Source organism: Anomalospiza imberbis, chromosome 3, assembly GCF_031753505.1.
Source record: "Anomalospiza imberbis isolate Cuckoo-Finch-1a 21T00152 chromosome 3, ASM3175350v1, whole genome shotgun sequence".
Lineage (NCBI taxonomy): Eukaryota > Metazoa > Chordata > Aves > Passeriformes > Viduidae > Anomalospiza > Anomalospiza imberbis.
In genome coordinates this window covers 87,950,973-88,065,736 of record NC_089683.1, presented here as the reverse complement: position 1 = coordinate 88,065,736, position 114,764 = coordinate 87,950,973, and the positions used below count along the sequence as shown (strand labels likewise).

The following is a 114,764-nucleotide window of genomic DNA, read 5'->3' as shown; positions in this document are numbered from 1 at the left end:
TCCCATCTGTCTCTCAGAGCCATGTGGTAGTCTTTATTAATTTTGTTTCATGCCTCCAATCTTTCTGTCTGGCTTTCCCAAAAAAGGACTCGTTTGCAATGTCCCTGTAGAGGGCCCTGGATGTAAGGCTGCCCTTGAGTTGCTCTCAAATCTGAAGGTTAGGAACCTTGTCCTTGTGACACCTGGACCCTCTTGTCTGCTGGCTGTGCTTCCCCAGTTTCTGTCAGCACAGTTTAGTCAATACCTTCTCCCCAAACATCGTCAAAACCTGCATAACAGCACCAACAGAGCCCTCTCGAATGGATAAAAAATTCCCACAGGACCCTGCTGGAGTGATGGCCACCAAGGGGCAGCAGAGCTCGCATTTTCCTGCAATTTTTCCACTCAGCTGCCCAGCACAGACGGTGCACACCCAGGAACAGCACCACAGCTTTAAAATGGTAAGAGGTGTCACAAGTTACACCTTCTATAGTAAAATGCAGGTGAATCTAGTGGGAAGAAACTATGATGTCCAACTCCAGTTCAGAAGGCTGAATGATTTCTTTATTATAACTATGCTAAAATACATTAATATACTATATAAAGGAAGATATTCAAACTACAAACCTACTTGTTCTAACTATCTCTCTAACGCAACTCATGACCCTCTGTCGAGAGTCCAGACACAGGTGGATCTGATTGACCATCAGGCTCAAACAATCCTCACCAGAATGTAGTCAAGTAATCACCCCAGGTAAACAATTCTCCAAGCACATTCCACATGGGAAAAACAAGGAGCAGAAACAGAAATTGTTTTCTCTTTCTTTCTCTCTGTGCACCTCTATGAAAAATCCTGAGAGAGAGAGAAATGTGCTTGCCACACACCTTCTACATCATTTTATGTGGAACTTCTCTGTAATTACTGACAGGGGGACATCCAGGAGCCCGTGCATGCTCTGTGACCAGGAAAGCAGCTATCCCTCCATCGAGAACACTGCCAAAGCCATGGAGCAGGAGCACTGACAAACACAGACAGTCTCTTGCCCTGTGTCCCAGCAGCTGCTCTGTCCCAGTGACTGGAAGCCTCTCCAGGGCATCTGCCCTTTGGGAAGAAGATGCTGTGTACATCTCTGTGGGGTTTCTCTGGGGTCCTGGCCTGGGTTTCTATGGCAAGGATTTGAAGTGGGAAGGCTGCAGGGGCAGCTTCTGTGAGTAGCAGCTGCCCTCATGCTGGCCAGAGCCTGTTCCAGGCAGCCCCAAGACAGTGACACTGCTGGCCAAAGCTGTGTCCATCAGCTGCCTGCTCATGGCGGCGGGGAAAAGGCTGTGAGGTGGGCAGTGAGGTCTTGGGCAGCTGGAAGTGTGAACCAACGGCTTCTCTCCTCTGCACACTGCCCTGCCAGCATGCCTCAGTGGGCTGGGGGTGCACAGGAGGATGTGGGGGCACTGACCCCCCAGTGACCAAAGGGATTTCCCACAGCATATGATGCCATGCTCAGCAATCAAACCATGGGGATGGAGACTGGTAGAGGCTCACTTGGCTCAGAAACGGGCTGGGCATCAGTTTGTTGTTTTTCTTGGGTTTGGACTTTTCTCCCTCTTCCTCATGTTGGTTTGGTTTTTTTATTTACTTGTTTTTGGTTTTTGTTTTGTTTTAATTTAGTTAAACTGCTTTTATATCAACCCACCAGTGTTTTACCATTCCAGTTCTCTCCCCCAGGGCTAGGAAGTGAGTGAGTGGCTGTGTGGTGCTGAGCTGCCAAGCAGGGATAAATCATGACAGTCCTCTGTAAAACCATAACAGCAGTGCCCTGTGCACACAACATCTGAATGATGGGAAACAAGCAGCATCTGCAGATCAGGACTGCAGCAGGAAACAGGAGCTTTAGCTGTGGATGTTTAGAAAAAATCATGAGTATGACAAGAAATCTCCATACAAGAAAACATCAGTATTAAAAATTGAGACGGTCACAAAAACAGGAACTGTGGTATTTACAAAGATCGCCAAGTGAGTCTTCTCATAACCATATTTAATATGACACAAGTGAGGCTGATGTGAACCTTTTGTCTGGAGAGCTCAGTCATGGAGTTGTGAATTTGTGGGATAAAACACGGAACTTGGCAATTTTTGTCTTGTTTGGTTTGACAAATTGGCAAACAGGATACAGGTGATGTATCTCCAAGACTTGGGTCTTTCCAAATTCAGATCTCTGTATGGCTGTTGCATACACTAACTATTCTATCAAAACCTGCCACCTATGGTGGGATTATTTAAAGTGAATAATATATTAGCTAAATCTGGCCAGTCTGAGATTAATTAAAAGAGGCTACAGGTTTTCTTTGCAAAGTGGCAGATCATATTGCAAGCTGAATGGCACAGAACTGTGTTTGGTGCAACTTCGCAGATTAACTTGATTTTAAGCTCAACATTAAAGCTTTCTTCTTGTTTCTGTAGTTCATAGTTGAGTCTGTATCTCTGGTTTGGGACAGTTTGAATTGCAACCACTTACTTCCTTAGGAAGTTAAAGTTCTTTCTTTCTTTTTTTTTTTAATTTTAATATGATTGATTAACTTATTTAAGGATGGATTAACTGGAATGCAATCACTACTCAAGCAACAAAGCTGGCACTTTGCTATTTTTTCTCCTTCTTTTAATACTTAGTGGTGGTGTCTGAAGGGATTATCACCAGGATTTAAAACCCTTGATTTGTAAAATTAGCTATTTTCTTTTGTTCAAATGATATAAACTCCATCAATACAATTCAGACTACACTGCATAGTGTCAGCCCATCAGCTTTTTCCAAAGGGTACATTTTACAATACCCACAAAGGAGCTTTTGCATGCCCAGATGCAGCCTTTGTGGATGAAAACAGCAGAAACCATGGCTATCACACAGGTAGACAGCAATCAGTGTGTGGTATGTTAGGTATGGTGTGAAGTTTGGGCAAACTTCACAGTTAGACCAGCGTGGCAGAAAGCACTTGCAGAAAAAACAGAACAGGATGATTCTAATAAAGGGTGGACCAAGAAAGATCAAGTAATTCTTGACAGGTTTGTTAAATTTGAGTCATGTATCACTAGGTTTAGTCAGCCTGACTAAGGACTTTCTTGCTCCTGTATTTCAAACTGCAGAAACTTTTAAGTATTAATGATTTGACCAGAAAAAGAATCCACATAAAGCTTAAAATCAGATTACATTAATTCCTGTGAAAAGTACTGTAATATATGGTATATCCTTAGGAATATAAGAGGAAATTAATGAACAGAGAAAGGGGAAAATGTTGAACTCAAAGCCACACATTAAAATTCAAACCATTTGCTTTTGGCAACACATCTTTAAAAACCTCCATGTTGTAACTATTAATGGAAAAGCCTTTCTGCTGGCAAGAAAGATAAAAAAATCTCCCTGCAGCTTCCACAACATCTTCTCTCTCCTGCTAAAAGAAAAAATCTTGGTAAGAAAACATTTTCAGGAGAGACTTTCAGGTAAATATGACAGAGTTACTGAGTGATATGTCTGAAATGAACCACCAAGGACTGTCACTGGGTTTCACCTTTTCCCCTCCATCAGCTCAGAGAACATCCTGACCCAGTGCACTTGGGCAGCACAGCCTATGGAGGTAACCAAGGGCATCCACCTACTGCAGGAATTCCAAGAGAGAAATAATTGTGTGCCCCTATGCTTGTTCAATTGTGGGGCATTCTAATTTACAATTTATACAGACATGGCTCTTTCTACCCAACAGATGCACTTTGCCTGTTTTTAATATCATCTGGAGATAACCACAGCAGAAATAATAATTAAGTGAAAGATAGGGGGTTTAGGTACTTTAAGAAACAAAAAGAAATTGCATTTGTGGCCATGGAGGTATTGATATTCCACAGCTACAGCAGTAACCTTCAGACTGCTCCTCCCTGCCACACAGAGTTGGGATGTATGTGAAGGCAGGTTTCAAGGAAAAATAGTGCATTAGATTGAAACCTGCACTGGGGCTGCAGTTTTAAATGGAGCTATAGGAGGAAACCTTCCCTAAGATTTCATGTGTCCAGCTTTTCTTTTGGATAAGGGAAATAATGCATAGTTAGAGTGCAGGAACAACTGATTTTGCAAATTGTTAATCAATAAATACTAATAAAATGTGGTAAATTTAACAGACTCTTGAATGCCAATGAAAAGTTTTGAACACAGTGCTGGGTATGCACAGAACTGCTGAGGGACCTAGCCTGAAAAAAACTCCCCCTGCATGTTGCAAAAACCAGCCTCAGCCACGACTGATTTTAGTGCAAATGAGCTGGTATAAATAAAGCAGATCTTTTCCCTCACAATTTTATCTTACTCATTTACAGTTATTCCAGAACTCAGACCTAGAAAAGCATGAAAAATTTACCACTGAATGAAAAAAAATGTTTAAATGGAACATTTGATTCTTCCTGGCCTGATTACAGGAATGCAAATAAGAAATTATTCCGTGGAAATCAATTTGGCTGTAGGAAAGTAATCTCAGTATAGCCATTAAAATCTATCACCCGGCGAGATACAAGATTGCCATAAATGTTTGTCTATTCCCCTCATTTCCACTTCCCATGAACAACACTGGAATGTGAAGTTAAACTCGGTGTGTTCTAACATTGCATTGCAAATAAGGCCTTCCTAGGGCTCCTGGACACTCTGCTGTCACAGGCAGCTGTCCAAGTCTGTGTTGGAAGAGGGACACAAAGCCACAAGGTTCCCCAGCAGGATGGTGCCCAGGAAGAGGCAGGGGTGCCATTCCTCAGCAACAGCCATGGCAAAAAACTGGACATGGTGTGGAGAGAAAGCTAAAGAGGACAACCACACTGGCTGTGCAGAGAAGAGCACTTGAGGGTCCTTACATACTACAAAGCCATTCTCTCCAGGGGAAAAACAACCAACTCAGCAGCTTTTATGATCTTATGTCAGGCAACCTCTTCCACATGAAATAGAAAATAGTTGAACCTTTATGTGCATCCTTGCAATAGGCAATATCCCAAATTCAACCTAATCCAAGAGTTAGGTGAGGGTTTTTTGATGTCTCACTAACTTCATGACAACATACAGGATTAACTTTGTCTAACCATAAAGACCCTTTGGGAATGTAGGTGACACAAAACTCTTCCCAAAACCTTTTTCATCTCTAAACCTTTTTCCTGTGTCAGGGTCCACAAATGCATGCAGAGTCCCTGATAGGTTCTTTTTGGAGATCTCAAAGCACAAAAGACACAGCAGGGGACACACCACTTTGCTTAAACAAAATGCACTTTTATTTAGTGCCAACAACTGCGATAGTGGGAAAGAAATAAAGAGATAGAGTGAAAGATAGAGAAAGAGGGGAAGGGGATTATAGCTACCAGTCTGAAGAGACGAAGCCCTCGGAGCTTGACGAGATGTTCATAGGCTGTCTTCTCCAGGTGGGGTCCGGAAAAAGTCCTCAAAACTCTTTGAGTCTTTTATAGGGTTCCTCAAAGCGGGTGGCATCTGGCCAAAGCGGTGGCTCTCCTGGCTACATGGTGGGTGTGGACTCATTGTTTTGGGAACCAGTTGCAACCGTCACGTCGGTGCGGGACCAAGAGTACAGGACCGAGGGTACAGGACGAACTGATTAGGGCTCAGTCCACCATGACCAGTCCATTGTTCTCGCACTGAGTTCCCATGGCATCGCATACCAGTCCTTAAGGCTTGGCAGACTTTCTACCTCAGCCAGGCTAGAGCTACTTTCAGGGTCTAGGGTCTCAGTCCTTGGAGACAGTCGTGAGACAAACATGAGGGATTTTCGGACAGACCCTGACATCCTCTCACCAGTTCTCTGAAAGTCCCTAAAGTGTGTGGTTCTGTTGCAGAACTCCTGGTTCTATTAGTGGTGTTTGCTGTTGGGATAATGTAAGGTAACTCCAATTATCCTTTACTTATTCCTGCCAGTAAGAAAACAACCTGCCCTGCTTTGTTATGCTGCTAGACTGGTTACTGATGGCTGCAACAATGGTGCTGTACAGGGCATTCAGCTGATCCAAAGTAGGTCCCAGGACCTCTTGAGGAAACACCTCGTGGATGATCAGGTGGGTGAAATTTTGTAACTAAGGAAGCATGGAATGTGTGGTGGAGTTTTTCTAGCAATAAAATTCTACAGAAAAGATAGGACTATTTTTTTTAATGTGAAGGTAACAGATTACGGACTTTGTAATTTTAAATTCAGTTTTCATTTCCTATCAATGAAGGAATCTCAAACGTTGTAGAAACTATCTGACTCTGTATTTGAAGTTCTAGTTAGCCAGTTTAACTTCAGAGAAGAATCATACATGGGCTTTTGCAATTTCAGTGCAACACAACTTCCCTGAAAGCCTGAAGTGTAAGCTTGTTCCAGTCTGTGCTTTAAAGTGAAAGTCTGCTTTGGAAAAGCAGTATCTAAAACTGGTAGTGTAGTTTTCCAAGTTCTAGGTGTGATATAACTGAATTTTAGAACAGGACTTCAGCTCTGACAACATATTCTGAGATCTTTCCCTTGAGCTTGATTCTTCTCCATCAAATTCTATTCTTATTTCTCTTTATCAAGACGTAAATTTGAACCTATGATACATAAACCTACTTAACAGCAGGCTTACTTAGTGGAGGGAGTAATTTCAGAGGAAAAGGGTAGTATAGGAGTTGGGACTCTTGAAATATGAGCCAGAGGTGACTGTAGCTCACCCTCCCTGCTCTAATACAACTTCTTGCAGCTCTTTGCTGCTAAAGCAAAGCTGGTTTATTTCTGAAATGTAACAGCAGATTTGCTGATGGTGTTTCCACGCAGTTGCTTTTCAAGATTTATTTTAACAGTGATTTGTGGCTTCTGATACTGCAGACATCTTGTCACTATTCACCACGTAGGCTACAGCCATAAATCAGCCTTATGTGATGGAGTCTCAGTGCAAGGTAAGTGGAAGCACTGGGACAATTATCATTTTTTAAGTGTTCCTAACAGAAGACAACTACATTAGTTGCCTTTTTTCTAAAATGTTTTGCTGGTTTATCTTCAGGAACAAGGAGATAGTGGAGAAAGCTCTGAGGGAAATGACATGGACTTTTTTGAGTGACAAAAGACATCTTGGGGTTCAGAGTGTTGAAAATCAATAAAGAATACAATGGGTTTCTCACAACGTGCTTTTGCAAATATTAATGAAGATTCAGAATGTAACCCAAAAAGTGTCTCAACAACTAAACACTGATTGTTGCTGTTCCAATATATCTCTGATTAAAGTAACTTAATAGGCTAAGACTGAATTCTTACCCACTTGTGGCACAACACATCCCCTCCCTTTGCCCAGCCAATAAGATTTAATTTGCAGTAGAGAAAAAATCACAGTCATGGAAGAGGAAGGGAGTTTTGTGAGGAAGAACATGACCTGGGTGGCATCTACTGCTTGATTTAAGCTAAAGGGATCACTGGAGCTTGTAATCTGATTCCCATTAACTGAAGCTCTTATTTTCTGATGCATGGGTCTTGGAGCTGTCATTAGCTGATGACTTCTGAACATGGAAAACTTCTTGCTTGGGCAATTACAAAGGAATTCAATATCCTGATGTCCCTAAACCAGCCTGCAGAATCCTTTTTCAGTCTGGGCAAATACAGATTTTTTTTTTCTCACTCATCAAAGTAACCAAGTGGAAACAAAAGAATTTTGGCTAACTGGAAACATGTGAAATTTACCTATATTCAGCAAAGCAAGTAGTTGAACATTAAAAACAGTGATTTTCTTAATTCTTGCATGCCGGATTCCACATTTTTGTTGCAGATTAAAATGTTGGTAAGTATTCATAAAGAAGGTAGGTTTTCTTTATAGATCAACTAATCTAATAAAATAAGAATACTTTTATCCTAGTTGATATGCTGCTGCAGTAATCTCCTATGAGATACTTAATATTGTCCTAAGCTGCTCTTGGTTAGACATTTTTGCTTGCTGGTATGCCTGAAGAAAGGGAGGGGAACCACTGGATTGTGTAAAGTACTATGCAAGACAAGTTTTCTGGACATGTTTTGAAGACATATTTAAATTATACTTTTGCCTGACATTTTCATGGTAGTTGAGAAAAAGCATGCCCAAAATTTGGGTTTACATGGCCCTCTGTGGTTTCTGGCTAGCTAAACAGAATAAACAAAATTTTCAAGCCGCTGGGCTGTCAGTTGAAAATGCAAATCAGTGTTAACACTGTTGCCTCCCCTACCTTTTTCCTCTTTTTTTTTTTTTTTTTTTTCCTCTCAGCTAGGGAAAACCAAGACAGGAATACAATCACTGAAAGCAGACATTTCATTCATCCACATGCAAATTGCCCCCATAAGCCATGCTTGAGTCTCACAGGAAAGACTGGAAGTGATACAACCTCCAAAGCAAAACTAGGAGCTCAGTCTTTTTCTGCATAACATGTGCTGTGAGTGATTGAAAGTTGGGAATTTTTCATCTCTGTCTCTCACCAAACAGCTGCTGAGTGTCTCATTTCCTTTGCATTTTTGCTTTTTCCTAATTTCAGAATTGGAGAGTTGAATTTGTCACTTTTCAGCTCCTGCTGCATAAACCAGAGGTCAGAGGCAATAAGTGCCCCAGCTAAGATAGCACACTCCACAGGCCTGTCTGCACTGCTGGATGAAATAGCAAAACTGAAATTATTTCCATTACACAGAACTGTTATTTTATGATAATTCTGTTGCATATTCAGTCCCAGGATTTGAGAAACTTATTCTGTGGTCAAAGCAGTGGAATTTAATCCCATTAGTTGCTCTCTGTGTTTTCTTTGTTTTATTTTTATTTTTTAAATTTGACTTCTCTTTATAATTGTATGTCCACTGGAGAGAGAACTTTTACAGCTATGCTGCTCCTTGTTCATGTTCTGAATGACATCTTTCAGTGAGGGCTCTGATTTTTTTGTTTGAGCTAAGGCTGCTAGCACTGTCTAGGGGAAACTGCTGTCTTGACTGTACATGATAAACCTTGGGAAGGAAAAGCTATTTCTCTCATTAGTTTTGATGTTTCACTGCAAGGTAGAAAATGCCCACACTGCCCCTTTGCTCGCTGAGCTGTGCTTGTCTTTCTCCTGATTTCATAAGGAAGCAAAGCATAACAGAAGAGGCCTGTGGTCAGCAATTTCTATCTGGGTCATATTCACAGGAGGTTCCAGTTCCACCCCATCCAAGCTTTTGGCAGACTTGGGCAGTCTTCTGCAGCTTAAGGATTGACAGGTTGCCTCTGGCTACGGCTGAAAGACAGATATTTTCTAGTTGTTGACAAAAAAGAAAGAAAAAGCAACTCTGGGTCCCAGGCTATGTCCTTGTTAACCATTTAAAATGCTTTTTCTGGAGAACACCCAGTGCTCTTTCATCAAACCTGTTCTTTCATGGCCAGGTAGGAAAGGTAAGATTTGTTACATATAAATAAGGATCTGAATACACCCAAGACTATTGTATAGAATTCCAAATTCATATTCCTTTTGTTGTATTTGCTACCCACAACCGGCATCTTAATTTAGAATCTGAGATCTTCAAGGGGGAATTATCTGTACTGGCCATTAATGCTTTCTTTGCAGTAATATGGGGAGGTGACATAACTCCCTCATGTGCATCTCTCAAGTTTATGTGTTACAGTAAAAGACAGCCAAGGGTGTTTCAAGGTTAAGAACTATTTCATTGCTGATGAGAATAATAACTAGCCATCACTATAAAGAAAGGCATGAAGGGATAAAAGATAACAACCTGAAGTCAGATGATCTCTGGATAACCCTTTATCTCTTCCTCAAAAATCACCTTGCTCCTTTCTGTAGATGGATAGAAAGACCTGTTACTCCAAGCCTTGGAGATTTACTTTGTGATTTGGCTCAGATCTGGGGGGGCTACTCCTTTTCAGTAGAGCCAAAAATGAAGTGAGGTGATAAATTATTTCAGTACTTTTTTTAATGAGACCACTATTTCCCAAAGCAATCTAATTAATTACAGAGAACAGCATAACCCAAAGTAAATAACTGATATATATACATATGTTTGATTTGTGAGTGTTATTGATTTTAATTTAATTAATGTAAAATAGATTTGTGTCAGAATTTAGTGCCATAAAATAAAAATATGAATTTATATATCGCTAGATTTATATAGAGAAATATTGTATTAATATACCTTCTACCGGTGCCATCTATCAATTTCCAAAATGCATTAATTATAGCAAATCGATCTGATGAGGAGAATTTCAATTAATTACACCATCTCTTCCATGAGTGGGCACTAGATGGCACTAAAAGATAGGAGTTGGGGTGCGGAAATTTCTTGATGCTGGTGTACTTCAGTGGAGGATCACTGCATAAATGATAGCCAGTAATCTATTCTGTGGGGGGAAAAAAATAAAGAAAGAAAAGAGTCCCAGGAAATACAGCAGCTTTATTGCATGACTCATTTGTTTCTTGAGACTATGGAAGAAATTGTACAATTAGAGGCAAAGTGGCAGAACATGATATTAAGTGACCATGGCTGACAGCAAAGTCCCTTTGCAGATGGGAGAAATGGAATTTTCCCTCTCTCACTTGGTCATGATGCTTCATAGAAAAAATCTCCTCCAGAATTCATATGTTCCCTCGCTGTCACCACTGCACTCCTTGAGCACAGTTCTAGTCCCAAACTTGACAGTGTTAGAAACATCAACTTCCACAACATTTCCCGCTCGGCCTCTGCCCCATCTGACCAAAGGCAAACCCTTGGGCTGATGGAGTAGACATAGCAATGGCGTTCAGGAGAAGGCCTGGGTCAGAACTGGAGATTGCAATGAGCTCTCAATAAAAACCACTCCTAATTAACTCCAGAGGGAGAATTAGCAGGGAAGGAGGGGATTGGAGTCTGACTCAGGCTGTGGACTCTGGCTCTCAAACCATCAGCAGTCTGACCTGGGTGTTTCACATGCCTCAGAAGGGTTTTTAGAGAGCCAGTTACCCTCAGGATGGGATGAAACAGCTCATCACGTGCAAGGGATCACTGCAGATTATCCCGTGCGTTACTATGGTTTTAAACATTACAAAGACATACTTTTATTCCAAATGCAAAAGGAAGCGCTCAAACATTAGGAAACTTCGCGTCTGTGTTGTTTTGGCCCATTCTGTGTATGAAATAAGAAAGACGCCTTTTCTAACAGAAAAGTACACAACCATGTAATTAAAAACTGAGGCCTATGCACAAACTGGCATAACTATGTCTGGAGCAAGCTTTTCCTAGTAATTCAGCACCTGGTTTATCCGTATAGATAATGTTGTTTCCTCTGTGCAATTTCATGTGCAATGTTGACGTGTTTTTAGAGGTGAAGGGTGGTCCGTCGCATGGACTCTGAGCTGTGTCACTGCCTAGGATGACACTGACTGGGGGCCAGTGGCCTTCGCGGTGTCATCTCCTTAGACTACAGGGGAATCCTTTCAAGTCCAGACATGACTTTCCCACAGGTTCGCTACATTTTGAAAGTGTGTCTATCAGACTGTGGTTCTTTGTGGAGATTTGGACACGCTCCGTTCATGGCAGCCACTGCCCCAGGAGCCGGGCGGGCTGCGAGAGGCGGGGCGAGCCCTCACGCCACGCTCAAGATGGCGGCCGACGGGAGCAGGGCCGGGCGCCACGCTCAAGATGGCGGCTCTGGCCGCCCCGCCTTCCCCCGCCCCTCCGGCGGTTACTTCCGGAGGGAGCGGGAGAGGGCGTCCGTCCCATGGTAACTGCGCCACGGTGGGAACGCCGCGGCCGCCTTTCGCTTCCTGCTGGCGCCCGGCCCGCGACGACGGGCAGCCGCCGCCTCCGGGGCTCCGCCGCCGGCAGCCGCCAGGTCGCGAGGTGAGAGGAGCCCGCCGGGGCGGGCGGGCCCCGCGGGGCGGTCTCTCCGCGCTGCCGAGGTATCAGGTCGGGCCGGCGGCGCCGGGGAGGCGGCAGCGGCGGCGGCAGCAGCCGCCCCGCGCTCTTGTAGCGGGGGAGGAACCCTCGGTCCAGGGGCAGCGCCCCGGGGAGCCGCGCTCGCGGGACAGCGGCGGCCCCGCCGCGGGGAGAGCGCTGCTGGGGGCGGCTGTGCCCTTGTGTCGGCTGAGCCGTACCTTGAAATATCTTGTAAAATGAATTAATTCTTCACTTCAGAATCTTTTGTGTTTATTTTACTGGGACCTGGGGCCTTTTGCTTTCCTCGTTATTTAAAGGTGTTCAAGCACCTAACTTTTTTCGTTCGTTACGGGCTGAGATGTGATCAGCCCTTCGTGTGCTCCTGCCCTTTGTTCAGACACACGGTGCTTGTAATTGCCTTTTATTTGTTAGGAACAAAGACTCCTTGAGAGCAGGTCTACAGGCAACGGTTTCTAAAGGGAGCTCGTATGGCACCCTTTGTCTTGGGAAATAAGGATACGGTAATTCCCGACTTGTGGCCGCACAACCGATGTTGTGATAAGGTTGCTCATTGCTTCCAGTGGCGGTGCAAAACGCTGGAGGTGTGCTGGAGAGACCATTAGGGCAGATGTCTGTCCAGAGGGGTGTGGAATCCTCTTCAGTTTATGGATTCAGTGCGAGCAGCCAGTTCCCATGTTTTATGTGGAGTTGGCACCTGCAGCCAGCGCAGGAGCTCTCGCCGTACCCTGCTTTGGGAATGGCTTACTTCCTGCATCAGGGACAGCTCACCTGCTGCTTCTTCACATCCTCATCCTAGAAGAGACTGAGAGCGTACTAGAAGTTTAATGAAAAACTTTTCTGTGAGTAAGGCAATAGGACACTCCATCTCTTTTTCTCGGCCTCTGGAGAAGATGGAAAAATAGATTTTTGCTGAATGGTTGATCTCTCCTGAAGAGCTGGTTCTCACATCCATACAACGGGAACGCATTAAGAGTGCTCAGCTCAGCTTTAAGAGCGTTGACTGGTGGAACTACAGGCAAAACTAGGTACCAGGAAGCAGATGGCATGAATTGAGACTGGAAGGAATAAGGGATTTCTTAACTGGATAAAGGAATAAGAGCCTGAAACTAGCAACCTGCAGGGATGGGTGTGGAAGAGCTCTAGTGTCAAACAGCCAAAGTGGGGCCAGAGAAAAGTGTATTAGAAAAATATAAATATTTCAAACGTTGGTATGGCACTAAGGCTGCCAGAGTTCAAGAAGCCTTTGTGCAATGCGGTCAGGCACACAGTGTGATTCCTGGGGCTGTCCCATGCAGGAGTTGGACTGAGTGATTCTTGTGGTTCTGTTCCAACACAGGAGATTCTGTGATTTGGAGTCTCTTGTGGCTCGTAATATTTAAGATATTTAAGCTTGTAATCAAACTTTCACACTACATTGGAATATACATAACATTTACAGATTGTATTTATTTTACATATATTTGTTTTTCTCTGAATATAAAATAAATGACTTGTGCTTCTTCAGTTTTTTAGTAGCTCCCAGAAACTCTAACTAGTACTGAGGGGCTGCTGTGCTGATTGCTGAATGCTTGTGTAAATTGAAACACAAATTAAAGAGGCAGACATCCTGGTGGGGGCTTTTTTGCTTAAGTAATTATCTTTAAATGTTAAGGAAACAAAACAGCCTTTGACACTCATGTTCTGTTTCAGAATACAGTGGTTGAACTTTATAATAGTAGTGTAGGATATTTTTGTGGTCATTAAATAGAAAGAAAAATCAGATTCCACAGGAAGATTTATTTTCTCCTTCAGAGTAAAGGGAGTGATATCCTGTAATAATGTCATAGCCTAGTTGGAGGACACAGTTATTTTGAGATTAGAAGCTTAAATGTGTAGGTTTGTTACAAGCAGATGAATGTGGAAGCGGGGACTTGACTGTAGAGGGGTGCAAAGTATAGAAGAGTGCCTTAGGATTTGTAACTGTGTCATCACTCAGGAGAGGTTTTTTCCCCTTTCGAGGGACACAGTCTGTATGTAGGGAATAAAACTCAATGATTGGCTTTTTCCATTTTTTTTGGCCTGCTTTTGAACTCACTATAGTAAAGTTAAGGTTGTTTGCAGGTTATATGAAGTGATAAATAAGGCCACAGTGATGTCTGTTTGTCTTCAAGGCACCTGGGAGAGGGCAGTGTCTGTGGCTGGGCTTACCTGTCTATAGAGCCATACCTTTGCTTCAATGGATTTGCCTTCTCCTGCTCAGGTAGTGCAGGGGAGACACGGCTTGAGGATGAAGCTTTCTTAGCAGAGTCTCAGCATTGCTGAGATTGTGGGTTTTTTCTCTTTAATTTTTTTTCACTCCTTCTTTCCGAATGCGCTACCATCGCACATTCCTGGCTCTGTTGGAGCATGCCATGTGAGGCTATTTTTGACTGCTCAGGGAATTACTGTAGCAGGAACAAAGTGATGGGGGAGAGTGGTCCCAAGGGGCCTTGAGAAGAAAGAGATGGAATTCAGATTAGTAGCCTCCAAAAAAATCTTGCTGTAGAAGAGGTGAAAAGTAAGACTTTGAAAGAACAAAGGTAAAAACATGTGAAAACACTTAGTTCTCAAAATGTTACCCTTTCCCATGAGGAGGCTTTTTGAATGGGTTTCATAGTAATGTTTCTCATATGTTGACCATAGATTTATTTGGGCAGTAAGCTTGACATTTTTGCTAAGCTTTTAACAGAGATGATTGATTTACTGGCTTTGATAGAGGGATAGAATTACTTTCAAACTTTGAAATACATAATAAGCACCTCAGGTAATTAGCAAGCCTACATCTATCTCTCTTTAAAGTGATCAATGGCATTAATTTGGTTTGGTAACCATGGCTATTTTCTCGTTCAGCAGCCATATGGTATTTCTGAGTTTAGTGTGATTTCCTGTAGGTGGTTTTTACAGAGTCAGCTGGGCTTTGGTGTGAAGTGCAGCAAAAATGAAATACTATGGGAAGGTGTGAAAATGTTGTTATATTAAAAGAGAAAAAAAAAAGGTTGCTTTAACTTTGGGGTAAGAGTAGATTGTAACCTCTAAATCACATGTTCAGGGGGACTGTTATGTGAAAGCAGTACAAATTTGTAACTGCTGCTTGTTTGACACTGAAGTTTTTTAATGCAAATAATGATCAACAGATCAGTGTTTTGTTGTAAACAAAATACTTTTTGCCTTTTGTGTAAAAAGGAGACCCCTCTTTCAGTATCGTACCCTTTTAAGGGGTTTTCTTCTTGGGGTGTGCTACATTAATGCTGTTGTTAAATGTGTCATGACATTAATAAAACAGCCACAGGAAATTTCCATCTGAGTTCTGATTTTTTGAGGCCTGCAGTAATGAAAAAAGTGTGAATTTTATCTGTCACATGAGAAGTGGCTGAAGGAGCTGGGGTTGTTTAGTCTGGAGAAAAGGAGGCCCAGGGGGACCTTACTGCTTTTTACAACCCCCTGAAAGGAGGTTGTAGACAGGTGGGAGTTGGTCCTTTCTCCCAGGTACTAAGTGATAGGACAAGAAGAAACAGTCTCAGATTGCTCCAGAGGAGGTTTAGATTGGATATTAGGAAAAATGTCTTCATTAAAAAGATGGTCCAGCATTGAAACAGGTTGCCCAGGGAAGTGATGGACTCACCATCCCTAAAAGTGTTCAAAAAGCACACAGATGTGATGCTTACAGACGAGGTTTAGTGGTGGACTTGGCAGTGTTTGTTTAAGGGTTGAACTCAATGGTCTTAGAGGTCTTTTCCAACTGTAATGATTCTAAGATGGAAATCAAGAGCTTCTGAGAAACATTCTGGGCATCCAGGAGCATAGTCCAGCTGAGCTGGTGAAAGCTAGGATAACAGAGAGGAGTCTGGTTGGGAAGCTTGAAGCTGTTTCTGAAGCAGTTTTATAAAGGTGAAAAATCCTGGTTTTTTTAAGTTGACCTTTACTGTATGCTCATAAATAGCAGCTTAAATTTCTCTGTGGGAGATTCTCCAGCATTAAATATTAACAGAAATAAATCTGTCTGGGAGAGTTGTGAGAAGGGGAACCAGTGTCAGATGGTGAACTTGGAAGGAGATCTGGAAGTGGAAGCTTTCAAGTAAGGGGAGTGGGGCAAAGAAAGGCAACAAAAGTGGTGTTGGGAAATGGAATGGGGCAAAGCCAGGGATCACAGAAGACTGAAGGTTGCTGATGGTTTTGTAGAGTAGCATAGACCTTGAAAGCATAAGGTTTTCTGGTTAGTAAAGGTGGCATTGAGGAGATACAGAGAAAGAAATTGTGTGCTATATAGGCAGGAAAGTGCCATTTAAAATTAAGTAGAAATACATCTGAAAGATACCAGAGAAAGAATTAGTGACTGTAAGGTGCATGTTCTTGGGGTGTGTGGAAGGAAATGAGAACAGGGGCGTGTGGAGCCTAGGGACAACCTCAGTGCTGAGGTGGCGAAGCAGAGGTCTTGTGGTAGGGAGAGCTTAACACTTGCAGCCCTGAATGAGAGAAGCTCAAGAGGGACATGTTAGTGTGCCATGCTGGGTGTTCTCAGTGATGCACAGCCCAGAGTGCTGCTCACAGTGTGCACAGCTTATAGAAGCTGTGAAAGAAACATTCTTTCTGCCTTCCCTGTTCTAATAAGAATACCTCCCCCTCATCTTTATCCTCTATGGGAGATGTGAAAAACTTGCTTTCTGGTGAGTTGGTACAGTCAACATATGACTGGATATAACATCAGCTTTCTGCATTCAAGTTTCTGAAGAAAGGTCTTGCTGTGTATCTTTATGTATAGCATTGTTTTTGTAGAAGCAGACAAACACAGCATGATAAAAACATTCTTGTGCTTTCTGTAGTACAACATAACTCTTGTGCTATGTAACACAAGTTAATAAAAATGACTGAATTAAACCATAACGAATAGCAGATGGAAACTGTGGTTTAGTCTTGTGTAGTCTCTCCTTGTTAATGAACTTCACATGCAGATGAAATGGGAGGGAGATAGGCTTTAATAAGGGAAAATGTTTGCCTTGTCATCTGAAAACACTTAGGCTCCTGGGTGAAGTTTGTGTGCTCAGCAGTACTCCTTTTTTGTGCAGAGCCAGAGTGTTTAGAAATTAAACTTGTTATTCCTGGGTTGACAAGAATATCTCCCCCTCCTAGAACTTTAATTCTTATCTTTCCTCTTTATGTAACCAGGGTTGGTCAGGGACTGTAAACAGCCTTGTTTTAGACTTCCTGGTATTACCCTGTTCCGTTGCCATCCTTGCATGTGATAAGACGTGCCTGCTGGAGCTGAACCAGGGAGTCAATCTCAAAGGCACTAAGGTTTAATACTGGGCTTGTGATTTGCTTTTTAAAAGTATCCTGTCTGCTGTTTACTGAGTGTTTGGAGAGAGTCTCGAGGAGAATTGTTTCAGCTTTCGAAGTTTAAGTACAGCATCATCTTCCTGTGATTTGTACATGTCTGGTCAATGAATATGCTTGAAAAATATTTTGGACATAAAGTGACTTAAGAAATTGTTTCTTTGACTGCATCTCTCTTTAAGGCTTCTTTTCCAATGCCTTATTTATTTGTAACATAATTTTTCTTTGTTTTAACTTAAAGAAGATTCATTTGGCGATGAGCTGCCTTTCGTGAAGTGTTTGCGATAAAGTATTTATAGACAGGATGGAGCATCAGTAGTGAGATTTGAGAAGACACATTTTGTAAACACAAAATCCATTCCACCTGGAACGTGAGTGGAATAGTACAGCTCAGATTACACTTGTGCTTCGGGGTAGTGTTGGAATTAAAGCTGGGGTTTTTGGAGCTTGTTGTTTTTTTTTTCTGCAAAGCCTCATTTGTGGTCTTCCGAGTTTTGCACTTTCCTAATACTTGTTGTAAGACCTAGAGGGTGCTTGATACTTACAGGCTTAGATTGAAAATGCTTTTAGACTTGATGTGAATTTAAAAGATTTTTTAGGAATTTTCTCCCAGTTGTGTTTACTGAAAGTAGTTGCTGTGCACAGCAATACAGCTGATAGGATCCATTTCTAATGGCAAAAGTATTTAATATTGAAACACCCCTCTTGGGCAGCAGTACTTGAAGTTGCATCAAAACTGAGTGATGTGGAGATATCTTTGGGTGGGAGGAAGGAAGAGGGGATTTTGAGAACTAGGTAATTAATTAAAGATTGCTGTTGTTATGATGTTTTAGGCTTAGAAAATTAGAGAGTACTGTGCTACATACTTTGAATATGCAAGTAAGTTAAAATATTTTCTTTAATACATATGCTGTTCTAAATAATTATATAAAGCTGAAGGGAGTTTTTGCCTTTTGGAATAAACTTTACCATAGTCTTAAACATATGTTCTCACTTATTGTTTATAGCTTATTTAGTACTATAAAAAACTACAGCAGGTATTGCAAGAATTCAGTAACTTAATCTTAATCCTTTGAAGTTAAGTCCTGTGAAATGTATGTCATGCTGGTAGCTTTATAAAAACATAATGGAATTAAAACCAAAATCCATTATTAAAGCTAGAAGTAAGATCATTAATATAGTTTAGAACTCACTTCTGTTGCAGTGAAGTCTAAGATCCTGAATAGTCCTGGACACTTTCTGGGCCTGAATTTGTCATTGGGTATTTTCTGTGACAGTCAAACTTTACAAACTTTGATTACAAACAAGATTTGCTTTGAGGGTTTTGAAAATGTTTGTGTAATAATGTTTATATACCAAGACAGATGAAGAAAGTAGTTGTTGACTGTGAGCTGTAACTGGGGTTTTGCATTAGTGCTTAACTGTTACATCAGTAAAATGCTTTTCTCTGCTTTTCTTTGCTGTCAAGCAAAGCCAGTTTGATCTGCTGCAAACTGAGTACTTTGGCAACTTCTTCTCTGTTAAAGAAATGTAGAAATGTCATTAGTGGGAAAACAATTACTTGCTTTGTAAGTGGTGCAGTTGAGTTATGACTAAGTATATTGATTTGCCTGGCCAACACAAACTTGAGACAATTTTTTTTTTCATGGCCATTCCATAATAGGGTCACATGATGGTTTGTTATTGCCCTATACAGGGTTGAATTTTACAAACCAAACTGCTTTCTGGGGAAATTGAAAGGGGTTTTAATACTTTTTTTAAAATCGGTTTTGATCACTGATGTATGATGTTGAATGGATTGGGGAAGGCTTGTCCCTCTCAACTTTTGTTGCTTTGTGAAGCTCTTTAACTTCTCTTTTTTAATGGATTTACTAATTGCATACACAATAAAGAAGTTACTGACTTCCAAAAAGATAAGATTTTCTATTTTTTTTACTATCTAGGTAGGAGAAACTGCATCTGTCTACTTGTGCCAAACATTTTGTTTTTCCTCTAAACTGGCATTTTATCCTCTAATCCCCGAAGGCAATTTGAATATGCTGTTTAGAGTTCATTGCTGATTTTAGAATTTAGGATGCTAAATCTGTAGAACCTACAAATTGAAGGCTGCTAAACCTGTAAAACCCACAAACTGAAACCATAATAATGGGATTATGAGACTGAGATGAATTCTTAATTTTAAGTGCTCTCTCTTATGTACTGTACCTCTCATCATTGCCCTCTCTGGTTCAGTGAATGCTTTGGTGATCAGTGCCCTAGTGTAAAAGGTGTATTAGGTTAACATTTAGTCAGTTGATACTAATGGGTCTGAATGATAGCTCAAAACAGTTGTACTGCTTTACTCTTCAAGACATAACACCAGCCCTTCTGTCAGCCCTGTGAAGAGGATGTTCTGTGGTGTCTTGTTTGTCTTTTCTGGAAATTTGTGTTCATATTTGTGTTACGAATTTTCCCCATTGTATTACAGCTTTGAGAAGAATGACTGGAACAGAGTAGAAAACAGAAATGCAGCAAGTGAAAAGTTTGAATAAAATAAATATTGTGGTGGTTCTTAATTGGCTGTGGTTATCTCTTCTGTGAGCTGTTTCTGGGTAGCCTTCCGTGGCGTGTGGCATGTAATAAACCATGGGCCAAAACAAGCACTCGTGGCTATTCCATGGAGAAGGGCAGGTGCTTTGTTCCACTGCTTAAATTCTTCTTTTCTCACAGTTACCTCCTTCCAGTGAATTCAGACATGTACAGACAGCTTCCTTAGAGGCTGTCTATAATTAACAATATCAAATACTTTTAGGTGTAGATGTGGCTGCTGTGTGCAGCAGCTGTGCTCCGGTGATGTGGTCATCCTTTGTCCTTGTAAGGTCCTGGCCAGAGGCTGCGCAGAATGAGCTCAAGGCATGGTGGGATGTGCACCAGCATGGCTGGTGCAGCTCAACCAGGATAGGAGGCAAGAGACCTCAGTTAGCACCAAGGAGGTGTTTGGTGGTCAGTGAGATCATTTATGTCTGCAGCATAAGACTTTTTTTTCCCAATTTACTAAACTGGACTGTTGTTAATTTGAATGTGAAATTCTGCTGGGTGTTTATAAATCAGGGTGCAGACAACTAATGAAAGACCTGAGTGGTGAAAATATTCTAAAAAAATCAATTGGAACATTTTGGAAAAGGTTTGAATGAACTTTCTTCCCAGGAAAACATTAAAAAATTTTAGACTGTATGTTTAGTACACTTGTCTCAGATATATCTTTTATTACAGTATAAGCTGTAGTCATACCTGACACCAGAAACAGAAACATAGGACTTTTTCTTATATAAGGGAGATGATGAAGAGCACTTACAAAAGGGCTAATTTGGAAAGCAGGGGAAACTTGAAGGATGATTTGGTTTACCTGCCTCCTGGTCACAGAATCATTATCAGTTTCCATGTAGACAGATAAGGTTCTTTAAGCAGGGAGAGAAGCCAGGCCCAGCACCTGTATGTAAATGGGTCAGGTGGAAAAGTGCGGCAGAGCCCTCTTTCAGCCCCCCCCAAACTGTTCTGCTAGCTCAGCCTTGGGGACTTCAGAGGAGCAGTGCCACAGAAACCAGGAGAGAGAGGCTCGTTTTCCAGGTGTTTATTCTCTGGTGGTATGCAGGAAAAGAGACCGAACAATGGCGGGAAGGTTTTTTATCTAGGTCTGGGTCTAGGGGGGCTGGAGCTATCTGGCACTCAGCCAATGGGGTCTAGCTAAGGTTAAGGGTCATTCGGACATTCCTATCTGTGGGGCCCAGCTGCAGGGCACCCACTGAACTGCAACAGAAAAGAATGAGAGTTCTGGAGTCTACTTGCAAAAACATTGCAACAAATGTGAATGATTGGCTAAGTTTTTCAAGTAATTAGTACAAAAAGTGCTAAAAAAAGTAAGATTGGATTTTCACAAACCAAAATTCACAAGCAATCAAATCTCCTTTTATGGCATGGTATCCAGTCTTTTTTTTGGGAGGAGCAAATGTGTTCTCAGTTTAGTTAGTTATTCTAGTGGCTTTTTCTGTATTACAAGCAAGGATGTTTCTCTAAATTCCATAAAGTTGGTGAAAAGCCTTAGTTTCATAGATCACTGTCAGACCAGATAATGTGTCAACTGAATGCTCTCTGCAGGGTTCTCTCACTAATTGTGACTTAAGTGAAACGTTAAGGCTGTGCAGTATTAGCAGCAGATAGTATCAAGCTTGGAATTGCTGTGAGTGTGTTGGAAAATGTGGATAGGGTTCAGAGAGACTTGAGGACAGAGAAGAAGCAGTCTGGGAGGGAGAAAACCATGTGTTTTGGATGAGGACAAGATTCAAGATCCTCCATTTATCATCTTCATACAAGAAGACCATGGAGGAGTAGAATGAGTTTTGTGCAAAGAGTTGTGGGGATGATGCAATTGAGAAGCCAGATAGGATTCTGTGAACACATCTGCTGCAAGCAGCTTGAATGTACTGAGACATGTAAGCAGGATGAGTTTCTACATAGCACATAATAGTTCTTCATGCTAGGCTTAAACATTTCACTCCAAGAAAAGCTCGATTACAAGTCAGTGTAGAGGAAAGTAAAGAATAAAGTATTCAAAATGTAATTACTTTATTCACAGAAAGACTGAGAAGTGCTCCCTTACAGAATGGAAGACTACAGAGGGAAGGAAGAGTTTTCTTCAGGTGAGGTATAAACATGGAGAGCATTTTCCAGTTTAGTTTCTGACAACAGAACCACTGGTAACGTGCTTAAACTGCAACAGAGAGAGTAGAAATGGACTTCAAATTTCTTTTAATGGAAATTAAAAGTAGAAGAGACCTGTGACCCACTGAAACAGATTGCTTGGAAAGACTGTGGTGTTGCCATTTTTAGAATGCCTCATAAGGCACAGATTAACTATGTCTAGACCATGTTTTTCTCCCTCAGTCCTGAGAGGCAGGATTACCTGATTTATTGAGCTGCTTTTTAACCATTAGAGTATTAGAAAATCCTAGAAGGGTTTCTAGAAAGCAGGGACATTCGAATTAGAAAGGTATCAAAGTGGTTAATAGCACTGGGCCCATGTTAATCACCTTCTCATTTTGTGATAATGGGTCTTGCTGTTAAAATTGCATATCTGTACTCCCTCATTTCCACTCCCTGCTCTTCAAATAAAGTAATATTGCATTGGGGGAGAGGGGGGAAATACTTCTATAAATCTTCTGGCTCACTTCCATTTCACATCTGTAAATATCTTCCAGTTGATACACCAAGTGTATACGGATGGCTACAAACTTCCAGAATCATCTTTCTTCCCTAGCTGTATGTAAATTTGCTTTGGGGATGAGGGAGAAATTAGACTTTAAAACCCCATAGTAAGTTTGATATCAGATTCTAAGATTTCCAACTGCATAGCTGATTCCTCTGAGTCAGAATTAAGATATAAAATAAACCATTCCCTTATTAGCAAATAGCAGCCTTTATCTTGCATGCCTTTTTTTTTTTCTAAATCTGGCAATTAAAATGCATGAATAAGAGGCAGTGTACTCTGGTAGCAGGAACTTGGGCCTGGGAGACAGAACTGTCAGCATCTTAATCTTAGACATGTTGAATTATGATTTGCTGAAGGGTATGTTTAATTCCTGGCCCTGTTTTCCACACACAGAATGTAATGCTGCAAGGATTAATTTTTGTCTGTGGCTACAGAATTAAAACTCTCAGACTTGTCTTCCCACATTAAAAGTTAGTATGTAAGCCCAAGGTTTTCATTCATTAATTCCTAAGTTGTGTCTAAATTCTTCTGCTACAGTATCCTCAGGTTAAAGAACAGTAATTTAAAATGCTAATAAGGTTAAAAATATCTAACCTTGTGGTAATTTCCTTAGGTTTTCATGTATGGAAAATGCAAATTCTTTTTTCTTCCATTGCTTTTTTTTCCCCTGCTGTTGTTGAAAACAGCTCCTTTCTCAAAGACTTCAGGTGTGCAGTGTAGTTTTTTTATACTTCATTCATGATTTATAAGGATACAGAAAGATTGTAGAATTCAAATTTTACTGGAATTTTGTTATTTTCTAAGCAAGGAGGCTGCATTGGTATAACCTGGTTTGTCTTGGAGCACAGATACAGCAATACAGCCAAAGGATTTATTTTTTAATTTAAGTTGCCTTAGAGGCTGAGGGCAATGCTGTATGATGTTATTCTGGTTCAACAGACCAGTAGTGTTGAAGAGTGAGAGGGTGTGTGGGGTCTTTAGGTCAATGAAATACCTTTTCCAAGGCTGGTAGCATCAGGCTGAAATCCCTGTGGGCTTCTTCCTGCAGGTGCTTGTTTTAAGTTAGGTCTGCACAGACATTTAAATTTATTATTATGGTGTTACTCTACAGGGTTTATAGTTCTTTCAGTGCATTCTTTGTAAAAGAGCTGGCATAATTTTTTAAAAGGTTATGTTGAATTCTTGTTTCCTCAGCAAGTTGCCATGGATATGTCAGGTTATTAATGTTTGTTTACAGAGGAATGAGGTAGAGAAGGTTTATGGTAGCTATTTTCAAATGCACATTCTGCTTTTGACTGATGCTGTTCTCACTGGAGCTAACTGGCCAGTGAATGTGAATTCTGCTGTCTGCTTTGAGAATTAAGTTCACTTTGAAAAGAGTTAACACAGAGATGGTCATGTGTACATCCTTACTTTGCATTAGCTTGTCAGTTGTTCAGGTTGCTTTATTCCCTCTTCAGTAAAAAGACCCTGCTGATTTTGTGTGCCCTGTGTTGTGTTGGAGTCCTGTGAGTCTCAGCATTTCAAGCATTGAAATACAGAGGCAATGCTCACACCTAGAACTAAGGAACTGCTGCCTCCAAATGTGCTGCACCTCAGGCACCTGCACAAATCAAAGAGGTCCTAGACTTGCTGTGATTGGGAAAAGGCCATGAAAAAAGATTTTTTTTCTGGCTAAGAACTGGCATAACAACAAAATCAAGCCATAAAACCCCTGCATGCAGAAATGAAATACCCATGAGAGAGCATTTGTATGTTGTATTACATAATACAACACTTGAAGTATGTTTCTGGTCTGTCCTCTGACTTCCAAGTCATTTGTTTTGCTCCTTTGTAGCTGCACGCTTACTTTTCTTCCCTTCCAAAATAAAGCCCACAAAGATAAATGTGTTTATGTAGCGTCTCAAATCCTTGATTCAGAAATACAACCTGCTGACTTTGGAGCCCATGCAAATGACCTGCATGGCACCAGATTCTGCTGTCAAGTAACCACTAGAAAAAGTATGCAATTAAACCAGAAGTCAAACATTAACTTGTTCCTTTCCCAGGTCACACTGGAGGAGGTGTGGGCAGGCGTGTTTGAAGACTAAGGAAAACAAACCCTGTGTTTGTCACAGTGAAGGTGTCACTCTGTTCCTCATGTCTCTGTAAGCTGTGCAGTCCTTAAGGAGAAGACAAACTGCTGCAGGGCACTTGGTTCAGTTTTGGGTTAAATAACCAAAAGAGTAGCAAAAAGTCAAGAGGCAACATAGTGGAAAAGAATGAAAAGGTGAGTATCCTGTTGTGGAAAGTGAAAGTTGAGAGGGAAGCACCTGTTAAAGAAGCAGCTGCTAAAAATGGATGACCACTCTTAGTGGAGTAGAATTAGCAGCAGCTTTCTTGGTAAAATTGATCCTTGTGTACATTCTGTGATGAACTTTTTTGTGAAACTCCACAGCCACAACGGCTCTCTTCCCTTCCACTTCATGATCAAAGGTGGCTTCTTGAGTGGAGCAGCATACCTGGGCATGGTCAGTCTATGCCAGTTAGTTCCCATATAAGCTCTACTGTCAACCTTTTAAAGTTACCACACGTGTAAAGTTTATTAAAAGTATTTTGAGAAAAGTTTGGTAGTTTTTATGCCTTGTGTACTCCAAAACCTTGAAATGTCTCTACAAAGAAGTGTCTTGTGTGTTTTAAAAAGTGTAAATGAAATGCCCTCAGTGTGCTAATTTTAGTGCAGTAGGTCTGAGTTTCCAGGTGAAAGTGACAAGATGTTCTCTGGGTTTAGAATCCATAGCAATAGCCAGAGGTGCCTTTGTGAAGGGACAGGTACAGAGATAGCTGTGTTTGAAACTGTTTGTGTCTCACAGAAGAGCTCTTTCATTGCTTTTATAGATGTAGTGCAGAATATCTTGGGTGATTCATGTAAGCTGAATACCAGCCCCATTAAACATCTGCATTTTCCATTCAGAATGAGCAGTGTGGAGTCTGTACTTTCTGCACCTCTTTAGAGATAAAGTTTCATTGGGTCCTTCCCTGTAGCCAAACATCCAGTCAGGGCTGTGTGCCAGGGAGGGAGCCCTTGCAGAGCAGTGAGACAAACTGTAGTCTAGTTTTTTTCATAAAAGTTCAGCTTCTTTGGGAAGAAAGTGGGCATTGATCTGAAGACATGCCCAGGACTAAATGAAGTTGTGAGAATCTTTACTGGAATTGCCAAGAAGCGATTTCTGGCTTCATGTTGTGAGGTCTGATGTGGTACTGGCTCCACAAGCTGCTCTAATATAGCCCATATCCCACAAATGTACAAACTCAGCAGGATGCTAAAACATGACAGTGCTTGGGGATGAATGCCTTTTGCAGTCCATGCTTATTTCATTTTATTAGATATTGTCTTAACAATACCAATCTGTCTCTTCTGCTGCTAATCATCAGTGACCAAATGCTCTTGGGTTAGAACGCTTTTATGGCAGTTCAAGCCTAATTTCCAAGTAGATTTCTAGGTAAAAAGCCACTATGTTTTTGGTTTTGTGCATTGGGTTATTTTTTCAGTCATCCCATATGTTGATTTTGCATACCTGGAGATTGTGCTCTACCCAGAAAGTCCACATGGCCCTAGTGACAGGGAAGAAAACCCAAAGTGCTGTGTACATCTGTGTGATTATCTCATTTTTCATCAATTCTCTTGGCCTGACCAAACAGTCAGCTTCCAAAGCTGACACTACCAACCATCAAGATCCTAATACGCACAGAGTAATCTCTATTAAATGCTTTTGGGTTAACCCTTAATACACTGTGAGAAAATGCCCCAGATGCAGAATATTGGGATAAGTAAAAAGATACTTAGAATTTTGTTCTCTTATTCCCAAAGGGGTGACTGCTCCCATGAATGTGGCAGTGTGAAGGAAGCTGAGCAGCCACCTTGTTCTTAAGCTCTTCTTGCTTCCCTCTTGCTCTTCTGGAACAGGTCGTGTGATAGGGGTTATGTTTTGAACTGAATTAGACGAGGCTTTAAAGTGAGAATGCTCAATATATGACAAGTGTCAAGTTCTGTTTTGCCGGAAAATATTTAGTACTTATCTTTTTCCTCAAGGTGTTTCCACATGAAAGATCCCCTGTCACATGCAAGAATTGAAGCTTGTTCTATGAGCCATAAAAATCAGTCTTAATATTCTGAATTAAGGAGACTTAATTTTTCAGTCTTGCTGTTTCTCTGTAATCTGCTTTTGGCATGATTATTTTCCTTTGAGAGAGAAATGAACTGGTTAATGAGTCATATTTGAGAATTTTGTCCCAAACCATAGGTTAGGCTTTAAAACTTAAAAGTTCCCTCTGTATGCAGATGGGATGTGGGAGTCTCCTGAGAGTTCGTGATTTGCCTTTCTGTGCTGCTTTGTGCAAACAGTACTCCATAGCAGGAACTTACCTCCAACTGTGTTCTTGCAGGAATTTGTTTTTTTTGATCTCAGGAGATACTGCTTGTTTGATCCATATGCTCTTTATTAATCTTCTGTGCTGAATGCCTGAGAGAAATTGTGATAGGCAAGTATGGTCATTTTAATAAATGAAGGTGTTATTGTATCTATTTGAAATGTCACAAGAGGACCTCTTTGCTGGCTAGGTCTGTGACTCTTGTAAGGCTGCCAGGGTCTGAGAAAATTCATATTGAGAAATGGTATTTTTGAAGGTTCTTGAAGGGTGTGGTTGAATTCATACTTCTCTTATCCACATAAGAAAAATAACTATCTAGACTGTATGCTGTGATTCTTTCTCAAAGTAGTAAAGATCAGGTATCTGGATTTACAAATAAAGGAATAAGAAATTATTCTCAGCTGTTTTTGCATTCTCATTTAAATAGCTGAACTATTTGATCTTGTTTCCTGTTGCTTTTAATGATAATTTAGCTGAAACTTTGAGAAAGGATTCTTTGCTTGTGGTGCTCGTGATGTCATGTCCATCTTCTATAAAGTCGTGACCAGGTCAGAGACCTATGGCCTTGGAAGACTTTTATGTTGCATTGTTGTGGTTTTTTTTTTTTTTTTTTCTTTTTTTAAAACATAAGTGTATTAATTTTAAGTATCTGTTTTTTTCCTGTACTATTCCTTTCTCCTCCTTTTGGGATTAACAGAAAAGCAATTATTAGCTACTTAGTACCATAATTCTGCATTCTAATTTCTGGGAAAAAAAAATCTAAATAGAGAAATCAAGTGAATTACTGTAAGCATGTGATTTTTTTTGAAACTCTGAATTAGGCATATAAAAATTCACTCTTTTCAATATCTTGCTGTGCTAGAAAGAAGGATTTTTACACAGGGAGAGTTCTGCATACTTTTGAAAGCATGGCAAGAATGCCAGTGTTCATAAGTAAAATGCACTTTCAAATATAGTGGCAATGCACTTAAAGTGGATATTACCAAGTTTACTTACTTGGTCATTAGTTATCTATAACCTTTACTTTCTGCTAGATATCAGTTTTTACACATTTTGCAGAATAAAAAACTGATGGTTTGAAATTCATTCTTTTAAAATTTCTTTTTGGATTGGCATTTGTGCACTTGGTGTCACTTCTTGAGCATGCTTTTTGCTCTGTTTTCTCTTTCTGGCTAAATAGGATAGATGTGTATGTTAGGGATGTATACTGGGAAGGCTCTTCTAGGGATTCCTTAGGTCTGTAAAACTCTGGAAGTTCACAGACAGCCTGCTCACCCTCCTGGCCTAGAAGCAGTTGTTGCACAGAGGCACTGGCATTCCTGCAGACAGAAACTCTAACTTTTGAGTTATAATGGTGGTGAAGAGAGTCTGTAAAGTGCAAATTCACATTACTGGAGTATTGTATGTGTTATAATAACTCATATTTAGAAAAAGACCGTGGCTTGCCTCAATCCTGCGTAGCTGCTGTTAAACTTTTATTTGTTTTCCCTGATATTTTAGACTTTTTAGCAGCTGTCATTAATCGTGCTCTTGAACAGTGTGAGAGCTAGTTGGAAACAGGTGGTGCATGCTCCAAATATCGTGAGATACAAATGATGGTCAACAGTGTTGTTACTGAAATGTAGATTTTTGTGCCAGCTTGTGTTGGTTTTGTTTCAGCAGACCTTCTGTATTATTTGCTTTGGAGAAGTACATACAAAGTGTTAAAAAATGAATTTAGGCATAAAATTCTGCTGAAGCATCAATTTATTTTGCATTGCTATGGCTGTACAAAACCAGCATAGAATTTGCTGGCTTTATTGTAGAAGGTATGGATTAAAGCAGCAGCAGAATGTCACGACTCTCAGCTGAAAGACAGCTTTGTATGGAGCATTTCATTTAGCACGCTGCAGCTCCCACCTCGAATATTCCCATGTCCAGTGAATGTGGCATGTGTATAACTGGGAGATACATTTGCATAGCACAGTGATATCCTTCACAAGCAGGCACTTTGGGAAGGCTCAGACTTCAGGCAGGATCTGGTATTTTGTACCTTATTCCATTTGCAATGGCCTATCCTGTGGCACAACATTAGTTTTGGGTCTTAATTCGGTTTGCAAATTGAACCTTGTAAAGTTGCAGCTAAAAGTGCATAGTTTTGAGCATGCTGTAATTGAGGACTTTAGAGAAGAAGAAAATTGAGGTGATTAACTGGGCCTCCTTAATTGAATCTTATTAAACCTTTTAAAAATATTATCCGTATCTCTGTACAATGTTGTTTTGCTAATCTGTTCAGTCAAGTAAATGAGGTTGATTCAGAGTTTTCTTTTAAGCAAAGTCCCTAGACCATTAAGCTGGCTAAAATACATGTAGACTTTTGGTTTTCATTACTGTTGTAACTGAAACAAAAACATTTTAATGACTGATCCCAGAGTGTTTTGAAGTTTGTGCAACTTTGGTAGGAACGTATTTAAACTGTAGTATCAGTTGCAAGTTGGCCATGAGCCAGGGTTTCAAAGCTGTTTCAAAGTAAGATGTTGGGTTTACAGAGCGTTACAAAACAGGAAAACTTTGAGAGGGGAGAAGTACTGGAAGGTAGTTACAATAAAATTTGCACTGGTGAAATGAAATTATCTGCTAAAAGGAGACAGTGAAAATGTTCATGTACTACAGTTTGCTGCTTTGTTAAAGAGGTATTTCAGTTATTTGGAAAGAAACATGATTTTGAACTTTAATGCTTATATTAACAAAGAATTAAGTTTGCCCAAGAAATAGTGTGAGTTTTTAGGTGGGCTTTTGGTATCTTAAACTTGCATAAAATGAGATCCTGCTTCTAAGGGAAAGATCTTAATATAATGCTTACAAGATCTAATTTAAAAAGTACTTTTTGGGAAAATATTTAGGTTGGTCTTGAAAGATGATGGCAGTGAAATAGGACAAACATTAGCGTGTGGTTTTGGTCTTGGACAAATAAAATAATCTATAGCATTGCTTTTGTGGGAGAAGCTGGAGATTGTTAAAGTGCTGTAAGATTAAGGTTGCTTATTCTGTATCATACTGTAGTCACAATAATCTCTCAGGGCAAACATGCAGAAATTGTTGAAATGTTCTGGGTGATTGGGGGGTCAGTCAGGGAGGCAGGGACTGGATATCAAGAGGTTCATCATGGCCAGATTGCATTCTTGTGGTTTCTGTTTGGCTTGGGTACCAAAAGTACTGTTTACCAGAATAGTCTTAAGTTTTGGTATTTCTGTTTTATTTTTTTGTGTCCTTATGGTTGATGTGGGTCTAAGTGGCAATTAGAAAAAGACTTCAGATGGCTTCATTTAGAATATTAGAAATGGGAGCTATTTGAGCTAGGGAAAATTAGCATTTCTAGCAAAAAACTCTGGAACTTCTTAGATGGAATTACAGAACGGTTCATCTAAACATATTTGAATTTTGATGGGTTCTTTTGCATAGTTATAACCTTAGTGATTTGTCTGTAGTTGACAAAAACCAATGAAGAGTTCTTACAAAAATCCCTCTGTCTGAAGCAAGAAGCAGAGATCTGAGAGTTTCATCCCAGTTTTTCAGTTGGTATGTTTATACTCCACTTTATATATTCACCTTCTAGGCATAGTGTTCTTATGTAGAGATTTTACCTATCATGAAGGTTTTATTTGAATGCCTGAATTAAAGATTTTTACAAATGTCAAATAATGAAATGTTGCTGCCCTTCTGGGATGGGTCGGAAAGGCAGTTTGCCTTTCCTCTTCTCCCATATTCTGTCTCCAGGATATTTCTTTTATGGTTTCACTGCTGGGATGTTCTAGCCGATTTGTCCCATCTTCTAAAGCTTGTGGAGAACATTGTGTACTTACACCTTCATGTTCTGCAAATGGAAATAAGGGAGCAGATGCAGATGAATGTTTACTTTGGTTCCTTTAGCTATAGGTTACAAATATATACACATTAAAGTTGGTTTTGCTAGGCCATGAAATTAATAGTCATCTGACCACAAAATCATAACAGAGATAAAAAATTTTGCTGAAGATGCCTTGCCTCAGCTGAAGATTTTGTGTTGTTCTACACACGAGAAGGAAGAATATGTCATAATTCAGTTTAAGAAAGATAACTTCTTTTTGTGATTATGAAATGCTAGAAGCTCATCTGTAATTACGCTGTTCTTTGAAACCACTTCAGTCAGTTTTCCTTTTTTTTTAATACTTTCCCCCATTCTAATAGTCATAAGAGGTTCTAAAAAATACTACTTTCAAGTCTAATTTTAGAAACTATTTTCTTGAGACTATTTAGTTGAGATTTATTACTATTTGGTAGCACAATAGTCTTGGTGTACTGAAAGGAAATACTAACTTGATGCTAGTACTAGCATGAAGAGAAACATCTGATCTAGTCTAAGGCATTAAAAACCTTATTAGAAAGGGAAGATTTGTTTAGTATCATTTCACTGTATGATTTATTCACTACTTTTTTAAAATATTGTGATAGTTTGAGGAGAGATGAGCTGGAGATGGCAGAGGACTGAATAGCTGTGAGAAGGCAGAAAGAAGCCAAATCCTTATTTGTACAAGGCCTGCCAGAGTACTGGATGTGTATAGGAGCAATTGTGCTTTTTGCAAGTGTGGAGGAACAGAATAAGCAGGAGGAGAATGCACCATTATTAAACTGGAGAAAAGGCAAGTTGAGGAAGAATGTGGAATCTTACTATCTCAGAGTGTGAAGTTATTTGAGCCAGAAAAGCTTAACGTCTTAAACAGCAGATACTTACCTCTCTTCAAATAGTCCTTCTGTTGGCATTAATAGTATGAGCAGCTAAAAGTTCCTGACAACCATAAAAATTGGTAGTGCACTAAACTTTGCTGTATTCCATGGTTAGCATCATGTGCCAGGGAATTTTAAAGGCTGGTTGATTTCAAAGACATTAAAGTGCCAAATTTAGATTTTTATTGAATGTTCTCTTTTCAGGAGCAGACAACTTGCTTTGCTTCTGTTGTATTTCTCTCCACTGTTAGGCTGCAACTGGGAGCAATATTCTTTCTAATGAGACTCCTGAGCATGGAGCTGCAGTAAGAGCAGCAACATCTGGCTGTAATAAGGCTTTACTCTCTCTCCTGCTTTGTTATTTCCATATGCCAAATATCTGGTGGCTTCATTCAGCTGTATCTTGCTCAAACCACGTGAAGTATGGGGAAGAAAATGAAGGTGCTGTGTGCAAACCCTGGAGATGGAGGCAGCGGAGGGGGAAACAATGTAAGGTGGGAATAGAAATTGCAAGGTCAGGAATGTGTGAGGCTCTTAAGTCTTTGAGATTCTGAGGACAGAGTTTCCCAGTTCTGATGAACTTCTCTGTGTGGTTATTCTCCATATAACTTTTAGTAAGTACAGCACACTCCTTTTTAAGGGAAATAACTTCTCTAAGTTCAGTGTATTTTGGTATGGATGGGCTTTTTTTTTCCCCTCCACACCTGGGAAAGTCATAATGACAGGAGTGTTGTTTTACTAGGGAAAATTAGGATAGAGGGTAGATGGAAATTCTGTGATTGGGAATTAGTTTCTTGATGCTGATGGAGAAGAAAAGCTTGGGGGAAATATGCTGCAGTACTGACATGAACTTTGTTTTGAGAGAAGGATCTGAGGAATCAATCAAGAACAATGATGAAGAGGTTTTGGGTGGCAGTTGCATTAAAGGTAAATTTTACAAATACAGTAATTGACTTTTAAATAATAACTGTTCAAAGGAGCCATTATTATCTCTAAAGAACTGCACACAGCAAAGTTGAATGTATGGGGTTTGAAAGGCAATTAAGTAACTGAGCATTCTTTTAACTGGATCTTTCTGTTATTTTCATTGTTCTGCTTGTAATTATTGTTATATCTGATTTGACTCTGTTAAAAAGCAGGTAGAACAATTAAATTATTTAAAATATAGTGCAGAAATAAGTGCAGCCTGCTGCAGAAATGCAGACCTAATGGATATGCTTGGGTGGGATGGAAGCTGGGCACAGTCTGTGGAGGGTGAGGTCCTTCAGCAGGGGAGGGTGTGCCACTAAAATGACATCAGTGCTTCACTTAAACTTTGATCCTGTCAGTGGAAGCAAAACAAAAACTGTGTGATTCATGCAATTGTTGTCTTGTTGGGTTTTTTTCCTTTGGTTTGCCTCATTGCTTGGGTAAGTCATGAAGGTGGCTATAGGAATACTTACTTGAAATTTGGAATTAACCCTTTTTCATTTGATTTCATTTCTACTAACCTGATAAATATTGGAGAGAACTGTGTTATTTCTGTATTGATTTACATGTGATTTCTCCTCCTAAAGGTGCATGCCTGTCTAAAAACATGCAAATGAAACTAACCTGTCTTTAAAATTCTCAAGAAAAGAGACTTCTGGCTCACTTTTGTCCAGCAAGGAGATTCTTAGTTTTCTTTTTCTTGTTGAATGTTTACTTTCAGTGGCCCACTCCTGCCACTGATGATATTCAAGTTTCCAGAAACAAAATTTTAACATTATTAACCTAACAGATTAAGCAGAGATTAAGTTAGAATTTCTTAAGCATTCTTGGTTCATGAAAAGTAGAGCAAATCAGCAGACTGTGAAATAACAATCGGTCTGCCTTGAAGTTTTAATTTGGGAGTGCTGGAATGACAGATTTCTGCCTCCTCCCTGACTTTTACTTTTTCAGACTTTGCACTGCATTTTTTCAAAGAAAGGTCATGAGTAGGAACATAGTCCCCTGCTATTCCTGAGTGTTCAGAGTCTTCTCTGAGAGGAGAGTGAGTGGGGTGATAAACTGCTTTCCCTCTTTCCATTACCTCATCCTTCCACCTCCTTGTTTTTCCAGTATAAGCCAGTGTTGCAGACACTACTTTTTTTTCATCCTCCTACAGTGACCTGATAGGCAGATTGCATGTTTTAATGGTTTGGTACAAAAAGCCTAGTTCTTGTTTGTGCTGTAAAATAAAAATGTGCACTTTGTGTTTCTGCTTAGCTTAGTGATTACAGGAAGAAGTGGTGTTTGTATTTGTCTTTTCTCAGAGCTGGATGAGTATCTCTGCAGAACTCATTTCAGGAGATGAAGGGAGAATGACAAACTACCTCACTACTTGCATCTACTTTCTGTCACATCCAGCTCTGCTGCAGTCCGTAAGAGCAGGTCCTGCCTAGGGAATAGAGCAGTTTCTCAGATGCATTTTAGCTCTGTGAGTTTTTTGGAAACAGCTGCTTCCATCTGTGTCCATGTGCAGGAAGAGATGTTCAGCTGAAGAGGCAGCTTGCCTTTTTATTGTGGTGTGTATAACGCTCACATATGGTCTCAGTTTGCAAAGCTGCAGAGTATGACAGATTTTTAATAAAGCTCATTGAGCAAAATATGACTGTAAGAGTGTGTATGTTTATATTTAAAAAGAAAAAAACCAAACAGCTCCAAAAAAACACCCCAGATCTCATAGTGGTAATTGAAGCTATGACCTGTTTGGTCATCTGTCCAAATGAATTTCTGTTATAAAGGGCAGATACATTATTTTTCTTTCTGTATTCCACCCTAAAAGTGAAATACTGTTTTCTCTCAAGGTCTCCGGAGAGGGAGCCAGGGCTTTTGGCCTGCATTCCCAGTTCTGACAGTGTACCTAGACTCTATTTGCAACTGGCTGATGTCATTACAGGAAAAGTTTCAGTTCATTGAGTCTTTGCACATCAGTCTACAAAATATATTTTTGATGCAAATATATGTTTGGGCATTGGTATATATAGAGACTGTGGATTTAGTTATTAAAAAAAAAAAAGAAACCAAACCAGTAAACTGAGAAGTAGATATTTTGTTTTAGGATAAAGACAAGTGAATTTTCACTTTTCCTTCTAAAAACATCTGGATATTGTATAGTACATAGAAGTCTTTTTTTGCTTAAACAGTGGATAGTTGCCCTACTACTTGTGTTAGCTATTGCTTTGCAGCATCAGCTAACTTGGAGCCCAGGAGCCAATTCTTTTCTCAAATACTGTGATTAAACACTTGTTTTGTTTTACTTGCGCTTGCAGACAGAGGGGAAAGAATGGTGTACGTCCTACTTCTGCACCAGACAGATTAATATACTGACAGTTTAGCTTTTGTGAAGAGGAGCTGTGACTTGGAAAGCTTCACACTTGTGAGCTGTTACAGGACAAGCTGAGGTGTAATGCTGCCGTAGGTCAGCAAGAGGGAAGATAAACTGGACCTTCAGTCACCTGCAGTGTGCACAGAGGGGTGAGGAAGCATGGCATAACTAAAGTTTAAAAGCACAGTAATTATGTTAAGGTATTTGGAGCCAACAGTTAAGTTCTGGTGGTTCCAAAGGTGCTTTTGATACAGGCATAAATAATGTTAGCTGAAAAAAATGAAAAGCAGATCTGCTCAGATATTCTCACAGTCTGTTCTTATGTTTCCTGTAGAGTACAGATTTTTTTTTTTTTTAATTCATGTTTTATTCAAATGTTGTTAGAAATACTGGTTCCCTTTCTGTGATACTGTGTGTTTCAGTGATCAGTATAGACATGTCCCACTTTGAAGTGGTCTATATCTAATTACCCTGTTAAAATTCCAAGCAGAGCTGCACTTAAAAATTTACACTGAGATTCCCTCACAAGGCTGATCAGTTCAGACTGTTTACTTTCAATCCAGGTACAACTGCTTTTTAACTCTAAGAAAAACTTGATTTCTTAGAAAAACTATGTAGAAAGTGTGAAGTGGCATGGTATTCTGATAATGAGAAACTTTGTTCTGATCTTTCTCATAATTATCCATTGCAGACAAGTGATTTTCCTAAATGAGCACAAATACTTTACACTAATTTGTTTTCCATGTCAGATAAAGAGTATAAAAACATGAGATCCTATTCCTGGTGTTAATCAGGTATTAAGAGTATTAAAAATCTGACATTAGTTGCACACAAATATTTACCTTTTGTTTCAATGACACAGATTTAATTACATTTTGGGTTTTGAGGAAGGTACTTTATATTCATGTAGTAGGCAAGGTCAGCCAGATGCTTAGCCAAGGAATTACATTTCCTTGGAAAGCTGATTTATGTGGCTTTCCACAGCCAGCACAAACTGCATTGACTGGAGGCCTTGACTAGAACATCCTTGGGAGTCTTCTGTCCCATTGATAATTTCTGAGGGATACTGAAAAATATGAGGTTATTTTTGAAGGCAAGTCTGCTTCCTTCCCATCACTCCTGATGTTTCCACTGAGTAAAGCTTTTTACTCTCAGTTCTGAAATCAAGTAATTTGTTCAATTTGCATGAGCAGTCAAAAAGTTGTGTGATAACTTTTTTTTTTTAATGGATGCTGCCTGAAGCTGAGTATCGACTAGCATGCTAGAGCTCTTCATCTCCTACTCCTAGTATCTAAGCTTTATAGTTATTTTCTTAACCATTTTGCACGCATGTATTTAGCACTTTGGTATCTTTGTGAGTTCTCAATCCTTGTTTTCAGGTTAAGGCATTTAAATTTTTCATTTTTTAATAGCTTTATAAATATTTAAATAGACACTTGTTGGTAGTTGTTTTGGTGGTCATGTCTGAACTTAAATATGGAGTGTAGCTGATGTCTGCTTTCACTGCGTTGTTTCAGACTTGAAAATTTTTGCTTGAAGATACTATAGATGAAATAATAAATCTATACCAGTTACTTTGTGGAGAGAATAAGATTGTGATGATAATTCCTATTAATCTTGTGGTGTAAAACTTGCATCTTGGTCTAAAAGTCCCAAGACAACACAGTTCTGACAAGAAGTCATCATCCAGAAAATACAGGAATTAGATTTTAATGGTATCAGACAAACCAACAGAGGGGGTTACTGGTGAAACAGTGTGAAAGGGGAAAAAAAGTCATTGTTAACCTTTTTGACAGAGGGGTCTGCAGGATAAATTTTAGGGAATTGTACAAATGTTGGGCTTGTAGTCATTGGACTCCCTGTGTAATGGCAAGATAAAACTTTGCCAATTGGCAAAACTTGGTTGGCTCAAAAAAATCTACGAAAAAAGTGTCAGAAAGCTGATGGATGTCTCCAGCTACCAGTTGTTTCAAGACAGACACCTGTTTTTCACAGTGTAAAACTTTGTCTTTTTTCAAGATTGACAGATGAGAAAATTGATGTGACTGTTATTTTCAGATAATTATCCTCACATCTTTTGATTGTGACTTCTCCAAGACAGTGGTTTTCTTCCATAACCTCCATGATTTGCAGCCATTTACTTGTCTGCTGCATCCCTACTGCCATTGAAGTCCACCAGCCAGTGCACATCTGTCCCATCTGCTGGGTTTTTCAGGTGACTCTGTGCTGCTTGAACTTACAAAGCATCATCCAGGTAGAAGAATATTTGTACCTAGTAGTTTCCAAAGTTGAAGGTAGCTGAAGGCCCAAGACAGGCAAGCTGCTGTTACCCACCTGTTCAAATGGCACATTTGATTCATGTCACTGCTGATGGAGAGAAGAAGGTACAAAAAAAAGAGTGGGGCCAAGAGCTGCTCTTGGGATTGGATGGAAATCAGTGAGTCCAAGGCAGAACATGCAGCTCTCCAAGCTCATGGTGTAGCAGTACAGGGGAAGGCAAGAGATAATCTTTGTTCCATCTTCTTTGGAGTAAAAGGTGTAGGTAACTGGTAATTTGGCTTATCAAAATTTTATGTGCCCATGCTTCTCTGGTCTGAGAGTTTATTAATAGGTTTATTTCTCTTGTCTTTTCTTCCTCCCTGCTCCCTGACATGAGTTGTATGAGAAATGAGAATCTGCCCTGACCAAGGAATTTCTAAGTGGCACCTGGAGCAGGTGACACAGGAATGTGTCCAGAGAGGGAGATTCCATGAGCTTTCTGAGCAGCCTATTCCAGTGCTATTGCTTTAAAGAATATTTGAAGAAGGAACACTTTCTATGGCACTTTGAGTCAATATTCTCCTTGATTATGTACTGAAAGATTAAGTGAATTTTCTTATATTGTCAGTAATAATATTGATCCATAAGTTTTGACATTTATTTTTTCAGTGGTAAATGCGCTATAAAAAGCTGTTTCAGAATTGTATAGTGGAAAACTGCTTTTTTTTTTTTTTTTTTTTTTTTTTTTGGTTAACTTTGCTGTTGGAAACACAAAACACGTAGGTAGCCAAATTGCATTCCAGCACGACCTGCTATCAGGCAAGAGGATTTCTGCTTCAGTGCTGCAGTTCATTAAAGAGTTGTAAGCAGAAGTGCTGGAAAAGTTTGCTGTGGGCATGTGAGGGGAGATTTCTGATAACCTCAAGGCTGCCTTCCAAATGATTTTATTAATTCTGTGAGCAATCTGGGGAAAACCAGTAGGGTTTCTTTGACTTTTGCCCTCCAAGGTTGCAGTTTTTACAGCTCAGAGCAGCTATTAGTAACAATAACTCTTGAAGTGTAATTTAAAAAACCCCAGGAAGTGTGTTCCTGTTTTTCTTTCTGGTGCACTTACAACTGACAACTGCTCTTCCTTTAGCCCCTAATTCAGTGTGCTGCTGTTCCTGGAAACCTGTTTGGAATGTTCTAATGAAGTTTTTCACTTGCCTGAAGTACATCAAATGTAACACATGAGCCTGGTTTCCAGCAGAGAGAGACTTTGGTCTGCACAGAGTCAGCTGCTTCTCCAGAGTCACACTCCTGACTGGATAAGGAAGGACGAGCTTGATTTGTGCAGGCTCTGAGAAGTTAATGACTAATTCTGCTGTATTGGGAGGGTGCTGTTACAGTTGTCAGCTGACTTGTGTTTAAGGTAACTAATCCAGAACCAGAAAGTGACAGCTTTCTTGCTTTTAGTGAGGAGCATCGATGGAAATTTAGATTATAGGACATATGAACATGGAATGTCATGGTCTGCATGGATGATTGGAAGAAAGGGCAATAAGGTTTTACATCTCTTCTTGTGAACATGTTCTCTTTTTAATGTAGCTTGAGGTTGGATTTTTTTCAGATTCTCTTATTTTCATAATCATTAAATCCCCTGTTGAAGAGTAATACAAAGAGCTGTTTCAAATTGCTTTTTCTCCTTATGCAGCAGCTTTCAGAGTGTTAGCATCCCATCTAAAACTGGGCTACTTCTTTCAGGTGCCATTTCTTCTCCTGTTCCCTTTTGCCTTTGCTTTCCAGAGTTGACGTCGTACATTCTGCATTGCAGAGGGCAAGATTCCTGAGAATAGCACACTGTTTGGAAAGGATTTTATCTGTGGCCTATTGTCTGGATGTTATTTATTATGTATACAGAAATGTTAACTCTCTGTCTAAATGTTTCCCATTTTAAGACTTCCTTTCTATGCAAATTCACCTTGACTGCTCTTTAAAACTGGTTTTCCAGCTGAAAATAGGACTCTTACCTTGCTTGTCAGTGTTAACAATGTATTTATTTGCTGCATATCTGTGTAACTTTAATGCTATTATAGTTTTCAGTTCAGCTAGCTGTCTTACCTTTCTGCTTTTAATTCAGAACTGGGGAAAGCATACCTTTTAAGTCAGATAAATGGGAAAGGCAGAAAGAAGAATATTAAAAAGTTGGGTCCAGTCTTTGGTAGTGTTCAACCTTTGTTTACTGCAGTTGGGAGACTATGAAAAATTTGGCTTTTTTTTTCAGCTTCTTAAAATTTTTTTCATAATTACTGGTTTTGAAGCCAGCAGCTGTGTTACTTGATGCATCAAATTCTTAACTGTTCAGCTATGAGTTTTAAATGGGAGAGGTAAACAATTGTTTATTTTTTTCTTATGACTTCTAAAGCAACTGTTATACCTATTTAAAAAAAAAAAAAGTTAAGAAAAATAAGTGCCTACAATTTGTCAATATCCACTGTTATTTTCTAAAGTTCTATTTTAAGGGTTTAAAGTTCCAGCACTGGTTTTTAATATTTTTTAAAGATAGGAGCTTCTGTCCTAAGTAGCTATTGCTTGTTCAGTGGTCTTTTGAGAATTTAAAGTAGTTGCCTGGCTTGATCTGAAATTGATGAAATGTAACTGTATTGTAACTTACCAGTTAAGTTAGAACCATTTAGAAAGGGTTTTGTTTTCTAAGTATTTTTTTGAAGTTAGTCTGTAAAAACAAAGTTATTTTAATGAAGACTTTGAATATTACATTTCTCCCTAGTCTCATGAACAAAACTTCAGATTTGTTTTGCATCTCTTTCCCTTAGGGGTTAAATAGCTTGGAAATAATCTTACCCTAAATTGGAGAACTCAAGGAATGCCTCATGAAGGAGCATTATGGTGACTGGCACTTGAGTGTTTTGTGAGATGTGAGTGCAGTACAGGTCACTGCAATGATTAAAAAGTGAAACCGGTTAATGGGGTCTGTGGAACCTGTGTGCCCGCAGCAGCTCCTTGGTTATTTGTTCAAACTGTCCTGCACATCTAAACTTCTTGTAATAAGTGGTGTTTATGCAGACAGGTATTCTACACAGGGAGGTTGCCTGCAGGACAGAGGCAGATTTCCCCTTCCCTATCTAGACTGCTGCTTCTAGAAATTATTCATCAAAGTTTGATTCCTCTGATTTGGAAAGCTTTGTAATTAAGGAAATTCATGACGAGATAAAAACAGAAGCAGGAGATGAGAAAGAAGCAAAGGTCCATGTAAAGTGAGGAGGAATGGTGCAGTACCTGGAGTATAAGGAGAGATTGCTTTTGATAGACTGGTAGAACTGTGTGAAATGTGTTTGGCACTAACAGTCATTCCTTTGAAGTATTTTTGTCCTGGTTTTTTAAAAATTACGACTTGCTTATTTTGCTGCCTTAGACTGAAAAGCAAATTGGGACAGCCTCTGTTTTCTTCCCTCCTTTTTTGATTTTCCCATGTGTTCTGAGTCCAGTACTGAGAAACTGTAGCTCCCCACTGTGCAAAAAACACTTTTATTTTAAGTTTCTTTATATTCCTCTGCTAATTACTATGCACTTGTATGGATTCTCAAGGAATTCTGTAATATATGGAAACAATGATCTCATTTAGGTTCTTATCCCCCAAGTTTTCAGCATCTGTAAGGGGGCAAAATCCAACTTTATCAGATGGAATAGACACACAAAGAAATGTTTACTCTGATAACAAAAGAGGCTCAGTGCTCACTAAGATTTTCTGGAAGGATTTTCTTCAGTTACAGTGCATAATTTGACAACTTCAAAATAAAGAATGCTATAATAAATTGATACATTTATTCACAGCCTCAGCTAAAATGACACTATCAATGGCTTTAGCAAGTTTGAATAGTCTTCTGTCTATCCTTAGCAACATATTTCTGTTAAGCAGGAGGATATAACTCAGTGTGTGCTTACAAAAGTAGGAAAACTGCTTTTGTCTCAGAGGACTGTGTAGTATCTTATATGTTTACATCTCCATTAGATTTACTGTAGCATGACTTTCTGGACTATGGGGTTGATTTAATAAATAAACATTATATGGAGCATTTCTCTTGTAGGTTACTTTGCTGAATGTGTGATGCCAGCAAAGACCAAGCTGACTTCCCTCTTTGATACCAAGGACTCAGTTGCTCCTATGGAGACTCCAAAAGATTCAGTAGGCATAAAAATGCATTTTTGTTTTTCATGTTGTTTATGCTTGCATTTTGTTAGTACTGCCTTCATATTTTTGATTAAGCTTTTACTGAATCCTTACCTATAATGGCAATTTAACTTTTCAGAAGATAAATTGAAGTGACATATACAGAAAACTAATTTTTCAGTAGTGCTAAACATTTCCAGCTTTAGATGCAGTATAATCATGTCTACACTTTATGGAAAATGTACATCTGCAGTTCTCTAAGGAATGTTTCCTAATACCTTTAATGTTTATTATTGTACATAGGGAAGATATACATAATCCCTCTGTGTTAGAAAGAGCCTTCAATTTAAATTTATTAAAGATTACTTTCCCCTGTCAGGAGGAAAGTGTCCCCTAAATCCAGTTCCCTCCCATGAAAGCGTGAGAATTTCCCCACTGCTTGGGGTCTGTGCAAATCATCTCCACTACAAAAGAGCCCTGGCTTCTTCCATTTTAGGAATCTGGGAAGGGTAAATATTTAGAAGTGCTGGCATAACAATAGCAGAAGTAGAAGGAAATTAAAGTTTGGGATCCAGTGCTTTTTTACCTTGGGTAAAAAAAAAAAAAAACAACACCAGCTTTTTGGTAAATTGGTTAAACGTTACAATTTTCAACTTTGGAGTGGAGTACAGAATCCTATGTAGAATAAAACACCCAGTTTTGAAAATGTCCTTTATGTTCTTGTTTAGGCTTTTTTCTTTTTTTCTTTTTTTTTTTTTTTTTTTTTTTTCTTTTTTTTGGTCAGACCAGAGTGTGTTGTTACATTTCCTTTCTGGCAGGTTACAGGACCTAATATTTCATGAGTAAATACTAGCACTGTTAAGGGAACAAGGCTTTTTATGGAAGACAACTGCTGGTATGAGAAATTCTTGAATATAAAGCTCAGGGGCTGTAGGTTGAATGAATATATTAAATAAACTGAAATTAAGACCATGGCATAGAAATTGATTTCATTATAGAACTCTGGTGTTTAGGTTGCAAAGTAATTTGCTTCATAAGATATTTTCTGTAGAATATCTTAAAGAGTTTTCAGCATCTGTTGTTTTCAACAGCTGTTCAATATTGAGCAGAAAGATTCATCTGTTCTCTGCACAGCAAGAAAAATGTATCCTTTATCTTGATAAATTCAATTGAGCTTGAGTAACTCTTTGGATATTAAAACCAGTTTTCCTGGTGTGTTTCACTTATCTTTGGGAGATTTTTGGCACCATGTTCAAATACCTAAATGTGTCCAAAGACTGCAGTCTGTTTCTGCCAGAATTTTCTGTGTGACTTATGAGCCTATATAAAGACCTTTATAGTAACTTAAGCTGATACTTGGCTTGTGTTTATGGAAGACAACTCCAAATAATCCTTTAACTTAATTTTGAGCAATGTTGTGTTTTTCAGAAAGAGACTATATAGAGTTGGCTGGATAGAGAGAACAGTACTTTTGGAAAGAAGTTAAATGTTTTGAAATTAGATTTATATTTTTTATCCAATTTAAAAGCTAAAACAAAAAAATTATGCATTTCATTGTAGAAGGAAACAGAGTTTAACCTCCACAGATAGTAGACTGCTCGGGTAACTTTATGTGATGCCTCAGGGCTCTTAGCTCTCACTCAGCTTGCTTCAGCTTGTATGGATCTTCAGAAAAGGCAGGTTTCCAGTTAGTTCTATAGTTCTAAGCTTTACCATCACTGTTCTGTTTTAATAGTATTTTTTTCATGTCTCTTCCTATAATTTTTATTTTTACAGTTTTCAGATGGCAGATAATTCGGCACAGCCCCTGCCAGATTTTGTTGAATTTTAGATCACCTAATATCTGAAGGCTAGCAGAAGTTGCTCTGCAAGAGGTGCTACACTCCTTTAATACAATATAAAATAATATTTAGAGATAGTTTAGACCACTCCAAGACTTCAGTGCCTAAGTTTCTTTGCATATTTCTCATCATTTTGGTTGCCTACTTAATTTAATACTGATGCCTCTAAGTTTCTTTAGCAGGATGAGAAACCCTTCAGTATTTAAATGCCTGTCCTTTCTTGGCTTATTCTTACTGAAAGTCCTCTGCAAATTCTGAATACTGAGAGTATTCGCAAATTCTGAATTAGAACAATTCAAAGAAATTCTTATTTCAGTGAGGTCATTTGCCCAACCTAGACACTGGAGAATGTGGTCATTTTTTCAATTTAGACTCCCAGTGACAAGAGGAAGTGGAAGAATACAGTCATACTCCTACCACAAAGATACAGAGACTAGCACAGCACAGAGCATGTTTGCCTTCCTTGTTCAGAATCAGATATGTCCTATGCAAAAGGTGATACTGAATCTTAGAGTTGATTAATCAAGCTCTTTTTCCAGCCTTTTACATCTAGTCTAATTGTTGCATGAGATATATTAATTATGAAAACAAAACCCCTTACAATAGTAAGCAGAAAAAAGAAATTACAAAGAGAACTTAATTTATAATAAACTGAATTTAGACCAAGAAACTACACTCTATGGTAGGTTAGTCTCTTAATTGCAAATTAGTATCAGTCTCCTTCAGATTCAAGGTCTCTGGCAACTGTGGAATTTTGGTAATAGTTCCACGGAACTCATGACCAGGGTCAATAGGATTCTATGATCTTTGCACAATAGTGTTCCACTGGTAAAAGAAATCATAAACAGAGCATGTTTTAAACCTATTCAAGGCTTGTGAGACTATGAGAACTCTGTTAGGTTTCTGTTCAATACTAATGAACAGGGCTCAGTTGTGACAGGTGACCCTTATTTGGTGTAAGATTTACCATGACCATTTCATAGGGTGTTCCATTTCTTCCCCAGTAATTCAGTTATAGCCCTGTTTTACCTATCAATTCCTTATGAACCAGAAGAATTCAAGGTGTTAATTTTACACTGTGTAAAAACAGACATTTCATAGTGGGTTTGGCTAGGATGGAATGGCATTACTTCTTGGAGTTCTTGAAGTAACCTCTGACAAAGTAGATCAGAAGGGAGGGACAGCAGCATTGAAGGCTCTCATTGGTTGTGGGGGGAGTGGAGAGCTTAATGTAAGCAAATGTGACATCCAGTCCCTCTATGGTCCCAGCAGCCAGGCAAACTGGTGTGCTGGGGAGCAGACCTGTGCCCAGTGCTGTTCCTGCCAGTGCCCCAGTGCCACTGCTGCAGCACCACACCAGTGTCTGCTCATGCCCTGCAAAGCTGGGATGTAATTGCTGGGCAGCTGTGTGATAACCCTGAGAAAGGGAAGACTTGGATTTAGTGCTGAAATCCAGCTGAAGGATTTCAAGCTGAGGTTTCTCACCAAGTAGCGGACTCTTCACTACTCAGCTGTTTACTGGACTGGGATGAAGTGCATTCTTTTTACTCCTAGGAATGCAAAATTTACAGGACCAAAGCAACAGAGAGCACCAGTGAGAGAAACAAGACTTTATAATCTGGTAGTGAGGTCACTTCCTTGGAAGGGGGAAACACAGGCTGGACTTTGAGGACTCTGTATTTACTTTACATGAAACAGTGCACAGAGTTTACGAACTGTCTTGGAAGATTAGGCAGAACTAAGTGTAACCTGTAAAGTGGTGAATTGAACAATTTCTGTCGAAGGTGCTTCATCAATAATTGAGCAAAACTTCAAAATGGTGGTAATAAACATAGAATGAAAGTAAGGTTTTTGTACATGTGGTTTCTTGTTTTCTTCAGATTCTTGATATTGCAAAATTGATTTATTTTGTAATAGAATTTTCTGTGGTGAAAGCTTTTTTTAATCCTATTTTAAGCCTCTGTATAATCTTATTTTAAATGTGCTAATCAAGCTATGGTTTGTGGACTTGCCAGAAAAATTATTCTTGATTTGTGTTATAGTTCAAAGTGAAATGAGCATATTTAAAATCAATAGAAATTCTACATCCACATCTGTAGATATGAAACATTGATGTAATAGTGGTGCATGCCAAAACTCTTCTATTTCCCAGTTTATAACTTCAAAGTGAAGAAACGAAGATGTATTGTACTACAGTGCATGACTAGATTATGGTATTAAAGCATGTTCTTTATTATGGTTACCTCTAATTTAGTTGGTTTCAGAAACTCAGTTGTTATTAGCTAAATTTACTGTGACAGTTTTAGGTTTCTAGGAAGCTCCAGTGACCTCTGTAAAGAGGTAATTCAGTGAACCTGTCACTAATAATTTCATTCTGCAGCTAATAGTAAGGGGTTTAATCCAGAAATTATTAATTGTGCCCCCCTTCCCTGAGGGAAATATTTCTTTCCACCTTTAAATATAAGGAGGAGTGAGCATAGGAAATTTAACATAACCTGTTATTTTATTTTGGTAATCATGAGGCTTTTGTGAAGTACTGTGCAGAATCAGTAATGCACAGCAGTTTTCCTTGAATTATGTCCCTGTGAAGGTTTCACTGCTGCCATTTTAATGGAATATAGCTTTATCTGCTGTCTCATGTGTTTACCTGAAAACTAGCTCCTGATGGCTGTGGAGTCTTTGGGGTGTGTTCTGTGCACAAGAAGCCCGACTGTTCTGAGTCATGCTCTGAATGATAATCTGAAGAGCATCAATGCTTCTGCTCAGTGTTCACAGTGGCCATGCAAGGAGCTCAGTACTGCAACCTGTGTGAGGACAGTCATAGCAGATAATGATGTCACTGAACTGTTGACTTTTTTTTTCTGAAAGAAAAAGTGCAGTCATTCAACAAAAAACCTGGGAAAATGTCCATCAGTGCCTTTACCAATTGTACCCTACTATGTTTTAGTATTGAATTAAAATGCTAATCACTGACTTGTTTTCCGTCTTGTCCTAATAAAAGAAAGTCCTGTATGTAGGGAAGTGGAGTTTCAGTTTTTAAGTGTTTTGAACACAAGTCCTTTGTTTCTGCTTTGTTATTTTGTGAGAATTCAAAACTAGTTCAGCAATAACTTTTTGTACAGAAAAATCAGAGGAAGAGATTGTGCATCATGCTTATCCCTATGATTTGCATTTCTGCCTTCTAGTTTTATTCTATGTACTGCATGCTTTTTCTTAAGCATTTTTAAAGTTTCTCTTTAGTCCTGTAAAGCCTATTGCTTCTGCAGTTTGTACTCTAATATACACAATATATGCACATGTTCTTCTAAGTGAACAGAAATCATCAGTGCCACTGAAAGAAATGCATCTCCCTCATCTGGTTATACTTGCCTGCTGTAGCCACCATCCTTATGCCAGCAAACAAGCTTGTACAAGTATGTGGGGAGTTGAATTTAGAAAATTTATTTGGATTAAAACTAATCTCTGAAGAGGAAGTATGTGGGTGAACATGATGAGCACATTTGCGTGATAGGCACTTCCCTCTTAAAATTGCCGCCTAGCTCTGAAATTCTTTGTCCTCTGACCCTGGGCCAAGCATTCCAGGTTCCTTTCTCTCCCTTCTTCCCAGCCCCCTTCCCCTTGATATGTGTGAGCAGCTTGCTCACCCCGGGTTTATAATGTGCCAGTAACCAAGGAGCTCAGGGTCACTCACCGTGCACAGTGTCAGTCCTGCCTGGCAGCTCACAGTCAGCTGTACTGGAAAAGTGGAAGGAACACTGGCTAGTAGTACAGTCTCTTCTAATGCCTGATAACTCTGTGTACCTTTGGGTACTGTGACCAGATTCATGTGATAGGTTTTTTTGTCCTCTGTGAGGAAAAACATGGATGTGTTATAGGAGTATGAAGAACAAGTCATGCAATAGTCAATGGGATGGTTCCCTCAAGGTTAGATTATTTGTGGCATTGTTTCTAAAGCAAACTCTTTGGGAAAGATTTTTTTTTGCTGGTATATTTATATTTAACTTGTTTTGGAAAGGGCATATGCAAAGATTAATATATTCTGACAAATGGAGCAACCTTACTGAGGCTGGTCTTTTAATAGCTGGTCTGTGAGTTCTTGCTGGGAAGGTCAGTATATTTTGCATGCATTTCTCTTTAAAATGATATCTGCTGGTGACTGTTAAATCTGTAGACTAAACAAGGCTGTTCTGTCAAGTAAGATTTAAAATTATAAAAAGAATATTCAGGTTTTCATATCTGAACACCTGCTATAAAGGTTCAATGGCCTTCATTAAAATTTCTCAGCTTCATTAAAATTGACAGTGCCCATGCCCTGGAACAGGTACATGGTGCAATTGAGGGAGCTGGAAGGGAGGGAATTACAAAGGGACCAAACTTCCCTTGGAGGCATAGAATGGCTGCGCAGCTGCTGCTGCCTGGGGTTGCCAGGAGTCTTCCACAGCTGCTGTTTCCTTGTCTCCATGTCTGATATGGAGGTACTTGGCTGGTGTTAAGTTTGTACAGCTGTGGTACTGCTGGCATATACCCAGGCACTCCTCTTTGCCAGGATATAAAAAAAAAAAAAAACCAACTGCACAGTTGTAGTCTCTAATGACCAACACTGACTAGTGTTCTCTCAATTCTCATAGCCTGGCTTCCTTTGCAGACGGGTATCAGTCTTGCTGCTTCAGAGTCCTGATCTTCAGATCCTGGGTATGGAAAGATACTGTGCTCCTAAATATATTTCAGCAGCTGATCCTCTTTAGATTCATTAATTCTTGTGTGAAGAGAGTTAACCTGATACTAGAGTTCATATAATCAGTAGAGAACCAAATCCTATTTCAATGAATCTCCTAGAAACTGAACATTTATAGTAATTGGATAAAATGGGAAAATCACTATTGCACAACTGAATTTCTACATACATCACAGAATGTATAAAGTAATCTAGTCAAAGTCTGCTCTTGAATTACATCTTTAAGTAAGTATCCAGCTGTATTTATTGACTGTAAATCTCAAGAGGTACCCTTAATCTTAAAAAGTACACAAGTACCTCACCTTAACTATTTTGGTCAATGCTGGGTCATCTTCTGTGTAAAAATCTGGTTTATTAAATGGATCTCATGCAGAGAAGCAATTTATCTGGGTTTGTATTACAACTGTAATGCAATGTTTCTGTACCTTGTGCTTTTCTAAAGGATTTTTTGAGTCAAGCATTGGTCAGGAAGGTTTGCGATTGCAGTTTTGCACTGACAACACAACTTTTATACTGTACAGTCAGAACAGTGTGGCTCCAGGGAAGCTGTGTACAGTAGAAAATGCCAGATCAGTTTTTTGAGAAGACACGCCTCACAACCCTTGGGCATAATACAAAAGGAATAGAGATAGCATAACAAAATCCATAGGGGAATGTTACATTGGTGTTTTATAGTTTAGACTTGTCTCAAGTTTTTTCCCCATAGAGTATCAGGTGAAATGGAAGCGTATCAAACTTGGTGAAGAGTTTGGGAAATTATGTGGCTTGCATGATTGGCAGTAACTGTATTTTAGTCTAAGTAGTGGGAAATCATAGGCTTCTGCAGAAATCTGACATCTCCTTCTAAAGCCATGGAGGTTGGGGCTCTGAACAGTCTGGTTCTTGATTTATCTGAATGTATGAGGAATTCCCAGGCTCACATCTGTTAGCTAAGAGACAGCCAGAAAAGATTGAATTTGCATTGCAGGGGCTGTGTTTGGGTAAGCCTGTGGCAGGCAAGCAGCCTGGTGAGCAAACATTGAGGATGTGCTCAAATACCATTTTCTCCTGCCTTGTCTGTCAGGCATTTGTTAGTGTGTCAGTAAAGCTTACTTCAGATAAAAGGTCCTCTCTGGGCTCTAGCTATGCTTGTTTACTCCAAACACTTAGATCTCTCTTTTTTTCTGGGGAAAAAAAAATATTAGCTTTGGTGCTTATTCCACTTTCCTAATGAAGAAAGGTGAAGGTGTGATGTTGGTTGAGCACAAAGGGAAGGGGAGCTCTTTCATGTATTGTTTGAAAGTTTAGGCAGCTAATTTTGAAAATCTTTAAAAAAACCAAAAAAGAAGCCGGTAGGGATTTCCTTTCCTCTTAGTTTTACTAAGCCAAGGGCGCTAGGCTAGGCTGAAGGTTGAACATGCAATAGGTAGAAGAAATGTTTCAGAAATGTTTCAGAATTGCCACTGTTACCTAGTTTACTCATAAATGAATAGCAAGAATCTTCTACTTAGCTCTGTGAATGAAGTGAACAGCAAAATGAATAGTTTTCTGATATCTGCAACATAAGTTTATTTTGCACACAGCTGTTAATATTGCATAATCATTATATTGCAATTCTATTTATTCAGTTGCAATAAATATGGATGTTACATTTTTAGTTTCCCTAAATAAAGTCCAAAACAGTTGTCCCTATCTTAAAAATAATTGATATCTTTTCAAAGAATCCCATATATTGCAAGACTTTGCTGTTTCCTGAACTAAGAATATGAATCTGAAAGTGTAATCTGAAGGTGACATTTCCTTTGCTTCCCTAACTGAAATGGAAATAGTGGTATTTGTGGTTTCTGAACTGTTGCTATATGAATTTTTCCAAATGATGGGAGAAATACAGTTCTTTGTTACTCCTTTGATTACAGACAAGTTAATGTGGTGGTTATTAAAACAGTATTAAGAAAATACATTTCTCCTGTCATGGAAAAAAAAAATTACACTGCAATAGTTGCTTTCACTGCCATCAGGCTGGTGGTTGTACTTTAAGTGCTGGTGTAGTACAAGTGGTAGAATTACTGCTTTTTATGTCACTTGTTTATTTTATGTTCAGATAAAGCATTCTGTTAGTTTTTCCCCCTAGTCAGTCTGGACTGTTTTACAAGTGACATTATACATGTGTGCACTTACATAAGATACAGTTAAATTTAGTTACTTCATAGTGGAAAAGGTACACCTGTGCGAAAGGAATGTGAATGAGAAAATATAACTGTGTGTAAACATGTTTATGCAGCTGTATTTTAATGTAACTTATTAATGGAGCACTCTGTTTAGAGAATGAAACTTTTACAGCTGAAGACAAGCTATTAAAAGTTTCTTCAAAACATTGTAAGCTGTAGATAAATCAGAAGTATAGATATTCAATTCTGCTTCCAGATTTATTTGGTTTTTTAACGAGTTTTCTTCATATTAGTATCTGAAAACTATTTGACATGCTAATAAAGCTGTCTTATAAATTTTCCATATTAAAGCTTTTTTGCAGATTATTAAATCTAATGTTTTCTTCTGTTTTTCATGATTAATACACAACTTTCAGGTTTTTTTAGTAATGTAAATAATTTCATCCAGTGTGGGGAATTTTAAAACTTAATAGCTTTTCAAGGCTTTTGTGTGATGTGGGACTTGAGTTAACTGTGGAGCCTCAGATAAGCATTTAAGTTCAGAGTACATGTGGTTTGGAAACATGGAAAATAAAAGGTTTATGTCTGTTAGATGTCCACCAAAGAAATAGTCTTTAAATTTATATTAGTATTTCTGTTATGTAAGTAGATAAGACAGTCTTGTATGCCATAAAACTCAGCCTTCACATTTAAAATCTCAGTATCTCAATGAAAAAAAAGTTAGGGAAATGCTGCCAGCGACTTGTTTCAGCTGGGGAAAGAGGCAAGGCTCTAAATTGACATTATCATACTTCGAAAGCTTCTTAAAAAAATCAATAAAGGCCAAAAAATCAATAAAGGAAATAGTTTAGAATCAGGCTGTATTTGTTTGCAGATTCATACTAAACTAACTTTTTCATTACACTGGGGACTAAGAGGACATTGTTCTAGGTACATCATGGACAATGAAAAACCCTCTTTGCCCACAGAAATTTATTTCTGTGCTTTGACTTTCAGTGTTATTTAAGCTGATGTGGCCTTAAATATCCAGTTTCCAGCATATTAAAAAGAATGTGTTTGTATCTGGTTTATTGAACGTAGTGTGTGGAGTTTAAACTTTGCAAATTCAAGCCAGATGTCTTTTGCATATCTTAACCCCAAACAACCAAAACAAACAAACAAACCGAAGCCCAAAAAACAACCACAATGAATAGAGCATGAGCAGTGAGCATGTCTCAACTTTTCTCCTGTCACTAGTGCTGGAGAAAGACTGCTTTACAGGGTTTAAGATTTCTCAGCCTTTCTCCAGGTTATCAATTATGAAAGATTTTTTGATAAAGTCTGGATGAGTGGAAGGTGGAGAAGTACATTCAATTTATTTCACGTCCTCTATTGATCAGACAATATTTCATCTCTGTGGATGCAGCAGTCTGTAAGTGGAGGACTCTACTTAAGGCTTCTGCCATACGTATATGATGATAACGTATCAGTTTTGCTTATAGTACAACCTGTAATTATAAGAAGGTCTGTCTTCTATACTTCAAGGGGAAGAAAAAAGTGTATAGAAGAATACCAGTGTAAGAGGATGTAGATTTTAGTACCTTGAATTTCAGTCACTGCTTTTTCTTCATCCTGTGTCTCAAGTAAATAAACCTACAGATTGAAGTGCCAGATTTCTTTTGCTGGATGCTTTTGTTTTTATATTTTGCAATATTTCCTTTGATCTCTGGATGGGTAACAGAGGTTGTAAATTTACGCCAATGTTCAGAGGCTTCCAAAGGCCAATTTTGAGAGTTTTCAACTTCATTTCATTATGGACACAGGCATTCTCTTTTCAGGTTCAGTTTATGCTTATGAGCAGACAGTTCACATTTGCATGGCTGCAGTCTCAGATAGGTCACTTTGTGTCTTTGCCTCATATTTCTGGACCTAAGAACACTTGGGAACACCGTGTAGGCTCTTGGATCTCTCTGCAGGTTGTCAGGTGTGAGGACCAGTGGCAGTCTAGACCTTGTCATCTCTGATGGATCAAGCTGACTCAGCCCCAATAACTTCTCAGTGCAGTGCTGGCATGTCCCAAGTGCTGCTAGAAGCTGGAAGTTCCTGGTCTGTGCCCCATGTGCCTCTGGGTAATTAAAGTAGGTGCTGCTACCTTAGTATTACCTCAAGTGTTGCACAAAAATATACTTTAGTATGAAAAGTAGTAAATGAATGGTTGGTTCCTACCGTATTTTTCGTGCTACATTGTTTATTTTAAAAGGCATTTGGTAGAATGCCTACTGTGAGTACTGTGCTATGGCATCTAAAAGGCAACAGAGACTTTTGCATCCAAGTAAAAAAAATCCCACTAGTCAGGAAATTCTGTATGTGGATAGGAATTGTAATAAAAATTCAATGTAGCTGTAATAAAATATGTGCAGAGTACATGTGCCACGTGCAGAGCTAATTTTGTCATTTTAACCTCTAATTGGCTCTTTTATTCCATATTTATTTTTTCTCTCCAGTTCATTAGCAATTCATCAGAATTTCTACAGCACCTCTTGTGTCTTCTGTCTGGCTTTCAAGGATTTTGGAAGCCTCTGCACTTTTTTTTCCTGAGCACTTTCTGAGTCCTTAATCACCCATTTATCCTCAGAACATGCAAGACTTCCACCAGCTCTCTTATTAACGTTCAATGTGCAAAGTCTTTCAGCTTCTTCTGGATCTCTCTTTGGAAGAGTGAAGCTGTGACAAGAATCTGTGATTAATGTCATATTAAGCTCAGAGAGGCAGGTGAAGGCATCCAGCCAGTAAAAGGTACAAGGTGTAGCTGTACCTCTTGTGGTGGAAGGGTAGCAGCCAGAGGTCAGAGACGTGGCTGGCACTTGATGGCATTGCCCAATGTCTTCAGTTTAGGAGAGTCTATGAAAGGGTCATGGCCAAGTACTGCAGCTCTTTGTATCTTGTTTGAAGAGAGAAAATGGTCGAACTTCATGCATTACACCACTCTGTCAGTCCTGCTTTGTAAATAGAAGCTTCAGTTTTTTAGGCTCATTTTCTTACACAGACTACAACCCCTTTGAGTCTCTACCATGGTTATCTTCATAACCTTTTTCCTAAGTATTGTATACAGAAGTCTGGGAACTGTATTAGTCTTTTCACTACTACTTGATTTTATTAGTGAAGTATACTGTGAAAAATGTTATTTTAAAATCTCAATTTAAAAAAACACAATTTATGACAGAAAAATAGAGCATCTCTTATGATGACTAATTCAGAGTTTTTCTTTGAACAATCAAAGTATTTGTAAAATGTATTGGCAGATCCATATACCTATGGGCAGAACTTCTGATGCTTTGAGTATCATCTTGAATTAAACCAAGGCTGAATTAGTAGTGCAGATGTCCTCCAGATTCCCTGCATAGATGCATTTCCAGGCAGTGAATAGTGCAGTTTATAGGATAAACTCATTTATCTTCTCGAGGCTTCCACAGATCAAATCTGACATTGCTGGTCTGCCTTGAATCACTCTTAAGTTCTTCCATCCTTTTTCACTGGACCTGCATTCCATATGCTGTAGGGCTCAGTTGTATTTTTTAATTGCTTGCAAACAAAGAAGTCAGCATTTGTCTGCTATTGCTGGAGATGAATGGTGGGATAAGTAGCAACATTAGAAGTGATGCACAAGGGGATGTTAAAAAGGGTGGATGATGGAAATGTCCAAACCCGGAATATGTTGGGGGGACTCAGGGCAACCAAGGTTTTGCAAGGCCTAAGTGTAGCGTGGGGAAAAGGTTTCTCAGCACTTAGTGTTGAGTTTGGTTTTCAGATACTGTAAGGGCAATAATCTACTACAAGGCTGTAATACAAATATATGATATGCTATTTAAATCCCATTTGGACAAATGCTTTTATTAAGCATATCTCTGAACATGTATTATACATTTGTTTTACTGTCACCCTTGGGAACAAAGTATCTGCATTAAATTTATGTGCTAAGAAACTTAACACTATTTTCTGCAGTACACATAATCTAAGAGTTTTAATAGACTGTAATCTTTCAGATTTTTATAGTCCTTTTCCTCCTAGATATAAAAGCAGTGAGCAAATATTATGTGCCTCTTGTCATTTCTTTGAGGTGGTTAGCAAATACAAGGGACACAGTATCCGCAGTGAACCGATACGTATTACACATGTAGATATGTTTTATGTTTTTCAAAAACACAAGGAGTTGTGTGACTTTGGAAAAGTAACTTTGAGATTATTCTGCTGCTTCCAGGTTATATTATGTGTTTCAGATATTCAGAAAGTGAATACTGTATTGCCATCCTACTTTCATTTTGAATTATGGTTATCTGCTTTGTAGTAGTGCTGTTTATTGATAATAGAGTTGAGCAAAATACATTTCTTGCATAAAATCTGTCCTAGAGCATTAACGCTGAATGGTTCTAACTTGGATGGAAAGCAAGTTTTCTATTAGAGAATACATTAATGTTAGAAAAATGTTCTAGATAGGATGCTGATGGTGTGGGGGAGGTGGAGATGGCAGCTGATGCCAGTGAAGTTTCCCAGTTGAAGCTCAGTGAGAAAGTCAAGGAAGACAGGTTTAACAAAAAAAAAAAGTTTCCTCTTAGAAGTGGGGAAGCAGCACCACCTGTTAAAGACCAGATCCAATTAGCAGGAAGAGCTGCCTTCTGTAAAAACTTGTATCACAACTGGAATGCATAATTCTAAGGTCACACTAAGGGAAATTGAGCTTCAGTGTTTCCTTTGGTTAAATCTTTTGCTTTATAAAGAATAAAGGTGTTTATAGATGAGCAATTACTTTTGCTCAAACCAGTTCAACTTGACCCTGAAATCAGAGTTTCTGTATTTCAATAGAAAGTGAGGAGAGCACTTCTAAAAGCCAGTCAGACACCTGTAAGTCACCATCTACTTTGAATTTACAGGGAGTGATTCACAAGATCTGCCCCAGGAAGATGTCAGTTCTGAGATACCCAGAGCTGGGGAAAAACCAGGAGTCAGCTCCCAAAACACAAGGCTTGTGAGCATATGGGCTTTTGTAGTTAGTTTGAGCATGATATTCTGGTATACCACAGAATATGGTTTATAGCACTTCCTCTGGTAGGATTTTAAGCTCCTCATTTTCCTCTGCTAAGTGATCAAGTACCATGTTCCCCACATTAATACCTAGAATTGAGGGTTTAACTATCTCCAGACTTGGTATCTGAGATGTATGTAGAAATGATCTGCCAGGCCCTCAAGTACTCCTGTGTAGAAGAAGCTTTTTTAGGTACAAATATTGTAAAATCTGGTGGGGGTAAAGGCCTTTTAAAAGGCCTTTTAAAATCCCAGTAGATATTTTGTTGCTGGAGACCTGTTGGAGATTTGTAGCCACACACCAATATTTGGCCTGACAACCAGAGTGATGAAGTAAGAGCTTGCTGGGGGGACGAGCCCTTGCCAGGAGCTAATGAGGGCTGAAGTGAGTTTGAAAAGCACTCCAAATGAGCCCCGGAGCTGTTTTCAATCTCCCGCCTTCCTCGGCTCTTTCCCTTTGCAGCAGCCGGTGCCAAGGCAGTGCCACTCGCGCACTCCACGTGGAGAGGCTGGCGCGGAGCCCACGGGTCGCGCAGCCCCGGTGGGCGCGGGCAGGTGAAGCGCCAGCGCTCGGCTCGGCCCCGCGCCCCGAACCCGAACCCGATCGAGGGGGCTGGGAGCGAGGGCGGGGAGCGGCCCTGGGCTCCCGCAGCAGGAGCAGGGAGGAGCCGCCGGACGCTGCCAGAGCACGGACCTGCCGCGGGGGAGGGGTGTCCGCGGCTCCCGGCGCTCCCCGCTCGGAGCGAGTGTTGGGGCGAGCGGAGCAGCGGGCACGGAGCCGGGGGATACCTGGATCTAGACCAGGCTGCCGCCTCTTTCCTGCCCATCTGCCCCGATTTGCGGCTGGTGAGTGGCGAGAACTGCGTCCCGTTGGGTCGCTTCGGACCTGGCCGTGCCTTCAGAAAGCGGGGGGGCGGGGATGGAGAGTTAACTCAGTGCTTTTATTTACACTGCAAAGCTACTTTGTAATGCAAGTGGGTTCCCGGGATTGTGGGAGAGTTTGCAGCTGGGTAGAAATGTCGGAGAGCTTAGCGTAGGACCCTGCCAGCGCTCAAGAGCCTGGTGAGAAAGCAAACGCCCCCCTCGACTGGAGATGCGGCTTTTGGGCAGATGCGCTGTGATAAAAGTGCTGTATGAGGTTTATCATTTGACCTTCAGAGCACGGCTCAGCAAATGGGAGACTTTAAACCCACTCACGCTTGGGAAATGAAGCGAGAGGGAAAAAAAACCCCAACAACTCCCATGTTTAGCTTTCAAAGAAAATTATTGCTGGACTGATAGTGTAAAAGTGCTTTGCTGTGTTTTCTGTAGCCAAGTGCTAAGAATGTTCTGTGTTTATCAAATAGGTGTGACTGCCAGTGTGTACCTGCCTGATGTGCCCTGATGGTCTCACTGAGTCTTTGCCTTCTTTAATGTACTGTAGAGGGAGATTATATTAGTGCTCCTATTAAAATAGGAAGAAAAATGTTAATATTAATAACAATTCTTGTTACTTTGTTACTGTGTTCAAACATAGCCTTTGAATTTGGACAGAAAAAAAAGTCTGATTCTAAGCAGATGGTGGAGACGTTTCTTAACCTCTTATGTAACATTTATATAGCAAGGATGATGGTAGGTATAGCTGGGGCCATACCTGAAAGTGTTGCTTTTGTGTCCCTTTACAGCTGTAATAATTTCAATGTTAGTCCCACAGCATGATGAAGTAAAAACCTGTGGAACTTTCAATGCAAGTAACTCTTCTTACAGCCAGAAAGAGACATATTTTGGTTTCTTCCCATTCTGTGAAAGCAGGATTAAAGCTATTTTGGATCAGAATATTTGCAATTGCAAAAACTTTTAAGTCTTTCACATAGTAATGGAAAGTCAGTAAGTTGTATAAATAAGATTTAGTGCGATGACAGTGTGGCAGTTGTAAGCAATGTTTGGGGGTTTGTTAACAGCTTTCTGCACTCTTAAACTATGCTGAGGTGTATACCTGCTTTCCAGAACTATGCACATTTTTTTCTTGAAGTTGTGTGGTTCCAATAATTTCTGCTCGTAGCTGTATCTCATTCCAAAAGTCAAGAGTATTTGAAGCTTTTCGGACTTTAATACATTTTCTTCCATTTTCCCTACATAGATATGCTTTTTTTAAATTTTTTCTTTTTTTTTTTTTTTCAATTAAAACTTTAGAATCATACAAAACTTCTGGAAGAGAATTCAGAGCTCCTTGTTGCTTCTATCTGTAGTCTAAGTATATCTGTTGTAAATTTTGACTTTGAAAAGACTTCGTAGTTAAAAGCACTACCATCAATTTCTGTAGTCAAAGCCCTGCAAATGATTTCTGGAAATGGTCTGCTGTTGTTTTGCTCTCTGTGCCAGAAGTAACTTTAGCTTAAAAAGCAAAGCAAAATCTGTTTCTGAGGGTCTGAAGAACCCTGGTTTTCCCATCCTTTGCAGTCTTTCCCAGCTCAGTCATTCCATAGCTGTTGCTGGTGAGTCCGTTCCTGTGCCAGCTTGGCAGCACTGTCTGCCAGCGTGCCCATCTGTACATGAGCTGTGGTGCTGGCAGGGTGACATCTGGAAACTCGCTATCACAGGAATTGCGATTCCCGAGCCAGCCTGTGACACAGGTAGTGAACCCATGGAGTCTCAGGTTCAGGACAGCACAGCTTCTGAGCCTCACAGGCTGTGGAGGGGAATGGCAGGGACAGCTGGCTCTCAGAACACTTGGAGGAGGGGAAATTTCCCCTCTACAAACCTCTTCTGCTTCATAATTGTCTGCTAACTACTGCCTCATGAAACAAGGACTTAGATTGCTGAAAGTCTGCTTGTTAATAGGGTGACATTAGTTGAGAATAAGGGCATTTATAGACTGTGCTGAAAACACGCTGACCATAATGGCATTTCTCAAAAATAGGAGTTGCGTTCTACCAATTTTTTAAGTGAAATAGCTGCCTTAATAAATATATCAGGTAAGCTTGTTCATTGATGAAATGAGAATTTGAGACTTCATGAAGCTGAAATGCATATATTTATTATACTTGAAATACCTGGGGGAATAAAAGGAGAGCACAGGGATGGCTTGTTCTGGGGAACGCCTGTATTTTGTACAGAGAAAGCTTTTCAGGGAAGAGGTAGGGGTTAACAGCTGAAATGGAAGAGCAAGAATCGAGGTATTGAGAGAAACCAAGCACCATGTATGATAGCATTGGAGTAAGAGCTGGAGAATTTAAAAAATGTCTGGCTGGGAGCCAAAATGGAGATCAACAACCATAAAACATTAAAAAGCAGTTTGACTTGCTAAAGACCATTGCAGTGATAGATAAGTAGACATCTCCCATGAAGCCCAGTATCAAACACCAGGCACCACCTGTTACTTCTCTGAGCACTGAGAAAAAGCAAAGATACAAAGAATTCTGGTAATGTGAAGGAGGAGCAAACCTTCCTTTAGTGTGGCTGTGCACTGGCTGGCACAGCAGAAGAAGGCTGGTGAGGATTTAACTGAGTTTACAGACTGTAAGACTATTGGCCACATTGGAAAACTTCAGCATCTTAAAGGACTGCGAGGCCATTATGGTGTTTCATGTGGAAGGAGCCTTACCAGGTAGTGCTGGGATTGCTAAATGTTTCATATTTTAGAAATACACTGCTTCTAGACTCCAGCTGCTTTAGATGAATTTTAACATGAAAAAAAATTTCTGTTACTTTGCACATCATGTTTATTTCAGAGCTATGATGCTTTGTCTGACAGGTCTGCAAAGTCCATAAAGCCTATGTTGGTTCAGCTGGCTGAGTGGTGCAATGCTGACTACAGCCAAAAAGTTTTAGATAACTTTGAAATGAAATTTGAATTTTGTCCTACTTTAAATGAAAAATCTGTAGTCTTAAAACAGTTTAGTTTTGGATTTTGCAAATTACAGATTTTGGGTATTTTTTTCGTATATGGTTAAAACCACCCTCAACTTGGCTGTTCTCTGTTGTCTTCTAAAAATCTATAAATTATCTGTATTAATATATTAGGTTATACTAAATTTCAACTACGTCATTCCCTCTTGGATTTGTACTTCTGTCACTCCCAATTGCAGGCATTCTGAGTCCAGATGGGATTTGTTGAACCAATGTTTTTTTAAGTCTGGTTGGGGTTTTTTGGTTTTATTTTTTCTTTTTAAGAAACTTAAGGAAAAAATTCTTTAAGTTGCAGCCAAAGAAACAGATGAACTTAATCCAAGTTTTAAAAGAACATGGTAGTTGGGGAGCACCAATCCCACGTAGTTTGTGTGGTACGGCTTTACTTTATTTCCTGAAGGATTTGCAGTGCTTGTCTGCTGGGTGAGCTGTGTTCACTGTTAGCTCCACAAATAATAGATTGATTACTCCATAAAACTGTTATGAAGGAACATCGCCACATGGTACATTCCAGATATGATGCTCTTTCAAGAGTTGTTTTGAACTGCATGGATCAAGTCCTTCCTGAGCAGTTACTGCTATAAAGAGTGCAATAATTAAAGACAATTCTGGTTTTCTTGCCTTAGCAGTCCAGCTGGCATAATTTCTAAAGAGATGATCATGTTTAAAATACCTCGTGTCCAGCTAGAGAGGTAGGATGTATTAAACGTGTAGATTAACACTTTTTCTAATTGTATTTAATCTTCTATTAAGTAGGGCTGTCTGCATTAGAACCTGTATTTTCTACCATCTCATTATTCAGACTACCTGTCCACTGCTTCAAAGCTTTCAGGTGTAAATTTTTATAAGTCCAAAACCCCCACTAATGGAGAATGCCAGGTCCTAAAGCAGTCTGAGGAGTGCAGCAAAAATAAACTTCAACACTGAAAGAATTCAGAATTCTCAAAGATTAAATTTTCAAAGATTACTATTTTTAGGTTTTTCTTTTTCATGGTCAGCATGTTCTTAGATTTCCCATCCCATGTCATATTAAAAATCTTACTATGCTTTTACTTGTCACATCTTAATTGGCTTATTTATTCATCCTCTAAAGCAAAGACTTTCAGTTAACTATTTCATTGGGCCATTGTTACATCTCTCTAAGTTCCCAGTCACTACAATTATGGCAGAGGAGACAAAATGCAGTGGACAGTTAAGAATATAATGTACGAATATTTTTTGGTGTGACAGCTGCAGGTGAAGTTTTGCTGTCAGTGGATTTACAGCCACTTCTGTAGAGAAGGACACAAATGAAGTGCCATTGTAGGGGATGTTTAATCCCCTCAGAAATGAGTGAAACAAAACTCAGATAACATTAGCCTGGTCAAATTCAGTGGCTCAAAATAGAAAAGTTACCAAACCAAATGAAAATGTACAGCCCAGCTCACATTGTAGAGAATTGGTTTGAGTCCCAGTTTTTCATAGCTGTGACTGAATAAAATATTTAATCAGATGGCTACCTTAGCATGCAAAATCTTGCTTTAATGTGTCATTGAATTAACTTCAAGGCAAGCATGTGCTTCCATTGCCTCTCTAAAAGACTCCATAAAAATGAACAGAACTCAAGAGTTCCTCAAGGCTTAGGAAAAAAGAATGAATTGGCTCTACCTGTTAAAATTTTAAGGTTTGAAAGGGTTCATGAATTGCTTGTTACAGGAGAACAAAGGCAGAATTATATGTTCTGGTACTGATGATCTTTTCTTCAAATTTAGTAGTTCTAAAACATTTCTGAACAAAAGGTACCCAGGTAGCTTTTACATCTGTGGAAAATAAAGCATTTATCTTTGATCATATTTAAAGGAGGCTGCTGAGCTGTCTGGACAAAAGTTACAATTGCCATGTCAGTGTTGTCAAGGGGCACAGATACACTGAGGAGCCAAGTCCGTGTGTCTGTGCTGGGGTTGCCCAGCTGCTGCGGGCACAAGGTTGGGCATCTGTGTTTGGCTAAGAGATGTGTGGTTTCCTTCATGAAGTGGTTGAAAACAGCTACTAAAAATTAATGTTGTAAGTGTCCTGCATTTAAAGCAAAAGGATGTGTGTCTGTCTTCCTAAAATAGCAGATATTTGCAGTCTCTCTGTCCCTTCTGTTCAGGTATTATGGTAGAGAGTAGCTTTGATCAGTGTACAGCAGTTTGAACTGGATCCAACTAACTTAGAAACAAATGGAACAGCATCACTGTGCAACATCTCTCTTATGTGAGTGAATGTAAAAATAAGCAGCCAGAAATTCCAAAAGTGCTGCCAGACACCTGGAGAGGAGCTTTCTCTGCTCGATGTCCAGCTCTCACTGTGTCCACTGAGGTTTGACATTGCCTGCAGTGCGAGAGAAAACCAGACTGCTGAAACCCAGTGGAATTTCACATATCTAATCTATCTCTTCAGACCAAACGAAAGTTTAGCCAGCCCCTTGAATTTGCTCTCTGTGCTCAGCAGAAAGTCCTCCTTGGGCTTGACTTTCCTGGCCTAGGGGAGGGGGTACCCAGGAGGAGTGTGTGGAATTGAAGGCTGGAAAAATTTGCTTGTCAAGCAGCATATTCTCTTGTTCTGAGTGGGTATCTAAATGAAAGTGATTTCCCAGGGCATCTGGCTCTGCACATGATCTAGAACAAATAGTAGAGGATTAATTTTCGTTTCAGAAGTGGAGGATTTAGCTCTGTCTCAGGGAGATGCTACGTGGGGGGCTGCCAGGGGGAGCATTCCAGTCGTCAAAGCACTTTGCTCAGAATTAGCATTCAGGCAATTAAATAGCTCAGCTGGCTGGGCAGGCTTAGCTCTCTGAGCACTCAGCAAAGGTATCAGGGAAGAAAATGAGTAAGAAACTTCCTTGCTTATCTGCCTTAATCTATGTATGTTGTGTCTCTCTGCAAAGTTCAGTGTCTGTAATGCAAGCCTTGCAATTTGGACTTGCAATGCTGTTAATTAAATTCGGTATTAAAAAGTTAAAACAGTTGTAATTAACTGATTCTGTTTTTTTTAGCAAGTGTTGATTTATTCTTCTAAGCAGCGCATAATTAGTGTTTTTCATGCTCTTTTTCCTCCTCTCTCCCCCAGGCTCATGTAAATTGGGTAGCAAACTCTTATATGAGTGTGGTGTTTGACCTTTCATGTTATTTATCAAAATAATGATCTCCAATTTACCTTTTTATCTTATTAAAACAAAGTTGTAGTTAAGATGGGAAAAATTGCTGTAAACACCTCACACAAGTTTTGATCTTGAGCTGTGGTCACTTCTACAATGTTAATAGTTCGCATTTATCTACATGTTGCCTGAAAAACCTTAGGAGAAAATCTTTTAATATACTTTATTTATGACATGTTACATTATGCACTGCCTTTAGAGTACATGTCACTGAGAAGCAAGAGCTTCACAATCAGCAATCCTGGGATTTTGTCAATTTGGGAAAACCTTGTGGTTGTATTCTATCTTTTTAGTATTAATAACAGTTCATTTTTGAGCTTCTGCTAAAGACCTAGTCTACTATTGAGAAAATTTGATATGTCTGCTGAAATAGCTTGATTTATTCAAATAAGGCATTTCAAAATTTTTTTACAAACGTGAATATGCCTCATTTTTAATAGAAATTGGAAAAGAGGTTACTGAAACCAGCACAATATTGGCTATTAAATAATCTCTATTGTGTGGGCTCATCTCCTGCAGGTTTTCAAAGCACACAGGTAAATTGCAGTGCAAGGTGTGGATGGTGACACCATTTATACCAAAATCTGTTTTTATAAATAGTGGCTACAGCTTAGTTTTGTGCACAATGATGTTGTTCTGTACATGTCAGCCATTACTTGTTAGCTGTGACACAGACACTGACAAATCTCTATTCATTTGACTTATAACTTGGTGTAATCACTGAAAATTGACATAACTTCCCTCTTAAAATTTGTTGAACAAATTTAAGTACTTTAAAACATTCCTGGCAGTGTGTGTGGCTCCTTTCCCTGTTTCCCTGTGTTGCAAAAGGTGAAGCTCAGAACAGAGTTTTACTCATGTTAATCTAAAGTTATTTTTGAGCTGCAGCTCTCTAAACTGTGCTTTATTTGTTTCTTCAGGAGCATCACGTGTCCACTGAGAACTTGGAGCATGGCTATGAGCAATGCCAGTGACTCTGTGGTCCTGAGCAATGGCAGCATCTTGTCAAATGCTGCTGGCCCAGGGGTTGTTGCAGTGAATGATGGCAACATCACAGTCCAACAGCTCCCATCCAAGGAAACACCAAGAACAAAACCAAATCCAAATGGCTGCCTACAACTAAATGGTACAATCAAACCATCCTTTCTGCCTTTAGACAACCAAAGAACTCAGCAGATGTTGTCGCAATGCTGCCACCCTTGTCCATACCATCATTCTTTAAGTAGTCATAACAGCAAGCAAGAATGTCATTCAGTAGTTGGCAGCTCAGCACCATCTTCTGTGACCTCCTGCTGCATGCAGCCACACACTGAGTACTCAGCCTCTATTTGCCAAAAACACACCCCTGTCTATCAGCCTGCCTGCTGTCTTCAGCCCTCCCCATCCTTCTGCCTTCACCATCAGTGGCCTGACCATTTCCAGCATCAGTCTGTGCAGCAACACATAGCCAGGATAAGGTAAGCAGGTTGCATTATTTCTTAGTTCTCAGCTGGATAATTTTTCCCAGAACTATTTTGTATTCTTACAAAAGCAGAAGACTTGAAAGGAAGATGAACCAAATTTATTTCGTAGTGATTTTATAGATGAATTTTCGATGTGTTACCAAGTTATTATTTCCAGGAAAAACAAAGTCAGGAGGTTTGTTTTGCTGGGCTCCATGAATATTCCTGAAGTGAATTAGCTCTTTCTTGGGAGAAAAAAAAACCACTTTTTTTCTTTCTTCCTGGGGATTGTTTGGAAGCTCATGAGCTCTTTTGGAAGACACAGGGTACACCTCTATTGTGTAAAACAAACCAGTAAAGAGATAGCTAAGAATACACTGAAAGATCTGGTATGTCTGTAAAGTCCAATCAAAACACATATTTCCTTAAACAGATGCATGGAAAAATACTTTCAACAATTCTATTCTCAAATGTACAGGGTGTTTTTCTTTGTCAGGTCAGCTGATTCACTGGGTTGCCCTCATGTCTTCTCAGTGTAGGTTATCTGTTAAACTTCCATATTTTACTTGGAGTGAGAAATTTGGGATCTTTCCAGGTTTTAGTACTTTCTGTTCTCCATTTCATAAGAACCTGCCTCTATGTATTTGTTAGCTTTGGAGTTCCACGGCTTCAGGGAGGAAAAAAAAAAGTCACGAGAAATATCTTCTACAATCTCCTGGTCCTAGGCAAAATCTAAGGGGCAATTTCTAAAAAGCAAATTCCCATTAAAGGAAGACGCTCTGAAGCTTTTAAGCAAGGTTATTATTTCTTCTGAGTTGCAGTTGGGCTAAAAGCAGTGGATTTTCATGGGAGCATTAAAAACTACCCTTCTCCTTGCTTGTTCTCCAACATCTGCACCCTTATTCAAGAACTTGGAGCTGTAAGTGTTTCTCAGTCAGTTACAATGATTTTGTCTTGATGAAATATATGAGCTAATTTTAAACCCCTAAATATATCAGACTGGGAAAAACATGAAATGTGGAAAAACTCAAAGTGAATAAAGCTTTTTTCTCCTAAGGTAAAAGCAAATGAAAATAGGGATGATAATACAGACTGCAAATCAGCTTTCTCCTGCCAGTTATTCCACTTACAAATGGGAAAAATCCTAGTTGTCAGATCTGCTTACAATAAGAGATGTTTTTTCCACCCCATACTTGTTTAAATGTCAAGCAAAGATGTTGTATAATTTTGTACGCAAAGGTATGGAGGAAGTTGAACTATTGTATGATCAGTCATACTTTTCAAACTGTTGGAATGGTTGCACTGATTTCACTGTTTTTGTCCCTGTGCAGCAGGGTTGTTAAACTTCATCTGTATTCCATAGTCATGAGGAAGTGAATAAATGCCATTCATAGTCTGGGTTTCAGGTTTTAGTCTAGAAATAAAAAGAGTGAATATTTCATCTGGATATGGTAAAATAATGTTTTCTGTCACACTTCACAGATAGAAAAACTATTTAAACTGCTCTGATTGGGCTCTTGAGCCAAGACGCTGGTTTTTCATCTTCCTTGCCATACCATACACTTCTACAAAAATGTACCGAAATTATGAATAATGATTTCTGATAAATGGTTTGTCTTACTGCTAGTAGTCAAAACAAAGATGCAATCCAACCTTTAAAGCACCTATACTTACTTAACCAGCTCTCTCTGTTAGCATACCCTGCATATCCCTATCAAATGATTGCTGGATTGCTTCCATGCCTTTTCACTCTGTAAACTGCCCATGGCTACATTAATGGACAGTGTATACTGATCTGACTATCATGTAGCATGGAACCAAAGACTTCTTTTCTCTCTTCATACTCAACAAAATGTGTCTAAATACCATAGTCTGTCATTGCATTGTGAAGTTTTCACCCAGAGAGGCCACTGTCAATGTGGATATGTTGGGAGATGGTAAAAACTGGGAGCAGCTGGATGCAGCCTTGGAGGTGGATGGATGTGCACTGAGGAAGAAGCAAACTGCCTCATTTGCAGCTCCTTGGCAGTGCTAAAAAGGAGAGGTGATAAATTTGTATTTTTTTTTACGTGCTAGGGTCACTTCCTGTAAACAGAAGAGTAACACTTAGGTGTGTGATATTTCAATGTGATCATTGTTCAACACTCTTAATTTTATTGCAGTTTGAGTTTATGATCTGCACAGCAGCTTCTTCTCCAGGTATTTTTATTACAAGGTTCATTGGAAATCATCCAGCATTATGAAATGTGCATGTTTTAACAGGGTTATTTAAAATGCAGGTTTTCATAGAATACATTAGTTAAATTCAGTATGTAGACAAACTAAGCTTAATTTAGCTTCTTTCTATTTTTAAAAAATACATTCAAATATTGTTATAATTTTAAGAAGGGAGAAAAGTTGTGATTAGATAGAGGAGGGTCGCACTCTTTGCAGACTGTATCACTGATGCTTACAGCTCTGGGCAGGTAACCGGTTCTTTCAGCAAAACAGGTTTTGTCAGGTTTTGAAGCCCAAGGCTTAACATTTGTCAGTGACCTAATATTAAAGGAATGTGGCTCTGGTATATCATTGCAGAATGGAGTGAGTAAAGACAGATTGAAATAATGCCACACTTGTCCTATCCTCTTAAAGCTGGCTGGATCTGGAATTTTGTAGAGGGTTCAGCTTTGAAGTTTAACTAAATTACATGGAAACGTCATCTATCCACTACATCTTGAGAGTCTGGACAACTGTTAAATTTTTTAGGTTGGTGAAAACGTTCTGTAGCATAAAAGAAAATATTTTTAGTGGTTGGTGTTTTGCAGCCTGATTGTAGTTAAAAATTCTATTGTAAGAGTAGGTAAAAGAGGTCAACATTTGGTTGTAATGATTCTGATGATTTTTAGATGTTTTCCTGACGTTGGAAAATCTTGAGTAAAGTTTCTTGTGTTATTTTGTGCGCATATTTAAGAAGTAGCTCATGTAAACATGTTCATACCCCTTTTTTTCAGTGGCCATAATATCTTGACCACACAAATGCTCCCTGGGAAATTCTAGCCATCTCTCCATATCACAATGCAGTTTTCTGGGGGTTTGATTTGCTTTCTAACCATTTGTAAATTTACCTGTGTACAACCATGTCACATTTAATTCTCTTCAGTACTGTTGGATTATTTTTTGTTTCCCTACCCTGCTGCTTTGGAGAGCTCATGCTGAAGTATCCTTTTTTGTTGAAATGCGCTTATGCATCTCAAGAAACTTGAGGGCTTAGACCTACTGGAAGATATGTAGTTGCTGCCACCTGCTTCTGCAGTCATCAGCAGCCTTCAACAGGGTGGGGTAGAAATGGTGAAAACCAACCAAGTAAAGCTGTGAAAGAAGCATGAAGATTCATCCATAAGGACTGGAAGTACTGAGTTAGGAGTCCCTAGGGAAAAGTAAAACTGTGCAGCCCAGTAGCATGCTTAGTGGGATGAAAGGAGGATAAAATAAATAGTGAACAGTTGCATAGTTTTCTAGGAGAGCTAAATACTTCCATTTTAAAAAAGCCAGAATACTCTTACAGTCTTTCCTAGTATTTTTCAAAACCTCTTCTTCATATAGGAAGGCATGCATGTCAGTAGGAGTGGCAGAGGAAGGATGTGCGGAGATCATTCAGGAAGTCATCTCAGGATTGTGGAAGGCATGGAATAACAGTGGTGGCATTTCTGGTACCAAACTGGAATGCTTCCTTCAGACATTTATGAGAAGTTTTTAGTGGGAAAACACCAGTTAAAAGCTACCCGTGTGCTTGTTAATCTTGATGTCAACTCTGCTGGAATCTCTTTGGTGATAAAATTTAGAAAGCTTAGTTCTGTGGACTCAGAGAGAAAAGGTAGGACAGAAGTGGTCAGGGAGCTGTGAAGGAATTGCTGGTGCTGCTGCTAAGGTAAATGCTCCAGCCTGTCAGTGTGTGCAGTGCTTGCACTTTCACAGTATCAAACCCAATAAATTCAAACAAGCACTCTTGGCTCAGGGTGAGCCTGTTTTGTGTCACCCACTGTTATTTACTTTTTTAGACTATACTGTTAATGCTTTTGACTAAAGCAGACAAGTAAGGAAAACTGTTCTGAAAAGCATCTGAATTATCTGTGGTAAAAAAATAACCAGGCTGAAAGGATATATGGGATGATCTCCCCATGATCATGCAATCATCTCAAGCTGGAACAGGAAAATAAAATCTGTTTAAAGTCCCACAGAATCCTTACTTTGGTTAAAATTTAAATACTGCTCCTCATCCTCCACCAGCTTACTTTGGAGGTTTTAGCTCCCAAAGCTTAATTAGTTTAAATTGCTGGATTCAAAGCTTTTGCTTGTTAGACCAATTAATATTCTAAAGAAGGCAAAAGACAGCATCAGGAATCTGGTAAAGTATCCAGACTTATTGTACATCTTGCTTTCGGTTCAATTTAAACCTTCTTTTGAAGTGTTTTGCCATTGCAGATTTATGTGATGGTTCTGGGACACTAGGATCTGCTGTGTCTCAGAGTTCTGTGCCACACACTGTTCAAACAGTACTGCAGACATGTGAATACTTACACTTCATTTAATACTTAAAAATGAAGCTCTCTAGAAATAAAAAAGCTGTGAAGTGAGGATAGAACACTACAGCTGCCTCTTACCCATTTTAGATTTTTCCTTCTAGTTATTTGGCATAAAGATCAGAACCAGAAAAAAAAAAATCTCCTGTTTTTTCAGAAAGCAAGGGAATGTTTGCTAAATACCAATCTTAATAATGAGACTCTGTTATGAAACAGTTCCCTGCTTGATTCCAGGAAAAGGATAATGGTAATCTAGTACATTCTGCATGGTTTGCAGAGCTGATTTTGCGTATACATGTGTATAAAATATTTTCAAATATCCTCATTTCAGAATTATTCACAAAATTTTTTTCACTGAGCTTTTTTAACAACCTATACTCTTTTGAAAGTTGTTAACTTCTGCTTTATTTGCATTAAAAGATATTTTAGTTTTCACTTTTTATATGAATAGTATACTAATGTCTTTTGTACAAAATACATGTGCATATAATAATTTGAAAATTAATAAAGGAGCCTTTCTGCCTTCCCCTAGGAAGATTAAACATAGGAATCTTTAAGAAGAAACCTTTAGGTCAAGTTTCTGGAAGTGGGATTTCAGAAATGTTTTATCAACCTTTAGCAACTAAAGAACAAAAACTGTGACCATCATTTCATTCAGTGTCCAGGGTGTTGCAAATCTTTTGGTTCATGCTATAGATCAGGAGTTCCTGAAACAATACAAATTCTGGCTCTGTTCTCATTTAAGCCATTTATTCTATGCCAAAACAGGAGTTCTCCTTATTATGAAGCATTAACAACCCAATGGCATACTTGGGATTTTGATGTAGTTGAGAAAAAAGAAAAGGAATGTGAAGCTGTCTCATGCATCCATCTGAGTCCAAATGTGGGATTCTCTGTTGAGCATGTGTGGAAAAGTAGGTTTTCCCTGTGACCAAATGAACTGTTTTTTTTTTTTTTTGTTTTGTTTTGTTTTTTGTTTTTTTCTTTGAAATAATTTTTCATGTCAGTTTAATTTGAGCTGTGCTTCTTCATTTTCACACATTTTTATTTTCGTCTTGCATGATCACTGAGTGTGATATCTTAAGAGTTTTATTCTGTTTTTATTAATTCATTTACTCTTCCCATGATAAATAATGTGCATTGTTGGCTGTGCAAACAATTTGCTGCTCTTTCTGGAACTTGAAAACAAAGGGCTGAAACACAGAAACCAGAATACAAATAAAAATGCCATTTATCATTTGGTGGCTGACCAAATTAAAAATAGCATGGCTAAGAAAGTATTAAGTGCACTTAAAAAACCCCTGTCATTCTGGGCTATCCAGGGGATTTTTGCAGGCTTTTTAATTGTACTAATTAAACATTAGTGTTTGTCTAGACTTCAGGTTGTTTGGAATAAGCAATTTTGCCATAGGAAGGTGGTACTTGGTGATTTGGTCTGAGTGCAGCTGAGGACCAGCCTGGCTGTACTTTGCCACGCAGGTTCTGCTCCTTTGGGAATTCAGGTCCTGTGTCTGCTTGAAGATGAATTTCCCGTGCCCTTTATCCCTCACCTTTCCCTGAACAACAGAAGAGCTCACTCATAACTAGCAATCTGCTGGGCATTTGAACTGCTGTCCTTAAAAGATGTAAAGCTGATAATGGGAGGGAAACCATAAAAAAACATGGCTCCTCTCTTTTGTACTAAATTGACTGGAAAACCAGCATCAGCTGTGCTCTTTCTGGAAAAGGACTAACTGGTGAGGGGTTTGAGTTGACTTTTAAAGCTGAGCATTTATGTACACTTAGAAAAAACCCACAACATCCAAAATTATGTCAGTTTGTTGAAATGTTCTGACGATATATAATTGTTTTCCATGTACTTTTAATTTAGCAGGAGATTGTAGTAAGGTTCAAATGTGAATAAGACAACACCAGACAACAAACAACAACAGTCTAAACTATGCATGGCCAATGACCTGATTTTCATCACTCTTTAAGAAATAGATTTTGAAAGATTTGCATATTCCTACATAAAAGTTTTGAGTCTTCCTTCTGATGGGGAAAGTGCAGAATGATCAACATCATCTTTAGAAAGCTCTTTATGAGTTAGCATCATTGTTTCTGTCTCTAACTCCTTCCAAAATCACTTGTTCTTCCTCTCTGATATTTCAGTGTGGTCTTCATCTCCTAGTGAATAATAATTGATGTGCATGCTTTTAATTGGTCAGTGGTGCCTGAAAAACAAAACACAGTGCAAGAGGGTAGAGAGGGTACCTGAGCAATTTGGAATTGATTTTGCTACACAAAAATTGCAGTGAGATTCCACTGAATAAAGAAATCTCTTAAAGCCTGGACTATCAATGCAAAATAGAAATGAGATGGTACTACTGACATATCGGTGGAGGTAAGGGAAGTTACAGGTAGAAATCCTGCTGGTATTTCAGAGACCTTAGTCTCACTATTGGCAAATTAGGGTGTGTTTCCATTCTTATCTAGTAAAATCATAAATAGATTTATGTACTGAACTCAAAAAGCTTATTTGCATCACTTCTGCCACTTCTCCCATATTTTCTAGCATGTTAATAGGATACCTTGCCTCAAAATTCTTACATTTCCAGTTTGTAAGATGTTTAGTTTGTTCTGTCAAATGGATGAACTTTTGCAAGCGTTTTACTGAATAGCTTTGATTGTGTTAAATCTGTTTTATAGTCTGTTCAACCCTAGAGCGCTTTTGTGGAGTCTTAGCTACAATACTGGTAACCTTAAATGTTCAATAAATATTTCCTTATTTTGCTTGCTTGTTACTGAGCATACAAAACAAATTTCATGTCAGGAGATCCAGAAGATAATGTTACATTATATATGTAGAAGTTTTCATTAGCATTAGCAAAAGCTAGAGAGCCTTCTTTGTGCAATTACATATTAAATCCTTTTAAAATATATTAGCTGTGTTGAATAGGCATTTGTTTTATATCACTTAAAAGTTACGGCATTCTAAATGACTTAAATTCACAGATACTGGAACAGGAGTTCAACATTGAAGAGAAATATTTGACTGAATTTAGAACAAAGGTCTTAGGTAACAGAATTTTCATTTGCTGCAAGAGATTAAATATACAGAAAGATAAACTACTGTTTGTCCCCACAGTTAGATGAATAATTTGGAGAAATTGTAAGTGCTTTTAGTCTATCTTTAGAAAAGCTCTCTGACCAAAGGAGGTTTTCTGAGAGCAGAACTGAACCCCCGGTGACTTGCAATCACAAAGTCTTATATCTGCACAGGAAGGATGACTAAATGATGTACCAGTTCAGGTGTGATTTATGACCCTCCAAGTCTCCCGACTCCAGAGCCAAACTTCCATGTGCTTAATGTCAGTCTTTAATACCTATAGGAACATGTACTTCAGTCTGTGTGGAGAGATACCATCATAAAAATAGGCGCTCTTGGACATTTTCATTCTTGTTGGTGTCATGAGATGGGGGTTTTCTTCTGTGTATGTTGTGATTCCTTGAGTCATGTTAATTTCCTGTCTGTCAAAGAAATACAAGATGTGGCCATGACCTTGTGTTGCACCATTCAACTGGAAAGTGTAATAAAAACAGCTTTGAAATAAAATATTTCTTAGGAAGGGACTTTTTGCCAGTAAAAATGTTGAAAACTACTCTAGTCATCATTTAAATCCCAGAACATATCTATTATTTTCACTGTAATTACCAAGAAAAGAGAAAAGACTAATGGTTTTAGACCCGTGAATGATCTTGAAATAATATTAATCTGCTCCAAATTAGCTGATGGCTTGTTTTCAAATAATGATTCATGGTAGTATTTTACTAAGCTTTTTTTTTTATTCTCTTTAATAGTTCAGAACTTTGGTTCATTTGCCAGACTGTGCTCTATGTGGTCCTGCCTTCAGTGCTTCAAAAGTTTAAGGAACATATATATAGCTTCAGTTAAACCTTTTGAAGAAGTATATACTTGAAATTGTGTATAGACTTTGCCATTTAAAGCAGGGAGAATCCAGTTGAAGTATGCTTGATGGCAATCTTCTTATTGTGAGTTTTGGAGCAGTGTTTAAAAGTGGCTATGCTCATTGTAGAAAAGTTTAGGGAAAGAAGAATACAAGAAAAGTGTTTGGAGGGTCTGTATGACTTGGCTCCTTCATATGCTCTCAGATTTTCCTACAGAGAAGATGATTTAATTCCTTTTCAAGACAAGTAAACCAAGTAGATGCTATAAAGGAAAAGAGCCAGCTTTCCTAGTGGTTGATAATACTTAATCAGTTTTTGAAGATGAAAGAGGAAAGACATTAGAAGTCAGTATTGCAAAAATGGGTTTCTAAGGTGCCTTAAACTCAAGACTTGGTCAGTAAATCCTGGGCTCTTATGTGGATACCATCCCTATGGAGCAGTGAGGAAGAGAAGAGGGGTGAAAACCCAACAGTCCCCCCAGCCTTGGAGATGATTATAATAGGATCATTTCAGTTTCAAATTACCTGTATGTTATAAATTTATAGATGCTTTAATTTTAGCATATAATGAGTTATACAGGGTTAGAATAAAATAAACTATTTCAGTTGGAAGGGACCTGCAAGGATCACCTGACCCAACTGCCTCAGCCATTCAGGGCTAACCCAGTTAAAGCATCTTGTTAGGGACATTGTCCAAATGCCTCTTGAACGCTGACAGGACTGGGACATCAGCACCTTCCTGAGAAGGTCTGGTCAGGTGTTTGACCAACTTCTAGATAAAGAAATGTCCAGTCTAAATGTCCCCTGGCTCAGCTTTGAAGCATTGCTGCATGCCCCAGTATTGGATCCCATGGAGAAGAGATCACCTTTCCACATCCCTGTCTCAAGAAGCGGTAGGGAGCAATGAGGTCACTGCTCAGCTTCCTTTTCTGCAAATTAGACAAGTCCAAAGTCCTCAACCCATCTTCTTAGGACATTCCTCCCAGTACTGTTACTAAACTTGCAAATGAAAAGACACATATTTAGGATGTTAATGGGATTGCAGTGACCTTTTCCCATCTCTGGTGCCTTGATGGAAGCATATTTCCCTGTTGTACTCTGGCATGAGCCAGAGGTTTGTCCATGGGAGATGTCATAACTTCCTGTTACTTTTGCAGAGTAGGTTAATAAAGTTTAATATTGATTTCATAGCAGAAAGGGAGTGAGTGAAATGCTGGCTTAGTTAAGTATATAGGATTTGCCCCCACTCCATGGGGTTTTATCCAGTGGGCATGCTGTGGGTCAGTAAAGCTTACACTTCTATGCTGAATTTAAATCAGTGAGAGCAAGAATCACTCAGACAATGATTTTATTGTGAACACCTTCCTTACAGTAGCTTTCCTCACAGAATGTCCATCTTATTTGCTCCTATTTGCTGTGAAAATAGAGCAGATGCTCAGTTGGAATTGAGGAGGTAGGTAAGGACACAACAAGAAAAGCATATGGGAGCTTTTATAAAGCTTGATGTCTCAACTGTAAAAATGTAAATTGACATCTCTAGTACAGTTGCCAAACAGCATATTGATTTTTGGTCTGCTAAGTTGCATTTTGCTTAATTTTAAGCAAAAGAACAGTCATATGTACAACATTAAGAAAAGCTGCAACATTGACATTTTGCACATTTTAATGGGATGAAATAGCAGTTAGTTTCAGATCATTTCACCGTGATAATCTAGACATTAAAACATATAAAATCCTTTTGGATTATTCAGTGATATTTTATGTGGGGGAAAAAACCCATGAAAATTAGTTGCATTCTTCTTGGTTTTAATAAAACCTTAAAAAAGCAACTTACCAGAAAACTGAATTCTCTGTCTCCTCTATGACATCGTTTTGCTGTGGGTTGTCCTGTTCCTTAGAGATGTAAACAAGTAAATCTAAGTGCAGACAAATGCAATGAGCACTGCATGTTTAAAAAACATCTAGATAGAATTCATGATTAAAATAATGGAAACCTGCTCATCATAGCAAAAAAATTAAATTGGGAGGCTTATAAAAACTTTTTGGCCACCTAATCTGTTGGATTTGTTGTCTGAGTGATTGTTAAAATGATAAAGCACATAGGTGTTATATCTGATACAACAGCGAAAGCTAACTTGACATTTAGGAGCAATTCAAATTGTTCTCTTGGGTCAATGACATTCTGAAAACACGAGGATTTTCTTCCTGTGAAGGGATTTAGTTTGTATTGTATGTTCTGATGGAGAATGTACAATGTGATGCATATCTCATTCTATCCTGCAGCGATTTAGCTTATCCAGGAGTATAATGATGACCAAAAGCTATGTTTTATCACTTCTGGTAACCAGATCTACCAACAAAGGGAATAGTTTCCCTCTGGCAAAGTAAAACATTGAGGTTAAACACCTCATAATCCTTGGACAGGAGAGTCTTTTTTTTCAGTAAATACAGCTATTTATTGCAATGTACCATTTTTGCCTGCAGTGAATCCTTAAGTGAAAAGCAAAAGTGCAAAATTATTCTGTTGCCCTGTGTAGGGCCAGGAGTTGGACTTCAGTGATCCTGATTGGGTTCCTTCCATCTCAGGATATTCTGTGATTCTTTATTGAGCAAATCCTGTTATGATAAATATCAGTAAACTGTACATTTATTTTCAAAATTTTGTGCAGCTCAGCACCAAAATGATGGTGCTGGATATCATTGCTGGGGGAGCAGCCTCTGCTTCCCTTTGCTCCTGTCTCCCAGGAATGAAACAGAGGAGAAGCACCCACACTGACATTTTTGGATTTATCTAGTGCTGTTTGTTGTTTCCTTACACCTAAAAATAGGGCACAACAATCACAGGCAATGCCTTTGTGCTGTGCCATGTCAGGGGTAGGCATTAATTTCAGCTTAGAGTCCAACTGGCTTGTTGTTCCTCCAAGGAAAAAAAGAGGAAAAGCCCTTTTATATCCAAGTTCCAGTCTCAACATCTGCTCATGGTGAAATAGATATTAATTGCAGCTAAGTGAAATGGCATAAATTGGAAGTGAAATGTTTAGCCAGGGTAATATCCAGAATTGTAATAGGAATTTTAGGTAATGTTTGGATAAGTTAGTACAAAGATATGATTTGGAATGTGTTGATGCTTTTTAACTGACTCAAAAAAAAAAAAAAAAAACCCAACTGACATTACTGTCTGTGTAAGCAGGAATTTCCTATTTAAAATCATATTCATATTTCTTCTGAAGTCTTAGGCTATCAATAATCTTAAAATTTTTTTTAAATGATAGGTGCTTCACAACAGATATAAAACTCTTCAACTTATGCTTCAAAACACAACCCGTTTTTCTAATTTTCTGTTTCATGGCTACATTCTGCAGGGTTTCTTGCACCCACTAAGAAAGCAGCAAGCATTGATTCCTTGAGGTGTGAGACCAAGGTGTTGCTTGCATTGATACCTTTCTCACAACTGAGATTTGTGAAGAAAGCCTAAAAAAGAATGCCTTGGAATATCTAGATACTCTTATTGTCCTCTGACACATTCAGGTTTGTATTTCCCTGAAATGCATTAGATTAATGAAACACAATGCATATTAAGTAAATCAGCCATAGTATTATTATTAAGTCCCATGCTGAGGAACATGTTTTTAAATATTGCCTTGTGCTGTGTGATGTCCAAGTGACATGAAGGTTGTGAACTAAATGTAATAATACATAGGATTTTCAAAGGCTTGTTTTCCAGTGTGATACTTGAAATTAGGACCAAACTCCCCTCTCTGATGTACCCTGTTAACTTCCATGAGAAAACTCATTCAGTGCTGTAATCAAAAGGAGGCTTTGGCTTCCCTGGGAACCCAAAGTCAGGATGTTGCCATGTGGCACAGCATGTTCCCCTCTAGGAAGCTCAAACATTGGTCATTGTCTTTCTCAGATTGAAAAATATGTAAAGCAATCATATTTTTTATACCTGTGAACTGCCCCTATATTAGTAGGTTTGTACACAAAGGAACAAATAATTTCTACTACCTCACTGTTCAAAATACTGGTAGAACACTGAGGTTAAGTGCTTATTTAGGCTGGAAAGGTGAATAATTAGAGCTGTAGAAGTCCAGTCCAAAGCTGATCAAATCCTCCTGATACTCAATTATTTCCTAGAGTAAACTTGCTGGTATTACAGCAGCCCTTTTCAAAGACACCATTCCTCCTTTTCAGCATGTTACACAGAAGGATGCTGGGCATCCAAAATACATTTCATACTGAGAAACATCTGGGGGTTCTAACCAATCTATTTCTCTTTATGCCTTTCTTAATTGTGTGATATTCAGTGTCCTTGCCACTAGGAAAGGACAGGATGAAGCAAAGCATGTGTTGAGCAGGGGCTAACACTCCCAGTAAATGGTGCTAGAACAGAGCCTGTCCTTTTCTTCCTCTTTCGCTTTTCCTCTCTTGGTGCAAAGTGTTTATTAGATTTTATCAGTGACTGCAGTTTGTGCAGTAACTTGGTTGTGCTGATCTTGTCACCAACAACTGTGATTGTCACCTTCTGCTATCAGACTTGTGAGAACTGAGTACAAAGGTAATTTAATACACAGATCAACTTGGCTTTTGTACCAGCAAAAGAGTGGAATTCACCACTTCTTGTGAAAACTGATGAGGACTCTTTTGTCCACACTTTTTTTTGGAGGCTGATGGTGATATTTAAACTGGCTCAAAGAAAGTATAATAATTCAAAAATTAGATACATCAGCATTAATTAACTGGGAAAGACCTGCTTTTGCCATGCATTTCTGTATTTTAAAGCATAACTAAAGCATTTTAGGGCATAGTTTTCAGGGATAACTTTTCCTGTTGACCAGTATAATAGAGTCATCACAACAGCTGCAAGGGATTGGTTACACTGCTGGAATTCACCCGAGTGTACCCAGGTTTTTTCAATGCATGCTTTTCAAAACAAAACAGTTTGATAGCAGGTGTGACCTTTAACTCTCCCTGACTTTGAAGAACTTAATCATCATCATTTGTTCAGCACTGAATATATTTTGCAGGTGGAGGAAACAGAAGGAAATGTAGTTTTGTTTTGATGGGACCAGGGGATGATGAGGAATGACTGTGTTGGTATTTTACCCAGTTTGTGTAAACCAAATTAGGCAAATTCAGTTTTATAGTAGCTCCCATACAGAAGAAAGCCATTTTATCTGCTAATATAAACTGGAATTGTCATAGAAACCTTTATACAAGTCAGCATAAATATAAAGCTTGTATCAGTCATTGGTGGGTGGCTCTGTTTGTGCCAAAGCACTGTCTGATACTGTTACTCATGGCAGAACCCATTATGGCACAGACAAAACCAAGTGACTGAATATATATGGAAATTCAGATCTTTACAAATGAAAGCTAGAAATTAATGTTTGAATCACCTAACTAACAGTAAATATGTCTGTTTATACTTCTCTCTCATCTCTGATCAAACCCAGGAGTCTATGCTGCAGTTAAAAAATTGTTATTCCCAACACTGTGGCTTTGCTCCCTTTTCCATACAGTTGTGAAGGCACATTCAGTGTGTGCTCTGCCTTGGTGCAAGTTCATGAAAGGGCAAGAGACTGTCTGTTTAAGCATTTCTCTTCATCCAGGGTCCTGTTACTGCTCACTATAGATTCAAGTTGAGTGAATTCTGACTTCAGTACCTGGTTTCTGATCCTCCAGTCTAACCTGAGTTGGGAAAAATTGGTTTTGTGGTAGAGGCTGTAGATCAGGCAACAAGCAGTTGCCCAAGCCTGCCACAACTTCTTTTCAGCCTTGAGGAATTTACTGTTCAAAGTAACTTCAGAGCTCAGTTCAGTTGGGTTTCTCTACATTCTGGCTGCGGGTGAGTCTGTTGTAGTGCTACCAGCAGCTTTTAGCATCAATTGGAAAATTGGGTATGTTCTGTACCTCTGGAAGTCAGAGCTGTCCACCTAGTCAGAAGGTTGGTGACACTTCTTAAATTTAATCTTTTGTGGCTGCATTCACCAAGACTCTTATAATACCTTTCCTTAATCCTTGAGTTTCTCTGCAACTGCATATTGGTTATTCTGCTTTTCTCCAACTTCCTCGTGTAGTTCCTTGTTCTTACTACTTTGAAGAACAGCAAATTTCATTTCGATGTAGTGGATTAAGTTTTTCTGAAAATCTCTGAGGAGTCTGAAGTTTGAACTGTTTATCGGTGTGCGAAAGTATATAAATCTATGCTTTTGGCAACCTCAGTGTGATCACTAAGTGATCTATTTTATGCAAGTACCTGCTTCTTAAGTCAGTGATTTCCATACTTTTTTAAAGAATTAATAGTAAATGTGTCCTTGGTGGTAAAACAAATTCATAACTTAACTGAAGCCGTTGTATGGTTACAGCTTCAGAGTGATTTTATGTCACATTCTTGAAATGACTTGCAGATTCTTCATGAAAGTTTTTTTAAAGTGAAGTTTATGTGAATCTTACTGGGCCAGTAGCTAAGGAATTGAAGTGCCCACTGAACAGTGTCAGATAAGAATAATTTTTACTTGGGTTTGCTATCATCTTCTCAAAATAATATATTTTATATTCAATTTTTAAGTAACAAAAACTTGGATAAAAATATTTTATAGAGGTATCCTATGTCATTCTACTTCCTGTATTATGGCAAGAAAAAATATATGGCCAAAATAATTTTTTGGAATGGAATTACAAAGGACAGCTATGAAGTTTTGTGAATTACAGTCAGAACATGGTGTTGTGGTTGTCTGTTTCCATTATATGCAAACTTTGTAATGATTTTCAATAGTATTGAATTTTTATCATATTAGTTTATTTAGTCTCTTGCTGAAAACTGGAAAAGCCTCTGGAATAATAATCCCAAAAATCAGCTGCATAAAATTCCACTTTTGAAAACCCAGCTGTCTGTAGCTGTAATTTTTCTCTGAACTACTTGTTTGCAAAGACTCAATTGAATATGATTGTGGGCCTTTCAAAATAATTCATATCCTAAAATATCTGATGCTTATAATTTATTTTCTTACTCATGTATGAGAATAATTAAATGAATTGTTGTGTGCATGCATATTTCATGCATTCTCAATTACTCTCTTTCTTCTCTTCTTTCAGGCCAGCCAGACCATTCAATTTACCAAAAAGGTAAGCTTCAGTGCTGTCACATCTGAGGTTTGTGGAATTATAAAGGTGGTAGATGACGTGATGGCAAAACTGTTATTCCCTATGCAAAGCAAGAATAAGGAATAGTCAAAGAAAATAATAAACATTCAAATTAAATCAGACTTTAAAAGTATGTCTTTAGGCAGTGGGGAGTAAATTTCTGCAACTGCCATGGGAAACTAGGGTGGCAGATAGTATCAGCAACGTCAAACAACATTTAGAAGAATTGATCTGCAATGGGTCCCTAAATAACCACTGAAACAAGGAGCCAGGGCCAAGTTCTTTAACATTCCTAAAAACACTTCTGTGAATCCTGGAGAGAGCAGGAAGGGGATAGAACATGTAGGATTTCCAAACTCAGGCTCTATTTACAGACAGAAAAGCAGTCTCCTCATTAATACTAGGCCAGAATTTAAAAATCTATGCAGATTTCAATGCTTCTTGTTTTCAACTATTTTAGGCATTTTTATTACAATCTGTGTCTGGGTACTCCATGCCTCAGTACTTTTTTGGTTAAGGGTTACTCTGAGAAGTGGCTTGGTTCTATCATCCATAGTGATAAACAAACCTGACAGACAAGTTCTGAAAATTTTCTCATAGTAGTTTTTAATTCTTCCTAAAACCCCATGTAATCTAGAACACTGGGTTTGGATTGTATAGGCTCTGTGTCATGGTGGGGTCAGAGAAAATAACAGAGCATTGTATTTAAAATTGTCACTGCATCAGAATGGCAACAAGAAACCATCTCAAGTGAAAATACATTAAAAACACAGTCCATCTTTAGGATTTGCTTTCAGTAAAGAGCAGGCCTGTTTATTAAGTATCACATAATATGTAAGTATTTGAGTTACAAAAATCTGGGTGTTGATATGATTTAGGTCACACAAATATCTATTGTTCATAGTGATCTTTTTACAATACAGAAACTATATATGGTACATTTCTGTCTCTGTACAAACCTGAGGAGTGGTTGAACCTGAGGACTGTATATACCTGTATATAGGACCCGAATAGAAAAGTTTGTCAATAGCCACATATTATGCTTAAAATGGGAAAAGAGCCTAAACATTATCTTTTTTACCTTCTCTTTTTGAAGAAAACAGCTGAGGTCTTGCATCACCTTTGGACAAATAGCTTTATAACAGTGGTGCTTTTAGTGGTGTTAAATATAGATTGAATTACTGCATCTCCTAAGCATTTTGAATTACTTAAAGCATGAATTTAAAAAAAAAAAAAAAACCTAAAACCAAACCAAATCTTTTTTAGGTGTGTGAAAAGCATCAAGAGGAAATAAATTAATGAAAGCTATATGCATTTTAATGGTACATAGCTAGCTAAAATTAGTACCATTCTAACAGACTGAAGACAGTGCAAATTAGCATAAAAAATGGGTTTCACTCAGTGTCAGACTTAGGTGAGTTCATTATTCAGTGCTGGAATATTTTTGATGAAAAAAAACGGGTAAGGTATAAATGTGGCTATATGTCTGGGTCATTGCACAACCAAAACATAGTTTTAATTAGGCATCCCGAAGTGGGAGGTTTTATCCTGATTTAGAAAAGTACTAAAGGATGTGATTAGCACTAAGGATATCCTTTCTGAATGCAATTCCTCCCCTGAGGAATTGATTTACTCCATTTTCCCCTTGGATTCAGGCATTTCAGGCAAGTGGTCATTTATGCCCAATCTGTCAGGGTGGTGGCTTCCTCCTTGCAGGGAAAAAAAAAGTAGCTAAACTCATGTTACAGCTTTTTAAGGAGTAAAAAAATGTAAAACCTGCCATTTCTTTAGCCATGTACAGTGGGTTGGGGTTGAGGCTGGTTTTAGGCAATTTGGTGGGAGCTAGAGCCCTCAGCAGCACTAAATAATGCTCAGACAGGTAAAATTAAAAGTAGAGTGGTCAGTCCTTTTTGTCAGCCCGGGTCAGCTTTGCTTATCTGAATTTCAGTATGTGGTAAAAGAAACAAGAGAAATTTGCAGGTGTAAACAAGCACTTCACTATTTTCTCTATGTGGCTTTTTACCACATTAAACACTTAAAACAGAGTTTCTTTTACAGCTGAAAGAAAATATTTCTCATTAAACACCAGTTTAAGAGTGTTCAGCTGAGAATGGAACTGTAGAGACAACATGTCAAAGTGGTAAATCTGGCACTAGTGATGAATAGGAAAATAAATCTTTTGGGTATAACCTTTATTACTTCAGAGCAAATGTCTGTAATGGCTCGTCAGTCTAGCTTGGTGTTTAGAAAAACATTTAGTCCTAAAATAGGAAAATTCTGTTAGGTCATTTACTTCACTTCTACTTTGTACAATTGCTCATTTGGCAAGCTGCCCCTTTGTGATTGACTTCAATGAAAACTTTGACTTCAGATTGCTTTTCAAGTTTTTGCTAATTAAGCTTTTGTGTGAGCATGTCAGAATTATTCCATGTTTACTTAATGGGAAATGGAGAAACACCCAGTGCTTTGGATTTCCTTGCTCCTCAAAGCTCTATTTAGACCCCTAGAGGTGCCTATTTCCACATACTATGGAAAAACAGGAATAAGCTTGCTCATGCCATTGATTTTGCAGTCAGAACACTAGGAACCCACTGCTGGAGTGGGGAGATGGACAATCAATCCCTCCCTTCTTAGCAGCAGGACAGAAAATTTCGGTCAAGGTGATAATTGTATTGTGATTAATTAGCAAGTAGCTCTTAAAAGTGTAAGAGCCATAATCTTTTAAGACAGTAGAAATAAGTAAAGGAGCTCTCTGCTGTAAACTTTCATGTTATGCTGCTTGTAAGTTGAGGAGGAAATAAGAATGGAGATCTTCTTGATCAATATTTAATATGTACAGAGACCATTTATATAGAAGGATTCATAGCCTGTAGTTACTTTTCTAATGCCTTTATGGGACTTCTTATACTCCCTTTGCTGCCAGTATTAAACAATGTTGCTTTCGAAACATAAACTCTATGAATTCAAATCTTTATTGTAAGAAAATTCATTTAGAAATGAAGATTTCTTCATTTCACTTAATTTTATGAACATTTCTCTTGAATTAACAAAAATTAAAATATTGTACAAAAATAATGAAAATTAGGTGTGCATATAACAATTCTTCTACTCATAAAATTTAGAATGAACTAGGTGTTAAAATCCAAGGATGGATGTTATGCTGTAAGACTGGACACTTAATGTTGGTTAGTTTATGTATCATGTTGCCAACCCCTTGCATCTTTGAACTACAACAGATTTCATGGATCATGAATATGTAGGGTTTGAATATTTTTTTAATGACTGTTTTAAAAATAGAGGAAATGTTTTCTTTGAGTTCTGCTTTAAAACAGATCTTTCTTGGATTTTTTTCTTTAAAATGCTTACGTTTAAAAAAGATCACAAGTAGTGATGTTTTCTCTCACTAAATTTTTGACAAAGCATCTTTTTCTTTATCGTTTGCAATCATGGATAAGCTTGCTTTTTTGTTAAAATCCTAGGGAAATTAATAGTCTGATCTGAAAAGTTCTTTAGAGAAGTATGGATTAGTTCTGTGTGCAGCTTCTGTTGCTGTAGCACCTCTCCCTGCTTCTCTTCCGTAGCTACGCTGCCCTTATCGCCGACTGGCCCGTGGTGGTCCTGGGCATGTGCACTGTGCTCATTGTGGTATGTGCACTCGTGGGAATATTAGTTCCCGATCTTCCAGATTTCTCTGATCCACTGCTGGTAAGTCAATATCAATCAGGTATACTGTCAAATAAGTATTTTTTGTTTGCCATGTTTTCCAGTGGAACCAGTAAACAGCAAATGCAAGTACAGCAATTGATACAGTATTAAATCTTGACATTGGAGCAGCAAATGTTAATACAAAGCTGTAGTTGCCATCAAAGAATGTTACCCACTTGTTTCCATTCCCTCTGCATTTTGCTAAGGTCATGTGTCCTTCAGCAGAACTGCTTCAGATTTAATAATGTAAATTCATCCCAATTTTAGATGTACAGCACAGACCATACGTTCTAAATAAGGTTTCAAAGGATGAAGGCCAGGATCTGTTAAAGGAGAGGGGATTCTAAGTGCCTTCTGGGGATGAAGTGGTAGCCATATTGAAAGGATAAAAGTTAGTTTTGTCAGATTCTATTAAATATTGCAGTAATTTTTTACTTTTCATTAATTGTCTTAAGCATGAGTAGCTTTCAGGATTTTTTATTGAAAATATGGCATTTAATCATTATCCTCAAATAAAAATAAACTGTTCCTGTTAAGTTATTTGTACTTACAGTATAGTATGCGTATCTGTACCTATCCATATGGATATTTCTTGAAAACAGCCAAGTTGTTAAAATTGTTTCAAAGCCACTTTCCTAATTATTTAAATATTTGCCTTATTAGAGAAGTACAGAAGAAATATTTAACAGTTTTTAATCATATTTAATCAATTAAGAGTGATAATTGAGATACAGAAGAGGACTTTGTAGAATGCCCTTCCTCTGAAAACCAAGTGTTGAACATTTGATGAACTAAATCATCTCTTCTCAGGGAGAGGAGTAGGACATGCAAGAACTCTTAATCCCTCGTCACTCTCTACAGTGGGTCATTATTTTGTCTGACTTGTCATGAAGCATTTTACCTCTAAAAGTAGATGCCTGGAGTAATTAGGCTTCGTAATGAGAACTGTCCATCACTTTGATCCGCTCTCCCGTTTGAGCTGAAGAATGAAAAGCATTAATGGAATTTTGTGCTTCTCTCCCCTTAGGGTTTTGAACCCAGAGGTACAGCCATAGGACAGAGATTGGTGACATGGAACAACATGGTGAAAAACACAGGGTACAAAGCAACACTTGCAAACTACCCTTTCAAATATGCAGATGAGCAAGCTAAAAGGTAAGGCTTTATAGTAAAAATGTTTTGTTTTATTGGTGGTTTTGTATGTATATCATGCTTTCACCAGTACACTCTGAATATATATACTGTCACTGATTTCAATAAATACAAAATCTAATATTCTGCAGTTCTTAAGGCCTTTCAAACCAGGCTAGATATTTCCCATTGCCACCTTTTTAAAAAAATGTATAATTTTACTTTTCTCTATGGATATTTTTGATGCTGAACTCAATGTCCTTTCATTTGAAGTCTCTTAATTTAAAGAAAAGATTAAATTACTGTTTCAGTTTTTGTATACCAAAAGCACATTGGTAAAAATATGTTTTCTTATGTGTAAGTGCCTTTAAGCTGTGTGACTTGTGTGGATGGTGCTGCTTTTAACAATTTCTTTGCAAAGGTAAAGTGAAACTCTTTGTTCTGGTTTAGTCATCAAGATGACAGATGGTCAGATGATCACTATGAAAGAAAGAAGAGGCAAGCAGACTGGAACTTCCACAAGGATACCTTTTTCTGTGATATTCCAAGTAAGTGGAGAAATGATGCAAGGAAAGCTAAAAACTTCTGACAGTTCAGAGTTTTCTGAACTCTTCTGTACATTGTATGCCATATTAGGAAGATTTTTTTACTTAATTTATACACACAATAAACACCACCTTTCTCCGTGCAGAAATTTTGATAAAATTGGACTGAAATGTTTCAAAGTCACTTTCAGAATTATTTAAAGATTTGCCTTATTACTTCTATTCTATTAGCTCTTTCTTGGAATAAGCTGTATTTACTTGAAGTGCTTCCTTTAAGTGTTTCCATTTCCTGTAAGAAATTTTATTAGTTCTTTGTAGTACTGTAAAATCAGTATTTTGTGTGTGGCTAGAGATGTAGTCCTTAATTCACACTTGGGAAGAAGTTGTTTTTTGTCCATGCCATTAACTTAACTCTGAAAAACCTAAAGAAAATACTTTCGTGAATATGTCCTAAAGGCATCTACCAATTAACTCTGAAATACCTAAAGAAAAACATAAACAAAATATGTCCTAAAGGCATCCACCAATTATATTTTGTACAGAATGTAGGGGTTTGTTTACGGAAAAAAAAATACACACAAAAAAACCCAACAAAGAAAACATCCCCCTCAAAGAAACAGAAATAAAAATAAAATGTCCCTACCTTAAAGCACTGTAGCCTTATGAAACTGACTAAGTTAAACTTAGAGGACAAAAAAGACAAAATCTTTTGACTTTTTATAAGGCACGCTGCAGAACTTTGGTAAGTCCTCTTCTGGCAGAGAGTTGTAGATCTTGCCTCTAGTCATAGAAGGACCTGAGCTCTTTTTTGCTTATTTCCACATGTGAGGACTAATAACAGAGCACAAAAACACATTTGTGAAATTATTTCTTTAGATTACTTGGTCTAAGAGAGCAATGACCAGGGAAAAGCAGGGTGAAGAACAGATTTTTATTCTTTTTTTTTCAATTACAATATGGTCTTATATCTAAGTGAGAGGATGGGAGCAAGGTCATCATTTCTGCTCCTGTGAGCAGAACCAAATTAGCATATCATGAGTGAGAGAGAGGAAATGTATTTGGTACTCTGCTGAGCATTCTTGAAGCAGAATTAACTCCTCTTATCCAGGCTGCTGTTCTGCACAGTCTCACTCTCCTTCTTTCCTCTGCTGTTTCTGTGTAGTCTCAGTTGTGACAGTCATGAAGGACTTGCATTTCTATGGGAAAATTTGCCAGTCCATTATGTAAAGAAAACAGTTGATTTCCTCTTGACCCACATTTGTCATGCCTGGTATCTTTCTTTCTCTGCTCCAGGACCTCTAGATTTCAGTTCCCTTGATCCTAAAGCATGATTGGAGATCATAAAGCACTGCCTCTGAGTCTGTTCATTGCAGCCTTGTGGAAGGCAAAAATTCTGTAGCTTCACAGCAGTGGGGAAAATTCAGCCTGTTGAGATTTTGGAATATTTTAATTAATGTGATAATGTTTCTTAACCCAGAGTACCATACTGTGTTAGGCAGTTCTACATATTTGTGTTTGTATATTTGCTTCCCTTGTGAGCTCTGCAGACAGAGCTCACTGCCACTAAGTAATTATTTCCTTTCCTAAATCTGTCTTCTCATAAATGGGATTTAATTTGTAATTTAAGCTCCATGTGTCTAAACTGTGGAATTCTTGAAAATGGACTCAAGGATATCACAACAATTTCCACTGCAGTCATTTGCTTCTAAAGCAAAAACATTCTTGTAGAAACAGCTTTATAATTATTATTTATATTCCCAAATGACTTACTAAATCAGCCTCTGATTACTATTATCAGTGTACTGCCATTATGCTGTGCCAAGAATTTCATAGTTTGCTGATTAGATCTTTTGATTTTTATTTGTTTGTCATATTTCAGAAGATAGTTTGCTTAAATAGAAGTCTGTAGAGCTTCTGAGTGGTATGTAGTATTGAAGATACTATATTTACTATAAGCACTTTAAGGAAATTGAAACTTTCATGTGGAGTGAGTCTTACGGATAAACAGCTTGTCTTGAAAAGGAGGTGAATTCCCATGACTTGACAAAGATTTCCTGTCATTTGAATGGTGGGAATTTGCCTCAGCCTTTGATACCAGGCCCACCCAAACAATCAGTGAAAACCCTCTTCTGTAATTTCAGGTGATCGCTATTCACGAGTAGTGTTTACATCAACAGAAGGAGAGAATTTATGGAATTTGAATGCAATTAAGTCAATGTGCAATGTAGACAACTTGAGGGTAAGTCAATTTGGCATTTGTCTCACTTGCAAATACAGAGCATACATTTGAAACTTTGTTTTGCTACCCACTGCCATCCAGTAGCATATGAGAGGACATTATGTGGTTCAGCTCCTGTCAAATCGTCAGTCAGCATGTACCTGCAGTTAAAAAGCAACTTTCAGTTTGTAGATCAGGTTATATATTGGGGAATATCTTTGAGTTCTCTACTAATAGCGTCCAGAATGGGGTAGAAGAGAGTTGCTTCAGGAAAGGACTGTCTTAACTTTTACTCTGTGTTTCCTTATAGAATATTATTCTATGGTTTTTTGTTCTTGGGTCCCAGCAAATAATTGATTTTTCTTGTGTTTTCACCTCCAGGTGAAATAACTATAATCTCACAGTATATGCAGTTTTCTCTGACAGCCAGTGGATCACTCCAATTAATTTTTCTTTTGTTAGTTTAGAATAGGATGGCAAATGGAGAGTAAAGGGACTTAAGTAAAATAGCTGGAGATACTAATCTTCATTTAAACTTTATCTGTAAAATATACGCTTGTCACTTGCTAGACTGAACTCCTTTGAACCTCTCGTGAACTTTTGGTCCACATACTGATGGCTTTGCATGGAAATGAAGCAATATGTTTTTCATCTGTTCATAGTGAACAAATTATTTCCATTTTGCTCTTCTCCAAAACAAAAATAACCACAGGCAACTTAATTCATATATCTCATTTATTTAATGAGAAATATTTTCATTATTAGATTGATCATTGCCTATTAGACAACTGCATTAATTTAGCAAATTCCCAAACTGTTTCCTCTACAGCAGCCATCATCTGCTGGCTTAAAATGTTGAGCTGTAGTGGAACACTGTATAATGAATCTCCCTTGGCAGTCCGCTGACAGGCATTTTGTCCTGGCTGGCTCCCTTGTTGAAGTGAGTTTTGTCCTCCCATACTTGTTAAATGTTCCTTATTTCCCCATCAGAGATGATTGCACTGACAGGATGGCTCATGTGGTTTTATCCCGTATCTCTTGCAATCAGAACGAGCCAGGTGAGCAGAGTACAGGATCTAAAGCAGACCAGCTGTTTTGAATGAGCTAAACTAGGGAGTCATCATATCACCAGTTCAGTCAGGAGATCCAGGGGAGAATAACATTTAACAAGGGTAAAAATGGGGACTGAGGGAGGAGATGCTCATCTGTGCATTTACTATAGAATTGTAGTCATACAGGCAGCTGATGCAGGTAAATCCCAGGTAGTGCAGATCATTGCAAAGCAATGCAGTCTGAATTTAAAAACATCATTCTGTTTAACAGAAGGTATTTAATCACCTCTGAAGAATATCTCTCTAATGACTGCACTACTCCTGAGAATTTTTTATTTTGTTCTTCCTCATCTGCTCACCTTGATAATAATGTATTATATCAAATACTGCTATACTTTCTGATGAAAGGATGAAATTACTTTACTACAACAAACAAGGACCATAAAATCAGCTCTTCCTTTGAAATAAGAACACTTCAGAAAATGAAATGTTTGCTGCATCATCTACACCCACAACTATGTAGATATTTATAAAGAATATTGTTGTAAATAATGGTCTTGCAGATCTTTCTTTGTAAATTACTTAGGAATAAAATAATTAAACACCTCAGCTGAGTAGAACAGCAGTGCATCATGGTAGCAGCATTGATTTTTAGCTAGTTAATGTAGAAGACAAATGAATGTGGTTAGACTTTGGTATTTTTGCCTGTCTGTGCATATAAATTTATTAAAAAATTAGATACTCAGGGCTCAGAAAGGGATGAAGTTTTTTCATAGTTTCTTTTTAAATGCTCGTTACTTACAAATAACATTTTAAATTATATTAACACTTTCTGGCAGTGTTTAAGTACTTCTAACACTTTGTAGAACTCACAATGTGCTGTGCTATGTCCCACTTCGAAATGCTAAGTTCTGTTAGCAGCCAGTCCCTAGGGAGGCTGAGGATGCTGATTTGTACTGCAGCCATAACAAAAAAATCTATGACTTTGGTGACCTTCTGGTCTTACAGACTTTTCTGGCTGTAGTTATTTTTGGTTTTGAGCTCATGCTTGTTTAGGGCCACAGTTCTGTTGAATTAAGTGGAAAACCTTTCTGTATTCAAAGACAGGAAAATCAGGCACTGCTTGCTGGAAATGCCAACCTTAGAATTTATGTGTTTTTCTGATGATAAGCAGGATATCAGCACCAACTAGTATTGGCTTTAATGTGGAACTAACAGCATATCCTCTGTGTATTAATTGTATTCCCATCTGCTTGTAACTACTTTAACCATAGTTTTACTGACACTTAGGGGCTCTACCCTGCAGCTGTTCAGCATATGCAAGTCCTATAATCTTCATGGAAACTTTATATACAAAACAGTTATAGGAGGTGTTCTAATTTTTTTACTACTTGGATAAGAAGAGCTTTTTTTTTTCACCTGTTAATTGCAGAATGTTTTCCTTATAAACTGTAAACAGTTATTTTATAAACTTTAATGATTGTATATTATGTCTTCAGACTGCTTCCCCAAAGCAGTGGATTTGTGATTCTCTGTCACTGCAGAGAGCCATTTGGGCAGATCTGCCCACAGATGCGTGCAGGTTGCATGGTTTTGTTTCCTTACTTGTTCCAAAATAAATTGAAGTGGTGCCAGTGGCAGACCAGGTCTGGAAACACCAGAAGGACTTTCCAGTTCCTTTACATCACCAACAAAGCCCAATGCTGCAATCTATTAATAGTTTACATAGTATTTTAATGAGCTATCAAGAGCTAAGTTTTGTATTTTACTTTCTAATTTCCAGCTTCCAGCTCATGTTACTTTATCTTTGGCAGCAGTTACTTTGCCAGTGAATGTTTATGGCTTACAGCAAGTGTAGAACAGTATATAAACCTCATTGTCCCATCTTGAACCTGAATACATACAGAAGACAATACCATCCTATCCTCCCAGTTTGCCTATTATATCCTCATAAGACTAACCTGGAGATGTGCCATGAAAAGCACAGATATGCTATTCCAGTGCTTCCTTTTATTTAGTAGGTTGTTCAGTTTTTCCTGAGTTTGCATGTGTGTTTTTATCTGGAAACAATCAAATGTGAATTATCCTGCTTTTGTGGAATGCCAGTTTGTTATTGTTCAGAAACTTATTGACAAAATTTGGTCCATATTCAAGCTTTTATAACTGCTGAGAGAATCCCCAAGTGTATTTTTTGGTCTGCAGTATGAAGGAGTGCTAATAATAAGCCTGTGCAATTTTACTGAAGAAAAAAAGAAAAAAGGGACTAAGTGGTTTCTTTCAGATCACTTAAATTTAAAGCATACATGGACAACTGTTTCAGGGTGCACTCCTATAAAATCTGAAGCACATGGCTTTATTTATGTGACTGTATTAATATGTGTAATATTCTATATAACTTGATCAAAACATAACTTTTACATGTATCTGAACTATTTGAAGGACTAATTCTACTTTGTCACATATTAACAGAAGTTCTGTTTTTGGAGACTTTTATTCCTTGTGCTCTTCAAAAATTGATTTTTCTCAACTTGAGAAAATTTCACTGATTTAACCTTGTTACTTAAGAGTTTCACTACTGGTTTATATTTACTTCCAGTTTGCGTAGAAGTGTCTTGAGGTGATTTAGCTAAATTGTGCTCTTACTGTCTTCAACTAAATCTGGAGTATTCTGGAAGTGAAAGAAAAATATCCCCATAAGGGATTAAGCCTCATTTAGTTCAGGAGAACTTTAGCCAGAATGTGCTGTGCACCGCGGATGCGGTGTTCAGAGGCATGACTTGTTATTTTGGGGTGCTTCATGACAGTGGAATTATCTTGTGCTTTGGAAACCCTGCATGACTTAGGGACACAGAGTGCCTGGGTGGCAGGCAGAGCTGTCTGGGGACACTGCCTGCCAGCTGTACAAGAGCTAAAAGAGACTCATAAAATCAGGGTTGTAGAAGAGAGATCGGGTGATGGAATTTATGGTAAAGCGTCACATCCTTTCTTTCAGGATTATAAATCCTTGCCTCTCTGAGGTACGTCAGGATATGATTCCAAGTAGAGTGATACTTCACTGGTGTAGAGCTGATTGTTTATTCTCAGGAGTATAGCATGAGATAATGGAAGAGAGTTAACAGTCCTCAGAATGGAAGATCCTCAGTGGATTTTCAAATAATACTCTAAACACTTTTGCCAATTCTGTGCCACTGTGACAAGTCTGTATACTGGCTGGTTTAGTCTGCTGCATGTAAGAGGATACTGATCAAAACCAGTGTGTGTGTAAATAAGAATTTAATACGTTAATGCCAAAGGACCGTAAACTGAATTTTCATAATTTCAAGGGTCGGTTTTTTTGGTTACTGAATGTTTCAGACTGTTACTTTGAATTGGATTTGTCTCCCTGTCTGTCTTTATACAGATCAGATCCCATTCCCAGTTTGGTGATCTGTGCCAGAGAGCCACTGCTGCTTCGTGCTGCCCCAGCTGGACACTGGGCAACTATATTGCTATTCTGAACAACAGGTCATCGTGTCAGAAGATTGTTGAACGGGATGTTTCTCACACCCTAAAGCTGCTTCGCACTTGTGCCAAATACTACTACAATGGGACCCTGGGGCCGGACTGCTGGGACATGAATGCCAAAAGGAAGGACCAACTCAAGTGTACAAACGTGCCTCGCAAATGTACCAAGTACAATGCTGTTTACCAGATCCTTCACTACCTTGTGGATAAGGATTTCTTAAGCCCAAAGACAGCTGACTATGTCTCACCAGCTTTAAAATACAGCATGCTTTTCTCTCCCACCGAGAAAGGGGAAAGCATGATGAGTATTTATCTAGATAACTTTGAGAACTGGAATGCTTCTGATGGTGTAACAACTGTCACAGGGATTGAGTTTGGAATAAAACATAGGTTGTTTCAAGATTATTTGTTGATGGATACTGTGTATCCTGCCATAGCAATTGTAATTGTCCTGTTAGTTATGTGTGTGTACACCAAGTCCATGTTTATCACGCTGATGACTATGTTTGCAATAATTAGTTCCTTGATTATTTCTTATTTTCTCTATCGGGTAGTATTTAATTTTGAGTTCTTTCCATTCATGAATCTCACAGCATTGATTATCCTTGTTGGGATTGGAGCAGATGATGCTTTTGTCTTATGTGATGTTTGGAACTACACAAAGTTTGATAAACCTCATGCTGGAACCTCTGAGACAGTGAGCATCACATTGCAACATGCTGCTCTTTCCATGTTTGTTACAAGTTTTACAACCGCTGCTGCCTTCTATGCTAATTATGTCAGCAATATCACAGCAATCAGGTGTTTTGGTGTTTATGCTGGCACTGCCATTCTGGTGAATTATGTTTTGATGGTTACATGGCTGCCAGCTGTAGTTGTATTACATGAACGATATCTTCTCAATATTTTCAGTTGCTTTAAGAAACCTCAGCAGAGGGTATACAACAACAAAAACTGCTGGACAGTGTTGTGCCAGATGTTCCACAAGATTATTTTTGCAATCTCAGAAGCATCCAGGATATTTTTTGAAAAAGTTTTGCCATGCATTGTTATCAAATTTCGGTACATTTGGCTTTTCTGGTTCCTTGCCTTAACAATTGGTGGAGCGTATATTGTGTGTGTAAATCCAAAGATGAAGCTGCCGTCATTGGAACTCTCTGAGTTTCAGGTATTTAGGTCTTCTCACCCATTTGAACGATACGATGCAGAATACAAAAAACTTTTTATGTTTGAACGTGTCCACCATGGAGAAGAGCTCCACATGCCGATTACAGTAATCTGGGGTGTCACACCTGAGGATAATGGTGACCCTTTAAACCCTAAAAGCAAAGGAGAGCTGCAGCTAGATACTAGTTTTAATATCGCTAGCCCAGCTTCGCAGGTTTGGATTTTACATTTCTGTCAGAAGTTAAGAAATCAAACCTTTTTTTATCAGACAGAAGAACAAGACTTCACAAGCTGCTTCATTGAAACATTTAAGCAGTGGATGGAAAATCAAGACTGTGATGAGCCATCTCTTTACCCCTGCTGCAACCACTGGAGCTTTCCATACAAACAAGAAGTTTTTGAATTATGTATCAAGAGGGCTATAATGGAGCTAGAAAGAAGCACAGGGTACCATTTAGATAGCAAAACACCAGGACCTCGCTTTGACCTTAATGACACCATCAGGGCAGTGGTGTTGGAGTTCCAAAGCACCTACCTCTTCACACTGGCTTATGAGAAAATGCATCAGTTCTACAAAGAGGTAGACTCATGGATTTCAAGTGAGCTTAGCTCTGCTCCTGAAGGTCTTAGCAATGGTTGGTTTGTGAGTAACCTTGAATTTTATGACCTTCAGGACAGTCTTTCTGATGGTACTCTGATTGCCATGGGCCTTTCAGTTGCTGTTGCATTTAGCGTTATGCTTCTTACAACCTGGAACATAATCATAAGCCTTTATGCAATAGTTTCAATAGCTGGAACTATTTTTGTCACTGTAGGTTCTCTGGTTCTTCTTGGGTGGGAGCTGAATGTGTTGGAATCTGTCACAATCTCAGTGGCTGTTGGCTTGTCAGTGGACTTTGCTGTTCATTATGGAGTGGCTTATCGCTTAGCTCCTGACCCTGACCAAGAGGGGAAGGTCATTTTTTCTTTAAGCCGTATGGGTTCTGCTATTGCAATGGCTGCCTTGACTACATTTGTAGCTGGGGCAATGATGATGCCCTCAACAGTGTTGGCATACACTCAGCTTGGCACTTTCATGATGCTTATAATGTGCATTAGTTGGGCTTTTGCAACATTCTTCTTCCAGTGCATGTGCCGATGCCTTGGGCCCCAGGGTACTTGTGGCCAGATCCCACTACCAAAAAAACTGCAGTGTAATGCCTTCTCTCAGGCCTTCTCAGGTGCCCAAGGGGGCAGAAGTCAAAACAAATCACATCCTGTTAGCAAGTACCAGCTGGACTCCAGAAGTCAAAAACCAGAAATGGAGCATGAGCACTATGAGCTTGAACCTCTGGCATCACAAACCGGAATCTGTAACCCTGCGGAGAACGTGACATATGAAGAAACTCATATCTGCTCAGAGCTCTTCAGCAGCAGGCCCCAAAACTCATGTGTGCCTATGCATCCAGCCTATAATAGTGAAGTGAGTAAAGGCATCAAAAACGTTGCTAATTCAGCTGTGCTGCAGACATCTATTGACCAACACACCATATGCCCAATTTTCTCTCAGAACAGGCAGTGTAGCTGTCCTGATGCATATAAGCAGGTGGCAGTGAAGTGGAGTCCACACTCCTGTCAGCAGTTAAGAGACACCTTCTGTTACCAGTGTTCTCCCTCCCCGGGGACTGTGCAGATCCAGAGCTCTGTAGCTCCTATAAATGCTTTACAGCAAGCTGCCGAGGATTATGTGCATCCAGTCCAGCATGTCCTCCATTGCAACTGCCTTCAAGGAAGGCTCAAAAGAACGATGACACAAAACTGTCTGCCTAAAAATTTTTTCCTGCAGTCCGTGCAACAGTTCCAGGCACATCAAAGAATAAACAGGACAGATACACATACTCATCAAAACCCAGAAGAAAATGTAAGAACTGTTCCAAAGGTAATGAGCTCCTCACAGTTCCTCTGCCGTAATGCAGCACCTCTAATAGTGCATTGCTCTGAATGTGAGAAGAGTGTCTCAAATAACCAAAAGGGATTCTGTCAGCAGACAGACAAGTGTGATGAAAAGGGTGGTACAGAAGCGAACGGGGTGGAAAGCAAGAAAGCCTCTCTGTCAAAGCAGAAAAAGAAAGCTGAGAGCAGGATAGATCAGCATTCTTTGCAGAATGACCAAGTTTTGAAGGCTGACCAAAACAATAAAAAACACCTGCTGACCAGGTCAGGGAGAGAGGCTCACTCTGAGGGTTGCCATGAAAGTTCACACTGTTGTGGCAAGGCAATTGCAGTGAAGTGCAGTTCTGTTGACTGTCAAATGCCAAACATCGAAGCCAATGTGCCTCCTATGTTAATGCGCCCAGAACTTTCCAATGAAAGTTTGTTAATAAAAACACTATAATAAACCTTTAGTTTGGCAATCCTGCGTCTTTCTTTTAAAAGTAAGTTTAAAGCACTAGAAAGTCCTGAATAAATATGAATTATAATTTGCCTTTTGAAATGAAAAATGTATTTTATAGAACAATAACATTTATACATTTCATAAAGCCATTGCATGTAGTAAAACCTGATGTTGTCCAGAATGTTTTTTTGCTGTAACTCATAAAGTGGATTATGCTTAATTTAGATTTTGTTCCAGCTTTGTTATAAGCTAACACTTGAAGTGCTAGCAATATGAAGAAATTTATGGGAATAAGAAATTAGTGTTTGGTTTCTCCTTATAAACCATCTCGAGAAATAAAGTATTACAAAGAAACTCTCCCTGTTCTGAAGCCAGGGCTTGTGAGATCAATAACGTTTGGGGCAGACTGAGATTGCCACATTTCCTGAGTACATCATTTACGTTTCTTCTGCTGCCTTGGCAGGTTTCTGCACACTTTGAAACAGCAGCAGGACTGTAACTGTGTTCTTTCAGGATTGTTTGACACACCAGCTCTGCAGGGTATCCTTTTTGGGGAATAGTTTTAACTATTCATCCTAACAAAATCTAAAGAAAAGCTCCTGGAGGTCTACAGCACTTGCACTGTCTGTGTTGCATTTCTGTATATATAGTGCAGTAAAACATTTTAAACTGCCTTTCTGGCAGTTACTATATAGACTTTACCATTGCGTACCAGAGAATACAGGTGGAAACAATAGTCAGTGAACATTATTGACTTCTCAGTGATGACAACAAAAATACAGTTTATGGAGCTGACAGATACATGTAAAATCAGGACATGTAAAATTGGACATGAAGTGCCTTGCAATACTGAACTTTTTCCCACAGAGTTAATCAACTGTGGAGAAAGGCGCAGTTAATGCATAGGTTCTTGACTTACTGCCAGCAGTATCAGATTAAGTCAACTCAAAAGACTCAGAAACATAAATTAAAATATTGTGTTCTGAATGTTCCATCTGGAGAAGTTCCCAGATGAAGTTTCAAATACTGAACTCAACCATACAACCAAGATGTTGGATTTCAGATGTTGTATCTGTGTAAGGACAGGGATTAGTCACATGATAGCTGTGGGTAATTGTGGGAATACTTGCTAGTCTTATCACTCCAGGAGAGTGATTTGAGAGCTGGAACTGTGTAGCGTGTCATAATTCTGTGTACTTTAATGACAGATCTCTCTTCATTTCATTGCTTGGTTATGCTGATGATATTGATTTATGAGACATTGAAGATAGATTTCATAGGCTGATGTGATATCGGGTTCTTGGTGTATAATGAATCACTGGAGGAACAGCTTGGCTTATTCTGTCCTAGTGTTCATGTTGGAGGCATACAGAACGTTCACATCATGCAACATAGTACTTTGGTTTGGCTGAGAGTAGTGATGTTAGTGCTTATATGTCCCAGTGACTGAAGAGGTTGAAATCTACAGAAAAACCTAAATTAGTTTTACATGGTTTGAGAAGAGTATCATTCTTTCTTAGTTATAAAATAAGACTCAGTTATTTTGGAACTTGTCACTCAGTTTAGAGCCTGTTTCTTTCGTTTGTAACGAGATCAATTCAAGGCTTTTCTGTGCACTACAGACACCATTAATTATAAGCTAACACTTGCAGTGCTAGCAATCTAAAGAAATTTAAGGGAATAAGAAATAAATTGGACTGTTACTGTTGTCCAGCCTTTTTTCTGCCCACCACATCTGCTTGAGTGTAGCTTGTCAGACCTTGTCAAAGCAGCATGTAATGCTTACCACAGTGCCTGTCACATGAGCTGTCATTTGCAGCTTTGAGACATGGGCCTCTCGGGAGGTGCCCAGCCAGTGCATCTACAGAACAGAGAACTTTGTCAGCTGTTGAGCTCAAAATGAGATTTTTCCCTAAGCCAGTTTTCCATCCTGCATTCTGGGTAAGGAAACCACCTTCGTTTATTTGTATTGATAACTGGTTTTGTAATGGTGATGTAAGTGATAGAGATTATTGTTATGTTTCCATAATGATGTATTTGTTCTTTAAGGCTGATACAGTGAGAAAAATGGGGCGGATAATGAGTTGTGGTGTAATGTGCTCTTAGGAAAGATTAAGATGAACTAATGTGCTTGGCTAGTGAGCAGGATCACTGTTGTATCTGCCTTTTGTGTCTTTTCCATTTCCTCCCTGCAAACTGCTTTATCTTTTCCAAATCAGTTAGCTGGACAAGGAGCAATCAGTGGGTTAGATTAAGTTTGATAGTTACGGATGTAGCACCATGTGTGTGTGTGCTGCATCTGTGTCAATTCAGGTGTAGACTGTAAAACCCAAGCCAGTGCAACTCCTGGAGAGTGGAAGAGAATAGGAATTGGTTCCGGTGACAGATGAGGGTATGCATTACTCTATCCCCAGAAAATCCAGGAGAGAAATAAATAAATGCTAATAATTAAGTTTTTACAGGCTACTGGGAGCAAGTGAGGATAGGTGGAACTCTGTTCCACTCCAGGAAATTTTAACAAGAACCATTACATCCTGCTGAGACATTTTTTGAAGGCATGCCAGTGATGGCCAAGTCCCAAGGGAAGCTGATGAGCTTAAAACACTGGAATTTCCATTAGCTAATTTGCTGTCACTGAGGTCCTGCCTTGCTTTGGGGTTGCATGCAGGATGTGGATATGTGCACACCACACAGATTGGCTCAGTGAGGTGTTTCTCCTGTAGGCTGCCCAGGTGGGCTGAGGGCCCTGCCACTGGCTTGCGCTTCCTCTGGGAAGCAACATGCTCCTGGATTCAGAAGATGCAGATCTTTATTTCTATGGATAATCCATGCTGGGATGTTTGGGAATTGTTCTGCCAGTGGTGACACATGTAGCTTGAGATATGACAGGTAAGCTGTCTGCCTTTCCAAAGTCTAGGAAATACTTGACAGTAACTTGCACATGTTACAAGAGAGTCTTTGAAGTGACATCTCTTTGATTATTCAAGGAAGGAAGGAAACTTTATGTGAGAAGACAGTGGTCTCTTTGTGGCTTTTAAGTTGCTGGTATGCTTTCTTCAGTAATAAAGACTACAAGCAAGAATCTTCCTGAGAGAGGGTCTTGTATCTGAGACCAACTCACTCAAAGTCACTTCACCCAGGGGCAAAAATACCTATTTAACATAATAGATACCCTAGTTATCTGTATTGTCCTTAGGATCTGTGTTTTTCAGGTCATAATCACATTTGTAGTGTGGGTAATATGTTGATCAGTTTAACAAAAAAGATTTAAAAATTTACAATAAGTTCTTTAAAATATTAAACCTGGCTCAATATATAATCACTGGAAATTCAGCTACCTTATACAAAGGATTGGGGCATGGGTAGGTAGCTGATAGAGAAGTAGTTTTAAATTACTGTTTCATTGTTTGTGTTTTTAAAGAAAATTAAAATCCATCTTTCTATAATCACCCATGATCACTTTAATTTGATCTTTTTGAACTGATGTGGGAGAATTGCTTTTAAGTGCTTTGAATTAGGAATACCCCTTATATTGCCAGATGGAGTCCTGGCAGTCAGTCCAAGAGAGCTCTAAAAATACAGGTTGACAAATGACAAAAATTTTAACACTGTAAGAAATGTCAAATGTGATAAAAATTGAATATATTTTATTTATACAAAGAATGTTATACTACTTAATACAGGTAGCAGATGGATGATTCAGGCCAGAATCACACTGACTTCATTGAATTGGACCTTAAATTTTTTCCACATGCTGGCAAGGTGTATTAAATTTTACTTCTGCCAATAACATCTGAAGTGCCTCTACATGCAGCATTTGATTTATGATGGTGAGCTAGGACACCATCCTACTAAGTGTTGCATATTCCCACAGTGCAAAACAAGGCTTGCCTTTGCAATAAAAAGCTCAGCCTGGTGAAGTTATAGTCTGGAAAAAAGGAGAGAGCTTCTCCAACTTCATAACAGATCTCTGCAGACTCATGAATTTCGATCTGGTGTCACCATTGCAGATCTACCCTCACTTTACCTGTGTTATCCTTTGACTGTTTATTCACTCAGTTTATCAGGAAAAGGTCTCTGAGGTCTGCAGAGCCTGTGACATAGATCATGCACAGCTTAGGTTGCAGCTTTTAGATAGTACTGTCTGAATACTAAGTAGTCTGAAACCAAGGATTCTTGACTTTGCTGTTTCCCTTTACTTGGCAGCCTGTATTCCAAGAGTTTTTCCTAAGATCACTACTTCAGAAAGTTGCATGGAGTCAGGTGTTTCCTGGAGGCACGTAATTTGGAGTATTTTGGTACACCTGAAATGTATTAAAGGTAGTATGTCCACCTTGGGTTTGGATTCCGTTATTTTAAGTTTTGGTCAATGTCACTTTATCTGCAAATGGATAGACGTATTCCAGAGGAGCGACTGCTTGTTGCTTTTATTAAATTCTCTCAGTTAGAAATGTATGTTGAGTCTAGTTCCCAAGCTATTAATTTAAAACTGATGCCCATCTGTCTTCTTAAAAGCAGCAGGGTAGCTCTTGCTCTCTTGCTGAGGGCTGGCCACAATGGTGGCACTGTTCAAAGTTGAACCCTTCCAGCAGCAAGTCTTTAGAGCAGATGGATGGCTTTGCTTTGAGGTCCAAACAAACTTTCTTAAACCCTTGTAAAGCCTTAACCAAAATTGCCTGTAGATTAATCTTAATGGTAATTCTGTAAATGTTTCTCTGTGGCTTAGGAAAGGAGCAGGTCATTCATGGCTGACTAGTTAGTAATGCTGGCTTTATTTCAGCGCTGTGATCTTTAGAAAACAGTGTGACTAAAATACACACTCAGTAATGGCAGGCCCTTAAAAATTTGACCTAAGCCATGTCTTCTGCATACAATAATATTTTTACAATATTATTCAGTAATTGGAAATGTAGTAGTTTAAATTGTAAGATTGATGATGTACTGAAATTATTACTGAGTTTATGCATATTTGAAGTCATTTTCAGGACAAGTGAAGGACAGGTGAGGACAGCTTGTCTGACAAGGTGGCACCTCTGGTTGTCTGCTCTCATTCAACCCTCAGAGCAGGTCACCACCTGGCTGTGGTGGCACCATTCAGGAGCTGACAGGAGCTGCCAGGTAGGGAGCTGCAGCATGGTAGGGAGCAGAGGGGCAGCAGCTGCATCAGCCTCCTCTTCTCCCATTCCCTCGCTGCTAAAGTTCTCCATTTGGTAATAAAAGCCCCTTCAGTGTGTTATGTGCTGGAGCAATAATTCACCTCTTGTTTTAGTGGTATAAATCAGAGGTAAGTTAATTGGAGTTATTTGAACTGTGTTAGTATAAAGAAAGAGAGGTATCACAACTGCTGAATTATTGGCTCTCATAAAAATTCCAAAGTGTTTGGCCCAAAATCCACTTTTGAGGAGAGATGTTTATGTGCAAATGCAGAAGCAATCGAAGTTCTTACAGTCCAGGTAAAAATGAACAGAAATTGGCAACTGAAGGCATGTGAACTCAGTCTTGAAAAGATTTAACAGCACAGAAAAGCAGGTTTAGCACTGCTTTGAGAGGAGAGATCAGTTGGAGCCATCCTGCAGTACAAAATTAGATACTCTCCTTCACTTTTTCTTAAAAAATAGTCTGGTTTTATATATTTTTAAATCTATATTTTTAAAATTATGTTGTAAATATCTCTTTGATAATATATGATAGTATTGTCCCAAAATTTTCCAATGGCCTAATATGCCATGGCTGAACATCAAACCTTTTCCCTAAAAAATGCTCTTTTCAATCTGATGGAGCTTGAACTCATGACAGTCACAGCAGCAAGGTTGTCCAAGTCTATTATTCACCTTTTCCTCTATTCTGTGTTCTTAGTTAGGGTTCTGTCTCAACTGACCCTAAAATTTTGGGCCTTTCTTAGATGCCCTGAGAGCTTGCTTTGTTTCCTGACATAATAGTGAATCTGTTAAGAGCCAAATGTAGCTTGTTCTGTCATTAGTGTACATTAAAGGTATCCCCTGTATCCCATGTGTTCATAAAACTGCTTGTAGCATGCCTTCTCTCCTCTTGTTGGTTCCTTTTGTCTTGAGCTCCTGAAGTGCAGTTTCTGTAGTCGTGTAGCATAATCTCTTTGAGCCTTTCTGATTAGAGAAACTTTATTTACATTTGGGGAGTATAATATGTCAGCTTTTTAAGACTTCACAGCAGTATTGCACTACAAAATAGGGCAGAAATAGAGAGGGCTGTGTTACACTGACACTGGTTTGAATACTTGGAGCAGTAGGTAGTTCCATTACATGGAGGTGTTTTATTTGGCATAGCACTGAAAGAGTATAATCCTCACAAAGACAGGCATTATGAGTCTTGTAACATAAATGACAGATAATAACTTACTCTCACCTTCTTTTGTGTAGCATAACTTTCACACAAAGAAACTTAAAAGAAGTAATTCAGGAAGTGTTAAGCAAAACAACATAAAATTGAAAAGTGCTTGGAATACAATGGCTTGCCAGGAGGTAAACTCTACTGCTTTTTCAATTCTTTAAGGACTTTTTAAACCACCTTGCTTAATATGTCCCAGGTGAACAGCATGCTGATGGTGAATGAGAATTCAAGAAACTTCCCTCCGATACAGTATCATTTTCCAGAGAAGTTTGAGTATGTGAAATGAAAGGACTGGGGAAAGATACCTTACCAAAATAAAGCGTTGTAATGAAACTATATCATTCAGGTATTAATCTGGCTTCTTCATCATGTGCAGCTGAGAAGTATTATGGGACTTGAACTAATACATTTTGACTGTAAAGTGCTCAGGCCTGTATGCAAGAATTTGAGACAGCTCAGTAGGCGCACTGGATAACTTAGATATCAATTATCTTAGAGCAGGGGAGAGAGAGAAAGAATCCCAAATCCTTATTTGTATTGAAATACTCTTGTACACTACACAAAGGGACCAAATGTATTGAAAATATGTTTAAACTACAATATTTGAGATGACAGTAACTTTTATGATCTCAGAGTAATAAGCATGAAACTGAGTTATAAACAATAGCATGTATAATGTGATTGATGTTTAATTTGGGAATGGGAACTTCTTTGCATTTGAAAACACTAGTATTTGAAAGGGGAGCATTCAAAGAAGCTGCAGTAAATCATACAATCACTTAGGTTTGAAAATACCTTTATGATTATTGAGTCCAAGTGTTAACCCAGCACTGCGAGCCACCACTAAACCATGTCCCCAAATGCCATATCTACATGTCTTTTAGATAACTTCAGGGCTAGTGGCTCAACCACTTCCCCAGGCAGCCTGTTCCAGTGCTTTACAACCATTTCTGTGAAAAACATTTCCTAATATCTAGTCTAAACCTCCTATGGTGCAACTTGAGGCCATTTCCTCTGTCCTATTACTTTTTACCTGGGAGAAGAGACTGATCCCCACCTGGCTACAAGCTCCTTTCAGGCAGTTGTAGAGAGTGAAAAGGTCTCCCTGAGCCTTCTTTTCTTCAGGCTAAACACCTCCAGCTCCCTCAGCTGCTCCTCACAGAATTTGTGCTCCAGACCCTTCCTCAGCTCCATGGCCCTTCTCTGGACTCTCTCCAGCCCTTCAATGTCCTCCCTATAATGAGGGGTCCAGAAATAGACAAAGCATTTGAGGATTCACTCCCCTCATCCAGATCACTGATAAAATTATCATTAACATTAAACAGGGCTGGCCTCCAACACAGAGCCCTGAGGAACATCCCCCAGTATTCCTCACTGGGGCCACCAGCTGGATGTGACTCCAGTCACCACCACTCTGGGCCCAGCCACCCAGCCAGGTTTTACCCAGTGAACAGTGCACCCATCCAAGATATGAGCAGCTGGTTTTGCCAGGAGAATCCTGTGGGAAATTATTTACTAAAGTCCTGGTAAGTACATCCACTGTCTTATCTTCATCCGCTAAGTGGGTCACTCATCATCGATGGACATCAGGTTGGCCAAGCAGGACCTGCCTTTCATCAGTCCATGCTGGCTGGGTCTGATCCCCTGGTTGTCCTGCATGTCCCGTGTAATGGCAACCCAGCTGATGTGCTTCATGGTTTCCCTGGCACTGAGGTCAGACTGACAGGCCTGTAGTTCCCTGGAGACTCCTTCAGCCCTTCTTGGCAATCGGCTTAGTCATATTTGCCAACTTCAGAAAACTGGGACCTTGTCAGTTAGCCAGGATTGCTGGTAAATGGCTTGGAGAGCGCATCCACCAGCTCCTTCAGTACCCTTGGAAGGGTCTCATCCAACCTCACACACTTGTGTGTCTGAGTGGTGTCTCAGATCCCGTTAGTGCTTGTTCAAGTACATCCAAATAGTTTTCAGTGCTATAAGTTCTATATACTCCACTTGGTATCTGTTACACAGGTTCACAGGTACATCAGTGCAGTGAATTCAGCTGTCACCAGTCTGGACTTTGGATGGGGACTGAAGTGCCTCCTGAATGAGCAGCTCAAAACTGAGACCACCTCTGAAAGCAGAATGTGAGTATGCCTGTTTGGCTTATGCCAGACACTGCTTTGTTGTGGGCAATGGAGAAGGGAGGTTGAAATCTCTACTTCTGTTTGTCCTCTTTATACAGAAGCTGATAACTTTGCCCAGCACAGCTATTTCAAAACTCAAAAGGTGAATCAATGAAGTCCTTGTTGTCCTGTGTAGCTGAAACTTTGTGTATGGGCTGGGATTCTTTGATTGTTCCAAATAAATACTTAGATTTTTGTAGCTAAGAAGTTGCTTATGTTTGAACTTATTTATTTTTCACTTCACCTTGTTAGGTGTAAAAGTTGGCCTGATCTATTTCTGCTTTGGTGCTGTCAAAGAAACACTATGCTCTTATGTTTAAATTCATATTTATTTTAAATATATAAAAGCTAGAATAACATGCCTGGCTTAAATTCCTATTATTATAACTGTTGTTTAATGTTATTATTACTTCAGTATTTTTATAAATGGGCAAGACCAGTAGAGACATATAAACTCTGATTTAATTTACCAGTTTTAGTACTTTGTGATTGTATTTCATGAGGCCTTTAAAATAATGAGTTTGAAAGGCTAGGCCTGGATGCATAGATGATTCAAAGCACCTGAACTTGCATCCCAAAGGACAAGAGCTGGCTATGCTATAGCAAGGGGCCAACCAGTTCTGAGGGGCTGCACTTAGGCCCGTGTATGCCTGCTTTTTCAGTGTGTTTCCAGACACAGAACTTGAAAAAGACCCACTGTTATATCTCTGCTAGTGCTTTGAGCAGAGGGAGGGGTTGATCTCAAGCAGCAGAGCAGGTGATGTGGCCTGTGTAGCAGGGGAGCACTGGGCCATGCAATCCCTGAGGATTAGAGCTCTCAGCAATATATCTGTCTGATATTGGGTCTAATTGGCCTTTTGTCCCTTGCCATTGTGTTACCCTGCAAGTTACTCCCCTTCCTTTGGGCGGCTCCCTCCTGGTGCTCATGTTCCTCAAATCCCTGCAGTTGCTGCTGCCTGCAAGGAGGCCCCACTGAGGAGGAATCCCTGCTGCTCCCAGTATTGTGTGCAGCCTCGTTGGAGTCCCTTGTTAAGGGGAGGAAGAGCTGGTGGCATTAATTTATTTCAGTGGCCTTGCCCCAAAGGTAGCTGTTGTTTTGTACGGTCATCTCCTCTGCCTCCTAGGGTCTGGGAAAAGAACAGGGGTGCTGTGAACTCCTGAGGTGGACTGTAAATATGAGGGCTGTGAATTTAAACTTCTTGTGTTTCTGATCTCAGAAATCGTCCTGACATCTCACATCTGCTGTCTCACTCCTGGGTTTTGATACACTAAAATAGTGTATCCTGAAAAGCCTGATTGATGTGAAACCCTGCTGGAGTTTTCAGTTGCTGAATTTGCTCTGGTTTCACATTGCATTTTAAGATCAGAAGAGCAAAGATTCATGTCAGATGTTGCTGCTGGTGTCTTCCCGCTTCCTTCCACCCAAGCCCATGCTATCTGGAAATGGGTCCGCCCTTCCTTAGGAAACCCAGACAGTGAGGAAGCCACAGCCTCTTCATGTTTTTACATTTAGGTGTGCCTGGCTGAATATAGATTTCCTCAAAGCTATCACAGCTCTCAGACTGGTTTGTTTTTACTTCAGAGGGTCTGAAGTAATATTTCAGAGTATTGAATTAGATGCAACTCCTGTTTGTAACCTCCCCTACAGTGGGAGGGGAGATGGGAAAGACAGAAACTGTGTCAAAAGACTCAGTTCTTCCATCCCTTCTCTGCAGAACAGTGGCTGATTTGTAGCTGATGATCTGAACTGAGAATTCAACTCAGAGCTACCAAAATTTGCCATATAGTGAATTAGTAAAGGGAGATCTTGAAGCTCCAGCCTGCCTGGATACAGATGCAGCACTTAGAGCTGATTGCTGACATAAGGAAAAGGATGTGCATCCTGGGCTGTGCTGTGCTCCTTGAAATCCCTCTGTTCTCACTGCAAAATACTCCAAATTAAATGTGGGACAGGAAGCTACTGACTATGGAATAGTAATGTGAGATGTAGCCCCCTTGCAACCCTCTAGAAGCACATGTGTCTTTTCCCAGTGACTGTCCAGAGAGCCCAAGGTCCTAATTCAAGAGCAGCAAATCCTACCTAACTTGGAACATCACCCTCTGAAGGTTTTCAGAGGTTGTAATGTCTTTTTTTTGCTAACATTGCAGTATAGGCTCTTTCCTGTTGATTCACAGACAAGCAAATTGAGACCTGAAAGTGGAAAGCTGGAAAAGCACAGGAACAGGTGACATACTTCTATCTTCTTTGAGGTTGCAATATGGCAAAGGGGCTCCCATAAATCTTTCTGTTTGACCAGACAAAGGAAAAGGAGGACAGCCTTACCTAAGATACATGCTCTGCTCCTGTTAGCTACCAAAGGAATCCAGCTGGGACAACACAAACTCTGGCCTGGTTTATTTATCCTGTGTTCAGTACTCAGTTCCCACAGGTATCTCTGTGCTGTGGAAATTAAACCATAAGCCAGTGCTGGCTTCTGTGGGAAATCATCCTGTGCAATAGTCTTTAAGGAGTTGCCTTTTAGGGACAGAGCATCTCCTTTTCAGGGTAACTGCTTACCTGTGTCATGATAGGGTTGAATCAATGGGTCTGGTAGTCCCTGGCTCTGAGCCCAACTCTTGTCTGTCTTTCCTGTATTGATGCTTCAAATCCAGTTTATCTTCCTCCCAACATTCACCCCTCAACCATGTGTTGACTTGGGAAAGCTTGATTCAGCTGACCAATCTATTGTTCCCATTTGTTTGTGTATGCAGTTTTTAACAGGAAAAGGCATGGAGTTTATGCATGGCATCAGGCAGCACTCACCCAGCACAGCTGGTACTGCTGCTCTGTGTGCAATGTGCATTTTAATAAATCTTGTGTACTCTTTGTAAACTAAAACACTGGATTTCCAGGTCAGAATCTTCCAGTGTGTAAATACAGATGTTAGGAAATACAGGTCATCTACTCTTGTTCTGAGGAATGAGCAGTTTTCTTCCACACCTCTGTACTTTTATGTCAGAGCCATCATTTGATTTAGGTTTTGAACAAAACCTCTCTAACTCTGGAATTTACTGTTGTCCTTTCATCCTTTCCTGTGAGGAGAAATTAAATGAGAAATAGTTTTTCTGGTAAAGTTCTATCGTTATATACACATATGTAAGTGTATGTGTAAAAATAAAAGCTAAATAAGCAGGCAAACCCCTGGATTTCTTTAAATGCTAGATCTGGTCATAAAAATTGACAATTTTTAAAAAAAAAGAAGTAAAAAATCTTGTTCTTACAAGCAGAAGGGAGAAGAAGAACAAGGAAGACACTGTACTGATGTGGTGTGACTGCTGTTACCAGGAATCCACAACAGTAATTGCAGGGTTTTCCTGCTCTGGTTTCATTTTCCTGTTGGTACTGAAGCTAACAAGAATTTGAAATAATTCTTCAGTCTTGTACTTGCATAAAAATTATGGATATTCTGAACAATGAAGGCAACAGAATGATGTGCCGTCAGGAAATGCTAAGTGTTGTTGCTGGGGGGCTGAGAGGGTCACGAAAAATACAGTGCAAACAATAATTCTTCAAGTAAAGCAGGAAGTCAAAACCTTCCCCAGGCATTTATAGTTCAAGAATTCGTTCTAAATTTTGCCAAGAGAGCAACTTGTATAAGAAAGCAGTTTCTGGAATAAATCAAAGTCCTTGTTGACCTTAGTGCCTCACTGAGATGTTCTTCTCAGATATCAGCTGTGTGAGAGATGAAAATAAGCGTGTCTTTCTGACTGACTGCTGTTCTACCTTGTCTTTATGGCAGCGTGAAGAGAGTTAACAGTCACAGACCTGGAGTGAGTGGGGTTGTCAGAAACTGCAATATTCGGGAGTCTTGATCTTTAAGGGAAAACCTCAGAACATGGCTGAGCTGGAAAACTCTAAAGAAAAACACAAACAGAAGAAATTTAGCCATTTAATGAAATAAACTCTTTATCAGCTCTGGGAATCACTGTCCATAGCTGTGTTTGGCCATGGATTGGCAGTAGGAAATGTAATGAACAAAGTTCCTGATATTCCCGGTCAGGGCCTTCCTAGTTCCCATGGTAACACTGAAACAACTACTAACTCTAGCTGAGTACCGATATTGAAATGTTAATTAGCTAATTGCTCTGTTTGTTTTCTCTAAAATACCTGGAGATAACCGGCCTCTCACCTCCCCCCTCCCCCCCCCCGACATTCTGGGACTAAAATGCAAATAAAAAACCACTTGGGATCATGGGGATGTTTTTAGGGGATAAAGACACGCCTTAATAAAGAACTAAACACAGTAGAGGGGGATAGACAAATGCCCTAGCTGAAGAAGAGGGAAACACATCCCCTGAATCCCCTGATCGACTTTTTTCCATCATCATCGCCTAAAAAAGACTAGACTAGACTAGGCTGTGGGAAGCGGAGATGGAGAGACAGATCTTTTGGGGGCTGCCACCAGGGAAGGAGAGGGGACAGCTGCTGTTCTGGACTTCAGCAACAGACTCTGCACGCCTCCTCACCCTTCAACTACCGGTGTGCCACAAGGGAAGAAGAAGGGACAGCTGCTGCTCTGGACTTCAGCGACAGACTCTGCACGCCTCCTTCCCTTTTGGCTTCCTGGGAAAGCTACAACAGCGGGGGCAAGCTCCATTCAGGCCCCCTGCCCAGCTGATCTTTTTAATAAAGAGCTGAACATTAATAAAGGCATTAGTCCTGTTCATTTCAGTTGGGAGCTCGTCCGGGATATCCATGCCCGAAGAGGACCCCTGGACAGCTGGACAGATCGACCACCTGCTTCGAGGGACCCTCGGGAGTTGCTGGCTACCTCCGGAACCTAGGATCAGTGTGAGATGAGCAACGTGGAGGAGCGTCGGATCGGTAAGAAAAAACTGGGAGACGCGTGAGTGATTGAGACAGGGGCCAGCAGCACGGACCCCCGAAGTGAGAGGGACCCGCTAGTACCGTATTTCCGGACTCCTGCGAAGGGGCCGGCCAAGAATGGGAGGAAGCGAGTGGAATAAAGGAGTGACTGAGGCGTCTCCTTAGAAGTAAAGCAGGCCCTCCTCTGGGTGTTTGGAGGTCCCCAAGGGGCAAAGTAAGTCCCTGGCAATCAGGGCAAGGGGAATGTCCCCAGCAGGGCAGGTGGGATGTCCCTGGCAAGTAGGGTGAGATGTCCTAGCAGGCAGGAGCAGCAAGTCCCGCCAGGTAGAGGATATGTTCCTGGCAGGCAGGACGGGATAGCAGGGCAGGTGGGATATCCCTGGCAGGTAGGGCGGGATGTCCTAGCAGGCAGGAGCGGCAAGTCCCGCCAGGCAGAGGGCATGTCCCCAACAAGCAGGATGGGCGGGTGGGATGTCCCTGTCAGGCAGGGCCAGAGGTCCCCAGAGGAGCATGCATGAACCCAAGTAAGCAGAAAGGCAGGAAGGCAAGCTAGCTACGCCTAGTAGGAGAGTCAGGCAAGGGGGCTTGGCTGGAGTTCAAGTGTAAGGCTCGGCAGGATTTTCGACCTTACCTCGGCAGGGAGACCAAGCTTCCCAAGCCTAGTAGGAGAATCAGGCAAGGGGGCTTGGCCGGAGTTCGAGTGTAAGGCTCAGCAGGACGTTCAACCTTACCTCGGCAGGGAGACCAAACTTCCTAAGCCTAGTAAGAATGTTGGGCAAAAGGCCAAGTAAAAGTTTATGTGAGACTTAGCAGGGGTCCAAGCCTAGAAAGTCCAGCAAGAAGTCTAAATGTGAGTGTGACTAGTGATTGTCCTGGCCAAGAGACAATGTAAAGTGTCAAGAGGGTAGTACCAAGAGTGGGAGTTTAGTTAAAAGAGATTAAGTTCAGTCAAGAGATTCAAAGTCCTAATTTGTGGGAAGGGGCCAGATAAGCTTTAGTTGCCTGTCAGTATATTCCATTTTAGATAGAGGCACCATTTAAGGTTTATTTTTTTTATTTTCTTTTTGAGGCCTAAAAATAGGAAGAGGTTATAGTAAAGGAGCAGATCATTCCAAAGAGACAACAAAGAGAATTCCCCCTAACAGCCCCTTGGGGTAATTGTTAGAGCAATGGGATTCTTGGGAGACCACAAAGGGTCTAGACAAGAGTAAGATGATACATTACAGTATAAAAGTATGGCTGAAGTTAGAACTACAGGGAGGGTGGCCATGGTATGGAACCTGAGATCTGTGGATGTGTAATCAGTTAAACCAACACCTAAAAAAAAAACAAACCCCGAGAGGACCTTGATATAGAACAACTATCTTATGCAGCTTGCTGGCTGGAGAATTCTATAAATAATGAGATTGAGAATATGCAAGTTACAAAGAAATAGAGAGGAAGACAAAGAATAGAGAGGGGGAGACTAGAAAAAGAAAGGACTAGGACACCCTTGATTGCCTGCCCCCTTCTGCTCCTTCTGTTACCTCTCCAACAGTTTCCCCAGTTAGTCCTTCAGCCCCTCCTATTGAGTCCTTGATTCCTTTCCCCCGTTTTCCCACCTCTGTTCCATTGTCCCTTCCCCCAGTTTCCTCAGCCATGTCCCCAGCTCCCTCTTCCCCTTCTCCAGCTGGAGTTTCCTTGCCTCCTTCCACTTGGGAGCTGAGACCACCCTTGCCCAGTGTCAGTTCACCACCTGGCATGCCCCCTGGCCTCCAGTGTCTGTCTCCACTACTATTTCCCTGCCTGGTGTGTTGGAAAAAGGGCCATATTGTGGCACGTGATCCAAAGCACCAAGGGTGGAGGGGCTCTTTCCCCTTAGCAGGGTTCCTATGGGTGGAGCAGCTGGGGGAGTTAGGTTTGTAGATGTACCTTTGACAGTTTACGAAGTCCGGGGATTTGGGAAAGAGTTAAGAAATTTAGTGGAAGACCCCGTTGGAATACCTAGCCAGTTTGACCAATTTCTAGTATTTGTACCTGGGGAGAGCTGAGCTCTATTGTAAGCATTGTGTTCTCTCCAGGAGAGGTCCAGATGATCCGAGTGGCGGGGGTGAAGATATGGGAAAGAGAGGGTGGACAGGGAACCAGGGAATGCCCTTGGTGGACCCCAACTGGAGTCCCAGCCAGGAAGAAGGAAGGCAAAATATGAGAGACTATAGGTCCCTCATGGTAAGAGGGATCGAAGGGTCTATCCCTAAGGGAAGCAACATGAAATTAGCCTTTGAAGGTACTCATGAGAAGGATGAGACCCCAGCAATTTGGCTTAACCGACTAAAATGAAATTTCCAGTTATATTCAAATATAGACCCAGATAGCCCAGAGGGTCAAGTCCTCTTGAAAGTCCAGTTTGTCACCAAATCCTGGCCCGATATTAGACGGAAGCTAGAAAAGATGGAGGACTGGCAAGAAAAGAATATGAATGAGTTGCTCAAAGAAGCCCTAAGAGTGTATTTAAGTGGGGAAGACATAAAAAGCCAATAGCCTACCTCTCAAAACTACTAGACCCAGTAGCCAGAGGATGGCCAATTTGCCTGCAAGTAATCACAGCAGCTGCTATCCTGATAAATGAAGCCCAAAAGTTGACCATGCAAGGGAAAATTAAAGTACAAACATTTACTAGTGATGGTAGATCATCTCACTCACTGGGTGGAAGCTTTCCCAACCAGAAAGGAAGCCACGCAGGGAGTTGCAAGAATAATCTTAGAAAACATCATACCTCAATACGGGCCAGTCAATAACATTGACTCGGACCAAGGTCCACACTGTCACTCAAACTTTACATCAAGTAACAAAAGCCCTGGGGATAAGGTGGAGATTGCACACCCCATGGCATCCTCAAAGCTCTGGAAGAGTGGAAAGGATGAATAGAACTCTTAAAAATGTGATAACCAAATTAATTGAAGAGACAAAGATGAATTGGCTCAGGTGTTTACCTCTCGCTCTCTTGCGCATCAGAACAAGACATCAGTCCGACACAGGGGTCTCTCCCTATGAAATTATGTTTAGACTCCCTTTTTTAATCCTCCCTTTCAGTACAGCAGATTATCTGGGAGGCAGCAACTCAGAAATATTTAGGGGTCATAGGAAAATCCCTAGAAGGCCTCAGAAAGAAGGGGTATCTTCCCCAAACTTCCCTTCTGGACACCAATGCCCACAACATCAGTCCCAGGGATTGGGTGTTAATAAAGTCCTGGAACACCACCACTCCATTAACCCCCAAATTCGAAGGACCTTTCCAGGTACTACTCACCACACACACTGTGGTGCAAACCCAAGAAAAAGGGACGGCTGCTGCTCTGGACTTCAGTGACAGACTCTGCACGCCTCCTTCCCTTTCGGCTACCTGGGAAAGCTGATCGACTTTTTTCCGTCATCATCACCTAAAAAAGACTAGACTAGACTAGGCTGTGCAAGGTGGAGACGGAAAAGGCAGAGCCCCCTGGTGCTGCCACCAGGGAAGGAGCAGGGACAGCTGTTGTTCTGGACTTCAACAACAGACTCTGCACGCCACGCCTCCTCACCCTTTGGCCACCGGCTGTGCCACAGGGAAGAAGAAGGGACAGCTGCTGCTCTGGACTTCAGCGACAGACTCTGCATGCCTCCTTCCTTTTGGCCACCTGGGAAAGTTACAACAACAGGGGGGGAGCTCCGTTTGGGCCCCCTGCCCAGCTGATCTTTTTAATAAAGAGCTGAACATTAATAAAAGCATTAGCCCTGTTCATTTCAGTGATGACGAACAAAAGTCGATCAGGGGATGTGTTTCCCTCTTCCTCAGCTAGGGCAGTTGTCTATCCCCCTCTACTATGTTTAGTTCCTTATTTAGGCGTGTCTCTATCCCCTAAAAATACTCCCATGATCCCAGGGGGTTTTCTTATTTGCATTTTAGTCCCAGAATGGCAGCATGGTGGGGAGGGGAGGCCGGTTATCTCCAGGTAGTTTAGAGAAAACAAACAGAGCAATTAGCTAATTAACATTTCAATATCGGCACTCAGCTAGAGTTAGTAGTTGTTTCAGTGTTGCCATGGGAACTAGGAAGGCCCTGACCGGGAGTATCAGGAACTTTGTTCATTACAGCATGATATGGCCATGAAAAAACAGAGACAAATGTGCAGACACATGAGCAGAATTTCATCTTGTCTTTCATTTTGGAATCTTGGAAGCCAAGAATTTCATCTTGGCTTCCAGAGCCAGCAGAACTGAGATTGGGTCTTGTCTGCAACTTGGACTTGTCTTTTTTGAAGCACAGATTGAAAACAACAGCCTGAATTTTTGAGGGTTTGTTGTTGTTTTTTTCACCCCCTCCTGTATGGATTCTTTAATTATTCCCCAAAGTTTTGTAGCCGATTCCATTTCACACCTCGCACTTTGCAGCTCTTCAAGAGCTCTGTATAATGTTGTCATGCTTGGAGATGCTTCACCTTAGATACATCCCATATGTCAGATATTGCCTGGAAATGAGACAGAAAACAATGGGTTGGAGTGTGATGACTTCCACATGACATATAAATCTTATATAAATTTTATATAGCCCATGTTAATAATGCTATATAAAAAGTTATCACAGATGCTGAAAAAGGTCCATGACCTAACAGACCTCTCAAGGTCACTTAAGCTTGCTGTGATTCTTTGCTATCCCAGTGGATATTTCGTCCAAGGTCAGTTATGGGTATGCTTAGGTTTAGGAACATGTTTTGGTTTGTAGCATGTGCAAGTGGAGTGGTGCGGGGTCTTTTGTTGTCGGGCCTCACTCCCTGATTGGGGTGGCCCGGAAAGGTGGAAAAGTCTCTCCTCCAACCCAAGCTTCTAAAGAAAGACTCAGTAGTCTTCAGTCGTCCACTCTCAAGGTAGTTTATTGTATGTTATCTGAAAGATTTCTCCCTGAGCTGCTGCGGTCCATTCAGCAGTCAGGCAAAGGCACACTCTCTCCTCCCAGGGGGCTGGTGCCCTCTTTTATATCATACATTGCATATTAGATGTTTATAGTTTTTCCCCAATGCCCATCACCTATATTGAACAGTGACTTTCTACTCTAAACCAATCTGTGAGTGCCAACATCACCAAGAACATGGAGGTTAGGAAGAAGAAAGAAAAAGGACAGGGCACACCCAAATCCCTCCATCTTAGAACTTCTGACCCCCATGTACAAAACTCAGACCCCTCTGTACAAGGCCTAAAACCCCCTGTACAGCACTCAAAAATCCTTCCTTTCATTTTGTGACTACTTCTATTATAATATCTAAACTTTTGTGATTTCTTGTTCTTCCTGCAAAGTTGGTACATTTTTCCATGGATCAAGTTCAAAGCCACAGGGGTCTGTGGCTGCATTCCAGGGTCTCAAATGCTTTTGACCTGGGCCCGGAACATCCAAGAGTGTCCAAGGGACATTCTGGGTTCCGGCAGAGTGGAAGTCACAGAAGCCACTGTGTGTAATCCAAAGCCAAATATTTTACTCAAAACTCTTAAGAATTTTGCCTTTAAAGTGCCCTTTATCGATTACCTGGTTCTTCCTGTTCCAATAATAGGTTTTCTGATTCTTTCTCTGAAAAATGAAATCACTTTATGAAATTACATTAGTGTGCATTGAGAGAGCACCAGTTATATCATCTGACATTTTATGTATTGATTGAAATGCTAAGAGACAAGAAAGTCATGATTTATAAGAGTACAGTGAAAAACTGAGAAACAGGTGAGGGAAGGTCACAAAACATGAGCAGTAAATGGGGTCTGAGCACACTCAGATTAGTCTGACAGGGCTATTCCTTGATGAGAAAGAAGGAATATGGTGGGGGGGTCTTATTCCCCAATCCAAGTTTGGTTTGCTTAGCTGTTTTATTCTTCTAAGTAGTCTTACCAACCTATATGGAACAATCCCCATTGATTGTAAGAATTTATACTAATACTTAATGCAAATAGTCAAAAATAGTTCAGAAATTTAAAGCAGCAGAGATGCCCTAGCCGGCTGCTGGGGAAGCCAGGACAGCCCCCAGCACTCTTGAACCCCAATCAACGAGTCTGTCCTTTTGGCTGAATTGCCTCTGATCATGAGACCAAGAAGGAGTGATGTCAGGGTTATGTTGTCATCTGCACTTTGCAATAGCTGGACAAGTCACATTTAACTTGAGCTGGTTTCTGGAGCATGCTTGGCTTTGTCAGCTTGCCAACTTTGGCCACTGGGGGAGAACACAGAATGTCTTTCAGGGGAGGGTTTTTTAAAACAAGATTTTTGCTTTAATTGCTATTTACACGTTCCACCCTTCGCCCTTTTTCAGCTGCAGGGAGATCTTGTTCTATTTTAAAAGCTCGGGCAGGAACTTGAG

The 114,764-nt window shown here is 39.5% G+C and overlaps 1 protein-coding gene and 1 long non-coding RNA gene across 9 annotated transcripts; both read left to right on the top strand.

Annotated features, from left to right (window-relative positions):
- The first annotated feature begins 11,676 nt into the window (after window positions 1-11,676).
- Window positions 11,677-95,020, top strand: DISP1 (dispatched RND transporter family member 1). 8 transcript variants are annotated; one of them, XM_068185564.1, is made up of 9 exons: window positions 11,677-11,814; window positions 63,141-63,677; window positions 79,267-79,296; window positions 82,896-83,019; window positions 84,047-84,174; window positions 84,601-84,698; window positions 86,837-86,934; window positions 91,366-94,098; window positions 94,186-95,020. In XM_068185564.1, the coding sequence occupies exons 1-9, from the start codon at window positions 11,693-11,695 to the stop codon at window positions 95,008-95,010; spliced, it is 4,695 nt and encodes a 1,564-aa protein (XP_068041665.1). In that variant the 5' UTR covers window positions 11,677-11,692; the 3' UTR covers window positions 95,011-95,020. The 8 variants fall into 8 exon arrangements, with proteins under 8 accessions (XP_068041665.1, XP_068041664.1, XP_068041671.1 ...); XM_068185563.1 differs by having other exon boundaries at window positions 11,679-11,814; window positions 91,366-95,020; XM_068185570.1 differs by lacking the exon at window positions 11,677-11,814 and adding an exon at window positions 12,059-12,081 and having other exon boundaries at window positions 91,366-95,020.
- LOC137471340 (uncharacterized) lies at window positions 17,306-23,395 on the top strand. Its single transcript, XR_010997532.1, has 2 exons — window positions 17,306-21,896; window positions 22,455-23,395. It is a non-coding gene; the product is annotated as an uncharacterized lncRNA (long non-coding RNA).
- Window positions 95,021-114,764: the final 19,744 nt, after the last annotated feature.

Excerpts from the sequence above, each read along its gene's own strand:
- DISP1 (XM_068185563.1), top strand. The coding sequence starts at position 11,693 with ATGGTAACTGCGCCACGGTGGGAACGCCGCGGCCGCCTTTCGCTTCCT. Across the intron at positions 63,678-79,266 it reads CAACACATAGCCAGGATAAG|GCCAGCCAGACCATTCAATT; the intron begins GTAAGCAGGTTG and ends CTCTTCTTTCAG. Across the intron at positions 84,699-86,836 it reads CTTTTTCTGTGATATTCCAA|GTGATCGCTATTCACGAGTA; the intron begins GTAAGTGGAGAA and ends CTGTAATTTCAG.